General features: G+C 40.0%; 2 protein-coding genes across 3 annotated transcripts; one reads left to right on the top strand and one right to left on the bottom strand.

The window, feature by feature from the left end:
• The first annotated feature begins 2,236 nt into the window (after nucleotides 1-2,236).
• On the top strand, nucleotides 2,237-55,158 carry FAM13C (family with sequence similarity 13 member C). Of its 2 annotated transcripts, XM_065639125.1 has the most exons (14): nucleotides 2,237-2,298; nucleotides 7,138-7,194; nucleotides 8,890-9,088; nucleotides 17,214-17,335; nucleotides 26,262-26,325; nucleotides 33,425-33,512; nucleotides 39,240-39,450; nucleotides 40,408-40,546; nucleotides 41,927-42,008; nucleotides 43,918-44,129; nucleotides 51,180-51,275; nucleotides 52,526-52,722; nucleotides 54,233-54,334; nucleotides 55,035-55,158. In XM_065639125.1, the coding sequence occupies exons 1-14, from the start codon at nucleotides 2,237-2,239 to the stop codon at nucleotides 55,156-55,158; spliced, it is 1,755 nt and encodes a 584-aa protein (XP_065495197.1). The 2 variants fall into 2 exon arrangements, with proteins under 2 accessions (XP_065495197.1, XP_065495198.1); XM_065639126.1 differs by lacking the exons at nucleotides 41,927-42,008; nucleotides 43,918-44,129 and having other exon boundaries at nucleotides 52,523-52,722.
• Nucleotides 55,159-57,414: 2,256 nt separating this feature from the next.
• Nucleotides 57,415-94,933, bottom strand: PHYHIPL (phytanoyl-CoA 2-hydroxylase interacting protein like). The gene is made up of 5 exons (XM_065639321.1): nucleotides 94,828-94,933; nucleotides 67,669-67,865; nucleotides 62,544-62,718; nucleotides 61,425-61,542; nucleotides 57,415-58,113 (listed from the first exon to the last, which is right to left on the bottom strand). Exons 1-5 carry the CDS (start codon nucleotides 94,931-94,933, stop codon nucleotides 57,579-57,581), a joined length of 1,131 nt encoding a protein of 376 aa, XP_065495393.1. The 3' UTR covers nucleotides 57,415-57,578.
• Between the last annotated feature and the right edge of the window lie 27,263 nt (nucleotides 94,934-122,196).

The raw sequence follows: 122,196 nt of genomic DNA, 5'->3' as shown, positions 1-122,196 counted from the left end.
AATAAACTTTTGCCGCTAAAGAGAAATTAAATCCTTCTGGGAGGAAAAGAAGTTGTTGTGACCCTACTGTAGTTCCTCCCCCAGGTTCCACCAGGAGCAGGATGGCTTCATCTATATGATTAGGGGATTAGCTCTGAAACAGAATCCTGGTTTAGTTGTCCTTTATTTTCATGTATTTAATAACATTATTCTGTTTTACATGAAATTTGTTTTTTATTGAATGATTTCACAACCTCGCAAGAAGAGACTATCCAATAACACTTATCAAGCAACACCTTTAAAACAAATGGAAGTTTGTGAGTGACCTAGAAGAAATGTAAAGTGCTTTCCTAGAAGAGATTTAACGACAGCTATATAGCACTGAGGTTCAGACAAACAACAGAAAAACTATGACATTTCAAACTCTATCTCAGTCCAAAGCATCTCTGTTTTACAAACTGATCTTCAATCATATTCTGTTATGAGTAATAGCAACAAAGTTCTGCAGTATTTTTGCACAGGGCATGATTTAGCAGTGAACTCAACCTTAACTTCTGCATGTAGAAATGGAGAAGTTATGTTTACAAGAGCATTCTGTGTTCGTTCCCCTTCTTGTGTGAGTGTCTGTAGAGGAGCGTGGATAAATACCCAGTCTCTCTTTAAGCTCTACACTAGCTAAGCCGTGATGCTTATCAATGTGATTTTGTGACAAAAAATCGTGAACCTAGCCTAACCATTAAAAATCAAGAGCCAAGCCCCTAAGCATTCTGAAATATGTTTATTAAAAATGGTATCAGAATTTTTTTTTTAATGACCCTCTACTTTTTGAGCATATAAATAGAGTTTTTTGTTGTCACAACAGCTAGAAGCATACCTTCCATTCAGGTGCTCTCCTGCAAACAGAAGAACAATAAAGAAATTTATATTTGTATGGTCAGACCCAAGAAACTGGAAACGGGAGGAGAAAAAATTGGAAATTTTAAGTGTAAGGCAAGATTTAAATGCTAACCATTAAACTTAGCTTTTCTGTGCACCCTTCTCTCATAAAACCTGCGACTCTATAGGGCAGAAGTCCCTATAGACTGGGTGTGATATTCTGATCCCCAGGTAATTTGTGCCATTATATAAATTGATATATATAGAGAGAGATATATATATATAAAAATATGGGAAAGAAAATAGCAAAATAGTGTGTGTGAGCAGGTAGGAAGGCTGGGAAGGGGTGCAGATAATTTACATTGTTAGTGCTGTTGGTGGGAGAAGGGAAATGGTCACGGCTGTGGCTCCCGGCTGCTGCTGCTGCCTGGGGAACGTGTGTCAGCATCACACAGCGGCACAGGAGGAGGACACTGTGCCTCTTCATCCCTGCTCCGCTGGGGCTGTTGTCTTCGAGGTGCTATTGTCACAAACAGGAGTGCTCACACTGTGCTGTTGTCTGCATTGCCTTCTCCTCCCCCACCCAAACGACAAAAAAATCCCAGCTCTGGTATGTAGCAGTGAGATTTTTTTTTTTTTTCCAGCTGCTGTAAGATTTCAGGATGATTCAAGAGTGTATTTACTGGATTTGAGAGGTGTTGTTCCAGGGGGAATTCCACCGCTGCCTCAAAACCAGCAGTTCACAGTATCCTCAGCTGACCCCTCATGAATGTATTACATCAGGTCTGAAACATTATATTGCAGGAGCACAGCAGCCTATTCCTTTCATAGGAGTGGTTTCATCTATTGCTTGCTGTTAGTTCAATAACCTTTTGCTACTTGAACTCTCCTTTCTGCTAGATTATTTTTTCCTCACTTCCCCTGGGGTTTCGCCGTGAGCTGAGTGTGTAAGAGACCACTAAAGAAGAAGAAAAAACCTCTAGAGACCTTAGCTGAGCAACCCTATTTAAGAAATAAAAACAACTGTGTTCGAGGAGCCAGTTACATAGAGCAAACATTTAAAGGACAGGTTGCCAAATACTTGTTTGTAAACCTAAGCCTTTATTAGCAGCAGTGTTACAGTTAGAAAATGATCCTTTTCTGAGCCTCACAGGCTACCTGCATCCCTGTATTCATTCCAAACGCTGCTGGATGGGCTTTGTGAGTGTTGTAGGATTAATCCCTATGGTTCCTTGATTATGAGCATGTGCAGAGCAGCCGAAGGTACGGTCGTGCATGTAGAGCTAACACACAGAGGCTTGCCTTGCAATGCCATGTCTGTGCATGTGTTCCTACAACCAAGAAGGACACAGGGAGCCTGCCTGCCTTGCTGACTTATCTGATGTTTTCTTGTTTCTGTTTCAGCATTCAGGATAATTCCTTCAACACGACAGCTTTAGCAGAGTAAGTGAACACTTTAAAGATATTCTTATTTTTAAATAAGAATGATGAGTTTAGTTACTGTAGAGAAAAATTGTAAGTAATATGAGAAATGTCCCATGTTTTCTGTCATATATTTTGAATCAGTTTTCTGTATTCTAAGTATTTTATTGACTGTATGGGAAGGATTGCATGAAACAGCTGCCTGTACATGCTCTGTGACCATTTGGCAGTGAAATACTTTTCTGAGAGAATATACGTTTGATGCACACCACGCATGTTTAAATGCATGATTTTAAGTGTAGGATAAATCTCCTGTGAAAATGTTGCTCATTTCTGGTACTGATGATCTGGACAAACACAAATATGTCAGTTTTCTAAGAACACATGGTCTAAACTTCCTCCAAGCATTATTAGAAAAAAAATTATTTGCAAGCGTTTTGAAATAAATAACTATACGTTATTTAGACAGGCCAAGTACCATATACATCATTTCTTTGTAATCAATTCCATAAACTCGTTAGAAGGCCTTTCATATATATCATGATCATAAGGATATGTTGAGGTTTTTTGTTGTTATTTTACAGAGAAGAGAGAACGTTAGAAAGTTAGAAAGGCAAAGGCTTTATGAACTATTACAAATGACATGGTCTGTCTTTATTTCAGTCTAAACCACTTCAGTTTTGGTGTTCTCTACATTATTATTTTGCATGCTTTGCATTGTTTCAAAACCTTTAATGGAAGATTCTTCAGCAGTAATGTGCCAAGCAGTTTCTCAGGAAGGAAATGATTTATAGATTTGTTTGTGTGTTAGGTGAGTTTTGCACTGCTAAAATGTGCATAATTTAAAAAACCCTAGACGGACAGTGAGCTGTTTGCCCAAGTGCTATGGGGACAGGATACATTCTGAAAGCAGGCCAACTTGTAATCATGTGAGCCATCCTTAAGTGTTGTCAAAATCACTATAGGAAAAGTAACATTTCATAGAGATCCAAATAATTTCCCTCTCATACATTGCTTTGCTTTATTTCCTTACATTGTCTTGCTTTATTTAATATTTTAACTTAGTCATGCTTTTCATGTGATTGTGGCAGATACAGAAATATTTAACAGAAGCCAATAAATCATTAAGTCATTTTTTATTATTTTCCTATGTCCCTATCAGGTAAGTGATGAATTATGTTCTGTAAAATTCTGGGGTGCTCGCAGAAGAATAACCAGATTACAGACAGTACGTTTTTCATATTTGTGTTTTTTTTTTTTTTTTTCCTCCTTCCCTGATCTCTGTCCCTAAGTACATCCATTGCTTCCCACAGAGATTCCCCTGGAGTCACCCGGTGTCTGCCTCACCCTTGAGGCTCCTGGGACGGTTCTGGCTGGTCACTGCGGTGCTTCGTGTGCCCGTGAGGGCAGGGACCAGGCTGGTGCAGGAGCTGCTGCCCGGTGCCAGCACTACCCTGCCTGGGGAAGCCAGAGGTGCAGGGCAGAGCTGGGGCTGGGCCAGGCGCTGCCTGAAATGGACGGGAATCTCCCTCGTTTAAGCTGTTGTTGGTTTTGTTTCAGGGACTTTAACTTTTAATCTTGTCTTCCCAAACATAGAAGTAGAAACATGCTTTTAGGAAACAAAGCGAGCAAGCAATGACATCTGAAAAGCATTGTCCGAATGAACAGACTTGGTTTCCAGAGTTGATGTCCCTAAATCCTTCTTAGATCCTTCCCACAAAGCCTCTCTTTGAGAACTGCTGAGGATACATGATTCTCACTGATTTCAGCACTAGTTGTTTGTGCTGGCCACATCGGAAAATAGGTCACTTTTATTTAGCAGAATAAAGAGAGAGCTTGCCATGCAACTTTAGACATCCCCATTTGACAATTTCTCTTTCCTTGTGGCAAAGGCAAAATTAGGGCTTCCTGAATGGTATAAAATCAGTGATACAATACTTCCAGGAACATTTCTTCAGACAAGGCAAGTGCCTGGGGCTGCTAAGCTTCCAGCAAGCCATGCGTGCAGCCTGGTTTAGAAGTTGTTCATGTGAACATCTTAAAGGTCAAGTCAGCAAAAGGGAGCAGCTTTCAAGTGGTACTGAAATGGCTGCTATGAAAAGGTGAAAATGGGAGAAAGTTAAAAAAGCTAATCTCATTAAACCAGGGATCCTTGGACAAAACATAAAGATGCAGTTTTATAAAGAGTCAGAGCAGCACTCCATCTAGACTGGGATTCCATCTCTGACCCAACTCTGGCCCGTGCCATAAGATAAGTAGTGGGTCTACTTACTTTTTAGAGACATGCCCATCAGTCAGTAGTTAGATTGAGCACTGAAGGAATTAAGGATTCACATCACTGGTTTTGTCCAAAGACATACTTCCTGCCCAATGTAAGCTTCAGCCCATGTGGATTTAGGACTTGAAGCTGTTTTGGTGTATTCTCTGGTGTTTTAGGGACGAGTGACATATTGCTACAGGTTTTGGGTTGCTATGAACTCTCTCTACTATGTGGCCACAAGTTTTCACAAAATGTACCAAACTCTTGAATATCCCTCTATCTGTTAAATATAGCTAAAGTTGAACAACAAGATTTACAGGTTACTGGTGAGAGCAGTGTGTGCGTGTCTGTGTTGATATGTGCAGATAAGTGACATGAACACATAAGCTGCAATTCTTAAGCTCAGGTAAAAGCACTCTGTGCTTTAATGATGGGTATTTGCATTGTATCATGAATTCATCTTTTTAAAGTTCTTGTTATGGTCTTAGCTTCAAGGACTGTCTTGTGTGAGTAAGCCTCCTTGGTTAATATTAATTCTTACAAAGACAAAAATTTCTAGTAACAATTTCAGAGTGTGTTGTTTCTGAACTTCCTCACAGTCTTTTTATGACATGATGGACGTGATGTTCTCTGATTTGTTATTGCTTATCTTTCCTATCTACTGCTATCTGGTTATTCAAATACATTTTGTCATGTTCACTTAGGTTGTTTATAAGTTCTGTCTTGTTTTATGACTTTTATCAGCTTCTGAATGTTAATTTAGGATGTGTACTTCTCAAGATCACCTTGGGAAAACAACCCCTGGGGTACTGCTCAACTTTAGGAGTGTGCACACAGGTATGCACACATACACTTGGCGGGTGGACCTGTGCTCAGTCATCCATTGTCCCCCCAGAGACTGTTCCCAGTAGCCAAAATGGTCTTTCAGGACTGAAGGTTGCCAAGTGTGGTAATTGGCAAGGAGAGGCCGTGAGTGAAGATGGCAACAGAGCTGCTTCCTCCCACCTCCTCTTCCTGTGGCACACGCAGGAGGGAGAGTTTGTCACTTTAGAGGGTCCCTGGCCTTTGTTGACTGTGGCTTGGCCCATGGTGTGGAACACACCTGGTGGCATCTTATCCTGCTCTGACCTTGGCACTGTCTCCTCACAGTGAATTTCCTTGCTATATTTTTCTCCCTCTGAGATTTACCGTCATGTTTTCTATCCGGACTCCTGGATCCTTTTGTATCGGGCTTCCTTCCACATGCTCCCTTTATGTCCCATCCTCACACCTTGCTGGTGTCAGAGACCTTTAAGATAATTAGTGACACACCAGAGCAGAAGGTGTGACTGGCATCCGGAGATAAAGGCAGCTGGATTTCAACAGTGAATTTAACCGTTTTGTATATCAGCCCCCGTCTTCCACCTGTCATCTCTCTTTGCCCTGTGGGGAGAACTGCACCTGTGGCAGGAATGTTGTGTGATTAGGAGGGATCTGCAACTATAGTTATATGTTCCAGTTGTGAGCAGCAAATTCTTTCATCCATATGCTGATGTATTCAGGAAGTGTAAACACTTGAGTGTCCCTTTAAATATTTTCTGCTGCAGTCTGGCTTTTGATAAAGATACTAGCAGAAGACTGGAGGAAAAGAAGAATATATTAAAAACCTTGCCATCAAATTGCAAGGCAGAGCTATGAATTTATCACTTAATGTGCTCTGTCCTAAGCACAGCAGCTCTTCTGAAAATTTAACAAGTCAGCAGAAGTACAGGCTGCTTCCCCCATAATGAAGAGATTCCTTTGCCAGCAAACTTCAAGTGATCCAGGCCTGCTTAGTGTCTGTGCCCTGTGAGTATGAACAGAGAGTGAGGAGAGGGGCCCAGCTTTGCCCCGGACATGATATCTGGAAAGGGTGTATGCATATTTGTGAGGAGCGTATGCATATATCTGTGTGTTTATGCAAAGAAAAAATACCCATAGGTTTTGCAGTTATATCATTCCGCAAAGTTCAACTGTGCTGCACAATATAGTATTCAATGCTGAGTGGTTAGCATATTTATCCAGACTTCTCTTTTGATTATGACAATTCTGTTGTTTGTAACTTAAGGGGGTGTAATTGATTATGATTCTTCAGGTATCTTAAAAAATACTGCTAGTTCATGTTTTAAGACTAACGATCACTTTATATTTTATTTGGGGTTTCTTGCTGCACGAAGAATGACTGCTCTACTATAGTTAACATTTTTCTGAGTCTAGCAGCAAAACACTCTTAGCTTATGGTTTCTGATTTTTTCTTTTTTATGTGAAGTATACTATAAGCAATTAAAATAGAGAATTTCCTGTAATTTTCCTATAATTTTTATGGTAACATCTGGGTTCTTTGTCATCATTATTTCCATCTGGCTGAAAATGATATACCACATTGTGAATAAATAACATCTCAAATCCTCTTCTTCCTCAGAGGTTTAGATTATCATGGAGCAGATATGGCATTAAATGTCTCCAGCCAAGCTGTGAGAAGGAGAAATGTGTTTATACTTTAAGCTTCGCTGGCATGTTATTAAAAGCTAAATTTATGCAGCTGACAGAAAATCAGCAATTGTTTTGTATCCATTTTCAAGGTGTGACGGAGATTCAGACTCTGTACATGAAGATCAAGCAGCCAGTTCCAGCCCCAGGTATTGTACTGCAAATTTTGTCTGAAATTCATTGGTAACAACTAAAGCTGTCAGAATGCTTCTGTTAGCCCATTAGAAAGAAACCTTTATTCTCATAGGAATGCAGAATTTCTGGGTTATTACCTGCTAAGGCTATTAGTATTTCTGGGAAATGCATATTTGTATGTGTATATTATGTAAACAATATTAATTACTGTTGTTATTATATGTGTAAATATATTATGGTCTGTGTTCTGAACTTCACATCATATTACTTTCATTCAGATGCAGCTTTGATGCTAATACATTGAATTTTACTGTACAGCAGCAGGTACAAAGTAGTAGTAAGCAGAAGTTTGCAACTGTGCAAGGATATACTCATTGATGAGTGTCTCTGTGAAAAAAAAAATCCTTCAAACTGTAATTTAACTGAAGTATTCTTGAGGCATGTGTCTTATGGCTATGTTAGTGCATGTTGATTGCTAGAAGATGCAACTTAACCTTTCAGAAAGATTTAAAAATCAAATTATACCTTAAAATTAGCAACACTTCTGCACATTTTTTAAACGCCCATAGGATATAAAGCACCCCACTCTGTAACTATAACAACTGCCTTGGAGCACACTTGCAGAAGGATTGGGCAGCAATGGTGTTTAACTCCACAGGCACCCTACGAGCATCCATCTGGATGCTCATGGGCCACAGATGGAAAGTGAGTTTGGCAGCTCAGAATCCTTAGGAGAAAATGTTAAATTAGCACATTATGCTTTCTAAAAAAATCTCAGGGTGGTTTAATTCAATAGTTCTTGACTCCTTCAGTTGTGGAAGTTTCGCACCAGGAGAGAGGTCATCTCTCAGCTAACCATTAGGATTTTAGCAGCTGAAGCTAACATCTGAAATTCCACCTGCAAACTAAGCCACAGCCAGGGATTTTGGAGCAGTAATGCCGATCTGCTCATCCTGCCAACTGAGCAGGCAGCCTCGCACTCTGCATTGCGGTAGCTTTCTTAATGATGCCAAGGAGATGCTTCCGGTGGAAGATGTTAGACCATTCTAAGGTTGGATTGACTGGGTGTGGATAAAACTACCAAGGTCTTCATAGGACAGGTTGCACTCTGTAGGCTAGGCAGAGATTGAACATACCTTTCCCAGATTCAGTGGTTACCTGGGCATCCATGAGTGTCTGTTTAAACCACCAGATGTGCTGTTGTACAGGAGGACCTTTTCTCCAAACTGGGAGCACATGGTACTTTTTCCTTCCACCCAAACACATATCTGACTGTTCAAACCCTATTTTGTGTGCTTTACCTCCCTCACTTTGTCCAAAATCCCTCAAAACCAGAGACTGTCAGAAGGGAAGTGCAACTATAAGGGGGAATTATTGTATGTGACAACATTTTTGTGAGATTATAACCTAGTTGGAATCATGGGATGGGGAAAGGTCTTCTGCACAAAGCCAAGGAGTGCCTCTAAAAATGGCTCCACAGTTGAATGTGTAATAATGTAATAACAGTACTTTGGCTTGTGATTTGGCAATAAACAGTAGCCTCTCAGATTCATTTTGCTAACATATGCAGTGTTTGGTGTGTAGACTACTCAACTTGGTAAAATTAAAATGCTATGAATAGCTGAGAACTTGTTGTCGTTCTTCCTTCACATTGTTTTGACAGGCGTCTGCAGTCCTGCCTGATGCATTTCAATTTTATTTTCTTACAGAGATGGTGATAACAAAGAAAATTATCCGGACAACACTGCTGTCTTAGAGGAAAGGCACCTGCCTTTGCAAGATACACAGCACCACAAGCATCAAGCTTTAACTGGCTACACTCTAAAGCCAGAAATGGGGAACTTAAAGCTAAGAAAACCTAAGCCCATTGCAAGGGTAGAAAATGGAAAAAGCCACGAGGAAAGTCAGGTAAAGAACTAAACTTACCAAAGGTGGGTTTATGGCACAGTGTCTCAGCAAACATACCTTTTGAAATGCAAAGTGGGACTGCCTGGTAATCTGTGATGTGACTGAGCCCCTTCAATAATCTACCCTGATTTTCAAGGACTTGGAGTCCTGGAACCCTCCTGTAACAACAGACAATTTCTTCCAGCCAGGGAATTGCAGAGAGGGATGTGTTGCAACTGCTCTGAGAAGTGAGCAGAGAGCAGAGCTGAATATGTGCAATTATCTCCCTTTAGATTTCCTGTGACTGCTTGCACCAAATAGGAACATCTTGTTAGTTGCAGCACTTGATTAGACTTTTTCTGTTTTGTTTATTTGACTGAGGATCTCTTGCACTGGTATTTTGGCTGCCAATGGAAATATTTAGTACATTCCCTTTAATCTACTCCAATGCAGATTCTGGTAGCAGAGCTCTTGCCCACAGGCTTCCTTGGGTTGAGCTGAGGGAAGCAGAACGGTAACTTTTCCAAAGGCTATAAAAGAAGACTAGGAATGAAGATGCTTCTGCTGCTGTCTGTGGGGGTGCATTGCTATGCAGATTCCACGTTACCACCCCCAGCAGCTGCTGGAAGTGTCTCTGCTCTCCCTGGGTGCTTCCCAAGTCATGTCTCGTGTAGTGCAAGGGATAGAGCTCTGGTCCAGGTATAACCCCTCAGCTAGAAATATTCTCATAACCAAGACAGTGGACCTTAACGTTGATACATTGTTGGCCTGTAGTAGGCACAAGGCCTGAGAGATGTTGTATTTACACCTCTTCTTTGATGTATAATGTATTTACTATATTCTGTCTCTCCTCCGTTCTTGTTTGTGGATAGAAATTGCATTCCCAAGTGCTTTGAACCCATTGTAGACTGGGAATTATTTTGGTTCATTTTTTCAAATTTATAATAGGAATGCATAATTTCGGATGGCATGTGTTACATTCTGAGTGAGGAATAAATACCCTTTTGAATCCCAGAAGAAAAATTAAAAGCAAATGGCATCTGAATGGTATTACCACAATGTCTTGCAGAATGTCGATGTCAACTCTCGCCCCAATCTTCTTGTGTGTTTTTGCTGGAGTTCACCTCTGAGATGAACAGTAATAACTGCTGAATTTTTGTAGCTGTATTGCATTGCTAGGAAATGTTATTTAGGCTGCAGGGAGATGAGGTGTGCATCTTTATCAGCAGATAAAAGAAAAATTATAGGAAATTTTGCCCTATGAAGAACAATTGGAGGCACATCAGGTGGAGGAGTCATGAAGAAGTCAAAACCAGGGCAACATCTCTTTCAGCGACTTCTGAGACTTCTGTCTGCTCCTGTGTGTGTCATGGCTGTATCTCTCACCCAGTAAAAGCTAACGCAGCACAGATTTGCTGTTCTATGGTATTTTACATGACCCGAAGTGGTTAACTGAAAATGTTGATGTTCTTTCATGGGAAACTTTTTGAGTATATAATTAGACTGCCATAAAATAGCAGTGCAACTTAGATATGCAGCCTCTGGAAGGAAAAACATTCAGGCAGATAATTGTCACACAGCCCAAGGTCTTGAATTAGGAAAGACAAAATTTGTTCTGGGACTTCACAGTCCCCATTGCTCCCATCTCTGGCATACTGGAACAAGCAAGATGTGTAGGCACTATTTTATCTCACCTTTGATTTCAGTACTTGAGGGACGAGAGCTAATATAGAGCTTTGAGTATAATACAAAACATAAACATAAAGCAAACAGCCCTCCATAACAGGCACTCCATGTTATTTCATAGAGGGAATTGTATCATAGTCCCATGAAAGACTTTTCAATGGATATTGTATATCTACACTGTTCAGTAGTGCTTCCTGTAAAGAGTTTGCCCCTTGGAACAGTTTGCAAAAGGAAGCTGTTTTGGAGAAAGCATCTACCTATTCATTCTGCATAGGCTTCATTCTCATTAGTAAGGATGTGCGTGCTGCTTGACTCTGAGTGCTTGCCTTGCTGCATCTTCAGCTACCTCAAAGGATTTTCTTCTTAAAGAAGCAAGCATCTGGCTCCTGGCTTTGTTAAAGATGCCTATGGAAAACAAGGCTCTGCTTGCGGAAGAGCTGTGTGAAGAGTTTGTTTCTGCGTGTGGTTTCACTTTGGGATCCTTGGTGTGTTACAACCTCCCAAATCCTATTGCAACTGTCTGTGCTAACAGCCCTGGTCAGGAACTGGTAGAAATTGCTTCTCCCCATTTTGAAACTGAAAGCAAAGTGCTGCTGTGTTGTTTCTAGTAGCTGTTGTTTACATGCATATGGCAGGTTGTTATTATTGGGAAAAGTGGGTCAGACTGATGCTTCGAAACACTGTGCAACTGCGTATACCTTCCTTTTGTGAAACACTTTGCCACAAGCCACTCAATGAGATAAATGATGTACAAGCAGCTGGTGTCGAGCTGACAAACAGCAATATCTGAGTACATGCATTTATGAAAGAAAAGCATGATGCACAGCACATGCTGATTAAACTGTTCATTCTCATTTTTCTGAGTTTATTGATAGAGTACTTTTTCATTAGTCTCCTCACTTCTCCAACCTGACTTCTCTGTGGCATCAGAAAGAGATAATGACAATATTGCAGTGACAGGATCTATTTTAAAGGTGTTGCTCTGATAAGCCGAGGAAATGTTTGCTACTCACTCCTATGCATTATAAGCCCATTAATTGCTTTTTAAGAAAATTGTCCCTTTAAAATCAGAATAGGCTATTGGGAGATAAATATGTTTGGTGCATGTGTTGGAAGGATTAAATTCTGTTTGGATGGGAAGCAATTTTGTGTGCCTTTCTATTAGTGAGAATCCAGGGGATTTCCACTGTAGAAAGGCCACTGAGAGGGACCAGACCTCTGCGTTCAAGTAGAGGAAAGATTTTGAGCTTCACAAGGCTCTCAGTCTGCTGAAGTGTGATTCCTGTGCCTCTGATGTTTCGACACAAGTGTAGTACTGTGGTCATGTACCCCTGGTCTTAAAGAAGAAAAATTGTATTTACAGTGATGATTAACAGAACCAAGTGCTGTACCAAGTGACTTCACTTTACCACTTATCAGTTGATAAAATGTCACTAGAGTAAAGCTCTACATTGGATATTGCACGCGTTTTTTTCTTTGGGGGCAGGTGCTGGGTATGGGGGCAGCCGTAACCTTCCCAAAGTATGGGAAGAGAAGCAGGCTGCTGGAATGTCATTGTTATTGCACTGCTGTACTCCAGCTACTTGGTTTCATCTGTCCTATGGTTTCATGAGATTCTTTAGCAATTCTGCAATATTAATCTGTAGAAAATGAAATTACTTATGTATTATTTGGCTTCAAGAGGTGAGGAAGCATATGCTCAGGGGAGTCAGTGTGAGAACAGATGGTGAGGAATGGAGAGTCTGCTTTCCTGCCTAATCCTTTCTCCTGTCACTCACTTTTGATGCACAGTCATGAATACAGTTTATTAAATAAGCCATCCTCAAATTCCTTATTGATAATGAGACATACTTATTAAACAGCCCTAAACATGCTAGCTAATAGGTAGATACAGCAAAAGTTTGATTTTAAAGTGGTATTGTCGATGTAAATGACTATAATACTGACATGGTGGCTTGACATCCAATGCCTAGAGATGAGAACGCTGAAAACTGCTGCATGAAATTTGGTATTTTGAGTATACATGAAGTGGGAAAATTGCATGGATTCTGAAGAACTTCCAGTTCTTTGACATTAAAATCATGGTTTTAAATACACAGGAATCATAAAAACATAGCCCATGTTAACACATTAGCTACACAAACACAAGAGTGTGTCAGGCAGTCTGCAAGTTCCACTTCAGTTTTTAGGTATGCTCTATGTTTAAACCATACCTCCCATCATGGATTAAATATGTTCAATTCACTGTCCATTAAATGTACCAGCTTATTTTCTTGTATGGACTGGCATTTTCAGCAGGGGTAGGAGGCATTTCTGCTCCGGACTTCAGTCTTGACTATCTTCTACAGTGACGCAGCACCATGATGTATGACAGGGCTGCGATCCCAAATACTAGTACAATATTTGCATGGTGCTTGCACCTGAAGAGAGACAGAAGTGTTTGTGTGTTGGATGAAACATATGAAGGGTGCAAGGCACTTTCTGGAATTCAAGAGCAGATTAAGCTTCTGTGTAAGCCCTGCAAAGGTTTGCATGCCTGTACCGTAATTCAGATGCCTTGATAGAGATGGGTTATGACATGCAGTGATTTTTTTGAGGAAAATAGATTTTTTAAAAAATTAGCTTGTGAAATAGAAGTTGAATTATCTCAACATGATGGTAATTTTTGGCTGCTTCCAAACCCATGTATTATTTTGTGTACAAAGCAAATACCATGGTAGTGATTGTGCAGCACTGAGTCTTCTCAGCAATGCCTGGAGAATTCCCTCCTCACAGACTGCTCACCAGATGCAGTCTCACTGTAGAAGCTTCACTCTCTGTAGCGAAGCAGAAACAAAAATACAACAGAAGACAGCAATATAGTATTGGATGACTTTGGCACACCAGGAATGGATTTCATTGCTCTTAAGAAATAGAATGAAGGGTATTTCCCTAGGGTTACTCTTTAACATCCTAATGACACAACTTACGAACAACAACCACCAAAATAAAGAAAATTTAAAAAAAAAAAACCAAAACAACCAAAATCCCCCCAAGTCCTCAAATATCAAGCCTGCAAATGCGCACTTGTTACCAGCATATAGTCTCATCCTCGGCTTTCCCATTCACCTAGCAAAAAGCATCTTGAATTGCCATGTTCTCTCTGCTGATATTGGAGAGAGATATTTGCTTCAGAAGAGGCTTCTGCTGAAGCAAGTTTACCATTTCAACACAGGTTTGGTTTTGCATCTTAACAGGACTGACTTTCTTGGACTGATTGACTTAAAGATTATTACAGAATCACAGAATGTTAGGGATTGGAAGGGACCTCAAAAGATACCTAGTCCAATCCCCCTGCTGGAGCAGCAACACCCAGATGAGGTTACACAGGAAGTCGTCCAGGCGGGTTTGAATGTCTCCAGAGAAGGAGACTCCACAGCCTCCCTGGGCAGCCTGTTCCAGTGTTCCGTCACCCTCACTGAGAAGAAGTTTCTTCTCAAATTTAAGTGGAACCTCCTGTGTTCCAGTTTGTATCCATATTATACCACTGAGAAGGCTTCAGCCATAATATACACTTGCTTGTCTTGAAATGCACTTGTTTCACTTATTTAAATAGCACCCAAAGTTTTCTTCTTACCTGTATTTAACAGCTTTTGTGGTCAACTTCTGAAGCTAAGCACATCTAAGCATAAATGTTGAGGCTGTTGCAGGAGCTCTAGACGAAGTCTTCAACTGGTATAAATCAATGGCTGTTGCCTCTTTCTGTATTTTATTGTACCCTGAAACTCCATGTTGTCATATAATGGCTTAAAAATCTAAGATTCAAGTTCTGACTAGAAATCTTTTTAAAATGTGCTACTACAGCTATAAGAAAGTAATCTCATGAACTCCAGTGTCCTGACTTGTGCCCTCTATCCCCCCAGTCTACATCTCTCAGATTTAGAAATAATACAAATTCCCAGCTTCAGTTCCAGAGGTTTTTCTGAGATCTGATTTGCAGACTTCCTATGTGTCTGTTACTAAATCTCTCTGAGAAACAATATTTTCAGTATGCATCACAGTGATGACGTAGAATTCTTTCTTCCATCTCTGCTGTTGCCAATATAGAAGTTACACTTTTTAGAGAATATAGTATTATTATTTCTATTTTCTGTCACATCCAATAGCTAGCAAAAGGTAAACCAGTCCTTACGAGAGATTCTAAGTACAAATGAGGAAAATGCCTGTTCTACCTGGAGATCATAAAACCACTGAAGATTTCTGGGCAAATAAAAACAGCTGAACTGGTTCAATCCTCTTCTACCTTGAACTTTAATAAAAAATGTTTAGTCCCCAAGAGCATATAATCATTTTTATATGACTAGGGGAAAATAATGTTAAGATATTAATGGAAAAACTAGAACAGCTGCAAAAACTGCTTTCCATTTGTAACCCAAATTGCTATTACCATTTTTGGATAAAATATTCATTCAATGCTAAACTGTATTAGATAGGCACAGGGAGAGAGGGGGACATCTGTCCTAGAAGGCTCTGAAGGGGACAGTAACAACAGCAAGAGTAATGCAAGTCAACTGAGTGAAGCTTTCACTCCTTTTGCCTTGACATCACCAGAGCTTCATCACATCCAGTCTGAAAAAAGGGCAGCCTCTGGTTTGGAGCTGTTTTGGAACTTTACCCCTTGTTGTTTGGAAAGCTTGCTTAACCTCTGCTGAGTCAGTTCTACTGCCGTGGCTGATACCAAAGCAAACTAATTCGATGTTAGCACAGGTCTCTTCAAGAGGCAGGGAAGGTACTTTCAGCCCCAGGGCAGGTCTACACTTCATTAATACAGTGTGGACATGGCCCATGGACTGATGTGTGTGTTGAAGTTAGGACATGACTGCGTCCTCCTGAGTACCTTCCGTGGTGGTGACAGCTGCCTCTTTCTAGAGATGGTTTTCAAAACTCTTTTTATACTCATCTCATAGAATAAGTAGGAGGAATTAATCTTCACTTACCCAACAAATTTCCTGTAGTTAAAATGTTATCATGTAGAGCAAGTAAAATACCAGTGATCGGACTTTTTACATATTTTTACCAGTTGTTGTTTGTGTTTGTTTGTTTGGGGTTTTTTGTTTGTTTGTGGTTTTGTTTGGATTTTATTATTATTTTTGTTGTTTGTTTTTATTTTATTGTTTATTGGTGGTGGTTGGTTTTGTTTTGTTGGTTTTGTTTTGTTTGTTTTGTTTTTACAAGATCCCTTAGTTCTTCATCATTAATTTTGAGAGGTGGGCACTGAATATTTCTCCTGAGAGGATATCATTTGGGCTACTTTCTTGAATTTATAACTTTTTACAAAGTTAACAATTTTACAGAAATGTATTTTAGTTTTGTTTAAATACAATGTATTTCTAAACAAGCTTCATTCAGAATCTATAACGATGAAACAGACTAAGGAGGAAGTAAAAGCAGCCACTGTTTTTGTAAATGTAGAATGATCTCAGTCATACACATTCCCTTCCAAACAGTTCTATCCAAACTTCCAACTCCCACACTTTCAACTAAGCTTTGAAACTGGAGCAAAACCAGATATATTGTTTTGCCAGGAGAAGTGAACACTGTTATTTTGCAAAGCACATTGTATTTTGGAAACTATTAGAATAAAATATTGGACCATAAAAGCTAATAAAGAAGTAAGAAAAAGCCCCACTTTGATTATCAAATTTTCAAAGAACTTCATTAACTTACTCCTCTGCAATGCAAGGGAAGTATTATTAATATAACCCATTTTATAGGTAAGGAAGTTAAGATGTGCTAAACACATCTTGTCACAACCCTACAACTTGTTTTGAAAGCTTGGAGAAAAATGCACATGTTTCTAATTCCTACTCCCTTCCTCAATTTGTTGGACTAAGTTGTTTTTTTTATTTTCTGTGTGGCAGGTTGGGTGAGGTGACTTTTGTTTCCTCACTACCTTTCACTCCTCCTGCAGTAACACTCTGTTCATAAGGCCAGGGAAGGGAAAGCACAAAAGGAAATGGGAAAGTGGTTAAACCTTACAAACCTTATTTAAGTGAAATGCGTTTGCTTTTGTCAGCCAAATTTTTTCTGATGATGCTCAAGTAATAAATTACTGCTGACATGTGAGTAAATAATTTCAAATGAAATGTGTATGTATATATAAGCAAAAAATATTGAACTCTGTATATAGCACCTCTTAGCTCAGAAGCTGACATCTGTTATCTAACTAATAAACAGAAAATGGGCTACAGTCTGCTCTGGTTTCGAAAAATCTTTTACAGTGAAAGAAGATATTACTTTGTTTAGAACATTTTCCAGTCTGTGTTTTCCAATTGTTTCTAGTTTATTACCAAAAAATAACAAAGAACCACAATCAGCATCCAGTCTCATTGAGCTCTTTTTTTCTTAAAGAAAAATATTCAGCTAAGCCTGACTGATACTGACAAGACATTCAACATTTTATTTTTTTTGCTTTGCGCAGGAGCTGGAATTCGCGTTACCGGGGTTCTCAGAGTGGCAGGGGAAGGCTGGATCCTCAGCTAATGACTATGCACAGAACGTGGCTTTCAGATGCCAGGAAGCAGTCATGAGATTTCAACCAAAGTAAGTCTTGGGAGAAGACTGTGCATTTAACTTCTGATTAACCGCAGGAAAGGCTAATTCATTTGCTATCTTTTACATAAAATATTCAGAACCCTGGCTCCCATTGGCAGTTGTATTCTGTATTTATATGCTTAGAACTGTTTGAGGAAAGTGAAAGGGATGAAGATAAGAATGCAAATTTCGTCGTTCTTTAAACCCCTTACATTTCAAGCAGGAAGAACATCCTCAGTTCAGAAACTTCAATTCCTCTGTGCCAAGTTTCAAAAATATATTGCATTTCTTTTCTTTCCCCCACCCAGTGTTGACTTGTCTCACTCATTCTGAGTTGTATTCTCACTAAGAAATGGGAAGGCACATACCCGATTTTAGCACGGATATGCATTTATGTACAGTTTAGACCCCGGGTGCCGTAGTAACTGCGCTCATTCCAATGTTGTGAAGGGTACGGGGTGTTCAGGTGAGGCATGAGCCAAGTCTTGATGACAGGTAACTCAGCTGATCATGAAGTAACTCAGCTCTGGTAACTACTGGAAGTCATGGTTCATCCTCTGATCCTTCATGACTGTGTGAAAGGCTAGAAATGGGGGTTCAACTTGTCCAACTGACCCAATCTGCCATTGAAGGTGTGCCCTAAGGATAAGATTTAGCTCTTGCTGACAGGCATGGACTGTGTAAATAAGATCATGCTCTTCACAGCCATCAGTTTTTTGGGGCACTGCTTTACAAATTATCCATTCTCAGGTGCTGCTTTGGCCCTGCTTTGCTGTGCACATAGAGTTTCAGGCAGATGAGCCAGGTCTTTGCTCTCTGTTCTCTGCCTCAAGGTGTGTGATAGCCTTGATGCTGTGTGGCAGAGGCTCTGGCTCTCTTTGGAGGGACCAGAGCAGCAGCTGTATATCCCAGGGATGCTCAGTGGGTCAGGGCACAGCTAGGGGACATCCAGAGCTCATTACCTCCAGGGTCTGTTGCAATAGGTTAGTGGTGATTGTTGCCATCCAAGGACAGTTTGGTGCTTTAATGTGAAATGAACTGGCTGCCTTCACCACACCTTTTAGTAGACAACATTGTAAACGCTATTAATTTGCGGTCTCAAAGGAAGCTTTAGTAGAATGGTGATGTGTTTAATTAGCTTTCACAAAGAACTGCTTTCGCCTCCCAACGCTTCTGTATGTGACTGAGATGCTGCAAAGTCCTGCATCTCAGAGAGTGTTTCTAATTAGCCCCATCCCAGAAAACCTGCCTTCTCCTGTTATGGCATTCTTTCTGCTAGGAAAAAATCATATGGATCTCTTGTAAAGAGGACAATAGTGAGTTTTGGATGAGAGAGTTAGACCTACCTAGTGGCTCTGCTAGTAAGAAGTCTGTGTATTGGTAGATAATGAAATAGTATTGGTTAATTTTGATGGATGAAAGGAGTGTGATGAAAGAAACATGGACTTTAAAGATAAGAACCAGAGTAGAGTGTGCATAGATAAAACAGTAACCACAGCAAAGTTCCCCTGTCCACTTCAACAGTTTGGACTTTCTAGTTTGCCTGGTATTAAATAGTTGTTCACTATTCTATTTATTCCTGTTTAACACCAGGGTAGCTCCTTAGGACGCCTGCTATCCACAAGTGCTGAACCTATTGAATAATGGTACCTTGATTTATCATGCTAAGAGCTGTGAAAGCATAGCAATCAAATCTCAACTCGGGCCATGTCTTAGTTTGATTATACTACAACAAAACGAAGGCAACTTTACTCTCAAATAAGAAAATTCAAACATGGAGTGAAGAAGCATTAACACATTGTCTCTTGCCTCACACACGCTTTATTTACTTTAACTGTCTTAACTGTCCTTGGAAAAAACGTTCCCACCCCCAAGCCGGGGCAGGGGACTTTGAATTAGGTATGCTGAAGTTAACACTTTCAGTTTGAGGGTCACTGTGTCTGGTGACTCCTCTAAAGGGTCACCAGCAGCTTGCCCCATCCCTCCACTGTCAATCAGCTTTGACAGGGCCAGAGCAATTACGTGGCCATGTCTCAGCTCATGCAGATCGCTGGCTGCTGCATCGGGGATCACAGAACTGGCTCGTGCAACAGGCTGTGAAATACAGCTGCCAGTGTCTGATGTCTTGCCTTGTTTTCTGCCATCTCCGCTCTGGGACATGGCAAAGGTTAAGTGTTCAGTCCTGGCAGCAGGCAACAGCCGGAGCTAGATTTTGACAGAACACATCAGCTAGCCCCACAAATCTTGAGTTTCACTAACTTCCACCCTGTTTTTGCTAGGTTGTTGGTAAAATTAGCAATGCATTAGAACACTGCATAAGCCTAGGATCTCCAACTCATAAACTAACAGCTTTCTGGTATTTTGGAGAACAGGGCATGGCACACTGTTGCAGGGGTACCACTGGGAAGGCTCCTCTGTCTATCAGATGTGTGGCGAGGGGAGGAGAAGAAGGAATTTATTTCTGTCTTACATTAAGAAGCAAGGTTGATTATTTCTAGTGCTGCATGTTGTTACTTCTGCTTTAATTCAGTTTCTTCAGAATGCTATAGCTCTGCCATTAGTCTTATTTGAGTTTTGACGTCTAAATACCTCTCAACGTACAGAGTTTCAAAAAAATGTATGGGGCAGCTAAAAACAGGATAGATTTAATTTGTCTAAATATGGATTAAAAACTACTGATATATGAAAAACTTTTCAGTACAGTCCCCGTTAAGCAGAAGAATCTAAATTCAGGATAACCTAACAAGGGATGTTCATAAACATATATGTGACAGTGAAGAACAGAACAGGCAATATAAAAGAAACAATCTACAGAAATACAACTCATAAGTATATATGTTTATTGTTTTTTTGGGGAAAGTACTTTTGTTTTATGATAACCACTGAAACAGTGAAGGAAATATTTTAGTGAGATTTGAGGGCAATGGAAGAATAGACTTGGTGAAGGGGTTTACAGTCAGAAGAATGATGGAATACTGTCTTCTTCTTGGCTAAGCTACATCTGACTGTGAATCAAGGATTTTAATTTCAAGGAGTCTTTATCATGTATGATTTATGAACATCAGTGTCAATTTAGAATATGAAATGCCATCTGCATGGAAGGAAACCTTTGCATTTTATTACAAGAACAGGAATTTCTAATATTATCGCTAGTCATTACATTGAATATTGGTCTAGTCATTGTGTGTAGTTGGCTTTGGATAAAAGCGGAATATAATTGCACTTTAGGGAGATGAAAGTTTTATACAGACCCCAGAAACAAATGTTACAATAGGGAGAATTGCTTTTTTTTATCAGAGAATAGGAAAGCCAGTATGGAACAATACATATGATTATAAAAAGCTGCTCTTACCGATTGCCTCTTCTAAGGCAATCAGCAAACCTGATGTGGATTGTAGAGCTGTGTACACAGTTACCAGAATGGAGGATGGTGTTTTCTTCAGATGCCCATTACATAGAGGAGGGATGAAACGTGAGACTTCTGGGTGGTGGGAACATCAGGGTTTCAGAGAAGGTTGCATTTTGAGTCGGTGTGTGAGCTACATTTTGGGGTTAAATTTTTCGCCAAAGAAAAATTCCCGGAAGTTCCCCTTTTCCCCATTCCCCAGATAAAATGGGAATGGAGTGGTTCAATTTAGTAGGACTCAGCTGGTTCCTGGGTTGGTCCCTAATTTCTGCAGATGCTGTAGGGTGGCAGTTGCTGTGAGACTTACGACTGCTCTCCAGGAAAACTGGAAATGTTGGGAGCCCTGCGGGAGAACAGGCTCTAGTGAGGCTTTCAGCATTTATGTTTTCAAGGCTTTTGAGAGTGTAGTTAAGGTGGGGCGTCTTGTAGTTTCCACGCTTTCAGCTGAGTATCTACAACTCAGTGATGCTTGGGAGGGAGCAGGGAAGCTGCAGAGGTGCTGATGTCCTTGCACTATACAGCAAACCTGCACAGGTGAGGCAGCGTTTGTGAGGCTGCATTCCTGCATAGGTGGCCAGGTGAGCAGGGAGAAAACTTGGCCAGGTTCCCTCTGAATCCTGCCTCAGACCTGGCAAAAATTCATCATGACCTGTATGTGTTTGCAAATAGCTCTGTGTCAGCAAATCAGGATTTGCTGCTGAAACATTTCTTTGCTGGGAAATGACTGACTGGTTCCTAAGACGAGTTTCTTCAGGAGTCTTGATATATAAAATATTGATGTTTGTGGTTCCAGTGGAACTTCTTGTATCAAGGCATGAAAAATCCCTGAGCAAGCTCTTGGGTTGCAATACACTTAAAAAAAAAAAAAAAAAAAAGCATGTTACTGTAGCCCATGTAAGGACTGTGCCTGGTGAGTACGAGAGGCACCCATAATGAGAAAAACAAGTGTGGCTGTCCGCAGGCAGCCTTTACATAACGACTGTGATTGATGGGACAGGCACTGCTGCACTGGCTCTCTGTCTGGCTGCTTGTTCCAGCATTCAGGGGCTGGCCAAGGAGTAGCCCAGGATGCATCCAAACAGCCTTGGGCTCTCGGTGGTGTTTCTTTCATTGCAATTGTGCACTCTGTGTTCATCAAAAAGCCTGGTGCGGTTCCGTGTTGCTTTGTAAGGAGTCACAGGCGTGCTTTTGAAGCATTCACCTGCAGCCCTGTGCCTATGGTGGTGACTATATTTGAATTTCATAATGCTTTTTGCCATTTTGAAGGTCTCGGAAAGGACCTGTTAGCCCAGTGGGCCACTCTCACAGCAGGACGGGGAAGGCTGATTGCTGGACTGGAGCCAGGGAAGGAGTATTGGGCCAGGACAGACTGAAAGCGAATCTGGAAAAGGGGTTTCGTCCACACAATATGTGGTTTGCTTGCCAGGTTTTATCCTGGCATCACTAATGCATTAGTTGGCCCAAGACACTTGTGGCTTTGTGGTGCATAAACACCTAAGTCTTCTGAAGATGGGGTTAGTGTAATGCAGGGCTGGACTGGATTGAGACTTGCAAATCACAGAATGCAATGCTCCTTTCTGGGTTTAGTCTGGGAAATAAGAAGTGAATTTGTTTAGGCTATCTTTAAACATTTTTCCTGTTTTTTAAAACGATGTGATTTTATTTGAATTTTATGCGACTTTAAAGTGATATGCATAATTCAATAATTCACATGTTCTGGTCTGTTTTCTGAACAGCTCACTGCTCATGCAAATTGATCTTCCCCTTGAAGTCTGGTAGGAGCTCTGTTATGAAAATTAGTATTTAGATTTTTTGTTGTTGTTGTTATGTCCACAAGCTTCAAATGTACATGTTACTGGGTTGCATCTTTGTCATCTGTGCCATGCAGAACGGGACAATTCTGCCAAAGTCAGAGTTGCCAGTCTACAGGGAGGGCGAGAGATCAGGCCCTTCATATTTTATAAAGAATGATATAACATATATTTGAGTAGTAGCCACAGAGATAATTCCATTTTCATTAGTTTACGTGATGTACATTACACAAAATAAGGGTTGCCTGCAATTATTCAAAATTTCAGCTAAGGCTTAAAATAATTTTAATGTACGCAGCACAGATGGAAAATTAGGGTTTGTTCCTGCTGCTTTTGAAGTTAATGGATATTTTGTGGTTGACTTTTAATGAGAGCAGGATCCAACCCATAGTTATTAAATTGTAAGCTTTTTGTTGCCTGGTGACAATCAGATATCCTGCATTTGTCTAGCAGAGCGATTAATCTTGGTGAAGACAAAAAAGCACACCCCAAAACTCTCTGTACAGAGTAAGATCAGTTCAGCATACATAAATGACTGTTAATGTAAATGGTCTTCACACAAAAATGGTTACTCATGTTAAAGATTTCAGTGTCTCCAGAATCCAAAGAATGCAAAACTAAGAGCATCTTACTCCAGTATTTTTAGTGAAAAAGAACCACTGAAATGTAAGATTTCCACATCCATAAAGCAGCAGACAAGAACATCACCCTGAACAAGAGAGAGGTGGTGGTGCAGGGGTGCTGCAAACCTTTTACTCTCCAGAGTGAATAGAACTTCACGCAGCAGCTGTAAGAACTGCTGCTAGAGTTGTGGTTTTGGGGTTGGGTTTGTTTTTTAATGAACCGTGAAAGGTGTCACCCAAATGAACCCCAGAAGTGTACAAATGTGATAGGCATCTTTTCCTTCCGTTTCTTTATGTCTAGCTTCAGTTCAGTGCAATAAATCACTCTAAATTTTTTTATTTCGTTAGTGAATTAATTCTTCAGCTGTTTGTAGCCATGCAGGTCCTTCCTTACACATTATTAAACAAACTATACATATTTCACTCTTTCTTATTAACTTAGTTCTTTTGCTCTCCCCTTGCTTTTTCTCAGTTTTCATTAACTCTCTTTTGCTGCCTCATGCTGTCCTTTCTACTGCTGAAAAGCTAGAGATTGGTTGTTTGGCATTAAACTTTTTGATCTGTAATTCCATTTTCCTTCTGTTCTCTTCACATTATGGAGACATTTGCTATTCATTTTCAGGTGAGATGGCATAAATAATGTATATGTGGAGAGCTACACAGAGATGTAGATAGGTGCTTGTACAACAGTCAGGCAAGGCACCTTGCGGCTTAAGCATCTCCAGAAATGACCCCTGATCACGTATCTGTGTCTCTTGAGGGAGGTGCACACTGGCTGGACGGTGAGGCCTCCCTTTCTGGTGTGAGAGGTACCGCCACCAAAATGACTCATTTTTGTTCCTATGTGAATTGCACACCTTGGATCCTGTTTGGAGGCAAGCGGTTGTTCACCCTGGTGTAGCTATCGAATGTGTCTGTTTTGGTGAGGAAAGTGGCACATCCATCATTTCAGCCTTTAAATGCTTCATAAGTCTATTAAAAACTACAACAAGGGTATGTGCATCTGTCTGCATTTGGTTTGAGGTCTCTAGAGACTTTGAAAAAGGACACCAAGCTGGGAGGGGTGGCTGACATGCCAGAAGGCTGTGCTGCCATCCAGTGAGATCTGGATGGGCTGGAGAGTTGGGCAGGGAAAAATTTAATGAAATATAAGAAGGGAAAATGTAGAGTCTTACATGTGGGCAGGAACAACCGCAGGTTCCAGTATAGGTTGGGGAATGACCTATTAGAGAGCAGTCTAGGGGAAAGGGACCTGGGGGTCCTGGTGGACAGCAGGATGACCATGAGCCAGCACTGTGCCCTTGTGGCCAAGAAGGCCAATGGCATCCTGGGGTGTATTAGAAGGGGGGTGGTTAGTAGGTCGAGAGAGGTTCTCCTTCCCCTCTACTCTGCCCTGGTGAGACCTCATCTGGAATATTGTGTCCAGTTCTGGGCCCCTCAGTTCCAGAAGGACAGGGAACTGCTGGAGAGAGTCCAGCGCAGGGCCACAAAGATGATTAAGGGAGTGGAGCATCTCCCGTATGAGGAAAGGCTGAGGGAGCTGGGGCTCTTTAGCTTGGAGAAGAGGAGACTGAGGGGTGACCTCATTAATGTTTACAAAAACGTAAAGGGTGAGTGTCACGAGGACGGAGCCAGGCTCTTCTCAGTGACAACCAACAGTAAGACAAGGGGTAATGGGTATAAACTGGAACACAGGAGGTTCCACTTAAATTTGAGAAGAAACTTCTTCTCAGTCAGGGTGATGGAACACTGGAACAGGCTGCCCAGGGACGTTGTGGAGTCTCCTTCTCTGGAGACATTCAAAACCCGCCTGGACGCCTTCCTGTGTAACCTCATCTGGGTGTTCCTGCTCTGGCAGGGGGATTGGACTAGATGATCTTTTGAGGTCCCTTCCACTCCCTAACATTCTGTGATTCTGTGAAAACTATTCAGTTTTGCTGCGTTGACCCTGAGCACAATAGGTTGAAAAATATTATTTTGTCCAAAGGAATCTGGGTTTTGATTGTGTCTGTGAGTGAGTCTCACAGGGGCCAGCAAACATTTGCCACATTTTCAGCAGTGAGAAACCTCATTCTCTGAGACAGCAATAAGTTTTCTTGCTTCAGCCGAGTCAGTTTGTGTTGCACCCCTGTTGGGCTCTGCAGCTGAGCGTGGAAGCTGCTGTTTGCTGTGGGGAAGGGCAGAGCTGTGGTACGAGGCTATTCAGGTTGCTCACCTAATCCATGGGAAGGTATTTTTTTTGTGGTGGTTGTTTTTTTGGTGGGTTTTTTTCTTTTGTGCTTCAGTTTCTTTCCTTGGCAGAGTGAATTTGTAACTAATCCTGAAGCTAGTAGGTGTGTGGAGCCTTAGGCCTGGACCGCATTGCCTAGATAGGGCACAGTTGTCTCATAGGTCATAGTCAGAGGGAAGTGATTTTCACCCTGCTGGTCCAGGGACTTCCTTGCCTATTTCCATGTGGAGAAGCAGTGATACACTGAGGGAAAACCAAAAGTATGGACATCTCTGATGGCTGCAAAGCGACACTCATTAGAAAATGTGGACATCTTTTTTATTCAAAGGGTTTCTGGCTCCTCATGAGAGTCCCTTTGGTCTTAGTGGAATTTGCAAAACAGAGCTGAAGCAGAAAGTTGAATATTGGGAGCCTGAAACACCATCAAATTTAAATATGGAAAGATTTATTCTTCATGGCTCTGAGACAGGAAAACTCTTGTTCCTCATTTAAAGCATGTGGGACAAATCACGCTTAGATTTAAGCATATGTTTGAGCTTTTTCTTGGCTTTACCCAAAATCACCAAGATACTGAGAGCTGATCATTCTTCTGTAAACTGTTTCTGTGTGACAGAGTGAGCCCAGATTTTGATGTCATAGTTTCCAGGACCTCACTCACAGTTTAAATATATTATTTAGGATTTCACTAAAATCACTGTTGTTTTGAATGAGGTGTAAAATACAGTTGTAACTTTTATATAATTTTTTTAAAAAACCAACTTTATCTCATAACTTGTAATTTATGTATAGACATGATAAAAAGTCTGAAATATTTGCAGTACAAATAAGCAATCTATTGAGTGAAAATTCTTATTTTGTTTTGTAGAATAGATCAGAACACATGTGTTTCACCCAAAGAAGCAACCGAGCAGTTTAACAGCTTCGATGAGGTAAGCTTAACCAAAAGTTGAAATATGATGTTAAAAATTTTAAATTAGATGTCTGGGTTTTGTTAATTCTAAGGTCTTGGAATAATGTAATCACTTGAGAATCTTAGGTTAGCTTTTTAATGGATCATTCTAGTCATATTTTTGGACAAAAGCTTAAAAATGGGATATGAGACTGCTTTAATAGTTTAAAAGCCAGAAGCAAGAGATTTTAAGTAAATTTTAAGCCAACTTTGCTGTTTTCTGTTTGTGCTCAGAAAAGAATTGAACATTCAATATTGACTGAGTGAAATGCCATCTTTCAAGAATACTTGACTCTTTCCTTATATTACAGTTCAAATGTCTTCAGCTATCAACTACATTTTGTTTAAAAATAAGGAGTTCTCAAGGTTGCTACATAAATAAACTATGAACAGTGCAATGTAGTCTAAAAGGTATTCTTGTAAGATGGGAGGAGAAGAGGGTTATAACGAAGAGAGGAAGCAAGGAAATCCAAATAACACCTGTGACACTTGAAACAAGAGCTGTTTTCACAGGAATTATGCCAGGAGGATGATGTGAGAGTAGAGCACAAAGAACCTGTCTGAGTGATCGTGTCAGACAATGGATGCGCCTGGGCTAGATTCTCACAACCAGCAATATACTTGAGGCCAAACCCAAGCTTTGCAGTTATTCAAAGTCGGAAACCTTATGAAGTGTCTCTCACAAACAAGGATGTCCACATACTAGCAGAGAGTACACTTACACACTGCAAGGGCAATGAGCAGCACTGAACTTCAACAAGGAGCAGACAACATTTTTAAGTGTAGTCCAAGACACCAGAACAACAGAAGCAGAGGGGAAAAAAGAGCTGGGAGGAAGGGAACCCATTCCTGTCAAACCATGGAAAAGACAGCTTTGTTTCCATAATGAGCCAGAGAACATCTATGTCTATTAATAGAGGCCTGACTTTCATTAGGGGAAAACCACGATGTGTCCTTTTAAAGAAATTCAGACTTAGCTTCTCCTTACAATGAATTATTTCGTTTGCATTTGTGTCATTGTTGTGCAGCTCACTATTCAAAGTCTCCATGTTGACTGGTAAGGCACATTCCATGACTGACATAAGGGAGTATACTCAGCCTCTGTCTAGCCAATTAAGGCCCTGAAGAAAACATTAAGTTATTGTTTCTTTTGAGAAGCCTCATTGCAAATAATCACCAAAGCTTCCGCTTGAAAGCTTACATTTAAAATTCTTGCAAAGGATTCCTTAAAGGTCAAGATAAAAGAAAATCAGTGTAAGATAGTAAAACAGATAATTAGATCATAAATTAAAATAAATTGCTAATAATTTATGGGGAATGAGAAAGGGTTATGTTCTGGTGCTTTTTTTTGCAAAATCTTAGACTGTATTGTGTCTCGGGTCTACTGCAAACCCAAATGGGCAGGTGTCCTAAGAAAAGAAATTCCCTTCTTAGATTAGAGAAAGTGATGTTCTCACTGCTCATCCATAGTTTTATACAGACCCAGGGCATTTCTTGTTCTATCTTATTGTTGCTTGTTTGTTTCCCATAAAGGAAGTTCTGAATTGAAAATGTCATATGCCTCAAGACACAAATATTGCTGTAACAGATACCACAGAGATTTAGTTACATTCACATAAAACATGCCTATCTTGTTTTAACCTGAACTCTCAGATTAAAAAATAAGGGAGATGCTTTTATACATCCCTCTTCTAATGTGACATATAAAAGCATTAATTTCCTTAGAGTGAAGAAATTGAACAGGTTGATATTTGCTCAGTTTCTTTTCTATATGAACCACTTCAAAGATGATTAGATAATGAAAGCTTGGATTATTCTCCTTCTCTGCCCCAGCTGATTTCATAAATCCAGTAAATCCATCAATGAACTGGATATAACAGAAAAGCTGCCTTCCTACCCTGGAGGGGCAGGAGCAGGCCCAGGGGCAGGGTTCAGACATTCTTAATATTCAGAAACACCGTGTGCGGGGCAGGGCAGTTTCAGTTTATGCGGAAAGCACCAAGTCTGGGCTTTGCTTCTCCTCCCTTCTCCCTGTTGTCCTCTAGGCTGAGCCCAGGCAGGGCCCATGCTGGGGGCAGACTTATTCTCTTTCCCTCTTCCCACAGGTCTTAAATTTACCAGACCTCAGGATGTCCACAAGGATGAAACAAAGGATGCTGATAACAGTAATACTTTTTCAGGGAGGGCCATTTGTGACAGTGGTGGCTCTTTTGGCCATGATTAGCTATCTGCTCTCTGTGAAGTGAGCACGGACTGAGCAGCAGGTCTGGCAGAGCTGTAGCTCTTGGTGTGATAAGGGAGGGCGTGGGGCTGTGAGGCTCCATTTGACATGATGCTTCCCATCGGGCTACGGCCCCCTGGACGTGCTGACCAACACGACTCATGGTGCTGATCCTGCAGGGCCCCATGCAGGGACCTCCAGCTGGAGAGGGAGTTACTGATGGCACCTACTGAGAAAAGGTCTATAAGGTATTTCAGGGAACTCTGACTCATTGCTCCAGCATTATGGTGAAAAACTCGGAGTATTTGTTCATTCAGTGTCCTGTTCTACAGAGGGATTAAGCAATGTGAGTGTGGGTGTGTAGTATTTATCTCTGGATGTAAGAGGTTATCTGTCATCTCAGTAATTCCTTCCCCTAAGGCCTCAACTCTTGATTTTCAATAATCATTGGCTGGAAAAAGAGATGATCAGTGGGGCATAGTCTACAGGATTGCTTCTTTGCAAAGATGGATTCTTTAGTACAGGCTGACCTTCCTCTGCAATCCTAGTGCTGTGTTTTCTCTGCCACACAGGAGTATGATAGTTTAGTGACTATGTTTTCTCAAAGCATTAGCAAAAACTACAAACAGGAGAGAAATATCACACTGTCTCTCTTTCTGTTTTCCTCTAACTTCCCATGAATGTCTTTATTTTTTCCATTATCTTTGATCTGGGATAATGTAGGATGTTTTCTCATCTTCTAATGGTACTGACATGGCCCAAGTTCTTCAAATTGTCTGTTACTCTAAGAGAATATAAGAAGAGATAAGAAGATTTTGTCCAATTATAATGGCTTCTTTTTCAAACTTGCAAAAAACTCTTAAGGGGCAACAATATGGTCATTTTTCCAAATAAGCTTAAGGATTAATTTTAAGTATTAAAATGTCCTTTCAATTGCATTATCATGGATCAGGAATTACTGCTTCAGAAACACTGATGTTTAGGCATGAGAGTAAAGCTGGAATTAGCATCATGTCTGAAGTATTTGAACCGAGATCATTAGCTGATATAATATCCCATGTTTTAAATTACTTCAGTGGTATTGGCTTTCCATATAAGAGCTTACTAAAAGTTGTGATGGTGCCCACCATGACCTAGCATTTCCCTCTATGTATTTTAGTTGTCTGCCTTCACTTCTAACATGTTTTGCAACTTCTTTTAAATGGCCAAGAGCAGAGGTGACCCAGTTGGGCCCCAGAGGCAGGTCTGGACCATGGGACAGTTTCAAGCAGCCTGTGCACAGGCTGGTTCATCTCCAGATGAAATGTATTGCTGAGTGTGTACAGTGCAGAAGAGCACCCATCCCCACCGTTGTGGCAGGACGCCTGCAGTCACATCAGGGCTATACAGGTACTGGAAAGTATTGGAGAATTAGGGGGAAGTTGGAGGTGGTCATTAAGATTTCAAATTAACTTGGGAGGCTTGAGAAGATGAAGACCAGGCTCTTGTTGCCTTCCTTTCGGGAGCAGTTGGTAGCAGGTGGGTCTGAGGCTGGCAGGGTCCAGCCCGGCTGCTCTGGCATTGCCAGTACTTCAAGCATCCCTCTGAGAAGGGCAGGACAGGACATGTGGCAGGGGATGCAGCAAGGTCATCCCACCATTTACTGGGATGCTCCTGGCAGCCATGAGTTGGTGACCCTGGGCAGCTTTGTGCTTGGGCTTTGCTTAAAGCTGTATCTCCTTATGTGTGTTCCCCAAAATACATGTTGTTTTTTCGTGTGTAGTGCGCTGTGGCAGTACCATAGTACTCAACTGTGTTTTAGGAGTAAGATGAAGCTGATGGCATACCCTGGATTCATCATCTCCCTGGTAACATCAAAATGATCAAAGCTACTTACTCTTTTTCACCCTACATCAGATCCCTGTCAAGGGCACATTCATGAAATCATATAAGGTATTTCTATTATTATATGAATTTTTTTAGTGTTTGGCAGTGACTGGAAATTTGCCATCCACCCACTTTCCACAGATGGGTGAAAAATATCATAAGGAAAAACTGAATATACACTGGCTGGTGAATTGCAGCATCGGCATTGCCAAAATACAATGTTTAACAATGTAGTCTGTGTAGCTTTTACACGGAACTTACCATAAATGTTAGTGTATCATAAGAAATAGTCGTGCAACATGAATGTATTTTCTTGACATGGGATTTTTTTTTTTGGTCAAATACTTGAAGTGATAGTCTGTGAAGGTTAAGTATGTTTGTCAGTTATTTGCCTATGTTCACCTCGTTGTTGTGTTCTGGTGTGTTTGCCTATGCTTTCCTGACTTGCCATTTCTCATGAGGTCTGGGCAGGGATCAGAGTCCTCACTGGTCTATAATTGATGTAGTCATCTTTTGCTAGATGACATTAATGACTGTAAGATACTGCCCATCTGCTGTGATAATTCCATAGCTACTTCGTTTGGGCCTAGCTGGAGTGAGAAGCAGTGGAAAATGAGGCCAGTCATGTCATGAAAACTCTTCCCAAAACAGTGCCATAAGTAGGATTCAAATCAGCACCCTTCCCTTGAGAAGAAAAATTCGCTGTCACTTGAAAGCTGTTGAAGGCGAGATGGTTACCGTCATTCTTTCTCTAATTCAAGAAAGTCCTGTAAAGGATTGAAGATGACTTTTAAAGTACCTCATAAAAGATACTCAAATTAATGGTAAAAAGTCTACTAAATACATCAAAAGCAGGAAGCCAGGTAGGGTATCTCTGGGACTGCTAGCTGGCTGACATGTAAAATGGGATCAGTTTCAAGTAATATATGTAAAATATATGTGTCAGTAAGTGACACGGAGGAGATGCCAGTCATTCAAGAGTCTGGAGAAACTGCAGTGTGAAGATAAGGCACTGCTGGTCAAGATGGGTAAATTAACCTTACAAATGGCAGCTCAGCCATAGGATGGCAGGTTGTTAATGCAACATATACCTGGGAATAGTACCCTCTGCCTCGGATCATAGAAAACAGCTCTTTATCATGCTGTATTTTTAAATAATAGTATTAACTTTAGGCATTTGATTATGAATCAGTGCTTGATCTTGCAATCACTTCTTTCCTCTTATAGAATGAGATGTCAAAATGTATCTTGACTACAGATTAGAGGAACTTAATTCTTAAACAAATGTATAGCACAAACCATTTCTGTGTTCATACATCTCTAATATCAAGCTGTTTCTGACAGGAATGGCCAGAGCTCTTGTTCACTCTGGGGCCAGGAGAAGGAACTCGTTCCTGAGTTTCCTTTTTGACCTATGATGAGGCCAAAGTTCAAGTGCTTAAATGTAACCTAATCTGTTTTGTGGAACTGGATGTGGATTTTTAAGCACTCCTGACAGCACATAGAGGGTCACAGAATCTACTTATGGTGATCTTGTGGTTTTTTGAAACTTCTCTGTTTTGAGGCATCTCCTAGAAAGCTCTGCTTTCTGCTCCCTTTTCACTACCTGGATTCTATAAAAGGAATGAAAGGATTAAGGCTGAAATCTTCCCTGCTGTTCTCAGCCAAATTAGTTTCTTTTTAATTTTTTTTTAAATTTTATTTGGTTTGATTTTTTACCTAAAAACACTGCCATCCTTTGGTTTATAAAATGTCTGCATTACAATAAAAATAATGCAAAGACATATTAAACTGTACACTACATAGGTCACATATTGTTACACAAAGGAAGCTATTCCAATAAATAAATTCATTATTTCATTATATCTGTCTTAGACAGAGTGGGGAAAGGAGCTTGTCAGGGTATAAACTTGATGCATTTTTTTCCCCTGTTTTAAATCAGATTTTTTTTTTTCAGAAATTGCTTTTCACAAATACATACCATTTGTGCAACTTAACATTTGACCTATAACTCTGTGTGTGCCAGCTGTGTAATTATTAAGACAGCTTTGTGTGATTTTGTTTTATATTACAAGCTGTATTTCCCTTGAGAGAGGGGAACTGAATGTGCAGGGTATCGGTAGTGACTCATTTTACTCAGTCAGATGGTGATTAGGGCTTTCACAGCATTTACATCACAGCGAGATGCTTGTGTCAGATTATACAGCTGAATATTGCATGCAGCAGGAAAGATTCAAATGAGAAATGGACCAAGCATGACACAGTAGCTGGAAGTGATGTTATAGATAACAAGCCCCGTCTTCATTGATTTCTCTGCAGCCAGTGACAATGATCTGTTAATTTTGCCTTTGCAGCAGATAGGAAATGAGCTGGTTGCCCTGTAGAAGCAGCAGCAGCCTACATAAAAGCTACGTCTACATAAAGAAGTATCTCTAAAACAGCCAATTAAAAAATATCTCTTCCAAGAATCCCATGAGGGAGCGTGTTCTCAGTAACTCTTTGTTTCCTGCCACCTACTGCACAATAGGCTGGAGAGGGAGATTTGGTTTTTTATGAATGGTAAATGGGGAGGGACATAATGTCATCAGATTGTGATGTCAGCCCAATGAATGAAATACTTGCTTAGTGTATTGCTTTACGACCAAGAAAAGGGACACCATCTCAGTTTGGCTTCCTAGAATAAAGCATCTTTTGCTGACGAATTCATCTTTCCCACGTGTCATGAATAATCCATGCAAATTGGGACTGAAATAACCAGAAGTCAAGAAACTCGTGCAATAGTGCACGTTTGTTCTCTTGCACGTCCTCGCAGAGCTGCCGGTGGAACAACACCCCTTTGCCGGCGCTGCTGATGGACTCAGGGAGTTGAAGAGCCATCGCTGAATCCTGTTGTTCTCTATCTAGCCCAATGTTCTGCTTTTGTCTGCAGAATTCTTTGTTGAAGCTACAAGCCCTTGAAACCGATCTGTGCTCTGCATTTCTGCCAACCCAGGAGGAAACTCCCCAGCTGCCGGCACCCAGGGACCCAGCCCCTTCGTCAGTCCAGAGCAGTGTGCAAGCCGATGGGGCCAGTTGTGGAGGTAAGCAACCATGTCATGATGTGTTCTCATTTGCAATTATAAAAAAGCCTTGTGACTGGCACTTTAACATCAGATTTGCAGTCCTCTGGGAAACAGTGCAGAGCTAAAGCAAAGTGCAATTTCCGGATGCAAATGCTGTGTAATGTAAAAAAGGGTGATACCTGGTAAAAGAACGGAAATTAATGGCTGTAACCTTCTGTTTTTCTAAAGGTAGAATCTTGCATTTCAGATGGGCTTTCAGAATCCTGATACTCTTATTTTTAGTTTTAATATTTTTTTAAAGTAAATTTATGCTCTTTGCTTCCTATGTCTGTATTGTGTGAGATCACCTGCCATATCATGTAATTCTATTTTTGTCGTTCTTTTTGTCAGAGCAATATCACTTCATTTCTCCTATTACTGATTTTAATTTAATGCATCAGCAGAGAGATAGCGAAGGTGAGTTTTACAGCATGTGGATTTTAATTATTCATGAACCTGTGTTATTACCCATCTGGGCAAACTGTGATATGTTATCTCTCCCCCTTTCCTCAATATTGAAACCAGTCCTTACAAATAAATAACCCTAAGACTAGACACTATTTTTGTCAATTCATACCGTGTAGTTACAGGGCTGGCAGAGTCGTGATGCTCAGCAGAAGAGGAATCACTGTTCCTCAAAAATAGGTCAAAGGCAAGATGACTAATACATCTCACAGACGAGTGACATGAATACACAAATACTAAAATTGCTCACCATGTATGGTCCAAATTAAGGTAGATAGGTCAGTAACCCCGTTACAAATGATGTTTTATGGCAGAATAAAGGCTGGGTTCAGAAGAACTTACTTCAAAAGCTGTTTGCTCAGAGTGTTCAGGAAGAAATAACAGTAAATTATTTATCTAAGAAAAATCACAAATGATAGTGTTCTACTTGAGAAATCCTAAAGTTTAAGATTTGTATTGCACAATTAGGGAAAACTGTATGTGGAATCTAAACTATTATAAAGATAAAGGAATGTAAAAAATACTAAATATCCTGGATTTTAACTAAAACCTGTGAATGCTTTAGCTCAGCTAGGCAAACAGCTCGATCGCTCTGGATACAGGTATGGAACTTGCACGGGTGCTGGTCCCTTGGTGAGGGTCTGAGGCAGGGACAGATCTCATCTGTGTGCTGCACAGGCATTTTGCAGCCCACCCAAAATCTGCACATGGCCTCTTCCTTTATGGCAGGGTTGATTTTTGCTCCTTTACCAGTAGTCTACTGCATTGTTTTGTTCTGGTAGTTTCATAATTCATTGTTAGGATGGTTCATAATTGTTTCCTTTGTTTATTTTTGCTGGTTTGATTGGATTTTGTTTTAATTCATACTGTTAGTGAGTCCTACTTCCCCTACCCTCTCTAGCTCCTATTTGCCTGTCTCCTGCTACACGGGCAAATACCGGATGATGTAGCATTTCCCTCACACAGTTCAGAGCATGCTCTGGCACTCTAATACTTCAAACTTGTGCTTTAATTAAAGCTTACCTATTTAATGGATTTTAATGTATGCTTATTCCTGCTAACATCTGCTTCATGGCTTGTATTTTTTAATAACTTGACATTTTACATAGATAGGGCTAGTCCTAATTATGTCTCTTAAATTACTACTGAAATTTTTTGATACATTCAGTTCAGTTTTTGATACATTCAGTCCCAGTTTTCACACGGGACTATTGGCAGTTTCAGCTGGAACCAGGATGGAAGTTCAGAGATTTGTACCAGGCTAGGAACAGAGTTTTTAGAGGATGTGCCATACATACTATGTCTCTAGTTATTAGCCTTTGGTCAGTAACTCTAGCAATACGAATTTTTATATTAACAATATAAAAATCTATTATTTTTTAGATAAACATGAGTATGTAGTCTATTCAATTTATTTTGATTCACATCCCAGGCAAAAAAAATAGAAAAAAGTACATTATATGTATGGTGACTGGAGCTAGAACAGTCTAGTAACATGACAGGGTATTTCAGGATGCAAATTGTAAGGGGTGAACAGTATCTCTTCTCTCTGAGCAAAGTCAGCAATTTCCAGTTTACTCTTGAATATGAAAAAACTTGAATTAGAGCTGGCAAAATGAGACCATAAAGAATTGCAAGGGGATATTAAGCCAGTTTTCTTAAGGGAAAATAAAGAAAGCAGAGTGTAATTTTTATAGCTTTTGGATATGAGTATGCACCAGATATGTGACTTGAGCCATGAGCAGCTGAACTTAATGGCAATATATTCTAAATGTCTTTTAAATTAGAAATCCTGATGCTGATGTTCATGGACACCATGTTTTGAGGGATGAACACATTACATCTCCACGATCTTTTTATATACCACAGATTTCAGCGTAAAAAAAAGAAGAAAATCTTCTTAAAAAAAAAAGAAATCTTGTACCATATGACTTGCTGTCATATGATTGAAGTCCACATTATGAAACACACCACTTGCTATAAGATATCAGCTCTTGTCTTTAAGTGCTGTGGTGAGCTCTTGTCAGTGCTAAGCTGGACTGAGTAGATGAGATGGAATAGGCACAGTTGAAGGGGCAACTTAATGCCTTGGCTAGAGGTGGCTTTAATCCCTAGTTTTGCCAAAAACAGAGACTAGATTGGACACATGAACACAGGTAGATGTTTGGTCAGTTCATGGGCTACACTCAGGATAATGCTGAGTGTCTCATTTAGGATCTATGCAGAACTAGAATCAGGATGACGGCCGTAAGTTGTCATTAAATATGGGGTTGGTTATAACTTGTCACCATCCTGATATGTTCCTCTAGTATAGTAACCAGACCGTGGAATGAATCAGTTTGAATGACTTGCTGACAACGTCTGGACAGTAGGTAGTAATTGAATGTATCTGTGGTAGGACTGGGACTAAAGCCTTTCCTGGGGCCATATCAAAGTTGCACCAGTTTACAGGCTTTAGTGGAGCAATGCTGGCAGGAAACCCTGGCGCCAGGGAAATGGAAGAGCCCTGGCCTTTAGGAAATACTTCCAAATTCACCTGCCATGCAGGTTGTCTTCCTTTCATGTGCTAGTTGAATAGGAAAACCTCCTTGAAATCTCTGCAGCTGTTTGTTTGGGTTTACACTGGAGTTGCTCCAGCCGCTACTTGTCCTTTGCATTCATCTTGCAGGAGTGTGTAGTCTTGAACGTGTACTTTCCTTCCATTACTGAGGCTGGGTTGAGCCTCTTAAAACTGCCTGGTCATAAATGTGAAAAGCAGCAAATGTCTGTCACCATATAGTTAATCAGCAGTACAGCCTGCCTCCTGCAAGACCTCAAATGTTGGAAACTTTTTTCCTTCAACTATCACACACAGACTGGCTGATTTTTTTTTATAACATCATTTTCCTTTCACAGTGAGGAGACTGCTACTTAACAGGACTTAAAAAACACATATTCCTTTTAAGAACAGAGCATGAGAAATAGTGAAACTATTCTTAGTGAAGGTACTTCGGAGTGATTATATGTTTTTCAGGTTCAAAGATGGTGAAATATAAGGAAGTCGGTTTCTTCTCATTGAAAATATTATGTTTCTCAGAAGTTAAAAACAAACAAACAAACCAAAACAAACAAAAAAACCCCAAACCAACCAACACCCCACTAAACCAAAACCATTAATTTTTCAAGTCTTACAGGGTAAGGAAAGATTATTTGGCAGAAAAAGACGACACTTTTGTTTGCAGAACAACATTTCTCCCAGCCTGTATCACTGTATGTTGTCTGTGCAGGTAATTTCCTGTGACTGGTCAATGCTCTACCCTTGCTCCTCCCAGATACCTCTCTGGATCTCTCCCTATGGGAGGATCTGAATCTCATACGTGCTTTAGAAGTTTAGGATGTTGCTCTGGTATCTTGGAGAGTTGAATTTGACCTACAGAGTACAAAATACTTAAGAGGAAAGATGCCATGTTAGAGTTAATCATCAACTACATTGCCTCATTGTGAAAACGCTTAATGTAATTATAATTGATGATGCTGTTGGAGTAGATGAACTTAGAGATACAAAAGTCACAAGTAACTTTTGCATGACAGACTAAACTGTGATTATACAATATACAATGGGATCTTTTATTGTCTGTAAAGCAAAACCAGTTGCATAGTGCCTTTTAAAATGATATTTTAGGCCACTGTAACTATTATTTTTTAAATCAGTATGTGCTTTCTATGAAGGGTGCCAGAGCTGGTTTGTCCCCACTGGCCCAGTGCAGCAATAGGGATTTGTAACTTCAGTACCTGTTTGGCAGAGGTCAAATAAAATTTGTTACAAGAGTTCCATTAAAATCCTGAAAGAAATACTCACCCACCATGAGAATGTCATATCCTATGTACAAAGGAGAAAATGGAAAGAAAGTGAAGGTGAAAGAACTTTTAAAACTTGACTGCTCTTCCATGAGTAAATCCATGTAGACTTGTTTTTCTGTGCAGTTTTAGACTTTCATTGAATCAAAAAAACTGTGAAATGTATTAGAATGAATGCTATATTGCAAATAAAATAGTGATCAGAAATAACATGCATGCTGTCTGGAAATATCAAATAACAGATATTAATTCAACAGCTGTATATATACATGGTGTTAGAGGAGAAAAAAAAATAATGTAGCTGGTGTAAAATATTATGTACTACGGAAGCTGATGTAGGGGAACCTGAGACAGACAATATATATTTACACTGTTTTTTGGGGGGAGAGCTTTTATGAAATCACAGAGTTTCTCCCTAAAAATATAATCTGTTATAAAGTAAAATTATCTGATAGCAAAAGTATCAACTGGGCTAGATCGTCCTCACCCAGTTTGCCCATGGAAGGTAAGGAAGATTCAATGTCCCTTCTTTTTAATGTACCCTGGTACAGCAAAGGGAAAATGAAGTCTTGGCATTCCCAGGAGGCAGGCTCTGGAAAGTGCCTGTTATTTTCCATGTTACCCATTAATAGAATCAGTGTGATGAGGTTCACCAATTCCTACTTTTTCAGTCCAGAATAATTCATTCTGTCTTGTAACTTGACCATCTCTATAACACAAATTTTACCTTTGGAGGCACCGGAGGTGAGGTTTCCATTTATAGTAAAAGACAACATTAACCTGGTATCATAAGTGTGACTCCTCCAAGTAGCAGTCACTGCACATTGCCTTGAATAGCTACCTTGGATGGTACTGGTTGTTGTTATTTTCATATCTTGTGTTGTTCACACACATGTATGTTACTTCAAACCTTAACGAAATTCTGCAGGATACTGCAAGGAACACTGGAGTTTCTTAGCATCAGGACATACTATATTTTTGATGTGCCTTTTGCTTGACTGAAAGACTAAAAGCTAAATCACAAAATGAAACTTGTTTTGTACATTCATCATCTTCTGTAGGAATATAGCTTTCAAAGGCAAACAGGTCTATGGAAATATAATCAATGATTCTATTCTGGGAAACTCTCCATTTTTTATATTACACTTCATAGTTTACAAACATGCCCACCACCTTCTCCTGGGGAACTCAAAAATACTTTATGTTAAGCCAGTAATTGTCCTTTCTATTTTTCTCATCCTCAGTATTATCTTCATCTGTATGTGATACTTTACTGAACTATATGCTGTTTACTTTGAATACTTATGCTTTGAATAATTCTGTAAGTATAGATTTGTATTTATCTAGGTAGCCAAATAACTTGTGAGTGACTCTCAGTCCATATTGTTGATGTTTTCTTTCTAGAGCCTGTGCCAGCCCACAGAGAGTGGCAGAATGACATGGACAGCAGCCCACAGGAACACCTCTCCCTAGGGACCAGCCGACTGCTGTACCACATCACCGATGGAGACAATCCCCTTTTGTCACCACGCTGCTCTATCTTCAGCCAAAGCCAGAGATTTAATCTAGACACGGAGTCTGCCCCTTCTCCACCAAGTGCTCAGCCTTTCATGATGTAAGACAATATATTTTAATTCTTATATATTTTAAATAGTTTTTGTATAAGCCATGATCTTTGGCTCTTCATGTTTTTTCAGTTATAGTTATATCGTAAAGAAGAAATTGTCATATTGTACCATGTTTTGACATGGTTAATTTGCAATACCAGAAACAGGATCTAGCATTTATTTAGTCATAACACAGAGCAATATTAGTTAAAGGCTTCATTAATTATAGTCAGCAAGAACAGCTTTAAATGTTAGTTAATAATTAGTCTGATGAGTGAACATAAGATAGAGAGGCTTATCAAGGTACAATACTAAAAATTTCAGCTGTAATAGAGGTATAGCTTGAGTCATTCACTAATTATGGGAGTGTCATAGAACATATTAACAGTCCATACATATGATCTCCAGAAACCAAGCTGTGAGTTTCATACAGAAACCAAACTTTCTTTAAAGCTTATACACATAGCTGTCAGCTGCATATGAATAAGAATCAGATCTACTGATTTGCAATTGCAAGAAATCAGAAACTAAACTGCCTTCAAAATGATAATATTTATTGCCAGTAATAAAAAACTCCCTGAATTTACTTTTACAAATCATGTCCTTACAGTCTCCTATTACAGCTGGAAAATTTGTGAAGTAAGATGCGGGTGTTAAATGGAAATACTGAATCAGGTTGTGACCTACTAGATTAAAATTTTGAAAAATATTCAGAAATCCCACAATTAATTTAAAAAAATAAAGAGAGAGAGAGTGAAAGACAGATGGTGAACCCATTAGTATACGCGAGGGTACCTTCAAGCAAAAGCAATTATTTTATGCCTACTTTGTAAAACTAAACTATCTAGGTTCTGTGAAAGAATTCAGCTGCTAATTCTGAAGTGCTGTGAAAGCGTTAGGTGAAACAAGGCTCAGTCTATTAGAGCCAGTTCTTTGATGCAGCTACTATGCTTTGGCTTTTGCAGGCCAAGAAGTTCTTCTAGATGTAACTGTGAAGAGTGCAAAGAACCACAAACAGTAGCACAACTCACCAAGCATCTTCAGAGTCTCAAGAGAAAGATTAGGAAGTATGAAGAAAAGTTTGAGCAAGAAAAAAAATATCTGGTAAGATAACAATTGAAAAGATAAAGGGAAATGCTGCAAAAGGCAAGCGCGAATCCCAGTGTGTTTGAACTTCTGCAAAACGATATGAAAAAAGGGTATTTTTGGTAAAATGAAATAGGAAAATCATCAATGAAGGGATATCTTTTTATCAGATTTCAGTGTATGCAGTAGTTCTGAGACTCTAATTTGCATTCTATTAGTATTACCTTAGTTGCAAAATATCCATAGCTGATAGGCTTGGGAACCAAATTGATTCAAAAGATGAAAAGCTACTTATTTACTTTGTAGAAATCTTTTGCTTGGAAACAGTTGCTCTGCTGTGCAGATTCGTTCACACAGGCAGACTCCTGTAAACCTCCAAAGCACAGGGCTCAATAGAAGGTAATGGCAGAAATTAGAGAAATAAAAGTTGTGGTGTGTTGCTGGGGGGTTGTTTGAGGCCGGTGGTGTCCTCTGTGCTGTGTACACAAGGTCATCGCTCATATTGAGCTGGTTTGTGTAATGCAAATTGTGCAGTATGAACATCCCAAAACATCCATGGTGCTACAGATACATACAATGTGAAACAGGGAAGTCTGTGATATTTTATGACTACATCAAAATGAAAATTTGGCTAACTTGATGTTACCTTGTAATCTCGACAATGACTGCAAACTTCAATGTACATTTGTACATTGTACTGCTCTGTAGTCATCATATACTCCTATGAGTAATATTTCATACCTAAACAGTCATCACACTCTGACCAGAAAATAAATTATTTCAGAGGTTTAATTTTATAAAACTGTTTTGCTATTTTAGATATCTGAGTTTTGAAGATCCCGTGTAAATCCATTTTAATTTGGAGACAATTTCTAAATGCAAAAAACCCCCTGATATACAAAGCTTTTGTTGTTGCTTTTGAAATCACTCTGTTGGACAGGATTTTTTCATTTGATTAGTTAACCAATTTAGTTGAAACGTTTAAAATGCTATTTCCCAAGCGAATCCCTGTCTGAAAGCAGTTAAGGGCTCATCCCTGCAAGGGACAGAATGCTCTGGTTGCCATCCTGGAAATCACTTAGGAACTTAACTACCATTAGTTATTTGTTCCGTCCTTTTGAAGTCACTGAGATTGCTTATCCAATTAGTCAAGGACTTGATGTTTTCTTTAGGATCAAAGTACTCAGATCCATGTGACACTGTGCCACAATGGGGACAGGTAAGGCGTGATAGATCAGTACCATGATGAAGCCAAATGCTCTGCATGACACTGTGATATAGTGCAGTTGGAACTCCGGACATTTTTTAGCACGTTGTGCATGGATAAGTTTTTATCTGTTTGATTGTATAACAATCAATTCCTTCTTTTTTAATTCTTCCATTTTTCTTTACATTCAGCCTTCACATGGTGACAAGACTTCCAATCCTGAAGTTCTGAAATGGATGAACGATTTGGCCAAAGGCCGTAAGCAGCTCAAAGGTACATAATAGCATGTAGTTTCACTTTATTGTTGAAGCTTTTGGAAGTGTGAAAGTACCTGGAATATTTTAGTGTTCCTTTTTTAACCTGAGTGCTCTATTTGTTTTTCACTAGTGCGTGGTGATAATTTTCCCAATGACAACAAACATATTAGGTGATAGGACTTGCCTTCATTCCTAAAAGCAGGGATTAAAATAAACCCATTCCACCCTCATCACAAGGCTAAAAAGGGGAAAGGGAAAAAGACATTATCTCTCCCTCACCACTATAAACATTCATGCAAAATGCAATGTTATTCTGAATATTTTTAAGTGTCTGAAATACAGAACTACAAAATTTAAACTGTCCTTGTAATAGTACAAACGTAGGTGCAAAATGTTGCTTTAGGAATGAGATTACACAACTCTAAAGCTTTTATTTGTTTGATCATAAAAATAGATCTTTCCCTGATATCAGATTCGCTCTTGGGGGTCTAGTTTTGCCCTTGACTGTCTGCATAGCGCTCCATTAATGTCTGTGGGTGTATCACATGCTTGCCCTCAGGGAAAATATAGCCAGACTCATTGATTTTTTTTTTTCAAACGCTATTTATAATTTATCTAAATCTTTTTTCCCCATTATAAATGGATTCTCACTACTAATTAAATTGTAGTATTACGTTTCATCTCTGTTTTGCATATAGTTAAGAATGTAGATATAGAAGACGTGATTGTGGTAAATAAAGGATTAGAAGCCCAACATTCAGTAAATTTCTTCTAGAAAGTTCTCCCTTTGATACTAGGCTTTGCAATTACTATATTATTTTTTTTTTCTTCTTGAACTTTGTGTTACAAATCCATGAAGGGCAGTTGAGAGGAAATGGCCAAACTACATAGTTAACTTTCTGAAAAATCTCTCTCTGACTCAACCATTGCTTCAGGTAGGCAGGGGTCTAGCTTTCATAGATCAGCCTGACCCGCACACCCAAAACGCTTCGATCCTGTAAACAACCCTGATTTTATTATCCTGAATAATGACATTGCTTTTAAGTGAGGTAAGACTCATGAGGTTCATGAGACAGGTACAACTGAAATGCAAAAACATGCAAGTGCTTGTAGGCCCTCCTTCAAGTTGGTAAGGCTTGTCCATCATTCCTAGCTCTATGAGTTTAATAGAAATTACTATTTTTCTCAACAAACCTGGCCTGTATCCTCAGACTGTCACAGCTTAAAATATATGTTACTGTTTCTGCGCGGATTTCAATAAATTTAACACATTTGGAGCCATCAATCTCTGTCTTGCCCAAGGTCCTTCACCAGCCAGGCATATGCTAGGAACAAAGCCTGGTTTTACGGGAGCTAAATCAGACCTTAATTCAATTTCCTTGTTGCTCTGTGCAGGTCCCTAGAGCTCCAGGGTCTCTGGCTTGGTGTCAGGCTTATATACTTACATACTTCATTGCTGCCTGGGAAGCTAGGACACAACCTATATATCTTCTGCAGGGTTGCTCAGGCGCTCCTCTGCCACGGGAAGTAGTTTAAGCAAAGTGGTTGATTCTCCTTGTGAGGACCAGCTCAGTAGCCTGGCTATGATTCCTACCCAGATCCCACTCTTTAACCCACTCCCTCTTTAGTCCTCACCCCTGGTAACACCTTTTATGTCAAAGATGAGCTTGGAGGAAAAAGATAAGTACATTTGTGCTTTAAGTTTCATTGGTCTGGACACAACTCATCCCTTGACCATTGGATTTCACTTTAACCAAGCAAAAGATATTACATGTTGAAGTGCAGCAGTGCTACTTGCCTATGAAACTGTGGTATGATAATAATTGTATATAAGAAGTAGGGATGTGTTTTTTCTTGTAGTGTCAGAGGAAACTTCTTTGCAAGTATTTCTAATCTATTTACTTGCCAAGTAATTTGCCTTTCAGAGCTGAAACTCAGAATTTCAGAAGAGCAAAACTGTACCTCGAGAGCACCTCAAAGACATGATCATCATGAAAGCACTGGGACCTCTAAAGGGACTGGGACACAGGAGGCCACAAACGTGGAACCATCTCCCTCAGTGGAAGACACCATGGATAGTGTATTGAGACGACTAAAGGAGAAAAGACAACACTTCAACCTTCCTGAGACTATTAAGGTATTTAACAAGTATGGCTGTTTTTTTCAGAACTTTATCATTTGATGTAGATATTAGTTTGTGTGTAGCTGTCTCGGGGTACGCTGGTGGATGTGCATCCTGTGTTTTCTGGCACTGTAGTGCATTTTATCTCTAACAAGGTAGGAGCTCTAGTGCAGTTTTCTGAAGCGACTTTTCTGTGAAGTGTTGCAAAGAAAAAGAGGCGCAGAAGGTTTTTTCAAATCACGCTAAGCACTTTTTGCTCAGACATGCACGTATAAAACTGTTTGCCAGGCACTGCTGAAACCTGCCTACCTGAGGAAGTGCACGGTCCAGTGTGTTGAAGATGGTGACAGCAAAAGCAACCCCATCTTGAGTCCACAGAAACTGTGTGACTAAAAACATTCCAAAGTTATTTTGACACTGAAGGTCTCCTCTCACCTGAGAAATGCTGAAAGCCTCTGCTCGTTCAGTCACTCTGCACTAAGCTCACATGGATAGCACAACCATCTGCTTTTCCCTTCTGCTCCTGTACTGCCTCTGCTCTTCCACCTTTTCAATTACTCTTCTAAATGTAGGACCAATATTCCATGAAACATGCTTGCTTGTCTGGGCAATCTATTTTTGTTTTTAAATCAGTACCTATTTTAAACTTCTGCTGTACTTTCACACTACTGGCACGTTATAGGGTCTGTTTGAGGCTGCTGTTCTGCGATACATGTTGTCCATAAAAGTACTTCTTTTTTGGCTATTTTGCTATCAAATTATGTACCTATTTGTGATGCTATACAGCCAGGCAAGACAGTAAATCCTGTCCTCAAAGGTACCTAAATTCTAAATGTTGACAGTAACATTTAGACTCTGGCTGATAACCAAAAAAGGGGAAGGGGCGAGGGGGAAAAGGAGGAGTGAAAAAAACCTAAATGCTAAACTATACAAGAGCTAAGAAATTATTCTGGTGGATTTCAGTAGCAGAAAGTACCCAGCAGAGATAATTTTTATTTTTTCTTTTATTTTGTTTCTATTCTTGGTTCTTAAACAACTGGTTACTGTATGAAAACTTAAACTCTGCATGATGATGTTGTGCTTCTGAGATCTTGAGCTCTGCATACATGACTGACTTTTTAATTGTTTCTTTTTATAAACTTTTTGAAAAATCTGAAGTGGAAAAAGTGTTTCACAACCAGAACTCCCTTGTAAGAAAACAAAAGATGAAAACAAAACCATGCTGTTCTGTATATAGTCCTAAAATGCCAACAGTACAGACTCTATGATAGTATTTTTAGTTCTTAATTTTTTTTTTTAATGTAATGCAAGGAGTGAGAGCAGATGACACCAAAACAGATGTCAGAGGAAATCTTGCCCAGAGAACTCTCTTATAAGATTAAGTTGGGTGTGGGTCTCTGTCCCACACATTTTTCAATTAATTGGACTTCTCCTGATTTTCCAAAAGAGAACCCCTAAATCTGTGCAGTGGCAGTGCTGGCTTGAAATATTCTCATAGAGAATTCTGTAATGTGAATTAAATATTTGCACAAGTTAATATTTTCAAATATTTTTAAAGATCTTATTTATTTTCTTCTTGTATTCTTGTAGAGAGAACCTCTGTTGAAAGAACTATCCGTTTGTTAGCAAAGGTGTTTGATAATAGTTATACAAAACTGCATGGAACAGAGGCTTGAAAAGGAATAATATGAAGTCAAGTTGATTTTTTTCAAAAATAAGTATTTTAGGAGACCCTTAAATATAACATTAAAATGACTGGTTTTTGATTATGTGTCATCCTGGACTTTTGGGAGAGAATAAGGTTTATAGCACTGATGATGTGAAATGAATCAAGGACATCTGCTGGTTACAGTAAAGATCAAAGGCTTCATCTCAGCTACGTGCAACTTTGGTGTTACTGTAGATATTTGTTTTATGTTCAATATTCTATTTTGTATATAATATTTAGATCCTGTACCAGAGTCTGAGCTAGATTATTAGTAAACTAATGGTAGTTAAAGGTTTCTTTTTTCAGTATTGTTATTTTGGGCAAGGATAGTGTTTCCATACAAGCCTGCTGAGTTCTCCCCTGAAAATAAACTGTGGAAAGCCTCTGTGGCCCTGCTGAAATACAAATGAGAGACTGAGTGTCCTTAAGAGGTGCAGAGTAAAACCCTGAACCACCCAGTATGTCTAAAGAGGACAAGCCACAAGATCTGAATATGAAATAGCAGAATGTGGTTTTCAGAACAAAACACCCCTCCTGCAAAAAAAAGAAAATTGGGATTCAGCAACCCAGATAGGGATGGTCATGTGTTGCTATTTGTGTTACTTGCTCCTTGTGCTGAGAGCTGGTGATTTATTTAACAATTTACCTCTTTTTAGGTACAAGACTTCAGGGAAAAAAAGAAAAAAAAAGATTAAGATCATGAATGTAGGAGTTCAGGAGCCAAAAGACAAAGAGACATAATTTGAATCATATTGCTCAAAAAACCCACCAAATCCTTAAAATCCAAGTTCAAATGCCAACTCCCGATTTTTAAGCCAATCCAGATGTTTAATGGCTGGGGATGAAATTGCTGCCGCAGTCACAGGAGGAGCAGCCCTGTGCTGCTCCACTGGAGCTGCAGTCAGACTTGATCTGACCCTCAGCTGAAGTCAACTGGTACCTTTCTGTGGATGTGTCCTGTGCCTTGTTACCTTCCTTTAACGTTTTTCTTACTATTTTTGTGTTAAATACCACTTTGTAGTGAGCCACTGCACATCCCCAAGGGGCAGACTAAGCAGGCGCTGGGAACCCGGGCTCATTGCCTGCATGGAAACAAAGCGCTGCCTCTGAGAGCAAAAGGCCTTGGCCAGACCCCATCTGTGCTGTCTTCTGTCTGGCCTCACAGTTTGTGTCTTCTGTCTGGAAAAACAACAGCAAGCTTACAAGCTATAAGCATTCAGGGAACTGACTAGTGAGGATTTTGTGTGCCTTTGTTCCAAGTTATGAAAACCAAACGACTACCTTAGCTTTATATGTAGTCTCCTTCTTCTTTCTTTATATGCAACAAACAACTTTTGCTTTGTTTTCAGTTCTAAGATTTGCAGTCTGTCCCCAAGGCTTTTTTTAGACTGGCCACCTTTATGCATCTGTCCTCTCATTATTGACCCGCTTCAGTTCATCTTTTGCTTGACTATGAAGCAATGTTTTTATGTAATTAGCATTGAATTTCATGTTGCTCTATGTAGCCTACAGTCCTAAGATGTCTCAGACAATTCTGTAATTTATGAGTGCACCTGCCTTCTCTGATTTTGAAATTATCAGCCATTTCGAACTTAGCTGAATTCAAACCTGTCTTGACATTGCTAATAAAATGAGCTAATGAAATAGACCCAAGTGCTAAACTCTCTTGAGATAGTTTCTCATGTGTAAAATCAATATTAATGAATACTCTCTGTTTCCTCCCAGCCATTCAGCTGCTTCAGGCTTAATACTTTTTGAAAGAATTAACCTTGTAGTAATTGCAGAACTAGCAATAAGTAAACCAATTAACTACTTTTTAATACTCCTACATTCTAGTTAGCAGCTCTTCTCTTAACATGAATGACAGATACATTTGGAGTGATTAACTAAAGCAGATCTTTAAGGCAAAATGTGATTAGTGGTTCTGCACTGTTTTTTGCATTTGAACAGCAAACAAGAAAGGTTTTGCTCCTGCTGAAGTTAACAGTGAGGCACTCTGTTGGTGTTAAAAGAGGATTACTTCTTCAGGGCTTGATACATTTCTAAAAAGTAGAGGCTAATTATTAAAAAAACTTCCTCAAGTTGTCAATAAAAGAACCCTAGCCATCGACTTTCTACAGAAAGTGTGCTCAGCATTTATGGGGTGTTAACCACGGTATCACAATGACTAGACATTTAGGGATTTCATTGTGAATCTATCACTCCACTCCATAAATGTGTTGTGTTTGCGTAGCTAAAGCTTTCTGTTCTTCATCACTTACCAGCCAAGGCAAACCTATTTTTCTTGCTGAATAATTAAAAATTGAGAAAAGCCCTCTCTGCGTTTTTGCAGGTTTTTGAGTGTTTTGTCTAGAACGGTTGTTGTTCTCATTTGTTACAACTAAATCATATTTAATATATAATGAGAAATGCTATCTATGGTTTATGAACTGATCTGGCAAATAGCAGTTAATAACATGCAGATCTCATTAATTAATTTCTCCCTAGGATGGCTGAGAAAAATATATATTTAGTTTTTCAGTTCTAACAACTATTGATGTTACCTAAACATTCCAAAACGTTCTAGGAAAGTGCTGCACTGATATCCGTGGGACCTCAATGCCAAAACTTTCTACTCAGCTGCTGCAGTTGTCTTTTGTGAACCCACCTTCCCGAAACCCAACCCATGAGATGTATCCCATGTCCATGCAATTTAGCTATGATATTCAAGGCAAAAACCTCTGCTTGTTTAGACTTTCTGTCAACCAGCATTCCAGAAAAGCTTTTCAGGTGCAGACTCTGACGGAGCAACACACAAAGATTCTTGCCTTATTGACTAAGACCATAATTGTACCTTGGAAACTTTCTAGAGAAGGATGCAGTGTTCTATCAATAGCCTAATACTGCTTCCTGACTCTGAGCTTGCTAAATTGCTTTCGTAAAATAGTCATTTCAAAAGAAATCAAGGCAGTCAAGTGATATATCTAAGACCTATGTTAATCAGTAGAAGTATCTCCTAGCTCTCATTGGCCTTGAGATTGTGACATGTACTTTGATTCATTTAAAACTTCAGTCATGTACATGTGGACTCTCTTCTTGCTCAGTCAATGCCGAGTCCCCTTTGACCTCAGTGTGGACAGAAACAGAATTCATTATTAATATTTATCTGGCGAGACTAGATTATTAAACAGATACCTACCTGCGTCCTTGTCATGAAATCCTGACTCATAACCTTATAAATAACTTTTTCAAATAGGATATGACAAAAAAGCAAATGGCTTTGGAAAAAATCAATCTTCAGAAATGTCTACTGTATTTTGAGAGTATTCATGGACGACCTGTAAGTATACCATGGAAAGAATAGGTAAATTAAAAATTATCTAACTTGTCTAACAAATATTTTTGGACTCCTATATAAAATAGATTTGGATGAATTTTACATCATTAACATAATTTTAGTTATTTCAAACTAATCTTCAGGTATAAATGTTATTTCCTGATACTGATGAATTTTGTTTATAACTTTTAAAAATAAAATAAAAAGGCACTTTTCTAGTGGCCCTGCATCTCTCTTCATGATTGGAAGTTGCAGGTTTTGATGCTAAAGGTGGAGGTTTACACATCCGCAGCAGACTTTGGCTCCTGCATACTGTAGCTGTGCTAGGATGCATGAAAGGTTAGAATGCTTAACGGCTGTGAAAAGTTTATAGGGCACTATCTGAGACATGAAATACAAAAATGACCTGACCTGTCATCTGTGTTTTCCTTTATTTCACAGCAGCACTTAAATCTATTAATTAAAATCCTTTCCAGGGACTTCACTGTAGACTGTAGGTACAAAACAAAAAAATGCCACCATTGCTGAGATGATGATGCATAAATTTGTCTATAGACAACTGGGGAATTCCTGTTTGATGTCTATGTCTGCATTCTTATGACTGTCTCTGTTTTTGGCTAGTAACTGTTGCGGTGGAGGACAAGGGGAGTGGCACCAGTGTGTGTCAAAAAATATGCCAGCTCTTAAAATTATTATGATTTAATCTAATCTCTCCACATCTTGGATAAAATAATTTTTGTCAGTCTTCTTTAGGCTTGGAATTAGAGCTGAGGGATGGAGAGAGGATACAGGAAGGGTATGAAGAAATGTTATTTCCTAAGAAGAACAAAAAAGATGTTGAGATAGTGATCTATAGACTTGAAGATTGAAAGATAGAAAAGAGAATAATAGAGCATGCTTTGTAGCATGGGGTTCAGAGAGGGTGTTTCTTCTCAACCAGCCCTATAACCAGCTAAGAAAGGGGATGCTAACTGCATCAGGAAAGAGGTGATCAGCGATACTAAGCAGCCATGAGGGAATCCTGGGTCTGCCAAACAGCTCTGACTTCAGATCACAGAGTGGGCGTATCTGGGCTTCGCTGCGGCAGCGCAGTTGCAGCGCCAAGAGACAGTGAAATTGTACCCAGTGGGTGCGGGCAGGCAGTAGGCGTGCAAGGTGAGGAGCAGAGGCTGATGGTGGACTAGTTTGCAAATTACTCTATTTTGACATTGTCACTGAGGAGCATGTTTTTCCAGTAGTGGTGTGTGATTTGTTTTGGGGTGGTTTTTTTGTTTGTTTGGGGTTTTGTTTATTTGTTTGTTTTTTTCCCCCCAGTCTTCTTGTGGCTTGGGTTTGGTTTTGTTTTGTTTTGTTTGCCTTTTTTTTCCTTAACATGGTTAGTCGGTATACTGCACAGCTAGTTTCCATAAGGTTTATTTTTGTATTTGCAAATATTTGTGGCTGGATCAGGCTCGCAACACCTGATCTAAAATACTGTTCTCCTCCAAATCAATGCTCTTAGAGCTCATAAAAGAGCAAGCACAAACTCAGTGAACAGGTGGCTGCTCCTGACTGTGGCAGGCAGGTCCAGTGAGCAATTTGCCTGGAGCCAGCTCGCTCAGCAAGGCTGGACAGCCGTGCTCTCAGCGCTCTCCATCCCACCGGGCTGCTGAGTATATTGGCCCAGGCAGGCTGCCACATCACTGTAGCTGGCCCGTTGCCATAATTATTGCAGTTAAGTAAGTGAGATATCAATGCAAGGCACAGTAGAAACCCATCTTAACTCTCACAACTCTATTAGGATCTTCAGAAAAGACAGAGAATAGTTTACCCTCTGCCTGGGCGGTGCTGGGTATTTTCCATTAGAAAACAGATTGCCGTTTTCTTTTTTAGAAAACATACAGATTAAACTGCAGTTCCCGTGGAATATCTATGGAAGAAAAATACACATCAGATCATACAATTCTAATACCTTTCTCAGCTTTACAAGAGCAAATGAGAAATTTATGTATTTATTTTTTCTAATTTTGGAGGAGTATATTTTGTTATGATTTCTCTTTAGGTAGCTAAGCAAGAAAAGAGCCTCATGAAACCTCTTTACGACAGATACAGAATTATCAAGAAACTTCTTGCAGCTCCGTCTTTGATCACAACAATTGTAAGTTGGAAAGAATTAATAGCCATTGTCAAGAAAACATACTATCGGCTATGTTTGATTTGTACCTGTGTGTCTACTTGGCAGCAAGAGAAGTACTGATATTTGAAGAATCTGCTCATTGGCTAATACAGGGTGTTTATATTTCAAATAGAGAAAATGCTCTGTAAAATTCAACTTCAAAGCATGCCAGAGGCTGTAGCATAGGGCAGCAGTTTCTGAGGCAATCACTTCAATTGGCTGGCTAAGAGAGCAAAGGCTGGCATGAGTTTTCCATTATGGGTAACATATGCAACACAGAATGAAACCAATCTCTTTCCATGACAAACTATAGTGTCAGTATTTCTGCTATATTTTGTTGGGAATGCTTTTATCAATAATATAGCACATAAATATCGTTTGTAGTACTTTAACTAGTTGTGTATCAATGTAATGTAACAGTACTAGTCTCCCTGTAAGAAGCAGCAGTGGAATCTGGCTATTGGGAACTTAATTAGCATGTCTCTATCAAAAATACTAATCTAATAGAAATTGGGGCTGGGTTAATTTTAAAAATTATGAACTGTCATGTTAGATGACAGTAGAGCTTCAGATTTCTTTGAAAAAATCACAATGTAAATCCTTGTATATGTGCACACAGATATTTTCTTTAAAAATGTAACTGAAGTTCCCTTGTGTTACTTAGGAGGTTTGTTCCCCGGGGTTTTTATGCTTAAGCCCTAGTTTCAAAAGGCCAACATTTCTTCTGAGGATGAAGGAAGGTGAGGAAGACAGTGACATGACTCTGTTTTGGTAGTTAATATTTGTAGCTATAAAACTATGGAATCTCTACCTCCAACTCATGTTACAGAAAGAATTTCTGGACATAATACAAAGGGTTGATGGTATCTAAGAGGAGTAAAAGACTGCAAGACTGCAGTGCTTACATAAATACAGAATGCTCTTTAAATTGTTGCTACTTATAAGGGCTTTTGAGTAAATAGAAAAAAAATTACTGGCTGGAGATACTCAGAAGCAGGGCCAACTTCTGTGCTATTTAGTCATGGTGGACAATACACAGCAGCTCAGAGAGCCCCACGAGACCTCTCATGAACTGTCTCGGGCAGACCTGGGTACAGTTTTCAATATATGTAATCTGTTTCAATGAATATACTCAGGAGGTTAGATCCTAATTCTTTACGTTGTCATCCTATTAATTGTTATTATTGTAATGTATACAACTAATTTAATAATGCTTTACATTTTACAAGCAGGAGGAGGAAGACTCAGATGAAGACCATTCTCAAAGCAGCCATGAGTTATCATCTGGTCCAATATCTTGCCTCCCTGTTGACGAGCACCTGTGTTACTCTCAGGAGGAGAGTGAGCCTGCATATGTTTCACCTCTGGATGAAAAGAAAGCATTCAAGCAAACAGCCTTGTCCATGTCCAATTTACATGAGGCAACAATGTAAGTTCTGTCTTCTTTTTTTTTCCCCCCCATTTTAAAATGTTTTATGTAGACTTTGTAAATGAAAAGTGATCCGTACTTATTCCATGGGAATATTGTATAACAAAGAAATGATTCAATGTTTTCTTGAAGGAGAAAAGAAGCAAGCGATTTGTTTGGGCAGCATACCTGTGATTTGAGGTATTTATTCAAACAACTTGGTGCCACGTCCATGAAAAGAAAGGTGAAGGAATAGAAGCAGATAGGATAAATAACTCCAGAGTGCGATACACTACATAATAGCATAGTAAAGATATGCTGACCTGCCTATAATTGTTGCAGAATTTTTAGGTATCTTGCTACTTATGTTATTACAAAGCAGCCATAAAACAAAGTACAGTTCGACCAAGCAGGATAGTCCGCTCTTGTGTGTGTGTACTAGGATTGACTGCACAAGTTATGTAAAAATGCAGGAGACATGAGGCACACAAACAGCAGCAGGTGAGCTGAGTGAAGGGCTGTTCAATACATGGTCACATGGGAGGCCACTGCATGTGTGTAAAATCAGTTTCTTCCTTGCGTAAGAATAGTTACTAGTGTCTGGATGCCCAGAAAACTTACCACCACCATCCTACGCTCCATTCTAAACCAAAAAAAGGCCTCCTCCTGACTTGTAGTTAAGAATTGTATGAGACAACAGATCTCAAGATGCATACGGGCTGTTATCCCTCAGTCCTGAAACTTGTTGAAGAATACGCCTTCCTGGAGCGTATGTGTTCTCATAGCTTATGGGATGGTATCTTTTTCTTGTGTTTTGTTTGGAAGCTCTTAGATGCATAAATGAAGTTGACTGGGCTCTACCAAAATTGAGACTAAGTAAAACTGTCTTCACTTTCTATGTCGTCAACAATGTATGTGATAGTTTGCTCACAAATTCTGTGAAGATATTTCTGTGCATTTTGTTATAATGGGGAAAAAAAACCCCAACCAAACAGCTGCATATGTCATAACAGAATTCTTCATCTGCTTAAAAACCTTACTCTCCAAATATCAGCTGAAACATGCCCTCCAAAAAAATGTTGATTCTGGGTACCACTAGCATTTCCACTGAATCACAGTAGTGCTTGGTAACACTTGCTTTGAGGTTGAGGAGTAGGGCTTGGACATTAACTTATTAATTCAGTTGCAGAGATGCAGAGCATTTCCTATGAGATGCTCCATGAATTCCACACAGAATTAAGACCACTAGAAAGACTCAATCCTGAAAGCTTTTCCTACCATGTTGTCCGTGGAGTCTCTAGCTTTATTAAAGAGTGAGAACATGAGTAAAAGGGAAGAAGCACAACTGTTTAGCATGTGTGATGGTACAGACAGTTACATGCATAGTTGGAGGGGTGTGCTGGAACGTGTCGTGGCACTGAGATCACTGCCTGCCATACCCATAGCATCAGGCTGCTTAGCACCCAAAGCCGCAGCTTTTACAACACTTCTAAGCACATGGGGGCTTCGTGTTCTCCTCTCTATTTTACAGGCCCGTTCTGCTTGAACATCTCAGAGAAACAAGAGCAGATAAGAAAAGGCTTCGCAAAGCCCTGAGAGAGTTTGAGGAACAATTCTATAAACAGACAGGAAGGTAAATAACCAGCTCAACAAAAGCCCCCTCCTCCTCCTCCCCATCGGGCTCCTGTGCGGATGTGTGGTACAGGTGGTGCGGGGTGGGTACGCTTAGGTGAGCAGGACAAAGCAGCAGCAACTGGAGGGCTGGAAGATTCCACAGAGTTGTCTGGTCTCCATGAAGATGTCCATCTCCTTGCTTAGTTCCTCCAGGATGTGGCTGCTAAAGAGTTTTTCCAAGGATGTAAATGCGCAGGAGTTACACTTGACAGTGGGGCCATTTTTAAAAGGCCAGATTTAAAACCAGAAGCTGCTGTTTCTTTCGCCACAAAGATAAATGGTGGCTACTTTTCACTCTTTGTTTATCCTCCTCCCTTTGTTTAACAAACTTGTTTGGTGAAAACCACCGAGGATATGGGCATGTAGTATTCTGGTAATAGTTTTCAAAGCACTGCGTAATAACTTCTCTGCTTATTTTAGAATGATGTAGTTATGCTTGCATAGCTGACAAGAAAGCAAGCTACCTGGAATATCAAAACTCAGTATTTTAAATACGATTATTTCATTTCTGTCTATTAGAGCTTTTTGGTCCTGTCAAATTATCTTTAGTCACCTACAGTTAGGGAAAAAAAATAATCCAACCCATTCCTCATTAGCTGTTGCAGAATTAATTTTAAAGACTATTTATCCTCTTTCTCATAAAAATTTGCTTTTCATAGGAGTCCTCAAAAAGAAGATCGGGTGCCAATGGCTGAGGAATACTCTGAATACAAGCACACAAAAGCTAAAATCAGGCTCTTGGAGGTTCTCATCAGTAAGCATGATATTTCCAAAATGATTTGAAGTGAATGCAATGCGATGGTATTGTTCTCTAGCCAAAAAAAAAAAAAAAAAAAAAAAAGCAAACAAACAGGTAATGAAAAAAAAAAAAAAGAGAAAGTAATTTTACAGGTCTTGGTCTGCTGCACAATTGTTTGACACACTGAGATTTTTTTGATGCACTTTACCAATTATACTAGCTGGGATGAGAGAGGACAGCAATACGCAAGAATATTAAGCACGGGTGAGTGGACTATAGTATATATTTTTTTCCTTTTGAAAAAGCCTTGAAGTGCACTGTGAGAATGTTAGAAATTAAAAGGACACTGAAGTATTGTAGGTTCTCAGTTTGACCTGCTCTTAGTTTTAAAAAGTGTCAGGAGATGCTCTCCAGGTTTTTAGCACATCTTAGTACATGATAATGTACTGCAGATTTTTTTTTTCAGAATTAACATGCACTGTAATTAACTATTGATGCTGGTTCTTAGTGTGCTGAATCACTAGATTAAAAGAAACATGAGCTGAAAGCAAATGAAGGAAAAACTCCTGAGCATACTCTGTCTTTCAAGATGGAGTTGCCATTCAATTCCAGTAGCTTCAAAGAAAGATGCACACAAAGAACCAGTGGCAGGACTCAGTGTAAAATTCTGGGATTAGAGCAAAGTGAAGTTGCCTGTACAAAAAAGAAGGGCAGAACATGACTGCCAAGTGGAGAAAGTGTGGTGTGTCTTTTTTGGTTTTGTGCTGGTTTTGTGGGTTTTTTTGTTTGTGTGGTGTTTTTGTTTTTTTTTTTTTTTAGAAATAAGAGAAAGTGGCAAAATGAAATAGATACAGTTTACTGACAAGAGATAAAACAAACATACTGGCTGCTGTCCTTTTCACAGTGGTTCACAGGACCTGGCTTACTTAAAATTCAGTAAATAGATCAATTACTTGCTAATTTTTATTTCTCTATTAAACTTTGCACTTTATTTTGCCTGATGCTATAACATTTACTTTTCTAACTACCAAAGCTTGTTTAGATGCATGCACTTTGTAAAATATCTAAGTATTTCTTGTGTAATAAATTGCCACATACATATATATAGAGATATATATATATTAAAACAAGACTAGATTATTGCATTATGCTAAGATATTTTGGATAGATAAAGTACATGGTATATAATTGAGTGTCACAGTTACCTGATGAGGAACATTAGACTTCTTGTTTACTAAAAAAAAAAAAAAGATTATTTAAAAAAAGATGATATTTTTCCATTGGAATTATGCATCTTTCTTAACTTTCAGAGCACCACACTTTGTAATATTAAGATTTTTTTCACTCTTTGTGATAGACCATTTGTGTGAAAAGTGGACTATTAACAGAAGGGTTGTCAGTGTTTTTTGTAATAGAAATGAATCAAAAAAAAAAAAGGCACTTGAATAAGTTGAATCATGTTTAGTGTTTTGCTCATTTTTGTATTGACCACATAGTATAAGCAACCTGTTTTCTATCTTGTTAAGAAGATTTCATTTTATAAAGCCTATTATGTATCAACTATATTTGTATTTATATCATATGTAATGGCTTGGCATGATTTTGAAGATATACACATTTTCAAGTAGTTTGGAGGAACAAGTATGACTACTAAAAAAGGAATTTTTTTATTTCTCAGAGATTTGTTGTTTCAGTGTACCGACTTAATAATTTGTAACTTAACTTTTATGAATCAGAAATGGTCTCCTTCGTAAATCTGTTTTAATTAAAGTCATCTAGAGCAACAGGAACAGATACAGAGCTATTTGAAGTTTACAAACTACATCTTTGATAAGGGAAAATGATTTGATGACATATGTATACAATTGATATTAAAATGTAATCTATATATTCTATATGATTGTATAATATTTTATACAACAGTACAAATAAAATATTTTTCTATTATATTTGTTATGTCAAGACACAGTTTCTGTTTTCAGTTAGCTAATATAAATAACATAGATAACACTGTCAAACAACACAGTGGAAGTGCTGACATTTCTAGGCTTTGAAATTTAACTCATGCTGCAATTACAACCTTTCATGCTGTTTGGAGTTATCCTGGTACTTGTTCAGTAGTTAAAATGAATGCATATTTAAACACCATTTATAAGCCATTATTTTTATTTTGCTAAAGCAGTTTATATAGGATTTTGTTATGTTTGGCAAGAAACAGAAAACAATTGTTGCAGCATCTAGGTATAAATGGTTGCCAGAAAGAAATCCAGGACTTCTAGTCATTTAAAGCATCGGGGGAACAGAAGGGAAAGAGGGAGAGAAGAAATACTAAAAACGCTATCAGAGATTTTGAAGACTCATGGTTGCTTTTGGTGACAGCGGCATGTGCATGCGTCTGACAAAAACGGCTGGCTATGGAAATGGGCAACAGAGGTTTGAAGGCTCCTAAGTAATGAGGGAGGTTTTAACGTCCAACACTGATATTGCAGGTCTTGCAGCTGGGATCTTTCTTTGCATTTGCAGTAGACAAGCTCATTAGTTGGTGACCAGTAATTTCTGCAACTGTGCCGAGGGAGAGATCCACGGGATCAGTGTAAATTACTTCCAAAATAACATCCTGGGCATGATGGTAAACCATGACACCGTCTTCTTCATCACAGGTCAGAAATTTATTATCTTTTATGTTTAGTTGAGGAAGGCGCTGCTTACAGAATTCGTCTCCTGGTGATCCAACAGGGGCGATGACAAGAATGACGTAGTGGTAGGCTGTGTACATGCAGTAGAAGTCTCCAAAGTACAAGTTAGTATTTGGGTTGAAGAGTTTTTCAGCTGCAATCTCAAACCTGTATCTTCCGTAAGGTGAATCTTGCGGTGGCTTCCCGTTGTTGAACTCAGTGTTGCAGCTGAAGAAGATGCCTTCCAGCTTCCCGCTGATCGGAGAGCCATGGCTGCCACTGTTATCCTTAACAGAGGGCTGCATAGCATTCCCATGGTGCTCTCTACAAATGAATGACTGGCATTGTTTATTTTGTAATGCATGCTAAAGAAAAAATGGAAAGTTAGGACATCATGCTGTTTGGTGACAGTACTGAAGGGACACAAAGGAAAACTGTTAAACTGAAAACTGTGGTTAGTGTCAAGAAAATCAAGTGACACCAGAGTCAGAAAGAGGTAGAATAACTTGCCCGCTCAAGGGGAAAATCTGTTTTTCCAGTCTGGCTTCTCTGTCAGCTGTGAGCTGTGTGGGTATTAAATGCAGGCAAAGAATAGCACAAACAAAAGAAAGCCCCCAAACCACCCATATCTTTAATTAGCTGATTTGTTCAGCCTTACACTACAATTCTGACAATAAACACATTTTAATTTAATCACATTTCGAAAATTGCGAGCCAGTCTCAATATGCTGAATATACTCTTTGTTAATGTGGATTTTTAGCAGAGGCAGTATATATTTCGTGTAGAAAGCTGCCAGTGAAAGTTATTTCTGAACAATGCTTTTCAGACAACTTATAGGAAGGAATGTACTGTGTGCCAGGTTTTTTTCCCCCAAATGATAATTTCAGGTCTAATTTGGCTACTGCTGAGTTCAATCATAGCAAAGCTGGGCACAGAGTATTGGGCAATTTGCTTAGTTTCCACTTTGATTGGGATCCAGCTTCTGCAGTCACTAAACCTAAAGGGGAAAAAAAAATGTACGAGTCCTTCTTTTTTTTTTCCCCTCCAGTTGAACTCAGTTTGGTGAGTTTTTAAAACCCTAAATCCCAAACTGCACTAAGCAACATTAGGCTGTTAAATTCAGGAGAACAGTCCAAACCAACCCATCTAATCCTCTGCAGCACTCAAGATTTTATGTCTAGAAGGATCTTCTCCAGAACTTGTGCCTCACACCTCTCTGGAAGTGCTGTAGTGACAGCTTTGGCTCTCTCTGCACCTGCAACCGTGGGATACCAGAAAGGGAAACATCCCCTTTTGTAAGTCCTACAAAACACCAGATTTACTAGGCACCCTTAGAAAAATGCCATTGTACACATTGACAGATTAAAACCACATGAGGCTGTGGGGCTGGAGAGCCTTACATCCCCTTCTTGCTTTAAGAAAACTCCTCCCTTTCTGCTTTTAACTTGCAACAGCTCCAGCTAAAATGGTGCTGGCTGGGAGAAGGTTTTACTTGGTTAAAGAGGGAAGGAGTAGTCAAAGCAAACAAGTTCAATGTATACATACAAACCAGCTCTAATCAACTCAGTAATATCTCTGTCATTTTTTACATGGTTTCTAATCTCCTCAGCAGCACATGTTAATTTGATTCTAAGATAAATTTCAAAAGTTTTCTGGGCCATTCAAATACTACATAGTAATTGTCTCAAGCCCTATTTCACAAGACATTGCTTGGGGTGGGGGGATACAATTGGTATATTATGACTGAAGTGATTACTAGGGAGAAAAAAATAATTAGCTTGAATCACCACTGTCTCTGCAACCTGAACAGCCAGATATCTTGCAGTTCTATTTCTGTGGCAAGATACTGACATCCAGTGGCCCATTAGGCTAATTATACGTCACTCTTCCCAGGGATCTGCCCTGCTTTATGGCTCTCCCAGCCGAGGTAAGCGGCAGAGTGACATGAACACCACTTACAAGCTCACATGTCAAATCCTACATTTAGGGGTTGCTGCTTTAGCACCGTGACAGTTCCTTATTCGACGGTGCTACCAGAGCTAACCTATACGCTTTTCCCAGCTGCTTTGACACCACAGAGGCCATTTGCAGGCATGGCATGACAAGGAATTTTTCCTAAAAGGAAGCACGTGGTTAGGGTTTTTAACATAACATTCAGAAAAATGTACTGTGGAAGGACTGGTCCCTGTGACCATATGAGTGTATTTCTGAGAAGAAAAGGCGACCATCAGACAGTTACAGATAGTCTAGCTTCATACTGACCTGGCAAAACACAGCTTTTTGTCTCTGTAACTCACTAAGAGAAGGGAAAACAAACTAGTCTTTGTATCAAACCAAGAAAGAACATAACAGGAGGGAGGGGAAAAGATACTCTGCAGTCAATTAGAGTAATTTTTGGCAGAACGAGGCCCAATCCACAGCTATAAATGCATCACAGTGGCAATTTTCAAAGCTCTATGAACACAAAGGCAGGTGCACTATGATTACACAGCTGAAAACAAAGCAATATGAGAATCAGAACCACCACAGGCATAAGTCTTTTGTGGTATCCAGTCCAGGATGGCAGCAGAGATTTATGAGGTTCTCCAAGAGCCTCAACAACTGCGATTCATTCTCTGCCTTCATTCACTTTTGCAGCTTTGTCACTAGGTGCAATAAAATAATTCTTCTAAAACAAAGAGCAAACCCCATGCTTTGGAATATACAAGACGTCTGGAATCAAGCAGATACTTACGACTGTAATGTGGGAATGTTTCCAAGGGTGAGGGGGGTGTGCTCTTTGGAGTCGGATTCCCTCAAGTATTCTTTTTTTCTTCACCAGCTTTAAAAAACTTTTAGTTCTAGATAGGTACTAGTGTGACATGCACACAAAACTGGAATTACAGGGCATAGCAGCAGCCCCATCACTTGATAGATATTAAAAAAGCACAGTCAGTGCTGCCACCCTTCTGACACAGTGCTACAACAGGTGTACACACACTGCTTACCTGTCATGCGTGTCCTTCTGATGTGGCAGGTTACCTCTGTGTGCTGGCTGCTGCTGCTCAGTACATGAGCTCTGACTCCTACTGGAAAGTCTTCTTTTCTATTGTAATGGTGCTTCTGGTTCCATGTGCAAAGGCACACTGGGTCTCCAACAGGAATAAGGAACCTACCTCCAGCTATCTCATTTATTCATTTCAGCTGAAGCACAGTGTTGTAAAATTAGCTAAACATCACCCCCCTCTCTCTCCCAATGTGATCTGTAAATTAACATTCAGATTACAGAGCCCCAGTTCCTATGCATGCAGTTGTGCACTCCTACTATTAGACATCTCACTCTGAATTTCTTAGTACGATAGAAGTATTTGGCTACTAAACATGCTGTTCTGATAACAGACACTTCAATCAGGCTGGAGATTCTGTAAATACTTCACTTTCTGCTTCAAAACACAAACTTATTACCTAACGGAAGTGCTAGGTTAAGCAAGGTGGAAGAAATCAGTTATAATTTCTTTAAAATGTTTGCCCTTCTTCTGAACTGGCAATAAAGTATACAGACATTCTGCTCCAGCTTTAGCACAGCTGCCTCCATTTGCTTATCTTCCTTACTCCCTTAATTTGCCAAAAATTTTGCATCTGTTTACTTTCTTACCTGATATAATCGAAGTATTCTTTGTGCTGATTCCGATAAAAAACAGAGAGTTTAAGCATACGGCCGGCAATCACTTCAGCTTTTTCCAATAGCTGTGTTAGGTGAACTTTTGAATAATCTGGAAAGAAAAGACAATCTGCTAGTATAAGGGGCAGAGAAAAAAAATGCAATACTGTCCAAAAGCTACACAGATGTGCAGACTTAAAATTGGGATCAGAGCTTTAGTAACATGCATGACATCATGCGGCAGCTATATGGAAACTATATAGACCAGGACGAGTTTCTAACAGTAGCAAAAAACAAATGGCAGGAAGATGCACCTTTGAGTCTTGCCGCTCCCTTCCCCACAAATGCTCTGCAAGCCTACGGCTCTGGATTTCATGTGTTAGAGCTGGTTTCCTTGTATTTAGGACTGCAGAGGAGCTGAGAACTGCCCTCTCAGACTTCTGTCATTTGATAAACTGTCTGCTACAATGTCCTTGGTTGTGAGCCAGTACCAAGTCACATAACTAAAAAAGCTTGCTTAGGACCCAGCCTAAACAGCATCTCAACCAACACGGGATTCATAGAGAGCTCTCTTCAGCTCTAAGCTTTCACACATTGGCACCAGGTGAGGAACATCCAAAGGAAGAGATTTATAAATCAGTGGTGGGCTAAACTGATCCTCAGGAGAGGGTGTTGGTGATGTTCAGGCTTTGCAGCATGCAGAGAAGGGAGGGCAGCAGAATGTCTTAAGAAAGCTATCTGCTATGGAGCTGCCGTTCTGTCTTTTCTCCACAGGTACTAGTAGCCAGCAGCAGGCATACAAGTGGCCCTGCTCCACTTTGGTTCACCAGTCTCCTTTCCTAGCCTGGGACAAGCAGTGGTGCCAGGCACAGCTCTTTGGGGCAGCCAAGCTATCGCGGAACACAGGGGCACTGCACCTGCACCCCCCACCCCCCCCATTAATGCACCAAACCTGAGCACATACGAAGCCTAAAGTTAGAATTCCCATTTCCAGGTGTGACTTCTGTAACCCTACCAGCCTAGCTGGCACTGGTAGATGGCTAACCCGCTCATGCAGCAAAGCTAGCATTAAGTGCATGCATCCTGTGGTGCATGTTTCCTCAGCAATATTACCTGCTGTGCAAAACTCAATGATTTCACTCCACTCAGAAACAACATAATCACCATCAACTTGCTTTGACGCTGTCTGCACTGCTACTGTGTATTCTGTTCTTGGGCTCAAGAACCAGTGCCCGCGGACTGTCATAGGCAAAGGAACAGCTTTGGCCACCAATTTAGTGGGTACGTCCTGATGGAAACAAAAAGACAAAACCACACACAAGTTAGCAGTGCAACCAAAACCAATCCAACACCCCTTCCTTCCTCGTTTTTGCAATATAATCCCCAGCCCCTGGCTTTTCTCTGCAAACTTCAGTTAATTTTCACAGTCCACTGGTGCAACCAAGTTAACAGAGTGGCCAAGGGCTATGGTCTAAGGGCTGCTCTGAGTGCTACGGTGATAACTTGCATGTATGAGCGTATTACTGGTTCCAAGGGACTGTAGAGGGATACTATTACACATAGCTCAAATACATGCTTCAGACTAGGGCCATCTGCAGTTTAGTATGCAGAGAAACACACACTAAGGAGCACAAGAATATCTTAATTTAAAAGCTTCTTGTGCTCTCATTGCCATTGTTTTCTTTCAGTCAGCGTAACCAAATAAAATTCCTGCTGCCACCAATCAGCCCACCTATATTGCTGTTAGTATCTTCCAAAACAAACTTCAAAAGAGAAAAAAAAGTGCATTGAAGAGTAACTTTGAGTGTTTTACATATATCAAAATAACCTTATGCACAGGAAAGGCCAGAACAAGCCAAACATACAGCTAGACGGTTTGTGCTTGTCATTGCAACTTGAGCTTCCCACCCCGCCACCATTTCAGATACTCTGTTTTATTCTTCCCACATATAGCACTATAGCGCAGCAAAGAACAGCTGCTTGTTGTTGAAATATCTAATTTCTTTAGTGCCAAAGACTGCAACAGAGACCACTAAGGGGAAGAAAAAAAATGAAGAACTGGACAGTTTCTGCTAGAACTGTGGGTGAAAGGACTCAGAGTGGAGTTGAATGATTCTCTGCATGGTGTACTCGAGGAGCTGTGATAGAGTGAGAGAGGTATTTATTCCAGAATATTTATCAGTAATTATAGAACAGTAAGATGGCTGTCATGTGAAAAGTGGGCATTTTAGATAACATCCATAGCTGTCCACATATAAATACTAATCCATAGTCATCCACCTATAAATACTAGCAGAGTAGTCCCCTAAGGAAAAAAGAAACAAGAAAGAGATACTTTCTGTACAAGACCTGTAAGCAAGACCTGAAAGATTTTTGTATTTTTCTGCTTGTCTTCTATTAAGGAAAAATATCTTTCTTTTATTGTTTTCTGTCAGCAAAAAATATTGTTCAGTTTCTGCATTAAGAAACTGTAAAATTAGCAGCTTGTGATATTACAGTGAATGTGATTAAGTGATAATCAAGGGGAAGATTTTGTTGCCATGATTTCTTTTTTGCCAATTCTCATTTAAACCAAATAACAGGCCCTGTAAGGAGCTCAGTTGTGCACTCTGAAATAAATAATATATAAAAGAGAAAAATTACAAGGAAAAAGAAAAACCTCAAATGACATTTAAAGCTGCCACACTGGAACTATATTGCAAAGGCATCCCACTGGACTGAATTTGCCAGTGCTAAAGCAGTCAGCAGCTGCTACACTTACAGTCATTACTCTTCCTGTCATCTTTTCTTTGGCTGTGGTAAAAATTGCCTCCACCCGGGCCAGGTCTCTGTGCCCACAACCCAGTGGTGGTTTTTGCCCCCATTAATGTTCGCAGTTTTCATGTATCATTAAAAGCCTCATTGCCCACATGTGTCAAAAACCTTACCTTCCAGCTGTGGGTCAGGAAATTCTTCTAACTGTACCCAAAAGTAACAGACTACCTAAAACCACATTAAATACAGGGGTTTATCTCCTGCACAGCTTGGGAGGAGGGGGAGATATGATGCTTTTCATGACTCTAATCTGTTGTTCCTTTTTTTTTTTTTTTTTTTTTTTAAGGTTGCAGCACTGACCCCGGGAAAAAATGTTCAAATATCCAAGTAGAAATTTCATTGGGGATTCTCCATTTCTTCCTTTCATCTCTATTCTGCTCAGCTTATTCCTGGCTGAGCCCCCAAAGCAGTGCAAAGGAGGTTCTATGCCAGCCAGGATTCTGGAATGGCAGATGGCTGCCCCACCACCAGCAGCCACCAGGCAACTCTAAAGGTAACTAGACGGCAATAATTTCCAAGAATGACCTGGAAGCACTGAATAACTAAGCAGCAAGGTATATGAGTCACACTCCCTCTCTCCTTTTTGGGAAGAGCAATCCCTTTGCAGTCCCTTTTCATTGACAAAACAGCAGCTTTCAATTTTCAGCTTTCTCCCATTTCATCTTATCCTCCCTTTGCCAGGTCTGCTTGTAGGACACACTGTGGGAACTCAGCACATCCAGGTTCTTGTCCTAGTTTTGCTAAATATCTGAGCCTCATTTCCCATTACATGGGAAAAATCATGCTTCCATATATTAAAAAAGCAGGTAGGTATGCAAATCGCATTGAGAAAAAGACGAAGTCTTATTAGAATTCTAGTCTTTACATTCTACTACAAATACAAAACTCCTCCTTCACAGATATTATGGCAATAGCCATAAATAATAAGACTATATGTACCTTAAATATGCTGAACATATTTCATATATTAGACAACAGGAAAAGTATCAAAAGGATGAATCATTCACATGTGCTCTCCTGGGTACACGAGGGAAGAAACAGCTCCCCTTCCTGAAGCACAGCATCTGTCAGGCTGTGTCTGTATCCACAGTCACTTGCTCATAGCCATGTGAGAAAACTGAGGCTTTAACTCTCTACAAGTTAGAAAACAGATTAAGCTGGTCATCTGGGCTTATCACCTGTGAGAGAGATGGGCACTTGCAGACAGTGATTCACCCTACCCGTACGCTAAGTAAGGGTGATATTTTTCCCTGAAAATGCCCATCTCCTTCCACAGCCTGACTGCTGGCTGACTCCTGAGAGTAAGTGCCAATGCTCCTCTTTATAACCAAGTGGTGGGGCCCACTCTTTCCTTTCTAAAAAGCTCGGCTAGGAGAAGGGGCAGTGATTTCCTTCACACAGCAGCTTTGTTATGAAGACAATGGGATGGGTGGACACTGATTCAGTTCCCTCCAGATTCTGGGAGCCTTTAGTCCCTGGTGCTGCATCTGCCAGGTTATGGGCTCCCTACCCAGTGGGTCTGCTGCTCAGTTCAGCTGTGAAACTCCTGTAACTAATACTGTAGGGATGAAGGATCCTTGTTATGACACATTTTGAATTTGAGCAATTTTTAATTTCCCAACAAAAGCTTATTCTAGAAAGTGTGTTAAGAATTACTTAGTACTAAAGACAAACACATATGTGTTCTGGCACAGATAATTGTGAACAGAACTGCCTCTCACCCACTCTGCTGTCTGAATTTTTATCATTCTGGCTGCGGTAAGTGGAAATAAAACAAAAACCAAAAAAGCTTTACCAGGGTCACTAACACAAGAAATTTTAAGTTAATTCTGACAAGACATCCAACTTATTCACCATTTTAATTGAAAGACTTTAGTCTCCTGTTCTTACAAAACCAATTACCTCTCTCCTTTGACTAAACCTTTCATCACAGTAAAAAGCTAGAGAATTGCTGAGGAAAAAAACCCAACCAACCAACCAAAAAAACGAAAATAAATAATGACTTATCTTTATGACACTAACAATATCCTTTTTTTCCTCTCCATTTTAACGTGTGACATCATTGTGATGCAAATTTTGAAGTGAATATAGTGTTCAATCTGCTATGGTAGCTCTATCTTTTACAAAAACAAATTTTATAACTTTAGATCATTTTGCACACAAATGAAAAAAACAAGTAGATTAATAAAATGAAAGAAATTAAAGATAATCCATCCAAGTAAGCATTTATATTAGAAGGTATATTTATTCCTGCAGTATAAAATAGCAATTCAAATTCAAAGGCTGTCAGTCCAAAAGTAATAGCAATAAGAAAAAAAACACGCATACCCTATTTTATTTGCTACCACAATTAAAAACGTGTCATAATAAATGGCTATTATAGCATTAAATTTGGTAGCCCTTTGCATGCTGGTTGCTAGCAACTGCAACATCATGGCCAAATGTGTAAAATTCTTGATTTGAAGCAGCAGTGATTTTTCCTTACACTTAATGGATACATTACTTCCAACCAGATCAAAACCAAAAAAGTCAAATAAGGAAAGGTGAAAATTATACATATTCTTTTAACAGCAGTCACAGGGAAAATATTCTCACAATAAAAAGACTCAGAGAAATCAGTGGAAATATTTCCTAGTTATCCCACTGGTTTATAAACCAATAGTAATTTAGGTGTTGGCAGAATTAGAGCTTTTATATTTGCCTGGATAGTTATCTCTGCCTTGGCAAACCTTATCTTTTAGAGGTATTGCCAGCATCATTGTTTTTTAAATTTGCAGATGATTGTGTTGTTTAATCTTCTATCTCATTCCATATTTCTCTAGACATCCCAGTATTTCAGCTATTCTAAGATGAAAGCAAATTTTGCTGGATTTGATAACTACAGATTCTGCAATGCATTCAGTATGTCCCTGCATCAGTGGCTTGAGGAAAGAGGCCAGATGAATATTCAGGTCACAGTGCTGAATGCCGCAACCTAAAATTGCTGGAAGCCTTCCTAGAAGTGCATTAGAATTTGTGACTCTTCTATTAAAATGACATGTGTTGCTTTCATGAGTCTGTCACTGAACAAGGACAGGCACAGAATACATAAATTGTTTAAATAATTATTAAGATGTAGTCAGGAATAAAAAAGCCTGTCTTGCAATAAATTGTACAGGTTCCAAAATTGTTAAAGTTTCAAATGAAATAAAAAAGGTAATGTTCAGTTCTCTATCAAACAAATGTATTTGTGTGTACACGTATATAGGCTAGAGACGGAGAAGGTATTCCGAGTGAAAAATAGTCAATCAGATTAATCAAAGCCCATCTTTGCTGGCTGTCCAATACCTGTTTCCCATGGTTGGGCTTTGAAAGGTTAATAAAACACTGAGATTCATCTATTTAAAGTCAACTATTTCCACCTTGATTTTTAAATGAAAATTACCTTATGTTTAAATTTGTTGGAATTCTTGTTTTCTTTCTTGTTGAGATCAATGAAGTAATGAGTAATGCGATCCTTGGATTTAGAATCCATGTCCCAAGAAATCTTGAAAGAATCACATGTGATGTTACTTATTTTGATGTTGTGTGGGACTGGAAGTTCCTCCATCTCTGCAATCCCACTGTCTTGTGATTTATTCCCTGCGTAAAAAAGAAACATGATTCATTTGGTTAAAGACCTATTAGATATCTGTTTTCTCTGCTCCAATACAATGACATCTCTGAACAGCCTTTCACAAAGTCTCATAGGTGGCACTCAGAAGCAACTATGAGGCACAATTATGCAAGTCTCAATTTCAGTGATGGGAAATATTGGAAGGGGTTGAAAGTCCTCGTGTGAATAAACAGCAATAACGTGTAAGCGGGCTGCACATACTGGCTAGTATCGCAACTGTGTGCAGTTGCGGTTCAAGAAAAAGAAACATCGGAAGCCCTCTGGTGCTATAGAGTTTAGTTAAGATGCCAGCAACATCCACAGTTCATATAATGGCTCTAGCCATACCTGTCAGTGAAATAAATAAAACCAGAAACCATATTCAACCTAAAATTGTTTTTCAAGCACAAAGTAAAACCAATCTCTCCAAAGTTTATGGTTGGTGTATGTATATACACAAATGTATACACATACATAAACCACTCTCCTTCGCAATGAAACAATTAACAATGATCACATTGTTGAGCCACAGTAAAAGGGACATACACACCTATTTTGTTTTATTTCCCAAGGCAACCTTGCTGTGAACACTAAAACTCAGAAATATTAGGTGATCTTGCGCTACAAGACACAAGTCAAAAGCAAACAGACAATAAAAAGAAAAAGCAGAAAGACAAGAAAATGAGTGGATAAAAAGGAAAAAAATAGAGACGATGGTGTAAGAGAAGGAGGAAAGAAATAGGGCATTAAAAAAAATCAAGTATAGATAAGAATAGAAAAAAACAATGGAGAAATTTAAGACTTGTGTCTGTGTAAGAAAGAGGAAAACTCCCAAATTCTGTCCAGATGAGGTAGATTGGAAGCCCATGCAGAGATGTCAGGGAACACATTGTCAGAATTATTTTTCGCCACATCTAATTATAGAGAAAGGGCATTTATATACTTCCATCATAACTTCCAAAGTACTGAACACAGAAATTGAGTCTAGTCATTAATAATAATAATAGTTTGACTTAGAAAGCATTAGGAACATTTACGCCTGTTGACATACATTGTCAAACAATTATATCAACACCTCAATGCAGGAATATTAAGGTTGGCATGATTGCTCGAAATTCTCATGGATATGTGAAATTGAATCACAGAGCCTGCAAAATCCACAGATATCCAGCTAGTATTCTGAATAAATTAATTTATTGATGACTTCAAGAACAAATAATAATACTTTTATATTTTTGTTCCATCTTATGCATTTACATTCAACAACTTGTCCATTTTTTAAACATCCTACTGCTTTTTTTTTCCTTTTCAACCAAAGTGAGATGGAGCATGGTCTTGCTCAAAATCTTATCCTGTTTGTGCCATCCACAGTGACATTTTCAACAGCTGCACTGGCTGCAATAGACTCAGAAATACTAGTCATTACTGAAAGCTTTCTGTTCATAAGAAATACATGGTAAGTGCTTTTTCCAACAGGAGATTTCAAGAAGCCAGCAGGGAGAAAATGGCTTTGCCTTCTTGTGTAAGCATATTTTATTTGAAAAATGACTGAAAGCTCTATCAGGTACACTGAAAAAGCTACATGTGATTGCTCTTCCAGGAGAGAGGCTCTGTGTTTAAGCAGAAGACGGAGCAAAGCTGCTGAGGTTCTCTGACCTCCTGGAGAGCAGGGTGGACTTGGATCCCAGCACACTGAATAAATGAATAAAGACCTGAACAGACATGCAGTCAGGACATCCAAACCATATATATCCACAATACATTAACGTGCAACTTCTTTGCTTCAAAAGTAAGCTTCTCTACTCCATAACTATGGGCCTGAGCTGTGTTATGAACAGCCAAAGTAGTTTAAGCTTCAGGAGACAGGCAAAGCAGTAATGACCGCTGACAGAAAGTAACAGAGATGGAAAAAGATTTTGGAGTACACTGATGAGAGTTAAAGAGCAAAAGTGCTTCTGTAAATGGGTACTGTTTTCTGTACAATTCTTGGAAATAATGTCTGGCGTACATCTTCAGATATCTGCACTCCTGATCCTTTTACTTTCTTTGCTTAAGAACTGAATAAATAGTTTAAATAAATGTCTAGCAGAAAATCTCCAGGTAATTTTAGCAACATTTTTAATATGTCAGGAAAAGAAACCATTTGCATTACTGAGTGTTAAGCTATCCTTTTTTCCTGATGCAACATAATCCAAAACAAGCACTTCTCCAAAATCTTTTAAGCTCTTTGAAAGAGGAAAAAAAAAATTACAGATTTTGAAAGACAGAGTATGAACGGAATATGAAAGAAGATAGTAAAATACCTCACAATAATCACCAACAAGCAATACTCCACTTTTCCTTCTGCTTAGAATATGTAATCTCTGTGATACTTGTAACGCATACTTATATTTTGATATGTATTTGCATAGTCCTGAATGTCAAAATCCATTGACAGGCAGTAATAGGAACCTGATAGTGATATACAATATTAATACAGCGGATGGTGATTCACTGAGGATTGGTAAATGGTGATTTTTGAATAGCAATTGTTGTAGCATTGCATGGGAACAAGGAGAAAAAGAATAGAGCATGAAAAGCATGCTCTTGTTTTTTAAGATTTGGCTGATCCTAGGAACCAAACATGCAAGTATTAGACCAGCTTTGCCCACACAGCAGACACCCCAGCATGCAGACCAACAAGAAATTTTGAAACAGCATTCTCTTGTAAAGCATAAGCTCTAACTCAGAATCTGGATCCTGCAGAAACTAGTGCTTTTCAGTGTTAGGAACAGCATTCTGTCCTGAGACGTACTGGAATATGACATATAAATGAGAGATACATTGCTGAACGTCATTGCACTGTAATTAACTAAAAATAAATGAAGATGATATGATAGTCAATGAAGAAGAAGGACAGTTAGAATATCCTATGCAGTCTGGTAACGTATAACAACTACATAATGTAGAATATTTCCATTAGAGTTTATTAATATTAGAATAGCATTACAACTACCATAATATATAGTTACATACTTAAAAGACAAAATAGAATGAATGGGGAGAATTTTCTATAGCAGAAGGGTAACTTCAACCTAAACTTAGAAGTCAGGTGTTTACGAAAATACGACTATCTACTTTTAAAGTGGGGGTTCAACTAGGGTCTGATAATATTGTCAACCAAAGCACTTTAAAATGCTGGCTGCTACAAAAAACTGCTTAGCAGCCTACCCACTAGTTAAAACTGGGGACTTCACATGTGTGATAAATAGGTGTCATGGAGATAAGAAAAACCAGCAGACATAACTGACTAAAAAGGTAACGCACTTGTACCTTGCCTTTCTTTCACCTGGGCTTTGGTGAATATTTTTAATTGCTTTTCATACTGGAAAGTAAGTCCACTTCAAACCACTTCTTTATATCAAAATCAATGTAAAGAATAGATCAACATCAAGAAATATGATATCTAGTAAAAGCAGAAATAGCAGCTGAACTTACTCAAATCCAGAATATAGTTGCCCTAAAGCACTCCAAAACTCCAGCTGAAAGTTACGACTGTTATGGATGTGAAAATAGGCGGAGAAAGCCTTAGAACTGGCTGCTTGCACATTTGTCATTTTGCTGCTTCACTGAAGCTAAGCTGATCTTTCTTTGAAGCATCACAATACAGACAAAAACTGAAAATCAAAGTAGCATAGGAAGCGTTGCTCTGAACAGCTTAATGTTGAATTAAAATAGATCAGCTTCCAATTAAAATTGATCAGCTTCCAATTAAAATTGTTACTTCATTTTGCTCATTCATGTTGCTTCAACACCAGAAGCCACTGCGGGACTGGAGGGAAGCGCTGCTTTCAAGTCTCTTTTGGGCAGTAACTCATAGTAGTTAAACAAGCCTAGTCTCCTCTGCCAAAAAACCCAGGTGTGTCATCCCTGTATGCTGCAGAAACACCTCTGTCTTAACCAAAACCAGTTCACTTCTAGGACAAGCAAAATGGCGCAGTGGTTCTTGACCTGCGTAATAAGAAGTCAAAGACCACTCGTGTGCGTAGGTCACACTGGAAGCATAAGACTTTAAATTTCTTCAAAGCCAAAGAATAAATAGAACACGCCAGCTTTACTGAGATCAGCTGGAGAACTGCAAGATTAATGTTTTATGCTCCTATTCACAGGCTTATCTCTCTCTGCCATATCCAGAGTTAAATTTCAAGTTAAATTGTCTAATCAATTTTAAAGCGGTTATGATACTCACTGCTGCAGCTGAGCCAAAATGCTGGCAAATGAGTAACAAATCAGTTTTATTTACATACACATAGACACACTTAATTTAGTATCCTTGTTATATCTTCTCCTTACATAAATTACCTCTGAATGAAAAAAAAAAAGGCAGAAAATTCCCATTGAACATTCATGGTTTTTATCTGTCACTACTGGAGACAAATGCTAAGACTCAGAAACTGATAAGCCCATGCTGAAAAGATTTGGAAAAGGATGGGTTTTTTTGAATTTGCCTTGTCACTCAAAACAAGCTGAACCATTACATCTGCAGCAGTGGAAGGATGGTGGAGAAGAGCCTTAACGCAACCTCTGATTGGTAGTTACTGAGCATTCACAATCACTGAAATTTTATAATTTTAGAATACTTGATCATTCTTTTTCCTTAGTTCTAAAAATGTAGAACTTCGCAGCACGGCAAGGGAGTACGTGCCTACTGATTTTTCATTTCACAGACAAACTGTTTGTGTTATCCACAAAAGAAATCCTGAAAGGACTAATTTGTAATCCATGCTCTAAGCATACTTGCAGCTCACAGAACTGAGTTTTATGAAACTAGACCAATAAGATATTTCTGGGTTCCTATGGTCTTGCTTATAGATGTTTTGACTAACATTATCTTGGCAAACGCATTCTTGCTATTAAGTATTAATGATGGAAAAAAATTAACTGAAGCAGCATGATACGCATTTAATAAACATATGGAATCTCTACACATACATCTGTATTTCCTGTAGTTTGAATGTTATCCATCATTTGGAAACATTAAAAAGACAGGTTCATGCTCAGAGGCTATACACCAGACACGCTGCAGTAGGACTCCTAAGTATTCAGAACTCATGCGATTTGTATTAAGCAATCAAATCACACCCTCTCTCCCATAATTCCATCCGTAACACTAATATGCCACCTTGCACAGCATTAGCTGTGTAGCTTGCTGCACTATGCAACCAAGAAAAATTATCCAGCAGTCGAGAAACAAATTCATGGAAAACAGAACCTGCAAATAACTGAATACAATGACATAATAGCCATCCATCGACAAGAAAAAACCTAGAAGTATTACAGCCATAATGAGTGTGATTGCTTGTACTCAGTGTGAAGTAAACTCGTGAAATATTCATTCAACTGAAATATCATCTATTAAATCTGGAGAAATTAAAAGAAGGCAGGGCCGGATAAAATTCTTTTCTCTGCTGGAGCTGTGAGAGTGTCCTTTCAGTGATAATGAATGACAAAATATAGCCGTAGAATACTACTATTTATCTGCATTCTAGACTTAGATACTAGAGGGAATGACCATCGAAGTAATACAAGAATGCTTTTCAGATTGCTATTTATCCTTCATGGGGTTTAGATTCAACCAATTCAGATATCCAATATCTGGGCAAAAATTATTTATTCATTTTATATATGGAAAAAATGTAAATATCTCAACAGAATTTGGAATAGAGAGGGGGTCTGTTTGAGTTGTCACTCAAACAAATACAGAGCTGTCCTAAATAGTGCTGGAAAGTTACACATCCCTGATGTAATGTAGATGTTCTTTATATCACAAAGCCCAGACATGTCAGGAGAACAACCAATAGAAAAGAGAAGAAAGCAATAAAATGGCTTTTCCTTGCATGACTTTAAAATCTCTTGCTGACTGTGTTTCCTGCTAAGGCTTTGTCCTTCTGTCCCTCAAGATGCAAATTACATCAGCTTAATGAAGTGTAGTTACATTTTCATTTAAATCCATTATGAACTCTCCTCAGTATGTATTATATAAATAGATTTGCCTCTTTTGGCATCACTTTGGAAAATCTCCAGTTTTATGGACAAAACCAAATCATCTGATTCTAAGTTTCTTTGTACTCAGGGGTAAATCTTCAGTGTCTTTAGAGTCATGCTATGTGAAACATGGACTTCTGATGTTTTTGGAGCAGACATTCAAAAATTACTATTATGCCTCTCCTAAGCTCCCAACACCATTGCCATAGATCTTTGAAAACATGTTCCAAAAGGATTCATAAAAAAAGCATGAAGGCATTTTGGGCTGTCAATTCATACTTTGTAAATCTCACGCTTCTCCTTGCATCTGAAACGGTTGCTATTAAGACGTCTCTTTATCTGAGGATGAAGCTCTTTGCGTTTAATATGGTCTATATTTAAAACACAACACAACACAACACAACCAGTGGAAATTTTGTTAGTGATGGCTATTTCCAGTTACAGCCCTGTCTTTTCCAGCTGTAAGTTACACTGAAACATCTTAAGAGCTCACTAGTCTAGTCACCACATTCTCAGCTGAGGAGATGACTTGGGAACAGCAGTTTCTTAAACTCTGATTTCACAATGATTTGCAAACAACATCTGTTTAAAACCTCAGTTAATTTTCCAAAAGACATGCATATATTGAGAGATTTCAAATAAACATAGTGTTAAAAGTCATGGAATCGAATAATTCTCAAAGAATTTAACTGAAAATACTGAAACGTCACTACTTCTTAAAGTCAAGGCACTCATTTAAGGCTCATTTAAAACTGTAGAGAAACGGTAAAGTAAATAACAGGTCCTACTCAAATTCTGTCTGAAGACTGGCTCTCCTCTGCCTTTATCTCTAGCAGCAACAAAGAAGAAAACAGTTCAAGACACTTTCCAAAAATGAAATCTTTTGACATTTTTATGATAAATAATGCCTTTCTGATGAGAGGGAAAAAAAATTGATGGAAAATGACAGAAGACGATGTGATATACAACACCTATTTTAGGGGGTTATGCAGACAATAAAGAAAACTAAGCCTATGTAACATGCCAAGCAACTGAAATACCTCCACCTCCAATACTGAGCTGTCACCCAGGATTGAAAGTTTGCTACAAAAAAGAAAGCCTATATTCAGTGGTAGTTGTTCCATTCATCCAAACTGTGGCTGTCTGTGCTAAAGCAACTCACAGCAGCAGCCAGGCTGCTGCAATTTTTTATAGCAGGTAAGACACCTAGAATTTACTAAACTAACTGGGAATGCCAAAAGCACTAGGAAGACCCACTGATATCCCCTAACCAGCTATTGGGAAGAAAGCCAATGGAACAGTTATCATGGCACTTCTACATCATCACCATATTTTTCTGCACCGATGTTATTTCACTGTTGTGGTTCACATAGCTTGGGGTTTATCTGGGCTGCTCTCATGCAGAAGATAATGCACTAAGTGCTGCACTGTACTGTCTTTAGAAAGACACGCAAGATACTAATGTCTGCAGTTACTTCTGTGAAGTGTCAGATCCACGAAAACCTAGAAATTTGATAGGGGAAATGTGACTGAGGTTTGTGAGTCAGAAAATAAGCGAGGTGAGACTTTACCCACATAGCACAAAATTAAAAGTTAATGCTGGATCCTTAATAAATTTTGGGAAGATATCTGGAAATCAAAAGATATATAGATGAGGATGAGAGGCACAGAGTAATAAACTATAAGGTAAACCAAATTTTGAGACCCTGAAAGATCAGGTTTACATTATACACAGATACCAACTGCTCATGTAATAAACACAACAGTACCCAAACAAAATCTTACAATTCAAATCACTTTTTAAAAAAATATCACATTTTCAGATCTTAAAATACATCCATTGGGGAAAAGTTTTTCTCAAGTTAACATTTTCAATACAATGAGAGACACTAGCTATGACCTTTTGAAATAAAAATGTTTAATGAGAGGTGATCGACTTCATAAAAAGCACCTAGGTACATACCATGACATAAGAAATCCTCTTACTACATACTGATACTAACAACTGAAAATAACTCATTTAAAAACAGTAACTCCAATAAAATGAACAGAGGCATCTCTATGCCTTCTGAAAGAGAAAAAATTCTACCTTTTCTTGTCTCAATAATTCAGTTGATTGGTTATATATCAGCTCTATACAGGTAAAATATTAAGTCTGTAATTCTAGAAAACTGATATAGACTGACATTATTTGAGCACTATAATTCAGAATGAATTCTCCAACTTGCCATGGAGGTATTTTATTTATTCAAAAGTTCAACAGGAAGGAGAATTCTGCTTTCTCTATAACCATCAAAAATGACAGGAAAGTGCCAGGAAATTGTATATTAGCTGTGTACTTTAAATTTAACTAAGCAAAACCACAATATCATGTTTTTCTCCTGAGCTCTGGAATGAATGGGTCCCCATCCAACTGCTAGCTATATAAAATTGTTTTACCACACCAGGACAATATGTCCCTACCAAGCAAATAATCAACCTGAATAAAAAGAATTTCAATGTTCACTGCAACACCTTGCTCAAGAGAGACAAATCACGCAGAGGAAATAAAAATACAATAACATTTACAAAATTAGCAAATCAAGGTTCTTATTTGTTAGGGCATGTAAGTGGCACTTCTCCAGGATGGCTATTCTATTTCACAGTTCAGCTTGCTATCCATAACCACATAAGTAACGTTTGTGCTTTATTCATGCTTCTTTTCATGTACAAAAAAAAAGAATGAATAGCCTCAGATTCTTAAATGTCTCTCTCTCCTCTACCCCAGAATCCTGGTAAACTAACTCCCAATACAGATTTTTATATTTATATAAGCATATTTTAAGAATATTTTCTAAATAAGTATCCTTGTAAAACCAATTCCTACTTTAGATAAAGAGAGAATGCCTGCATCTATAAATCCTGTTAGAGGGATAAACTCCTCTAAATCTTCTCCTCATTTCCTCCCCATGTCTGATGCTACTGTTGTGCATTTTTTGGTAAGATAATGTGCATTCTTTTGAAAATTTAAAAAAACCCCAGTTTTGAAAATAAAGCATTATTTAAAACTATAATATGTATATCTATAATTACTGAGTGTTTTTACAATGTTCATATATATTCAGATTCTCTTGTTACTTGGTTTTAACTCAAGGCTTAATTTATCTGTTTCCTACTAATCTACACCATTGACTACAGCAGGAATATTCCACACTGCAAAACAAAGAGAACAAAACTAGACTTTGAGAGCACAGTTGTGCCCTTAGTACAGCTATCTTCTTCAGCAGAGAGGGTTCCCCAAAACTGTGCCTACATAAAGCGCTGAGCAATCTCCAGATTGTCTAGTTTCTGTACTGAAGAATTTCTCTCAGCCTCTTACAAAGGACTCAATTCTTCCTCCATCTCACACAGAGAACAAATCTACTCTACAAGTGGTCCCATGATTCAAATCAGCAGACCAATATCTCAATCCTGCCACTGACAGCAACAAATGTGCAGGCTCTTAGCTCCCACTGAGCAGTGCTCTGCTCTCTCCCAAGCCTCGTTTCTCACTGTCTGCTGTCAACTACAGGACTGAAACCTTGTTCTGCAAGCAGCCTCTTGCTGCACAAAGATGGCTTGGAGACTTCATTGCTACCTGACAGGAGGTGCAGTACAGCAACTGAAAGACAATATATAATGAAAGAAATGTATTCAGCACCAAATTGATGCTTTGCCCTTCCCTTGAATACTAACTCAACTGAGATGCTCATTTACCCTTAGCAAAAGCATTTGACTATCATGTATTTTGAGATCTTGTACACATAGGACTTCAGAGGCTTTATTTCCTCAAATGTCTATGTTTTTCACTAACATAGATGGGAATACACAGCTAAGCGTGGCAAACCTGACAGCTAGTAGCAGCAAATGAAGTCTTACACTGGTATAGTTTGGAATATGATTATGCCATCAGAACTTCAGGGCTTTGGTTTACAGCTCAAGCATTCTCTTACCGACCATCGAATGCTACATTAGGTTAAATAGGTGTGCTGGTTTTGGCTGGGACAGAGTTAATTTTCCTAATAGTAACTAGATGGAGCTGTGTTTTGGATTTGTGCTGGCAACAGTGTTGATAACACAGGGAAGTTTTAGTTACTGCTGAGCAGCACTTGCACAAAGCCAAGGCCTTTTTGCTCTGCACACGCCCCCCACCAGCTAGTGGGCTGGGGCTGCACAAGCAGTGGGGAGGGGACACAGCTGGGACAGCTGACCCCAACTGACCAAAGGGATATTCCACACCATATGACCTCAATATAAAAAACTGGAGGAAGAAGGAGGAAACAGGGGGAGGCGGGGGGGGCGACATTTGGAGTGATGTTGTTTTTCTTCCCAACTGTTACATGTGATGGAGCACGGCTTTCCTGGAGATGGCTGAGCACCTGCCTGCCCATGGGAGGTGGTGAATGAATCCCTTGTTTTGCTTGGCTCATGTGTGCAACTTTTGTTTTACTTAATAAATTGTCTATATCTCAATCCAAGGGTTTTCTTACTTTTACTCTTCTGATTCTCTCCCCCATCCCATTAGGGGTGGAGTTAGCGAGTGACTGGGAGGTGCCTAGTTGCTTAGTTGTGTATCTGTACAGAGAAGGTTACCAGAATTAGCAGAAATCAAATAGTGCCATTACAACGTTTCGGTGGAATATAAATTTTGGCTGAGATATAAAATTCTCCAGAGTAGTTTTGCTGGGCCATATGCACTCCTTCAACATTAAAGAAATAAATTTTATACAACAGATGCATCCTCCAATTTAAAAGCAAAGGCTACTGTCCAAAAGATTTTATACATATGACTTGCAACAATGTTCACGTGCAATACTAATACGATGTACTACTGTGGAAACCACTAATGCTCTGAGAAAGAAGAAAATACTAAAAAAGACCAACATCAGCCTTGGGAGGCTAGTCTCCACAGGCTCACCTTCTGTTCAGTGCAGAAATGCAGTTTCCTGAAGTGGATAATCTGAGTATCTACATTTAGCTCTCACATTTAACTTTGCCCTGGAGGAGTCCAATTCTTTCCAGAGACTAGAGAGGGAGGTCACAGAAGTTAAGAGCTAGCTGAAGTCACATTTTGTAATTATTTCCTAAATTATGTTCAACAATTCTCATGATCCTCATGATGCAAAAGCAACCTCTGATAATTTGCAAGATCCCCGCCAAAGACAAATAAGAAAAAGAACATGGGGGGAAAAATGTAGATACTACACTGCAGCCAATTTCTGAAGGGCCATAGCAAAGAAATCTACATCACACCGACTCTCTGAATTTCTGTGTCACATACTTCAGAATTTTTCACTTATGCTCACGATATTTTTCTGGAAAGTATTAATAGGGTCAAACGTCTCAGGACCATTTAGACTTGAATGTGGATGAATTTATGTCTTGCTAACTGAAATTATAGCTAAGTTATTTAATAACTGTAATTTAATTAATTTTAAATAAAATAAATAATGCATTCAATTGCATAATTAAACCAATTTCTCAAAATAGTTGTTTCCTCTTTTGTGATTATCATTATCAGATTATCACTGTGAGTTCTCCTCTGTTGTTATCAGCCAATTGTTCCAATTCAGTACCACTTAATCTTTTCGTTTTTGACCCATCCTGACTTGAAGCAAAAAATTAAGTAACATTTGGTAACATCTTCAGAAGTACCTACATGATTTGGAAAAGTCTTACTGAAATCAATGCGATTTAAGCTGAGTTACTTAAGGGCTTCTGAAAACTTGACTGCAAATATCTAACAATGCATATCTACGGCTGAAAGTGAATTGTGGAGGCACACAAGTTACACAAACCCAGTGTACAAAACAAAACCTGACTGAAAATCTGGTCAGCAAAACTTTGTGCAGTGGTTAATATGGCAAGGCTGACCTCATTCTTTCACTAAGATTAAATTATTATTGAGTATCCTGATGACTTGAAAGTATTTAGTATTTATACTTCACTCATTCAAAACTAAACCACATCTTCGGAATGTCAATAGCAGCCAAAAAACTAAACTTTCTGATAGACAGGCTGCTAAATGGGAATAGGTGCAAGATACAATCACTTTTTTACAGTTTCCCTTACCCCTTATGGATATTTTTGGAAGAAAATTTTTCTGAAAACTGGATGCTTTTATGCTTCTATAAAGTACTTGATTTTCCACAAGGCTGGGCCCCTATTACCCAATTTTTCCTCTTTCGTTTTCACATTTTTATTACACGGAAGTTGAGCAGTGTTAACTCAGTAAAATGTTAAGCTAAACACACGCATGTGCACACAAAATCTAATCACTGGGTTAAAAACCATATGGAGAAATTATTAAAACGGAGGAGTTTCATTATCAGATAAAAATATGCAACTGGAAGGTTGTGAATAATCACATGGGTACACATTTCTTCACTAAGGACTGGGAAAACTGTAAGCCACTAAACCGCCATCTATCTCAGAAGATTAAATTGACATGCCATCATGACTACTTTTCCCCTTATCAACGATATGCAGATCTACTCATCCTACCACGCTCTAAGGACTGACCAAATCTTTGTAGCATAGAGCTGAAGAGGAGTGGTGGGATGTCCTTTTATGATCCATGAATATCAAAACCAAGCAAATGGAATTGGCCACATAAGCTGACACTGAGTGCAAATATAATGACATCACCAAACACCAGCATCTTGCTCCTCGTCCTGTCTGCTGAGTGACTTATCTATGCAAAAAGATTTATATCGCTATACTGTTCCCACTGAAGTTCTCTTAGAATGCCTATACTAAAGATATGTTTATTTTGTATTATACCTTGTCATATTGAAGCTAGACAATCTTCTGTGCAATCCTCTATGGAATGAGAATTGCAGTGTGGCAAAATCAGCTACAGTTGGCACATCATTGGCTTTCGTGCCCCTGACCATCAGAGCTAGACCTGCTGCAATTCTACCTTCTTGAAATCAAATAGGACATTATAGTAGACTGCAAACACTAGGCCATCACATTATTTACTACTAATCAAAATAATGCTCCCATTTTGTTCAGCACAGCAAGCTTACAGTACATGGGTGGTAAGTGGTTCTTCTCAGCATGTGTTGACTACAAGATGCATTTCAAAAACAGATTTTAATTAAAATGAGCATTTCTCAGCTGCTGAAAAGGAAAGAAAGTAATAAGGGATGTAAAAAGCTCTAAAGCATCTTCTAGCTTAATTTAATGTCATTTAAAAATTAAAATGAACTTTGCAGACACATATACTAGAATTTGTATATAATGTATACCTTCAATTATATGGAATTCCAGATTTTGAAAGCAAGTAACTACATCAGAAACACTATTATAAAAGCAGGTCGATTTGTCAGATGTACTTTATTCATTTAGCAGGAGAAGCCTGCATTGTCAGGTATCTATGCATCCTTATGAAATTCTGACCATACTTGACACTGCACTCAGAACCATTTCGTGGTGTGTTTTTGGGAGGATGCTATCTCAGTACTGTTTTGCTGGAAAACAGGGAGTGACATTTTTCAGCAGACTCCCACCCTGCTGATTACCAAAGGGGCAGATTTTAGAGCAGGAAGGGATCTGGGGATTCTTATGGCATGAGGTTTTTCTCCTCCGATGAATAAACAAGTACAGCAGCCTATGACATGGTGGAACTGCCTATGTCTCCAAGACTAATAACAACAGAAAACAGATCTCATAGATGAAGCCACTGACTGTGTGACCCTGGACAAGTTGCTTGGGGCCAGATTCCGATTCAAGTTATGCAGGTCTGGGTCACTGGCCTAATTGCTCCAATGCTCTTTGTCTAACACGATGTAACTGAGGGTCTTAATCTTCTACTGCTTTTAATATTAACTGTATAGTAGAGAAGTGAGTGGCCTTTCATGATTTGTGTTTTCACATGTCACTAAACAAAAGAGAGTCAAACAGACACTTTCATTTCAGTTTATTACTGTGAACCTCACGCTCATACTTGTTTACCTCGTTCTTATTTGGCTGGCAACAGCTTGTGCCATTTATCATAGCTGTGTCTTAATCAAAACCAAAAATGCATTCTCTACTTCAAGTTAAGTCATGTGAGTTCAAATCTAGCAAGGAGCAGCAACCTTGTATTCACATGAGCTTTTATTTGACCTGCCAGCTTGTCTGCCTTGATCACACAAGGATTTTCATTTAAACCCCAGTTTTCTTTCAAGCAAAGGGAAGCCCAGAAAGAAAGGCAAAACTCATCACTTGAATGGCAGCAGGGAGAACTCAGGGCTGGGGAATACACTTTTACTAAGCATTTTTTTCTTGAGAAAGTAGGGTGCTCAGCACGATTAGGCTTCTGTAATTCACTGAATACCCTCCTGCCAGTCTGCAGCATGAATGAGCATTTCTCTACTTCAGCACACTGGTAATTGCTGTGTGCTCTTCATACAGATCTCTCATAAGGAATAGGATTTGGCTCTGGTTTACACCAGTTTGTGCTTTTTAACTGTGATTTGAAATGTATTATAAATTCGCAATAGCTTAGGAAACTCTACTCTGTAACTTGTACTATTTTTTTTAAAATTTAATTTTTATGCAGGTTTCAGACTTTCTATCAGACCCTGACAAATGAAGGATAAAGGGGTTTTGAGAGCCTTTTTTGGCAGGAGCTGAAGTTGTTCTGTTTTGTTTCATTTTTAGGTGGCTTCCTAGGGCAACGAAACAGTCAAGGTCTTTGGATGTGAGTCTGCCACTGGTTAACTGCTACTAACTTTTGAATCTCTGACAAGTGTAGAGAGCTCTCATATAATTCAGGTTGCTGCCAGTTCCATTAAAGTAGGCAAGCATGCAGAAATGAGAGAGGATCCTGTTAAATACTGCCTATCAGGAAGAAGGCTACCATGAGTTCAAGCTTTTCACAGATACTAGAGTATAAAAATGACACAGCTATGAATACTGTAGTCAGAAGAAATCTTTAAGCATAGTTTTTGCCATGTTAGAATTCACTCCTCACTTAGACATAGGATAACATATAGACTGTATGGGTTTATTAAAAGTCTTGACTTGGGCTCATCGTTTTCTTGTCCTGATGGCATTTGTAACAGATGTCTCATGTAGATTCTCTAAAGAAGTTCGGCTAATGAAGAACAGAAAACTCAAATTGAAGTTTTGATATAATTAAGTTAAAAGAAACCTATAGCAATTCTGAACCATCAGATTTAAATCCATTGGAATGCCATAGTCCTCAATAGTTCCAGCAATATTTTTTTAAAAAGAACAATTCAGTTGAATACTTTAAATACTTTCCGTTACAAAGACTTCTGTAGTCTTATAATTCAGGCTATCAAACAGCCATTGGACCATAACAAGTTATCAATCATGATCACGCTAACACAAAATTGAATTATTACCTATAGAGTTATGTTACTTTAAAATAATTCATATTTAGATTCATTTTTTCATCTTTTAGATTTACAGCATTCAAAAGCATCCCAAGTAACTCTTTCCAACTCACACTCCCTACTATAAGGGCTAAATATAACAAGTATAACAAGATATACTGAAGAATTTTGTTTCACTCTATGGTTTCCATCTCAAGTGCTACACAACTGCATTAGGGCTGACAGCCTCACCAGACAGCCTTGCTGGTTTGCTGATGGTTTGTTCAAGGAAGCAACCCAAAAACCAGCTGAGCATTACAGAATATACAAAAAAAGAAGGAGGAGAATCAGTGTTTTATTTTTCACATATGGGACCTGATTCTGTCTTCCCTGCATTTGTACAGTTATGAGAAAGCACAGAGTACCAGACATGTTCCTATTACATAGGTTATGCTGGAGCACCTGGCTACCTGATATGTCACAAAACTTGAAATTAAACTTTCATGCTCTAGAAAGGCTCCTATACTGTAAATCAAGTATGATTTAAGAACTCTATGCTACCTAAACAGAGTGACAAAGTGAAGTACAGAAGCAATATATTCCATGAGTCAAGGTTCCAAAGCATGGTACAGAGCAGTTGACAGAGGAAACAAATAAATGTACCTGGAATTTCAGGTGTCTCCATCTGGGGGAGAAGAGAAAGCAACCTTTACGCACTGGCAGAGGTGAGACAATCCCAATAAATTGCATGTTAAGTCTTACTGCTCAAACCTGTCCTTTCATGAAGAGTAAGGTGGTAGCTGCGTCATCAGAGAACAGGCAACACTGGCTAAAATTCCAGTATGTTCCACACAAGACAGACAGAAATTCCCCATGATACAATGGATTCAGTGATCAGATAGGCTTGAGGATTTTCAGTTCCTGTGATTAGAGATATACCTTGAAATTCCATTAAAAGTGCAAAGGCTAGAACTTTGTCAGAAACATTAGTGCTCTGAAAGCCATGTTTACTGCTGAACATTTATATTAAATTACCAGCATAATTCCATCATAAAAGTGTATGTGCATAATATTTACTTTATGTCATCAGATGCACCTTAGTGGCATTAAAATACAATCTGCTGCACACTCTGTTCTTTATTTTATCCCTTAGTTTATATGAAGTCATGTGTAATTTCCCTTTACGTAAGTTGGATTAAAAGGACCAAAGACACAGCGTGAATCACTCCACTGATATTTGTATACTAGTACTTATGGCTGGGTCAAGATTGAAAGAGCCTTTTAACATCTTTTTATCCTGCTGATTTTTAAGGCCATATGTGCTCAACTACGACTACACAAAGAAGTGAACTGCAAAAAACCCCAACAGAATAATCCTTTAAAAATGTTATTTCTAGCCCAAACCTAAAGGTAGATGAAATCCAAACAAACTGCAACTTAAAGAGAGAAATTCCAAATTAGATGCCTATCTGTATGAAATAAGATAGAATACACAGAACAAGAGTTAGGAAAATACAGTTGTTGTAAGATCTAAATCATGCCATGTTGTGAACGCAAATTTGGGTTTACACAAAGTCTTATTGAAGTCAATGGAACAGCTCAGGGAATGAATTTATGGGATGCCTCTGACCATTGCAAACTGCAGATTCTCCTAATGAGAGTGCATTGATATACAAAGCTGAACATGGGAATTCCCCAAACTATGTTTCTCCTAGAGCTTCCAGCTGTGTCTGACTTAACAGTATTGAAGAAATAAACTCCAGATGTCACTCCATACTTGGAACTAAGAAAGAGTGCAAGTCTGATAATACTTCCTGCCATTGTGCAGGAACGAAAGAGTAACACCAAACTAGTTGTAAGGTTTCCTCTTTTTGACAGCAGCTAGAACTGTCAAGACTCAGAGAAACTGTTGTTAGATTATAAAAACCGTATAGATAATCATTGTTTTTAAAAACATCCATGCAAAACAGCTTGTTTATTCAAGCATAAATAAAACAAGAACACTGTGAAAACAATAAAATAAAACTGATTAATCATTCAACTACAAACACCACTGTGAAAACTGATCCAGCTACAAACACTACAACAAATTCTAAGCAAACCTTCTGTGCTGAAGGCAACATTTTCAAGGTCAAATAAAGGATGCTCCACTGTATAACAAAACCTAGTGTGGAAACCACAGGACATGATCCTGGAGCAGAGCTTTCTTTAGTTCCAACATTGTAAACCTTGCATTTATTCATATTTTCCTACAACAGTGACATATTTTATCCATGTATCTGTACTGCGTTTGCATGGCAAGATTTTGGTAGTGGGGGGGCTACAGGAGTGGCTTCTCTGAGAAGCTGCTAGAAGCTTCCCCCACATCTGACAGAGTCAATACCACTGACTTCAAGACAGACCCACCGCTGGCCAAGGCCAACCCATCAGCAATGGTGGTAGTGCCTCTGGGATAACATATTTAAGAAGGGGAGGTAGGAGTGAGAATATGTGAGAGAAACAAGTCTGTAGACACCAAGATCATTGAAGAAGGAGGGGGAGGAGATGCTCCAGGTACCTGAGCACCCGTGGTGCAGACTATGGTGAGGCCAGATGTCCTGCTGCAGCTGATAGAGGTCCACAGTGAAGCAGGTCTGCACCTGCAGCCCAGGGAGGACCCCATGCCAGAGCAGGTGGATATTTGAAGGAGGCTATGACCCCATGGAGAGCCCACACTGGAGCAGGCTCCTCGCAGGACTTGTGGACTTGTGGAGAGAGGAGTCCACACTGGACCAGGTTTGCTGGCAGGACTTATGACCCCATGGGGGACCCATGCTGGATCAGTCAGTTCCTGAAGGACTGCGGCCCATGGGAAGGACTCAGTTGGAGAAGTTTGTGGAACACTGTTTCCTGTGAGAGGGACCCCACACTGGAGCAGGGCAAGAGTGTGAGGAGTTCTATGAGAAGGAAGCAGCAGCAGAGACAGTGTGTGATGAACTGACCGCAGGGAGGAGGTAGACAAAGTTGGGAGTAAAGTTGAACCTGGGCAGAAGGAAGGGGTGGAAGGAAGGTGTTTTAAGATTTAGTTTTTATTTTACACTACTCTGATGTGATTGATAATAAATTAAACTCATTTCCCCAAGTCAAGTCTATTTTGCCCGTGACAGGAATCAGTGAATGATCTCTCTTTGTCCTTATCTCAACCCATGAGCCTTTCATTATATTTTCTCTCCCCTGTCCAGCTGAGGAGGGGAGTGACTGAGCGGCTTTGGTGGGCACCTGGGTCAGCCCAACACAGTATCATGTATTGGCAATGTTAGTACTACTTTCTCAGACATGTTTATAAACTTTTGAAGTAAGTAGTCTGCAAGTAAAATGCTTAAAACTTCTATCAAAACACAAAAAACATAGTGGATGCTTCTGGGCTGTGTTCAGCCAGGATTAAATATAGCCTTCCAGGTCACATATAGCACAAAAGGCCATGCATGCTGGCAGCACAGCAGAGGTACCTACTGTACCAAGTGGACTAAGAAAAACAAACCCAGACTGCAAGGACTTTTAAAGATTACCTCCTCAATTGTGGTTAAAGATGCTGGTTCTACTTTAGCAGCACAAAGGGAACCGAAAACTACCTTATTCAGAAAAGCCACAGCCTCTAAACCTGCTATATAGATACCACGAATAATAAAAGGTGGAGCAAATTACAAGGAATGGGTAAGGGAGGAGATCTTTCTAGATTTTGGAGAAAAAAAAATGGAAAATGAATGAGGCAGAGAAGTCCCAAAAGGAAAATCCAAGGTCAGGAAGATAAGCTTCAGCAAGCCTTTGGAGACAATTGAATACAAAGATGCCTGACTGGAACCCATTCAAAAATGAATGATGGAATACTAGAGAACTCTAAATAAGAATGGAATTAGTCTCTCCTTCCCCAGCCTTGCACGACAAAAGCAATATTCAGCTCGTTCTAGAAGGCATGGCTCTGGGAGCAGGGACCTCACTGGAAAGCTGCTGTAAAAGCTGAAGTGGCCTGTAGGGCAGACCCTGATCTAGATTATACAGGCATAACTGCAAAGCAAATAGCATATTGGGAGAAGCAAGCTCAGAACACAGTTTACCAGAGGTGGCAGAGCCATCAGATTAGTAGTCTGAGAAGAAAACTGCTCCGTCTATATTAAGATGGAAGATGAATCAGATGGAAAGGATACTAGTGGCTTATCTTCTACTCCAGAAAAACAGGGTTTGTCTTTGAGATTTGCAGAAGACATATGAAATTTTAAGTGAGGAGTTGGCTTGGCATTCCTGCCTCTCAAATGCTGCAGGGAATAGAATTTCTCTTCCTTAAATGATTCCTCCTGCCATTATACTTATTAAGAACTACTGATCTGCTGGGCTGAACACTGGCTGGCAGAGATGAGATTGCTACATGGCAAAACGGCATAAGGAGTTCAGGTATCTCTTGGGCTACCATAGAGCCTGTGGCTAGTTCCAAGCTAAATAAGGATCTTTATGAACGATCTGGAAAGAAAGATCACATTTCTGTATTGCAGACAACATTAAACAGAAGGAACGGCAAGCGTGAGATGGCTTATAAACAAAGGCAGAAAATGATAAAATGGATTCTGTTACAGAATAAATAAAAGAATGTGTCTGGGAACTATAATCTGAAACAAACACAAAGAAGAAGGGACATGCATGGGAGACAGTAATGTCTAAAAGCTTTAATTATAACAATTAGTAGAAATTAACTACAAAGCCCACATTCTGTATTTGAGTTTCAACCTAGCAATGTCAGTGTATAGCACCAGGAGAGAACAGTGCTTCTGTAAGTGAATCTGGCATAATTACACATCAAGAATTTCAGTTGCTTTGTAAAAGATCTAGAAAATTTCAGTGAAGAATAATTGAATCGATAGGGGCACAAACAGAATACCAGGCAAGATTTAAATCGCTAATAATATATAACATGGTCATTGCCAGTTAAAATAGTTAATAATCAATTACACAGATTTGAGGCATAAAGCTCTAAAAGAAGATGAGGAGGGACGAAGAAAGAGGGAAAACTCTCAAAATCAAAGAATATAAAGGAAGAATGGAGATGACTACATTTCTTGACACAGGAATTCTGAAGAGTCAGTTTCTAGCAAAGCCTCCCTAGTTATTAGTGTTGTCATTGCTGCAGACACAAAACAAGACAGGATAAAACACTTGCAACTGTGAGCTGAAGTGAAAGACAAGCAAATCGCTAGTGTTCTTCTCTTCCACAATTTTAAAGATCATTTATAAATACTACAAAATAGTTGCTTGGCTCCATTTAGTATTTTACTGTGTCCTAACAGTAAGGAATATAACATGTGAAAATCTTCGTCTCTGGTATGAATATAAAGCTAGAACCATAAGAAGTATTCTTCTTTGCAACAAGAGAGCTTTTGAAGCCATGTACTAGATTTTAGCTCCTACCTGAAGCAGCATTATTCCTTGTCACAAAAAAACCCCCAAAAAACCAAAAAACAAACCACTATTTTTAAGTTCAGTCAGGTTAGATGAAATGTTATGGAAGAAATACATTTCTTAGTTGGCCATTCCATCATTCAAACTCTAGAAACGTTTGCATTTTGAAGAGACTGAATTTAAACCTCCAAACTTGCAGTTGGAGAAAAGAATAAAAACAACAATAAACATGAGAGGAATAAAAACAATAAACATGCCTCGATCATAGTTGCAAGCAGCTCTCTGTTATGCTGGGTACAAAAATATGATTTGTTTATTCCTATGCTCAGAACTCTCAGTTTTGTTTTGTTTTGTTTTTAAAAAAAAAACCAAAAAACCCCCAAAACCAAAACCAACAACAACAAATCAATTAAAAAAAAAAGCAAAAGCAAAAGCAAACAAACAAACAAAACCCCCAAAACCAAACCAAACCACAATAAACCAAACCAAAACAAACACCCAAACCAACTATTCAAGTCCAACCATTCAGGACACGTAAGAATTACTGTGAAAATTGGATCTCTCAGTTGTCCTTTGTGTGGGATTCCACCTAGAAATTCAATTTTTCTCCATTTCTGAGTCTTGCAGGATAAAATTTCAGAAATAGCAGTGGTACTGCTCCATGATGCCAAAAAACGGATTTGAAGAATGCATGCAGAGACTGCATGATGCCACTTTATCCCTTCTGTTTGAAAGGCAAATGTGTACATGATAGAAGCATGAAGACTCCCAGTTATAAACTCTAGAAATATCTTTCGGAATGCTCCAACAAATCCAGCATAATAATAAACTTCTAAAATAAATAAGAAAACATGAGACATGTTCAAATAACATGGAAAGCCACAGATGCAAGTTGTTTACATAAGACAGAAACAACACCTTAGCTTGCTTGGTGTAATGCTTTTATACAAGCTTGTCAGACTGAACAATTTTGATGGTGTCAAGTGTTTGGAAGGTGATGAAATTGATTCATTAAACTGAAACTGTCCAAGAAACTAATTCTGGTTCTGATCCTGATACCCAAATACTATCTTCAAATACATGAAGCGAGCACAGAAAAAAAAAAGCTTTAAAAGCACTTTAGTGAGACTGTATAGTTTAAGTCATCAATAGTGAGAAAACGTCAGAATGAAGCACACTTGAATAACCTTAAATTGGCTCCTTTGTTTGTTCAGATTATGTTATAGTCTTTAACTACATGATTACATACTATTTTTTCCACATGAATTCTGACTTGTTCAGCATACATAATGAATAGTGTGTACATAATGAACTATTTTTCTTGTAACAGCAATTCGCTATTGTTCAGAGTGCAGTCCCAGGACTTATTTGCTACACATTATTCATATTCTTCTCTGAAGACAAAATTATTAATTTCCTCATGGATTTTTCCATGTATCTCAAAGGTTTTCCAGGCTACTACAGTGCCTGGCTGCTTAACAAACATTCATTAGTTTATTTTGAAAACATCTTTGTGAGGAGAGGCAATGATACAGAAAAGGAGAAACACAAGTAACAAACCCCTTTGAAAAGTAGGTAGCTCTTGCCCAGTTCCATGCAGAAAGTCTGGAATAGACTCCAGGATAGAACTAAATTTCTCTCTCCTTTCCTTCTTCCCCCACCTTGCTTACAATATGCCATTCAACTTCCCCAGTATTCACCACACAACATAAACATCCCAACACCACGCCAGTTCTGCACAGAGGATCAAACTTTCACCTATTTCCTAGCTTTGAGTGCTTAACTTAGTAATCTTAATAGCCTATTATATGTCTGCAATTCATTGGGTTTTACAAAATGGCAACGAAAAAAAAAAAAAACCACAAAACCACCTGTGGCTTCATATCAATTCTCAGATGGGTAACCTACAGTGCGGAAACATGTTGGTGTATAGCAAGGGGCACAGATGCTACCATTTGAGCTAAGGGGCCAACCATCAGCCATACCAGACTGCCAGCCTTCACACAAATCAGCACTGAAAACGGATGTCACACTTTGTCAGTGGATTTTAGACCTCTTTGCTGGCAAATGAACAAGGAGAATTTGGTACCATGGGCTCACGTGTGGCTTTGGAAGATGCCACATGCTGACACACACTGACCTTTCTCTGGCTGCCACACCAACACACAGCCCCTTCTGCCCTGCGCCTTGAACTTCTTCCTGTCCCACCCCTTCCCAGTCACACTTCAGAAGTGCTGTTCTTCATTCCTCAGGCTGTCTTTCAGTCCCAGTCTTTTTGCCCAGCAAGTCCTAGATCCATTCTTTTACTCCTAACCTCTGTGGTCAAAACTGTCCAGGTCCACCTTGGACATTCTTGTACTTTCTGTCTCTGCAGACACGTCTCCAGGTTTACTCTTCATATTTTCCCAGTCCTCATTCTGTCCTCATTCATACAATTCATCTCACCTGGGTGAACGCCCCCTCATCTTTTTTCCCAGTTTTACTTCCCTAGACATCCTGCCTGAACTTGGATTACCTCCCTTGCTCCTCCATCTTTTTCTCCTATTCTTATTCAGGGTCATTTTGCCCACTTCTGCCTTCCCATTCAATCTAATTCGAACAAGCATCCCCAGCTTCTAAGTCTTTCCCTACTGCCTCAGTCTCTATTACCACCAAGCCCATATGCCTTCTGGGCCAGTTTTCTTGCCCCTCTCCCCAGCCCATGTCTCCCAAGTTCCAACATCCTCACTGAAGGTTTGCTGCTCTGCTTTTCTCCTTTCCACATTTTGATAGGTGTCTTCTGCATTCCAGTTGTCCATGCCAAGCACAAGAGCGGGGAAGCAGATGCCAGTGTCACTGCTCTCACGCTGGCAGGACCCAGCAGCCCAAGCGCAATCTCTGTAGAGGGAGCGCTGCCCAGCCACATCATGTAGCTCCAGGAAACTGAGCTGCTAAAATCTAAGAGAGTTGCTTCAAGTCTGTGAAAAGCAGTTTTTTCAAAGGCTTGTGATTTTCTGAACTTAGATACACTTTAATAGAATTGGCCTGCTCATGACAAAAAGGGCATCCATCTGCTAAAGGTTTAATCCCTAGGTAGGGCTAACACAAATTTTATGGAAAGGTCACCAGAATTTTTAGCGCAGATTAAACATTCTTTCCTGATCTAAGTTTAGAGTAAAATGGCTACAATGTTGAAATATGGCAAGGGAAAGTGACAAACGATGCCCTTTTTCCTATACACAAAATAAGTTCAGCAGAACTCTAAGGAACTACATCTTAGACTGTGCAACAGAATAATACTAAGCTGTACTAGTAGACTCACCTAAAATGATGAGAGAAAACAATGTAAGATAGATTTGTAAATAACAGAGAAAGCTAAAAATAAGAGCTGATAATTAGCTTTATAACATTGCATTCATTTTAAAATAATTTTACCAGGTGTTTTTATTGAAAAAATTAATCTCCAAAATGTAACATTTGTTTTCATTTGATATTTGTAAGTTTTCTAGATGGTCCTGATTCATTAAAAGAGATGAAGATGTTTGCAAAACATTACCGAAAAAAAAAAAAACACCACAGAAAAAAATCTAAAAAGGTATGAACTGTTGTTATATTATTAATTGCTCATTCCAATTTCTGGGTTTCTGGCTGCCACATATAGCTCCATAGGAGAAATAACCCAGTTTTCTGACTACTAAATGTATCAATATTAATTTGCTTATCTCGGAAAACAAGAAAAATTATTTGGTATCTGCATAAATATTCCATTATTGCTTACGTTTATACTGCAGCATTGACTGCAATTCCAAATTAAGTGTGCTGCAGAATTTATCATAGTTGGATATATAATGTTATAATTTTATTGGTTGCCTTTACAGCTACAACAGCTTAGAGATCAAGGACACTTTCAAAATGTGAAAATCTAGCATATTTTTAATTCACTATGGGTTATATATTGGTATTTACCACAAAACTTTGATTAACCTCAGTAATGCCAACATATCACCTTAATAACTATATCCTTTACAACAAAGATACTCTAAAATAAATTGTAAGTATTGATAATATAAATGCACTAATTAATCCCGTGTATGCTATTAGGGATCTAAACATGTTGCACGTACATTTGCGTGGATGCCTAGAAAGATTAATGCCCTAACCCTTGCTTGCTTGTTTTTTTGTTCCCATTAAAACAGGCTTTTTGATACATAAGTGCCACCTGTAGGAAATACTGAAGTATGCTCAAGTGTGGTCTTGTGCCAAATTAGGCACCGAGTTGCATATTTTTATGTTACAAATATAGGTGCCTCCTTCAGAAATTCAACCATCGTAGGAAGGGATGACCCTGCGTGATAGTGGCTTACTTGATGAGATTAGTTTGTAAAGCCAAATCTACAAGAAAGTTGTTGTTTTCCAGTGAGGAAAATTTAAAAGGGAATTAAAAATACTGCATTTTCCCATTTGCTTGTCTGTATGACACTATTCCATAGAAACTGAGCAGTTCTTAACTACAGTGTGTTGAGCCAAGCAGAGTCCGCAATTATTAATGTGGAGTACTTCACTATAATTACTCAGAGTAGACTAATACGAAGGATTGCATGACTTATTTATTTTCATTTATCTCTACTATTAATAAAAAGAAATATACACGAAAATTGCCTTAACAAAAGAGCAGTCTAGCCTCGACTACTACAAACCCAGTTCAAGTTCTCTAGGCGGTGAGTTAGACATGAGTGGACAGACATGCATATTATATCTTAATTCAAACTAAAAAAAAAAAAAAAAAAGATAAAAGCATTTCCAATGCAGCAATAAAAATAATTACTGAAAAGACTTTTCAATGTCTTGTCAATTTCTTGTATATTTCAAGAAAAATAGCTTACAAAAATCCATCATTTCAAACACCAAGTCTGCCCAGGTCAAAAAAGTGAAGTATTTCTTGACAACTAATTTGTAAAAAAACTGAAAAAGCCAGACTGCCCATCACCTATAACAGTTATGCTCCAAAAATACACTCACAACAAGGAAATTGTTTCATTAATTTGACTGAACCATTCACTAATACGATATCTCCCCTCCACAGTATATTTACCAGGTAACATACAGTCCCCACCCAAAGCACATTTTGCATCAAAAATCGAGAAGTTATTTTTGATAATATTATATCAAATGAGAAGATGAGAATAATCCAGTGGATGAGCACAAATTATGTGCCACTCTACAAGAAAATATTTTTCATTATCTATCAGTTTTGTCTGTTTAGTTTTGCTACTCATGGTTGTGCATAAATGGTATCACCCTCTTCTACCACAGTCAGCTTTCAGTGTTGTTTTAAGCAGATATAAATTTGTTTTGTCCACCCCTCACCACCACCTTACGTTTATCTGGGTGCTTCCACCCAGATGATCCTTCATCTCCACACCAAACTCCAGCAGCTGGAGGCTCTGGCTGTGCCCTCCGGGGAAGGGCTGCTCCTCTCCAGGTCACTGCCTCCCCAGGTTACTGTGCCCCCCTGCCACGGCGCAGCCGAGCCCGCCGCCGGGGCGGTGCTGTCCGCGGTGCTGAACCGCGGGGCCCGCCGGCCCCGCCGCTTCCCTCCGAGCCACGGGCTCGGGTCCACTCCCCGCCTTATCGCTCGTACGAGCCGCCGGCACCAAGTTTCGCCGTTAGCCCGCGCTAGCCAGCAGATTTGTCTGCGTATTTTAAGCACAGGAACTGCCCCACAATACACAGGAGTTTGGAGATCACAGATGAAAAAAAAAACACCCACAACACATCAGGGCCACTACCCCGTCCCTAGATCCAGACTGTCTGCGGCGCCTGCTCTAGTTTTCCTCATCGCCTCTCCTAGAATCAACCCCGGCGTCCATTCCTGGCAGGGGCAGGGTTGTGCAGCAGGCTCGCCCAGGGGTAAACGCACTGCAACGCAAAGCATGGCTTAGGGAGCGGCGGGTTTCCCTCCCTTCCCTCCAGCAAGGTGCAAGCTTCTCTTTTTTTCTTTTGTTCTCAATGGCAGGAAGGTGGCGGCGGGAGGGGTGGGGAACACTTGCACCTACAAATACAGTGGGGATAACAAAGGACCATACGCCGCGGGGATTAATTTGCATTAGCATCCATGAGGGCAACAGCATCTTGCGTCTGCAGGGATTAGCCCTGCCGAGCGCGGACTTACCATCCCTATCGCAGAGCTGAATTGCCTCCAGGCTCAGGTTCTTGATCACCTCCTCGCAGGGGCTCGTGGGGCTGCTCATGGTGTGCGCCAGGCGCGGAGCCTCCATCGCGCCCCTCGCCGCTCCCTGCTGTGGCGCCGCCGGGGGCTCTGGGGCTGGCCGGGCTCCGCGGCGGGCGGGCGGGCGGTGCAGAGCCGCGCGGCAGCGCTTCCCGGCGCCGCCCGGCTCGGCTGGGCTCGGCGGAGGCGGGAGCGGATTTGTCACCGCAGTGAGGCGGGGAGGGGGCAGCAGAGAGGCGCGCGCTCGCCGCACCCCAGGCTCCGCGTTTAAAGGGGCCGCCGCCGCCGCCGCGTCAAAACGGCGGCTCGGACCGCTACCCCTCCCCCGCCCCTCCTTATGTAACGGCGGCGGCCACGAGCGGCTCCTGCCCGCCACCGGCAGCCTCGGCAGCCGCCTGACCTCCCCTTTTCCCCGGCCCCGCCAGCCGCCTCGCCCGGCCCTTCCCCTCACAGCTCGCAGGCCCCCGGGCACGCGCCGACCCCTGCGCGCGGCGACCGTTAGTAACGGCCGGCGCGAGGCTCCCCGGTGGGCGCCCCTGGGCCAGGCCCTCCCGGGGCACCGGCCACCTCCCGGGGCCGCCACCGGGCACCTCCCGGGGCACCGGGCACCTCCCGGGGCACCGGCCACCTCCCGGGGCCGCCACCGGGCACCTCCCGGGGCACCGGGTACCTCCCGGGGCCGCCACCGGGCACCTCCCGGGGCCGCCACCGGGCACCTCCCGGGGCCGCCACCGGGCACCTCCCGGGGCACCGGCCACCTCCCGGGGCCGCCACCGGGCGCGCCGGAGGTCCCGGGGCGTTAAAACCCACCGGCTGAGGCGGCGCTGGGAACCGTCCCTGCAAACAGCCGGCCCGTCCGGCTCGGCGCCGTTGCGGGTTTTATTTCGAGGTGGTGGTGTTAACCTGAGGGGAGCCGCATCAACGCAAAAACCCCAACACCCCACGGTTATTGATCTTCCCCAGCACACAGTGCTCCGCAACCACTGTACACGAATCGCACTGAACTGCAAGGGCTGCGTGCATTCACTTTGATCCTTCAGTTATGCAGGAATTTGAAGAAAGAAATATTATCCGTTGTTAAATCGATAAAAGAAGAAAAGCCGGCAGAAGGTTAGAGATGGCAGGACAGGGTACAGGAATGAGTCGCCTCTGGCTACCTGCCCTGCACACTTCCCTCCTGCTCTTCTCATGGGAACGAGAAAGAACCTGCAGTGTAATGATGCTATTCCTACCAGGCTTTTGTGAAAATATATATTTTAAGCAGAGAGAAACAATTCCATCTCAGTTAACAGTTTCAGGAACAAGAATGGGGCCGGAAAAGGAGAAAATGTCAATAAAGAGCAACAGGACAATAACCTAACACTTGTGCAGCACTGCAGGGCCAGCAGGTGCGACAGCTCGTCTGCCTCCTCACCTCAGCTCTACAGGGCTGATGGAGGAGCAGCCTTGGGGCTGTGGGAGCACTGCGCTTGCTCCACTTTACAGACTGACTTTGGGATCAAGCTCATCGTGCTTGGATGGGATCACCAGGCTACAGATAAAGTGGTTTCAGCCCATTTCCTGCCGCAAATCACAATAAGCGTTGCCAGTAAATTTTTTGATTCACTAAACCAAAATTGGCAACATTTGGCCATCCATTTTGAGACATCAGCACCGGCTGCATTGGGAAACACCGGTTCATTGCACACTGGTCCATGACAAAGCTTGAGGCAGTGAGGTTTCTTGGCCAGCATTGCATGCCAGCAAGTCCGGAGTGCTCCTAACGCTCCCGTTTCCCATTTTGTAGTCCCAAGAGCCACCCAGTCTCCTACCACGTCCTCACTGAGCTGGCACGGTAGCAAGCTCCACACACAGCCAGATGTTTGTCACTCGGGGATGGCTGCCTGCTGGATTTTGGGATTATTCTATTCTCTGTGATGGTTTCTAGGGACACTAATCTGAGGAACTGAGCTCTGGCATTACCTCTCACAAAGCCACTGCCAAGTGCTGCTGCCTGGGAGAAACAAACAGATTTTAGGAGCCCTGACTCCTACTGCACCTTCAAGGATCTGTAGCGCAGCATGGGGAGAAACTGCAACACTGAGCACCCTTCCTGCATCATCTCCTCTTCGCCTCCTCCCTTCCTTGCTCATCTTCTCTTTCCCCCCTCTTTGTTTTTCTGCCGTTTTTCCACCACTAAAGGAAAATGTGTGCAGAGGGGTCAGGCAGAGGAGAAATTGAATGAGTGGGAAGGAAACCTAAAGGAAAAGAAAATTAAAAGGAAGTGATAACAAACAGGGAGGGAGAGTGTGAGTCAATGGGGAGGTGGGAAGGCAGAGGAATATATGAATGAATGTGCAGACAGAATGAGGACAAATGTAGAGTCTGAGAGGGAAGAAATGAAAGAGAGTGAGACTGCATTCATCAGGTTTTAATTTTGGCTCTGACAAGCATTCATTTCTTGCACAGAAGCAAAACCTTTCTCCTTGGTATTGCAACTGTTCTTAGCACACAGTCACCTCCTACGTAAGACTGGAAAATGTCTGTCTCTGAAGCCGGTGTATTTAGTCTCTCAGCCTCATGTTCCACATTCATTCCTTTCCACAACGTGGCAGACGCTTCAGCAGCTCACACAATCTTGTTACTTCTTTGCTACAATGTTATATAAAGTCCATTTGAAACAGACCTTGTTCTTGAATACTGAGAGAATTCCCATTTTCTCTGCCTCTATTTTATACACCTTTCTCTCCTCTACTTTTCATTCTATGCAACTGAAATCAGGTTTTAAGGAACGGGTGGGTTTTGCATAGCTCTTCGAAAGCAGACAGCTTTGGGGGTGTTCCAGTTCTTCCAAGACCTCTCATTTCTCATCTGCCTTTTAGCAATAACCCCAGGCTGAGCTATATCTATTTATCTCCCCACACCATTACACTTTTTTTTTTTTTTTTTTTTTTTTTTTTTTTTTTTTTTTTTTAAGGAAAAGACTGGTTATGCTACAAATACTGGCAGACTTCAGTGAAAGAGTAGAACAGAGAAACCTTTTTCCATAGCTCCACTTTTCCGAAGCATGAAACAAGCTGGACCTGCCTGAGACAGCATTTTGCAGAGTCACACTTCAGACTGCATGCTTCCCTCAGCCAATCGCTAGTCCCATCACCTGGGCTGGGTCTCAACATTTTTTAAAGCTCAAATTACTCCCAGATGCGATTCCATTATGCAATCATTCTGTGGTGAATTTAGTCCTAGGTATTTCAGTTTCAAAGCACACCATACCCTCCTGGTGTTTTTCTTACCTGAAAGAACCGTACTCTGCTTGTCTTAACAAGGAATAGCATGTCTGAGGCAGAAGTTACTTTTGTGCCAAAGGGTGACAGAGTATCAGCATATACTCAGAAAGTTCATTCTGTGATGGATTATCCCTGACAGTGTTTAGCAAAAAAAGTCACATATCACTAATACGGGTAAACATTATGTAAAGGGAAGTCAGCCAATGGCAGCACAACATCAGAGACAACAGACTGTCATGTGTTTAAAACTGCAAAAGCTTGGAAAGAATTTGCCACAACAGCAGCCTTTAGCACTTTCAACGTTACCAGGTAAGTCACCATGATCTTGCTGCAGGGCTGCCATTTCACAGTAGACAGGCACAGACAGACAGAGACATGTATGGCTTCTTTCCTAAAACCCACAACCTCATTCGAGACATAAAAGTGAGAGAAAAATGTGCTGGGTGCTCCTTTACTCCCCTCAAACAAACCCATGCACCATTACAAAGTTTTGTCCCACCTGTGCTGTGCTTCATTTTGGGAAAACTGTTCTACAGCAGAAGCAGCAGAGTACAGCATAGAGCTGTAAGGCAACCCCATTCTTCCTATTTGAAAACACTTTTGTATTTCACACTAGCAGGTTTTTATTTGTGAGTTATAAAAGAAGGCTCCTTTCTCAGACTTCAATAAGACTCAAAGTTCCAGCTCTTGCTTCCCACTTGGGAATAAAAAAGACTTGTGTTATTGCTCAGTGGACTGTGCAAGCAAAAGGCAGAAAGGCTACAGACACAGTTTTCAGGAAAGAAAAACGAGCAAGGAAATAAAGATGGCTTTTTTTTTTTTTCTATTAATATGGCACTTTTGAGGACAACAGAAAAATATTAAAGGACAGATAAACAGAAGGGTCGAAATCAGCATCCAGCATTTTGGACCAGTCCTAAAAGGAGCATTGACTAAGCTTAGCAACTAACTCCTGAAGTTTCATGGGAAAAAAAGTGCTTTGCAATTTCATAGTCATTCTTTGTCTTCAGCGGACATGTCAGTGTTTCAAGCGTGCAAAGGCACATACTTGCAAAGGGTTGTGTGCAAGATATTATTGAAACGTCATAGGACTGAAGTAAAATTCGCACACTGGTGACAGACAAAAAGAGGATTTAGGATACTAAGTGAAGGCTGTGACTACGTACAGTTAATGTGCAGTGCGACACAGCTTTGTTTTCTATGCGGAGACAGATGTTGATGTGTGACGATTTAGAGCACTAGGCACAGGATCTCATTGGGAACCTCTGTGGTTTTTTGTTTGTTTGTGGAGGTTTTTTATGTTGTTGTTGTTTGTTTTTCAGATAGCAAAGCAAGAGCCTCCTCAAATGCTCAAACAAGAAGGATGATGGCACAGGTTCCCCCTTTTTTCCTAGGAAAATCTGAGGAAGAGCAGCAGTGCTTACTCTTACCTCTGGAGTGAGTCTCTCTCCCTCTTTCTCCCACTCTCTGCAAAGGTAAGAACTGCAGCCAGGCACCCTGGCACTGAGACCAGCAGCGAGGCTGCAGCTCTCTTGGAAAGTGGTCTGTCTGCTGTTTTCCGCTTTGATGTAGCTCGCCATGCTGGGAAGCCCTCACTATTTTCAGAGACTCTCTGGTGAGATGTATGCAGTTCATACATCTCAAAATGTCTCTCCTTCCCTGTTAAGAAGACTTCATTTCAGCAATTGCATTTAGTTCATGCATTCAAGGTTTTCTTGCAAGGCTGAAAAGCCTACTTTAAAACATCAAAGATATAATTGGCCGTAAAGCATACTTTAAAACATCAAAGATACAATTCTGAGGTAATCTTGTGACTTCTGGTGCCAGGGGACCTGCTCATGAATCTGTAGGTTTTTGTATAGTATGATGTGAAAATGGCTTCTGTATGGGGAAAAGCCAGGCTGCTACTCAGATAAAAAGACAGTCTGTGGAAAAGGCAACCAAGGGGATATGTGATGGAGATTCACTAAAGCACGAGTAGCACAAACAGGGTAGCCAAAATCTGACTGTTTGACAAGTCTCCCAGAGTGTGTCAAATGCAGTTAATAGCAACCAGCTTCAAAACAAGCAAAAGGAGGTGGTATTAGAAACGGTGTTAGACTTGTAAGGCCAAAGGATAGTGTCGATGCTAAAAGTTTACATTGATTCAAGAAGAGGCTGGAAAAGTTCATGGAAAAGAAATCCTCTAAAGCTACTAATTCAGAGTCCCCAATCTGAAAACAGTACTAGAGTCTGGGGAGTAGTTTCTGAGGACTGTTACATGTGCTTGTCCTGCTCTTCGTCTTCTGCAAACACCCATTTTCAGCCACTGCTAAAGAGACTATACTGGGCCTGGCAGGTCTTCGGTCTGACCCAGCACAGTCAAGGAAATGCCCTGGTATGTAACCTTCATCCCAGCGACCCACCACCATGCTGTTCTCATTCATCATAAACACTTCAGAGGCTGGAGTCCTCCAACTGTACCATCTGGGTGAGCAACTCCCAACCTACTCTGAGCAATGCAAACAATTAAAAAGAAATGTTCCTCCCAGATAAACAGAAATATATCAAGCTAATTATCATTTCGTTAATGCTATTTATACTGCTGCTTTCCAAATTTCAATTTTCTGATCAGCTTTATAAAGCCTGAATAAGCATTTAAGAAAGACAAATTCTTTCACAGACAAAAATAATGTATTCATAGCTTCATAAAATTTATTTGCTGCCTAATAGGCACAAAGTGCTGTTAATACTTAGCATTGTCATTTATTAATTTGTTTTTCTTTTAAGTTTAGCCTCACTTTAATAGATCCATAGTATCCCCAGAGAACAACTAGAAACTTCTGTATCTCCTCTCTGTGCTGTTAATCATTCTTCTTACTTTAGTATAATTTTCATTTTTAATTAATGCTTTATCCTCCAGATATTGGACCATATCTTGACCTTTAAAGGATACTACTGGCTGCTTATCCTTGACAATGCTGACTGCTATTCAGATTTGTTTTCTGTCTGCAGTTCACTGGCCAGCCTATGGTACCTTTTAGTGAATTTTAGCCCAAGCTGACTTGTTTTGATAAGTCCCTTAAGTTATTATGTGACAGAGCATCAAATGCCTTTGTAAAGTCTTGATGCTATTCTGTACTCTACTAATCTTCTGGCTTCATCTTAAAAAGAAATAGAGCGATAAATGTTTTAATTTGTCTAGCTTAGTTTACTGTCATACACCTGTGTCATATCTGGGTCTCTATTTGCTTCTGTATGAATACATTTTCCCCTTCTGCTTTAGTATTTATACTATTTATTTTGATTTGGAGCCATGCCCATAAGATAATAGTTTCCATAGTTACTTTGAATTCAATTTTTAAAGACTTGTAACATGCTGACACTTTATTAGTCTCCTGATACTTCATCAATTCTCTATGGGGTTTTTAGCCACCAATTGTTCCATCAGTTCTATGAATACCCAAAGGGACACCTCCAATGCGTTTGTTCAAGTGATGATATTCATTATGCATTTCTTAGTTACTTTTTCCCTGCAGATCACAATTACATCAATGATTTCTTAACCAAGGCATTATTCAAATTTTAATCCCTTTCCCAATAAACTTAATGGCAAAAGTCCCATTAGTTTTAGTGGGAATAAGAACTGGTCTCAAAATTTATCTCCATGTTACAAATTAATTACAATTAATATTTTCTTGGCCAAGTCATTTTGTTTTACTATGCCTTCAGGACTCATAGTCTCTTCATATTATATTTAAGCTCTTGGCAGCTGTTTCAGTGTATCCTCATGCTGTCCCTGTTTTCTCATGTGCACTAAACTTGGAATATAAAAGCCTGTTTTGGTGGCCCTCCAGTTTTTTGTTCCAATGCAGTTCGTGTTTTACTTTTACTTGCTTAAGTAGCCCACGGTGACCCATTTTCTCCTCAGTGTTGCCCATTTTCATTGGAACAAGACACATTTCTGCTGGCTTCCCATTACAGTATCTTCTGGAGTCTTTCCTACTGCCCTTCCCCTTTCCACAAAGGCTTTTCTTAAACTCTCGACTAATCCTGTGCATCACATTTTCCTCATAATACTACATCCTTTCATTGGATGATGTCAGAACTCTTCAAAGACAGCCAACAAGGAGGTATAGTTCAGTAAAACGTAAAGTTAATAAAGAAAGTCTGACTAGTTCCTCAACGTCATCTAATGATCTAGTTTTCTTATAACTACAGAGCTTTAAGCTTTTTGTATAAGCACAGAAGATAGTCATTCCAGATTAACGTTGCTGTCTGCCAGCTTTTGTACCATCAAGATCTGCTCTGACTGAGGTGACATGGCAAGACAGGAAAGACTCTCTTATCTTATCCCCCACTGCTACCATGAACACAGCTAATTAACTGCTAAGGAAACAGAAAGAAAATTATGTTAAATGAATGAGAGGAGGAACACCCAGACATTCCCTCGCCTTGGCTCAGAGCCTGGATTTGTAGTGAGACTAGTCTTAAATTTCACTAACTTGACTCATAGTCACATACTACAAGCTCCTATACTGTCTTTCAGATCTATGATTATTTAAATATGTGATCCACTATTAGAATTTAACAAGGAAATACATTAGAAATGGCAATTAAGGGCTGCATTTTACATGTTTTTGCTCTGGTAGGAATGCCTGCCCACTTAGCACCCACATACAGGCAGATTAGAGAGAGCACACAAACAGACAATAAAGTGATGGTTAGTTTATAGCACTATTTTGTTAATAACATCCACAAGCATTTAAATTAAACCATGTTCTGCTCTGAAAGATATCATATCACCGTTGTGTTCTGAATATATGGCAGCCCTGCAGGATGTTATTTATTGATATTATAGCAATCCTTATAGATTTCCAGTTGCTGTACATACACAGTGCCATGGAGTGTTTAAATTCAGTGAAGGAATTGTGGCATTCTGTGAGCCTTGAAAATCATAGCCCTGACCCCAAAATCTCTGGGTGACCAATTCCCTGCTCCTGGTTCTTAAACCAGGCTGCACAGGAGGATAGTTGCAAAGGCCACCTTTAGCATAAGGAGCTTATTTGCCTTAGGATCTTTCCACAGCCAGTGGGGAGTGGTAAAATCCTCAGCAGAAAGTTTCAATGGGAGCTCATTGTAGATGCTCTGAGTTGCCTCAGAGGAAATGCATTATTTTGATTCTACAGGAAGCTGCGGGAGAAAAGTATCCTGAGGCTATATCTAGCCTCTGTGAAGGCCTCCTAAATTATTCTTATATGTTTGCAACAGTCGTCTCTGATAATCTGAAATAAATTGTCAAACGAGAAATGAGAAGAGCAAACAAATACGGTACAACTTTCTCTCCTAGCCAGGCTTACAGTAGCCCCTCACCGCCTTGTCCGAAGTTCAGAGGGTTTAATCTATACATGCTCACAGGGACAGGGCTGGCAGGCAGAACAAGCGGTCATTTACCCGGCACAGCGGGTGTCTCATGACCAGGGTCTGACGGTGGCTCCCGTGTGATGGAACACAGGTCTGTTTTCAGACTTGTCTGATCACTGCTTATCTACGACCTGCCAAACTTGCACCAAAAGCCCATCATCTGTAAATTATTTTTCTCCAATTTCTACTTTTTCTTCTGTGCTAACTGCTAACTTGATATCTTACATGAGCTTTTTTTAAAAATCAAATTTACTAAAGTTATTTCTCTATTTTTTTCCCTTTTATTACCAGTATATTTCTTCTTCCTTCTCTTGGTTCTTATTTTTCTCCATTTTCAGTCTAACCTCACCCACTCCCATCTGCCTCAATGCCAGATTCTGACTGATATATCTCCATATAAGTTCAATTTATCCACTGACAGTACTCTTTCAGGTTTGACCACATGGCATCCACCTGGTCATTTCTGGGGTGGGAAGGGGAAATGCTGTAGAGAATAGCAAAAAAATTGCTTTCTATGTTGAAGTGTTTGGTTTTATTTAGTGAAATGAAATTTTCTGGTGTCCTGTCCTTAACATTACTATTTACAGTAGCTGCTGCTAGACAAGAAAGCTGTCTTCATGGATTTTATCAGTCTCATAACATATTCCTTGTCATGCTGTGGAAATATGAATTTGTTCGTATAAGTGACAGAAAAGTTTTACAATAGCAGATCCAGCAGAGCAACAAAAGTAATGGTATAAGGAGGAGCTGTACGGAGTTTTGTATTTTAAATACTAGTCATCTATATTAGTCCTATTATTCCACATGGGTAATAGCTACGCTACTACAGTTTATTTCCTTATGTTTTTAGAACAGTCACTAGCCTTTTAAACATAATTTATAGCTGTAGCTCCATCAAATTAATTTAGAGCTTGCACCAGCCTAATTATACCCACGTCTACTGTGATATAGCTAAAGCAATACAAAAACGGAGTACAAACCTCTCTTAATTTCTGTGTACTACTAAACAGCTCCTGACAGGAATGAATTAGCTCTGGTATTAAGAAAGTACTGAAAGCCATGTGTATTTTTGGATGAGAGCCAAATGTTCATTTGTGGCAAAAGCTCTAGAAACTTATTACTACATGTGTGGTTACATTCATAAAATTTATTCAAGTGAAGTTATTCAGAAAAGGCAGATATGGCACAGAGTGAGGTTAAGGAGAGATTGAAAACTGAGATTCTTTCGCACTGACCAAGGATTATTGACATTTGCCTAATAGTGCAATAGAAATGAGTGCCAGTGGCACTAAATTATATCCAAATCCTCCATTCTCTGCACAGAGTTTGAGGCCTAAGCAAAAATGCTCCATCATCGCTTTTTCATCATCTACCCTGTGGTTTTGTTCTTTCTTGGAGTGGAGTAATATATCACTGTAAACTAGGGGGAGCAAATGAAGTATAAATCAAGCTAAGACTGAGAGTTAATGAGATTAGCAGCTATCAGACCCATAGGCTATCTATAGCCTGACCACTAAGCCTTATGCCCTCAGGAGTTAATAACACGGCTATCGCAAACACCAAAAACGCACATGACTGTCCTCTGCCTGAATTCCAAGAAAACCTTCCTGCTTCCAACACAGGAGTGGTGATGTCTGATAAAAATGTGACAGCAAATAATTCAGGGAGAAAACACAGGAAGGTGCTCCAAGATGCTTTCAGGGCTTCTTCCCATGCTTGGGAGCAATAATGGATGCTTACTGACAAATGAGACACACGTTGTGAAGCCCTGCTGAGGTTGGTCCCCCCACTCCTCTCACCAGGTAGTTTAAAACTCACTTCTCAAATAAAATTTTAAAAAAATCATCTAAAAATACAAGCAGTGAAGATAATGGCTAATGTGGGGAAAACCAAGTTATCTGGGTCTTGGTTTTATTTTGGTGCACACTGCTTCAGCATTTGAAGCCATGCCATCTAGAACTTATGAGAACAGTTGTTATCAGCAAGCATTATTAAATAGCAGACAGTTTAGACAAAGGTGCTCACTCCCAATGTGTTGCTGTTTGGCTGCAGAAAACAAATGCCTGGGAGATGCCAGAAGTGTCAATACAGACATAGGACCAAACTGTGGGATTACACTACAGTTGGTTTAGGGTTTTCAGCACTCGTTAAAATGACTGCCTCACAGCACTCTCTAAACAGAAATATTATGCAAGCTTTATGCAAACTGTGAATTCATCTTGGAGAAAAACCTGCTTCCTGTATCTTACGGGGAAAAACACATCGTGGACAAATATATTCAGATTGAACTAGATCATGCAACCGGTTTTAGAGAGAACGTATGGTCTTATCCCCCCTCTCTCATTTTGGATTTCTCCATCGTCTCTAGGCATGGTGGTCTGAACTCTCTATACTGTCAAACTCCCAGTGACCTCGACAGAAAATTGTTCATCTCAAAACAGAGCTGAGCAGAGCAGCCAGCTGCCTCTCCTTCAGCCAGTTGTTCCCAAACTGAGGTTGCAATCCCTCGTGCAGCTGCAAGACAGGCAACTGAGAGTGGGGTCAGTTCTCCAACCTATTATGTGGTAGCTCCACAGCCTGTGGGAGCAAAAGCTTTGCTACAACAATGATAGTGGTTATCTTCTTTCATTGCTTTTAAATTGTTTTCTCTTCTTACTCCCCCTCAACTAGCCATGGGGTATTATTAGTGCTTGATCTATCTGAACCCTAAGGCAAAGTTTTCAGCACTGGGCACACTCCTGCCGAGAGAGTTTTGTATGAATTATAAAGTCAGGGCACTCAACTAGTACATCAATTCCCTTCCCGCAGGCTGTCTTCATGAACACTTATTCATCTTGAAATGATGGTACGCTAAGAAGTCACTTAAGCTCTTAAGCTTCCCTGATCTCATGTCACAACTTCAAGAACAACCAAAAGGAAGGAGGAGGATGCTCAGAAAAGCACAAAACCGAAAACTATAGTCAGAAACATCTCTGTTGCTGCAACTGCTGTTAAATAAAGAGATCACTCCATGCACAGATAAAGCATAACAGTATAATCTGCTATACAGCTCATAACAAACTTCGATTCAGCCCAACATTTTTGTCACCAAAAGATTATTGCTGTGGTGTCCTCCTTGTTTTGGGAAAGTAGATAAACAGATAAAAAGCCCCTCTGCATGCACCCTTCTAGAGACTGTGGAGGAGGAGAAGCAAAGAGCAAAGAGATATCCAGCCCTCTTTCATTGTGGGAGAACTGTTGCCTATTTCTGGCAAACAGAATATTGTTCTGACAGAGACATATCTTCATTTTTTTCCCTATCATTCTGTTTATCAGTATCGGTAGCCTTTACAAAAGCACTCATATTTCAAAGGCAACATTACCACACGAACTCTAGCTATAGGCTTTCAAAAAGGCTAAGCAACACATTTCTTACAGCCTTAAATCACATCTTCCAGGCCTGCTGGGGATCAGAGGGGTTTGTGCAGGGGAGCAACTAAAAGCAAGTCACTTGTAATGTTCTACCTGCTACCTAAAGAGTAGACAAACACTAGCAGGCTGAGCTGGAGCTGCGGGCAAACCACGCTTGCTATGCCTCATTTCAGAAGTATAACGTTGCTTCCCTCTCTCATGCCCTCTGCCACAAGCACACAGGAGCACGGGAGCAGCTGAGCACTCCTGATGTCAAGGCACTGTCTGCAGAGTCTGCAACAGCCTGTGCTCGGCAGTGCTTCTCAGAGAAAAGGAGGCGGCAGGTTCCTCTCAAGCCTTGTGTGAGGGGGAAGGAAGGAAGGGGAAAGGAAACCGTTTTCCATACTCTTCGCCCTCTCATGGGAGATAAGCCGAGGAAGCCAGATTTGGGAAAATGTATGAATATGAGACCACGGCAGGTTGCCCCCTTCCACACAACACAGCAGTTGCAGGAGTGCTGTCAGAGCCACAACGCCAGCCCTTGATGTCAACTTCACGTGTTTGGGAAAGCGGTCAAGACGGAGGCACAAGAACCCGTCTGCACTCTAATGCTGCTTCTTCCCTTCCTGGGCACGGTGGCTGGGACAGCCAAAGAAGCACACACAGGGCAGAGGTGCTCTCAAAACCTCCCTGCTCTTCTCCTCAAAGTGCTTTCTCCTGCTCACTCTCCTTGCTTACCAGTGACTTCCAGGGGAAAAGAGGAAAAGGAAAAACAACAAGGGGCAAATTTAACTTGCCATTTCCTGATATGACACAGCAGTGCTGCAGGCACCAGCTGACATGTGCTGGTCATGCTCCTCTCCAAGAGGACAGATGAGGCACACACAGAGAAACCACAAGTCCTGGGGGTAAGAAGACTTCCACATGACATGTCCATCCTGACTGAGTACCTGATATGTAGATCCCATCTGAGCACCCCCTCTCCACGCTGCCTGAGCTCTGGGCCTGCAGGATCCCCACGTGGCAGGAGGCTGGTGGAGAGAATGGACTCCACACATTTCCATTGTTCAGAGGCAGGTTATCAACTGTTTGACGACCTGTCCAGGTCAAGTTTGATTCTATTTTCAGAGCTGCATAATGACTGTTGATGACATCTGCCCATGACTGGCAGCAAGCATTGATGAGTACTGTAAACAACCAGTTTCCAAATGTACAGCCACGTGTCTCCTTTCCGCTTTAGGCAGCTGATAAAGATCCATTGATGGTAGTTGCTGTTTAATATTGTAAATGATTTTGTAGATTACAGTCTACTCTTATGTAATCTCCTTATGTAAGGACTAAGAAAGAAAACATGTAATGAGCAGAATTTGAACAGCAAATGAGCAGACGATCTGGATCTCAACACAGGTATTAACATCTTTGAAGTCTTTTCTGAATATCCAAAGCTAATAAAAATCCAACAGAAATAAAATTCACCCTCTTTTAAATATACACAATAAATTTAAATGAGAGTTGTATCTCACCACAGAAACCTGTGTGGTAATCCACTACCTGGTATTTAGCTAACGAGATGTTCATGGAATGAAATGGGAGGTAACTAAGCAAGTAAGTTCTAATCCTAAGCAAAACCAAACCAAAACTGAATGAAAAGCTCCAAAACCTGGAGCTTACAGATTGCAAATGGGTTGTTCCTGGGGCAGGTTCAGGTTGGAGAAAAACAAGTTGTTCTTCCTAACCAGCTCTCACGTGGTGACACACGATGTCTGACATTTTTTCATGCCGATTTACAAAACCATGCTGTGCTACTCCCTTCACAGTCTCCCCATGTGCTGTGTCAGCAGCTCCTGCTGTAATTGTATTGCTTGGGGCTCCTAAGGAAGAGTGCATTCATTCATAGTTGCTCATTCCTCATAACTCATGCTTGTAGTAGAGAAAGACAGAGAGAATGACTTAAAATGTTTAAAAACCTGATGGCAGGGAGAGGAGAACATAAAACAAAAGATAAAGGAAACAAAGCAAGAGGAGCAGAACAGATGGAAAATGTGGAGATGCTCTTTTGCCCTTTTCATTCATATTTATTACTGTCTGCTCTGTTCCCTTTGTTATCTTCCATTGCTATATTATGTGTCATATTGCAAGCTTTAAGAACATTGTGCCAAGATAAAATGGCAAAAAGCCAACACATGCAAGACCTGAACATGCCAGAGATATTAACGATGTTCATGGGTGGAGGCTGTTAGTAGTACTGTGAGAATACCTCAACAAGTTCCATACATACAGAAAAAAGGTCAAAATCAGGAGGTCTGTCCTGTCTTTCTTTCTGAGCATGAGGTATAGAAGGGTCACAGATTTGCAAAACTCAGTAAGTGATGGAGGTTTTTCACTGCTTTCAGATGAGATTTAAATTGGTTCTTAAGAGAGCTCAGAAATACTGGAAAAAATCCACCAGCATTTGCTCAAACTTTTTTATTAATTTAGTTAAGCTGTGTTCAGTTCTTTCTATGTTTGTCCTTCATATACATTCTAATGAATGAATTTGCTGGTGATGAGACTCACAGAAACTGAAATCATTATGCAAATTATTCAGTGAAGGATTTGGAATAATGCATTGGTAAAGACTGGATTCTTAAAGATAGAAGCAACTAAGGAAATTTCTCGTTTGCCTTGTCACTACAGTAGTTATAAACAAAAAGGCACATATCTGTGTTTGTTTGTTGGTGGTGGTTTTTCCCCCTCTATTCAAAATGCTGTAATTCTGAAAATAGTTAACATTAAAATGTCTTTCATACTGGACTTTATCAGTCTCTCAAGCGGAAAACACAGTCTAAACATATATATTTTATCAAAACCTTGTCAATTTTTTTTTCTGTTTGCGTTTTTTTCTTTAAAATGCAAAACGTTAGTTGATGTGCATTTCCTTTGCAGCAAGACCAGGGACAAACGGAGAAAAGGGTTAAAGTTCCTAACACTAGCTCCATTTACGATGAAATATCACAGGCAGAACAAATCCAAACATGGTACTCACACCTGTCTTCTCTTAAACCCTGCAAATAGCTGTGAAATATGACATAGAACACCCAAAAAGATGGAAAGTAAGGAGAAAAAAAAATTATAGACTAGGGGAAGACATACTGCATGTTCTTGTTTCATGGGGGGAAAACGGTAATGACATATTGCTCATCTGACTAGATTCAGTTAGCTAAGAAAATGAGACTTCCCCATGTTTATTACTGAATTACTAAATGTGAGCAGAGGTGTTACCAGAGCAGCTGATGACACTACAGCCCAACCGAACTCTCTGGCCCTGCAGCTGCACACACCAGTGCTGGCAGTTTTCTGCTGTGCTGCCCTATGCCCAGGAAGTGAATCTGTTTGTGTCTCTCACTGGTGCTTTATATGCAACCAAGTTCATTATACTTCAGACAGACTCCCTGGACAGTTCTGGAGACCTGGAAACCCATGGTGTGCAGATACATACTCGACTGAAATTTCTTAAAACAAGTGTTCTTTGTGGAGCAGATAAAAAAAAAAAAAAGGCAGAGTTTTTAAAGTAATTTGCTATCATCACACTAAGAAATGGAGACACAGGGAATTTCAGGAAGCTAACTTTCTGCTCAAAGATATCTTTTCTATTAACAGTTTTCTTTAAACTATCTCTGCAATTTTTATAATGTTCTTACAGTGCTCCTCCTTCTTCTGCTTGCTGTGTTTTCCATCAGGAGCAGTAAGTTTGCTGTCTGGATCTCTTCATTCACTGTGACATTAGGTACTTAAGCCTAAGGCGCCAATGTCTTTCGAAAGGTTGCACAGGGTTGCAACGGTTTGGTTCTGAAGACGAAATGCATCCAGGCACTGAATTCTGAACTTCTATTATTTCTTGACCTATGCTGACAATTTGCACTCTTTTTTCTTCCACTCCTTCTAGGAGGGAGACATACAGTTATCCAAATATTTCTTTTGGATGCAAATATAGCTTAGTTGCAAAAATAACTGAACGTATATGAAGGACAAACCTTATTTATAACTGGTCTGTTCCATATGTGATTGATTGCCTCCAGTAAGGATACTCAAGTGTAGCCAAGCTATTTGTGTTGGAGGCAGTGGCTGCAGAACTGTATCATTTGGCAGTCACCAGATAGGTGGGCTTTCTTAGTGCTCCTCTGTACGTGCCCCAGAAGACATTATTATTTTAAAAGTCACTAATACTGCTTATTACTATTCTGAAGTAACAGTTTTCCTCTGCTTCTGCAAATTTTTTGCTTTCTCTTCTGCACTGAAGCCATCGTTTTCCTTCTCCTCTCAACCCTGTTTTGCCAGGTTGCTTTTGTAATTCATTCACCTAATAACATAGCATATGTAATAGAAATAATTTTTTATTTATATGTAACACCTATATATTTGCCAAGTAAGGAATAGAGGGTAAGGAAAAGTATAAGGATAAAATATCTCTTATGAGTTCCCCTAAGACAGAGATTATGTTCTCTCTTCCCAGAGTGATAGCAAGAAGGAATTTCATCAACTTGGACGGGGGGATTAAAACAGAAGGATCCAGCCAAGTAGCCTCAGTGGAACAGCACAGAAGGATTATCACAAAAGACATTCTGAAATGGCACCTGGAACTTGATGGCACTGTATTTCTATGTTGATTAGAATAATTAGTTTATACCTGTTATGGTATTATCAAGTAATTTAAACATCCTATGCTATGAAACTGTAAACAAATAATTTGGCAACGATCTGGAGCAACACTTTATGTGCAACCACCCCCGAAGAAGTAAAGGAATGAAGTTATCAGAGAGTCTGAGCAGCAGAAGCCCTGCTGCTTTGAAAGAGGTACATGTGGATGTCTGTTTCTATTATATGCTTTGCTTCTAAACCATCAAGCATGTCCTTGAAATAACATTATACCAAAACACAGACTACAACACTACAAACAACACTGGCCAACATTGTCACAATGGAGAGACCCTTCAGGTTTCTACTTAAGAGCAGATAGTTCCACACAACTACAAGTATATAACTAGAACTGCTGAAAGGGTTAATTATGGCCTACTCATGTTCAATCTCTCCAGTATATGTCTTACTAAGAATAATAAAATATTGTATAGCAACAGGTTATAAAATCAGGAGTTTTGAAAGCATTCAAACAGGGACACTCTGGAAGAACCCCTCTTGACTCAGTACACAAATTCCAGACAAGAATGGTACTGCTGGCATTTTGGAAAGATATTGGCATGTCATTTAGATATATTTTGATATTTTCTACTTCTACTGCAAAATATTGAAGTGGCCATCGATTTTTAAAAGGATGTATATCAAAGTTTCAGGGTTTTTTCCTCACATTTTGATGATCACCACGCACCACCATAGTATGATCCTTACAGGACTCTTCTTCATCATATATCTATAGAGTATAAAATCCCTCCTGATAACAGAAAACCTTCATGGACAGAGAAAAGCGATTACACAATCATAGAAATGGTATGCACCAAATTAAGTTGTGGGGGTTTTTTTAACATGACAAAGGTAACTCAATTAGAAAATTGTGTCAATATACTTAAAAATGAAAAGAGACACAAATTTAAGTCTTGAATATACCCTTGCAGCATATTTTGGAGGTCAGCACAGCCTGTGAGCAAGAGGGCAAAAACCAGACATGCAGTTTAGGTACGAATGCTGATTATGGAAGTCACCCTATCTTTTTACAGGGAAGCACAGGGAGTATTTGTCTTTGCATGTTTCTATACCGACCTAAACAATGTGTCCTCCAGCAGCTGCTGCAGAAACCCACTCCTTGGGTAGGATGAGAAGAAGGAGCTGTGTAACTGCAGGAAGACTTCTGCTCCATTACAGCTACAAGAACAGTTGTCTGCTATACGTACTGTACAGAAGCGCTCATTTTAATTAAGGTCTAATCTCCTCAATCTCTGCACTAATCCCTGGTTCTCTTTCGTAACATTTCCACAGACCACTCTGGGGTATTTTTTGGTGTTCCAAAAGTCTTAACTTCGCTGGGTTTGGTCTGGTTTGACAGGCTCCTGTGTATCCATCTTCATCTCTTATTTTCTGACGAAAATCTGCTAAATGTGTGAGGCAGAAAAAACCCACCAGTGTTTGAGCATTAGTTGGATGAGAATGGCAATTTGTGGATTTGAGGCACAGCAAAGGTGCCGCTAGAGTGTGGAAGTGGGCAGCTGGCACCGTAGCTTTTGCCAACATTTGCATCAACGTGGGAGTAGAGCAATATGGTAGCTGTTAACATTGTGTTCAATAAATATCTCATCATATGTGAAGATATGACTAGCCTTTTGGAGGAAAAAGCTGAGTATTCTCTGCACCTGCAGCAGGATTTCATTTGTAATCCCAGCAAATGTCGGCAGGCCTTTGTGGATGTTTAAATACTGTATAAATAAAATTGCTTTCTTGAAATCTCATGTATAAGTAAATAGTGAAATAACAGTGAAATAATTCACAAATTCAATTATCCAGAGAAAAATGGTGTAATGCTCAACATGGCACTTCTTTACAGCTGACTCAAGTCTCGAGGAAAAACACAGGCTTGCTGTTGTCAAGTGCACATGACAATTTTTGTTACTATGAGACTTGGTTTCTATGTGCTATATGGAGTAGAATAGAATAGCTGATTTACAGTTAGAAGGGACCTACAATGATCATCTAGTCCAACTGCCTGACCACTTCAGGGCAGAGCAAAAGTTAAAGCATGTTATTAAGGGCATTGTCTGAACTTCTTAAATACTAACAGGCTTGGGGCACCGACCACCTCTGTAGAAAGCCTGTTGCAGTGTCTGACCACTCTCTCAGTAAAGAAATCCTTCGCAATGTCCAGTGTAAACCTCCCCGGTGCGGTTTTGAACTGTATGTGCACCCATAAAAGGCAAGCACTTAAGTTATTTACAACTTTTTTGTTGTTGTTGTTGCTGTTAGAAATAGGAAAGACATGAAAATTACTGGTTTAGGACTATAGAAACAGTTTCTGTTTCACATGAATTGATACATTGCATAGCTATTGGAGTTAAACAACAAAGACAATATTGCAGATAAAAATGGCACTAAAGCCTCAGTGGGGTATGTTTCTACAACAATTTCTTGCCATGCGGTTTCCTCCTGGGGATCTCTTACAACCCTTACACAAAGAATCACTACATTCTACTATTAGGAAAAAAAAATATCTGGTGGTAGGTTTCTGTCTTCTAGTCATTCTGTTTTCATGTTGTCATGACATTTCTCTCTGTGAGGAGTGTGCCTACAGTTCTTTCTCCACCTTCTTCAAAGCGCCTTCTTTCTGTGCCTTGGTCCACCACTGCTACCCTTCTGAGCATCATACCCACACAGCTACTGATTCTGAATAATTGCCAGAGCCCAATGCCATGTAATTTATGCTATGTATGTTCCCTTAGAAAAATGTTCTCTATAATAAAAATTTATCATGACATCAACAACTGAAACATCACCATTTTAAAGAGCCCAAACCACTGATATTTTCAAGAAATTTTGTCCGTGAAGTTTCAAAAAGGTTCATTTCCAGACACGAACAGCAAGAAACACAGAACTGGAGCAAACTCAAAATATACACTATAACGACTTGCCTTTAGATTTAGTAAGGTGATATAAATCATTATTTATTTTTAGGACCTCGGAAAATAGCCTAAGTTAATCAGTTCCTCATTTTTATTTCTTTCTTCATTGTCCACTAGCATCTTGTTGCTAGCATGTACATGAACTGCAGAATAAGCATGAGAAATTCTGAAACAAACACAACAAAATCTCCTATCAAGCCACCGTTAAAACTAGCTGGCTACTCAGGTAAATAAAATTTTCCATTCAATAGTAATGGTGCTTATCCAGTCTCCAAACCAGCTTCCACATGAGGATTCTACCCACAGAACATCACCCATGTTTTTATTTTTACATTCACAAAAATCATATGCTGTCTTTTACGAAAGAATTTGGGAATGTAAAGTGGTAGAGGAAAAAAGGACAGTACTATTTCAAACTAAAATGACTTAATAAAGTGCTTCTGCTACTATCATGGACAAAAATGCTCTTATATGCATAGGAAATTAAGTTTTGTAGTTTCACATGCAAATATAAGAAGGGCCATTTGCACCTTCTTACTGAAAAGTTAATGACTTGCACATTCCCTAACAAATATTTTCAATAAGCTTCATTAATGTAGCTATTTACATTGACCACTATTGTCATTAACATAAAAAAAGAAAGTACTTTCTCCATCTTACCCCTTAAGCCTAAAAGCTTGAAATTTACATCTGCAGAGAAATATCAAACTGCAACATTCCCTCACACCAAAAACCAAAAGACAAAATTTCACGTATTGAATGAAAATTTAAATCCTGAAAGGTTGCTCTGGAAAGCAAGATATCAGCAGACTGATTTTAGCAGCAGGCAGCCAGGAAAGACCATGGCAGAGGTGGGTCTAATTTTTTACTACCAGTGTGCAGTCTGCACACAGCCTGAGGAGCGAAGAGCTCATGTGGTCGGGACAGCCCCAGGAGAGCCCAATCGTCCTGCAAAGTCACCACTTCTCTTCCAGCTGGAGACCAGGGCTGCACTGTAAGCTGCCTCATTTGTATTCACCAAAGAGGTGAAAGAAGAGCCTCATGCAGCCATCACCAGCCTGACTGGACAGCAAAGTTAAGGGATGAATCTACTACTTGTTCTCTCCCAGGGTGTTTCCAGTGTCCCAAGGACATGGGATGGCCCCATCAGTGTCAAGGTGGACACTCACACATTGCTCAGCGAGGGTTGAGATGCATCAATTTATCTGCTGTCCCCAGCTCTGATTTCTCTTTTTGAGCAGATACTACCTGGTGAGTTAAGTCTGGCTTGTAGCTACTCCATGGCTAGAGATTCTATCCTGTATATGGTGGTGTGATTTGTGCATTTGATAATGACAGGATAAGGCTTAAGCCATAGCTGTACTGGCCAGCTATCTCCAGCATGCCTTCCAAGTACCAAACAAGTCTTAGGAAAAACGTCCGTAGGGTAATACTGTAAGATAGCCTTTTGTATAGAAAGTACTCTGCCATGACATATATAGTGTTATGTTGGACAAGTTTTTCTTAATCAAGTAGTAAACAATCTTGTATCAAAACAAGGACAGCTGGAAATTGATACCCTATATAACTACTCTTCCAATAAGAACTTAAATGAAAAAAAAAAAAAAAAAAAATCAGTAAATCCAAGCATGTTGACCCATGTGAAGTTTACGAAAACAGAATTTATGAATTTCACACAGAGTGTGGAAAGTGTTAAGAAATTTACTGCTCACTCTTCGTTTTGCAGTGAACCACTACTCCAGTGAGTTTTACAATCCTAAGGGGACTTGAAGCAAAAACACTTCAGATGCACAATAAAAGCATCTATTTCTCAAGCTTAGGTGCCAAAATAAAGAATCTGACATAACACTCAGTAGAACAGATCATTCTGCACATATATAAATAAATAAAACTCCACTCAGAAAACAAGCAACAAACAAACAAACAAGAAAACCTTTATCCTTGAGCATCTGGGACCCAAAGGCATTCAAGTCCAAGAGAACAAATCTCATCTGAGCTTTGTCACATGCTAAAGAGCAGTTCTGACCGTGCATTCAGAAGAGGGCACCATCTGTTACATCTTCTTTACGAATCACATATATGTACTCCCCTCCTCCGTGAATAAATAAATAAAAATCATATTCATGTAATGGAAGCAGCTATAACCTTCAGAACAGATGGGAAACCCGGTGGACCGAGATGCAGTGAATCCCTTACTTGCTGATTTTAGGAAGGGAAACTCCTAGGTTTGAAAGTTGTTTCTAGACAGTTTTCCAACTTCATGCCTTAAGAAAAGATCAGCAATATAGAAGAACAAAATTTTGTGTTGTTAAACTCTAGAGACATGTGGGAACCAGACAAAAATAGTTAATGCCAGCAGAGTAAAACTTTAAAGAAAAATGCACATCAGACTTATCTGTATAACGTGGGTATTCCCACTTACTTTCCTCAGTAGCTGCATAGTTAGGATTGTATGAAGTCATTAATTCTACAATAAATTCTCCTCCTGCTCCCCACAGCATCACTATTCCCTACTTTCAGCATATGCGAGCATCTCATTGAATCTCATTTTCCCTGCAGGCGGTGGTCATGTTCTTCCAAGCTCCTCCATCCTGGTTTCTCTGCCCTCTTCACCACCTTCCTCTCTCAGTTGCTCAGCTCTTTTCTAGTTCCCTTTCCTCTCTCTTTCCAGTCTCCCTCTGCCCCAGAACCGTCATACCTCATGCACAGGATAAGCGGTTGGGATGCTTGCTTGAGGAGATGCTCACGCTGGAGATGCCAACTTCTCCGTGGGCCATTCCCCTCGCAGAAGGCTCCGCACTGCCCTCCCGCTGCTCCTCCCCCGGCTCCCGCCAGTCCCCTCATTCGGACACAGAGAATGGAGGTTTTGTTGGAAGTTGTGTTGGGGCCTCATTCTGGGAACGGTCCTGCCCAGTCTGGCCACTAGCCAAACACCAAAGACACCTGAAGTGAAGGGTGAATAAGTGACCTGGGATGCTACTAGTCCCATCCCAAAGTCATGCAGGTGTGAGTGCTGAGCTCTGAAGGCAGCCTGCCTCCCCAAATCCCTTCACAGTCACCTCTCCTGGTGACCTCCCTCTCCATACGGATGCTCTCCCGGTACAAGAACTGGGGAGGGTGAGCAGGGGACAGGAGGTGGCTGCACAATCAGGCTTCCCCCTGCTGCCACTGTCATCCTATTTGCATTGCAGGGAGATGATCTGGCTGCCTTTGTGGGGCCCTCTGGCAGGAACCCAGCAGCCTTTCTGTGCCACTGCTCACATTGTACTGCCGGAGCATAAACACGGGCTTGTCCACAGCCCTCTTGACAGCTCTGGAGGAAATCCATGATTGCCCAGGGTCAAACAGGCCAGGGAGGCTGGGCTGCTTTCTGTACATCAGCTACTGCTCGTATCCCAATTCCCTCTCTCTTGTGAGAATACGGAAGTTTGTTGGTATCAGAGAAACAGGACAAGGGAATGCAGTGGGACTGCAATATTCTCATTTGTAGTCTAATACTACAAAATTGTCTGCATTGTTTCTAAAGACACAGATTGGACAGTGTTTAATATTTCTCGGGACTGTGCCATGGTGCCACAGAGGTGAATAAATGAGGCAGAAAATACATAATGTTTGAAAAGAAAAAAAGAGAGCTACTAGTGTGAGGACAAAAAGTAATTTAAAACCAGAAAAGATGACCTCGACCAATCCTCTTCTCTACCCTACGAATATCAAAAGCGTAAAAGATGTTATCAACACTCTACTCCCTCTTGTCTAATCTCTCTTTGACAGGGAGGATGATCCTGGAAAGCAGAAAGACAAGATCTTTCATCTGCCTAGAAGTCTTAACACCCTACTGCTAGGCACTATATATGAGATATCAGAGCATTATGCTGAGTTTGCACAGACCTGAGTGGCCACACAAACTTCAAGGCATGAGAACACAAGAAATAGATCAGAAAAAAATCCAGCAAGGTTGTCCCTCTCCAAGCTTTGAGGTCTCTAGACTGGAAAAATTTCCCCTGTACTTCCCAAAATTAATGCACAGACTTGAAACCTTCTGGCCTTCCTTGCTGAGCTTTCTGCCTCTATCTGCTGTAACACAGGTACCAGTCTAGTCTTCTACAAATACTGGATGTCAAACTTCCCTTGGGCGGCACCACATACAGACCAAGAACTGACGTTGCTCCTACAGTATGCTCTGTGAAAACTCCAGTAGCTTTAACAGAAGCTGGTGTATGTGTTAGAGCCCATTTTTTTTTTTCTTATCACTTAGGCTGGGTGCTTTGCCACCAAGGAAAGCCCTTCCTGAAAGTAGAACCCAAAACCTATGAAAGCACGGATGTGCATGCACAACCTGCATCTTCTCTGCCCATCCCACAGCGAGCAGGCAGAGGGGTGACGCACACACGATCACATACTGTAAGACAGTGCTTTAGTTGTCTGTACAACAAAACATGGCATCTCGTGAATAGCCCCTTTTCCACAATGACAAAAGGCAGGATTCTCCTGCCGACTTCCCCGTTGCTGCAGCGATCAGCTGATCAAACTCTTTGGAAGCTGATGTAAATTATCTTTATTCCACTGTCTTCAATGAAGCTAGACAAATTTATACCCACTGCGAAACTAATCCTTACTTATTACTGCAGTAGTGTACTACTGTACAAAGGAATACAGTTACAAAATTGCAATGCAAATATGGATATGAAAAGAAAAAGAATATTTCTCTTTCCAAAAACATCAAGTTTCTATAGGACCATAAGAGTGCAGGCTACAGACTTTATTCTGTCTACCTTTCCTCTGAAATTGTCTTCAACAAATCCAACCTTTAAAATTTCTTTCCTATCCCAAATCAGTTACTATTTCCTGTTCTACATTTAATTTTTAATAAGGAATTAAATATGTACTCTGATTAAAAAAAAAAAAAAAAAAAAAATCAATCTCCTCTTGAAATACTCAAATGTTAAAACTGTACTTCTGTGGCAAAGAGATGGTGCTCTGAAGAACAGAGCCATCTACAGAAATCTTTTTGATAATGGTGTCCTTCTCTCAAATCCAAACATTTCCTTGATGTAGAATACAAATTGAGCTCTAGTGTATAAGTCAGCTAGGATTTCAAAGTTGGCCTTTATACTTTGCCATTAATTAATTCCGTCCAAGAAATTCAAACAAAGATACAAACAAAAAAGTTCTCTAAATACGTTACATAAGGCATTCAGAATATTCCAATTCATTCCCCTCCAGGAACACAGCAGAGTCAAAGAATAGTGTACACAGCATGTTTAGACTGTATAAAAAGCACTAGAAGCTGTAAGAATAGTTTTAAACCCATTTATTTAAAGCTCTCCATTATAAGAGCTATTGTAGAGTATTTGCTAATCAATCTACACTTCTGAGTTCTAAACAATTGTAGGCTTAATGAAGTGTACTTTTCTTCACTTTCAGACACAGAAACAAAGAGTTTCCTATTAAAAGGAAATGAAAGCAGAAGGCAGAAGACCTCTTCCAAAAATGACTGGAGCTTCTGAGCAAATTAAATATCGAATAGAAAGTCCGAAACTCTTATTTGGAATCACTCTTTTAGGGTGAAAAAGATCTGAGAAAGAGACTTTCTTTCCCAATACATCCCATGGACAGCTTTAAGTTAGGTAAGATGAGTATTCTCTCTGATACAATGAGGAAAGCCTCCCAAAATCTGGCGGGGAATATTCATACAATTTAGGTCCATGGCCCCATAGACCCACAGCACTGCCCCACAGCACCCCACAGCTCCTCCACTGCCCCATAGATCCACAACACTGCCCCACAGCACCTCCACTCTGCCCCAGAGATCCACAACACTGCCCCACAGCACCCCATGGCTCCTGCTTGCTACCCCACAGAAACCCATAGCTCCACAGCCCCATAGATCCACAGCATTGCCCCACAGCACCCCATAGCTCCTCCACTCTGCCCCATAGATCCACAGAAGTGTGCCACAGCACCCCATGGCTCCTGCACTCTGCCGCATAGACCCACAGTGCTGCCTCACAGCACCCCATAGCTCCTCCACTCTGCCCCATAGAACCACAGCACTGTCCCACAGCACCCCATAGCTCCTCTATTCTGCACCTTAGACCCACAGTGCTGCCCCACAGCACCCTTTAGCTGCTGCACTCTATCATATCGATACATAGCACTCCATAGCTCTGCATTCTGCCCCATAGATCCACATTGCTGCCCCACAGCATACAACACCTTTGTCCACCCTTCCCTCCCGACCACGCCTCCACTGACCACAATGCGGGGATCACAAGGGTCTATAAGGTGGGTGTTGGGGGGTCACAAGGTCTGCGGGGTGAATGGGGCGGTTGTGGGGTTAGGGTTAGTGGATAGGGTTAGGGGTCACGGTTAGGGTTAGGGTTTAGATTAGGGTTAGGGTTTAAATTGGGGTTAGGGTTACTGTTAGTCAAACCATTAGGGTTAGGGGGTTAGGGTTAGGAGTTAGGGTTAAGGGGTTTAGGGTTAGAGTTTAGGGTTAGGGATTTGGGTTATGGGTATAGGGTTGAGGGTTAGAGTTATGGATTAGGGTTAGGGTCATTAGCGTTAGGGTCATTAGGGTTAGTGTTTGGGTTAGGGTATAGGGTTAAGGCTAGGGGTAGGTTAGGGTTAGGGGTTACGGTTAGGGGATACAGTTAGGGGTTAGGGTTTACGGTTTAGGGATAGGGTTTAAAGTCAGGGTTAAAGTTAGGGTTGGTGCCAGGGCTAGGGTTTAGGTTTAGGGTTAGGATTAGGGTTACAGTTAGGGTTAGGGGTTAGGTTTAGGGTTAGAATTAGGGGTTAGGTTTAGGGCCTAAGGTTAGGGTTTAGGGTGTAGGGTTAGAATTTAGGTTTAGGGTTAGGGCCAGGTTTATGGTTAGGGCCTAGGGTGTATGGTAAGGGTTAGTGCCAGGGCTAAGGTTAGGGGTTCAGGTTTAGGGTTAGGGATTAGGGTTATTAGGGTTAGGGTTATTAGGGTTACGGTTAGGGCTATGTTTAAGGTTAAGTTTAGGGATATTTCGGTTGGGGTTATTAGGGTTCGGGTCATTAGGGTGAGGGTCATTAGGGTAGGAGTAGGTTAGGGTTTAGGGTTAGGGGTTAGAAGTTAGGATTAGGGTAGGGTTAATATTAGGATCAGGGTTTAGGGTTAGGGTCATTGGAGTTAGGGTTACTTACTTTTTTTTTTTTTTTAAATCTCATTTTGTTGCAACTATCACAACGTAACTAAAACAGAAGTTGAGAACTGGGGTCAGTGGTCAGTCAGTAGAGAGGGATCTTTCAAGCTGAATGACCAAAAATGTTTTTTGCTGACAAACAAGCAACACAACATGGAGTAAGAACACAGCATATACGTCTGTTCAGCCTGAAAGTAAATTAAAAGTTTTCTTCTTCTCAAGATTTACTTAGTCCAACTTGTACAAAAACACATGGAAAACTTATCCCCTAACGTCTTTGGCATAAAACTTAGTAGTATTCAGTCACCTGAAAAACAGATCTGGTAGAGAGAGGAAGAGGCAAAGTCACAAATGCTTTGTCAGACCAAAAACCAAAGTGAAAAGTAGACTTTGTTGTGCTCTCCACTACTCCACAATGCACAGATGCCATCTCCATCCTTCTCCCTCCTGTGGCATTGTGATAATCTTTTATAAGAGGCCACA

Source organism: Caloenas nicobarica, chromosome 7 (assembly GCF_036013445.1).
Source record: "Caloenas nicobarica isolate bCalNic1 chromosome 7, bCalNic1.hap1, whole genome shotgun sequence".
Lineage (NCBI taxonomy): Eukaryota > Metazoa > Chordata > Aves > Columbiformes > Columbidae > Caloenas > Caloenas nicobarica.
Note: the sequence above shows the minus strand (reverse complement) of the source record. Positions and strands in the feature narration are given on the sequence as shown.

Excerpts from the sequence above, each read along its gene's own strand:
- FAM13C (XM_065639125.1), top strand. The coding sequence starts at position 2,237 with ATGTTTTCTTGTTTCTGTTTCAGCATTCAGGATAATTCCTTCAACACG. Across the intron at positions 2,299-7,137 it reads AACACGACAGCTTTAGCAGA|GTGTGACGGAGATTCAGACT; the intron begins GTAAGTGAACAC and ends TCCATTTTCAAG. Across the intron at positions 39,451-40,407 it reads AGTGCTCAGCCTTTCATGAT|GCCAAGAAGTTCTTCTAGAT; the intron begins GTAAGACAATAT and ends TGGCTTTTGCAG.
- PHYHIPL (XM_065639321.1), bottom strand. The coding sequence starts at position 94,933 with ATGGAGGCTCCGCGCCTGGCGCACACCATGAGCAGCCCCACGAGCCCC. Across the intron at positions 67,866-94,827 it reads TCAGCTCTGCGATAGGGATG|GGAATAAATCACAAGACAGT; the intron begins GTAAGTCCGCGC and ends TTTTTTACGCAG. Across the intron at positions 62,719-67,668 it reads CCAACAAATTTAAACATAAG|GACGTACCCACTAAATTGGT; the intron begins GTAATTTTCATT and ends TGTTTCCATCAG.